This window comes from Lycorma delicatula, chromosome 10, assembly GCF_047948215.1.
Source record: "Lycorma delicatula isolate Av1 chromosome 10, ASM4794821v1, whole genome shotgun sequence".
Lineage (NCBI taxonomy): Eukaryota > Metazoa > Arthropoda > Insecta > Hemiptera > Fulgoridae > Lycorma > Lycorma delicatula.
Genome location: NC_134464.1, coordinates 81,227,979 through 81,372,157, shown reverse-complemented (window position 1 = coordinate 81,372,157; position 144,179 = coordinate 81,227,979). Strand labels below are relative to the sequence as shown.

Genomic DNA, 144,179 nt, shown 5'->3' with positions numbered 1-144,179 from the left:
AATTAAAATTTTGTTAAAAATCAAAATTCCTTTTTTTATGAAATAATTCACTACAGAAGCTTGGGAATTTAGGAATGGAAATTTTGTAGCGTATGAAAAATATCATACCAGATTCAAACCTAAGACCTCTAGATGAAAGACTAAGACACCACCACTCCACCACAGAGATTGGTGGAATGATGGTATAATCTTTTTACATGAATTACTTTTTCTCAATTTCAGTAATTATAAATTTACAAAATGCTGTGAAACCTTTGCTAACTACCAGAAAAAGTTGCACAATATGCAGTTAATTCCAAATTCAAATCATTATTTTGTTAAAATTAATTTTCCCTTGGGTTCCATTAATGGAGTTTAGCAGAGATAAAAATGTGAATAGAAGTAAATAAAATTAATTTTAATAAAATACTGTATACGACTAGAAGCAGTTTACTGTGTTATTTATTCATTCATTTTATTGTAAGTACTTCATACAAAGTGTTTTATTGTAAGTGCTTATTCATTCATTTTATTATTAGTCCTTTTACTGTCTCCACGTCTCGTGTTTCTACAAACCATTCATTTTATTGATTGTTTTATCTTATTAGCTTCCTTTCCCTCTACTTCAGTCTTACAGGCTTTACATATTATTATTCTAAAATCAATCAACCTATTTCTTTCTCAGACATCCAACGTCACTAAACCCTCTAAGGAGATGTCGGCACTCCTTTTTGGAGTCTGTCACCCTAATTTTCCGCCTTACATATTCTATACAACAGTGATTTTGTCTGTAATGCTTTTATTCAGCTTATGAATGCCCAGTATAGATATACTGGACTTTTATATTAACATTATTTCATGAACAGTCTATTCTGGCTACACCTATTTTTTTCCTTTCTATTTGCAGTCAGTAAGGTAATTTTCATAGATATTACAGTAGGTAGCCTCCTACTAGGCATACAGTTTATTCTTGGCATTAAACCTTCATTGAGACTGGTTGTTCTTCTTCCAGTCAGAATAGCCATTCACACCATTCATTTTATTGATTGTTCATTATAAACCACAACTGTAGAATAGAAAGGGTTTTATAAAACTAAATTCAGCTACTTATTATATATCATCTTTTAGATTATATCAAATCATGAATCCAAGGAGCTTGAATCCTTGATTTGAGCAGATTAAGGATTTGAAGATTAGGCAATTGCCCGTGGTTTATTTTACTAACATAAAGCAATAAAGATTGTTTGATATAGATACTTATGAATAAAATTTTATTTAACTTCTGTTATGTGTTAAAATTATGATAATAAAACCTAATTGTAAAATGTAACCTAATTCAAATGTAATAGTAGGAACGTGAACCACGGACTGTGAACAAGATATTAACTACTCTCATCTAGCCTATGAATAAATCATTCTTTTCCATCACCCTTTGGCTTTCCTTACTTTTAATTCCATCTTTCGCATTATCGATTCTGTTGTTATAGGTCTGACCCTGCTCTAGATCCTTCATCCTGAGTGTGCCAAGACTGTGGTGATAGAACATTATAAATTTTTTGTCATCTGGTAGTGGGCCTACTTATAAACCAATTCAAGGACCTTGCTTCTATTCAGTAGCTGCAAAATGAAGCTAATAGCTAAAGTACTTATCAGGCAAAATTCAGTCTCTTAATCTATTTGAAAAAATAAGCTCATTTTCTGTAATTAAATGACCATTTCAAACCAAAATAATATATTATACTTGAATCAATGGACTACTAGTTGTTACACATTGCTTTGATGTTGATATTGTTATCTGATCTCACCAGTTTTAAATGTGAATAATTGATTAATGACTTCTAAATATTATTAGATACTTTGTTACAAAGAGATCTAGACAGCACAATAACACTCATAATATATGCATTTTAGTTATTCCTTCTTAGATTTTTTTTTTTTTATAAATATAAACGGTTGTTTTGTTGTAATTGTATGTATATATATTTAATATATGTATGTACGTATATATATGTATGTATGTTTTGTCTTGAATGCAAATTGGAATGTCGGTGTCTAAAACAAAAAGCCTTACTTTTTTAGATTATTAGGTATTATTACTATTCTTTACCTTTATAAATACTTTTATTTAGAATTTGCTACCCTAGATAATTTTTAGTGGACGTATTATTTTTTGCATATTTTTTCTTTAAATTCTATTTTCCAATGACTTGTTTAGTTTTTATACATGTAATGAAGAAATGTTAAGGTTAATGATAATAATGTTTTGTTTTAATGTACTCTGAAAACTTAAGTATTTGTAAATTTGGTATTAAATATTTTAATATTACATTCCATCAACATTGTTTATTTTTGATAATAAAAAATGTTTGGTATTAGTGATCCTACAATAAGACAAAGAATAAAGCAGATATATAGGAAATGAAATAAAATAAATAAAATTATTAAATCTTTCATCCTATTGAACATTAAATTCTTTTTTAAAAAATTAAAAGTTAACAACAAAAAATTAAGTATTTAAATCTGTAAAATGGTCAAAGAAAATATACATTTTTAAAAAACTACTCATAACCAAATTATAATAAAATTTTAGTATAATTTTCCATTCCATTAATTTGAACAAATTTAATTTTCAGAAGTTAAATTATTGAAATAGTTATTAATTCAGCAGTAACAACTGAAGATTCAATCTTATCTCATAACAAATAAAAAAAATACTGTAAGAAGTTTATTCAAAAAATTTCTAAAGTTTTTATTTTTTTTTTAGACTTATCTGTGATCTATTGAGTCACGTTCCTTCAGAATATTCTATTATCAATTAGTTGATATCCTTTTCCCAGCAATATTTCACCTTCTACAAAAATATTCCTGAAAATTATGTTTTTCAGTATCATACAATGTTCTGTTTGTGAATTTTCTTTTATCTTCTTTCTTATCCTCTACTGTTCAATGGAAATTTTTTAAATTTTATGAAACAAAGTTTGATAAAGTACAAAGGTGAAAATATACATTCACTTTCTTATTGGTGCAGAAATCAAGAATCGATGTTAAACTTTGTGCAAAAGCACAGTGAAAAAAATTAGTTATTTTACTAGTTATTTGTTTTTTTTCTTTTCTCAACTTGTTTTTATCAGGGATATTATATGACTTCAAGATAATACCATTTATAAATAATAATAACTCATGATGGACTGTCCGATGAATATTAAATATACATTCACTGTCAAAAGCGCAATCTTTGATATGAAATATCTTGACTTGACAAGCTGTTTTTTTTTTGTTTGTTTTTTTTTACTGAAGATCTGGCAGTCTGTTGTAATAATAATAATTAATTTTGATTAAAAAATTATTCCAGTAGATCCATATTTTGCCATAAATAAAAAAAGTAATAATAATTAATAAAAAAATAGTTAGTTTGTTTTAGTTATTTAAATAAAATTTCATCATCAATTTTGTTGTCTAACAGTTAGGACATCTAGTTGCTAACATATAGTATTATGATTTTCCTGTATTAATGACTATTTGGTAACTTAGTTTAGTGTAATTCATTCAAAGTTTTTTTGCTAGAACCATTAAAATGTAACATTTGTGATGTGCTGAATAGTTGACCATCAATTTTAATATTTTACTTTTGTCACATGAATATCATCAGCTGATTTTAATTGATTGCTTGGATGAGAGCCAAGATAACATAATTTCCAATTATTTTTAAACTGTTTTAAACATTCATAGCTCTGAGTATCATTTAAATAATGATTATAAGCTTGTTACACCAATTGATATGTTTCTGTAATGATTTTATGTAATTTTACATGAAATTTAATTTCTAGTCTGCTATTTTAAAATATGTATCATATAGTACTATTTAAGATGGTACAGATTGATAAAATGTCAGTAGCAGATAAATGTTTTACAACACAAATTTGGACTACATATCAAACTTTGGGACTTTTTGAAACCTTGTATTTCCTGAGTTATACTATTTACACTTGGATAACAGTTATTGTCATAACACTACTAATTGCCAAGCCAGCCTTTGATCAATTAACATTAATTTGGTCCTTACCTAATCATGTAACAATGTTGTTATCTTGTATTCTAATTTTGTTCCTAAAAATTCCTTATGTAATATTTATTTTAATAAGACTAATACAAAGTTAAGTTTTTAATGCAGTATATTATAACATAAAAATTTATTCAATTTTTTGGTTCCCTAACCAACTTTAAGCAAAATTTTCATTTCGCCTATTCAATTTTTTTAACTATTGAAAAATTTTTTGTCTAACACTAAACAGGACTTTGTTTCATATAATTCTATATTTCCAATAGTATTTGTGTAATTTCTTTAATCATTTCCATTAAACTAATGCACACAGAAACTATATAATGCAATATTAATTATTAGATTTAAACAAATTCAATTATTTAAAAAAACAAAAAGTATGTAAATTAAATATCCATGATAAATTTACTTTTTTTAGAAAAAAAATAATGAATAAAAAACCAGATAATCTTAAAAAATCAAAATTAGCAAATATAATTAAAAAATAAGTTACAATAATAAAGTTAGATTTAAAATAGAATGAAATAGTAAGGTAGGGCTTAGGCACCGGGATTGCAATTTGCAGCAACTTCTTCTGTGCGCGACGCAGTCATTGTTTGCGTGTGATGGAGCGGCTGGATCACCGACTGTGGGTGTGCCTCCTCCCAATCCAACACTTCTGGACCATTGCAAAGCCAATCCACCGCAGTTCGCCTTCATCCAGGGTTGGCAGCTTCTGGCACTGGCTGTATCGTTATTCGTCCCCCGTAATAATAAACTTCTGTGGTATTTGAAGTTACATCTGCAAAGGAATGCTGATACCAAGTAAGTATTGGTTAACTTTTTTCTATTTAATTAATTATGGCTTTTTTTAAAGGTTATGTTGTTGTAATCTGACAAAATGATTCAAAGATGTGCAGTGAAATTCCAATAAAATAGCATACATTTTTTGGCTTCTTAATTTACTGTAACTTCTAAATCATAAGTAGGCATTAGATTATGTTTAGAAATATTGTGCTGTATGTAATAGACGATAAAGTTATTTGATATATCACCTCTGTTGGTTAGAGGAAAGCACAGAATTAGGAAAGTATCTTTATAAGAACTATTGAAACATACATGTTCAAAAGTTCCTTTGAAATTTACTTGGTTTACATGATCCCAAAATTTTAAAAATCTTAGATTTTATATTATATAAAATATTTTCTCTATCAGAGATTTCTTGACAGCAATATTTTAGTGACCTTGACTTTGTTGAGTTAATGGAAAATAATACATATAACTCTTGTTAAACAAAAAAAAACTCAAGGTTTTCAAATCTTGTGGTTGGTTATAATGAAATAAGATTTGTGCTGTTCAAATTATTCATCTTCAACAGATAGTATAAAAAACTAAAAGATTATCAAACTGTTTAATAATGGTAATAATATAGCAAAATATTTTCATAATGGTGTGAATGATATTCTAGCATTATGCTTAAAAATTATGTTTTTAATGAAAAAATACATGTTTTGAAGGTATAATTTTTACATTTTTAATTTTACAGGACTGAATGTGGAAAATATGCAGCATATTGTGAAAGAGCATTAGAAAGAACGATGCAAAATGGTGGAAGGGAAGTTAAACCTTCAAGAATGGAAGTTCTTTCTATTTTATTAAAAAATCCATATCATCATTCCTTGCCACATTCTATACCAGTACATCTATTGAATGGAACTTATCAGGTAATAAAACTTACTCTTTTATTTCTTGTATATCGTATACTTACTTAGATATTTTTTAATGAAAATTATGCATTTTTATGTGGCTTTTTAATTTTTTTAAGTTTTAAAGTAATATTATTTTAAATAGAAAATTTTACTGCAACTGACTGGCAATAATTCACAACAGATTTCTTATACTATTAACCAACCACAAAATATCAGCTATTTACAATTTTTAACTGTAGTCTTTGTCATAATTTAACACATTTATACAGAATCACATTTGTGCAGATCTGCGTAATAGACAGGTATTGTTTTTGGTTTGAAAAGTAGATGTGAACATCACTGGATTCTTGTTTGTTATTCTAGATTGTTACTAAATTATTATAGAACATCATGGAATGGTCTGTTTTTAATTTCTTCTGTTAATTTCTTTTTTAACAGGTTTTTAAAAGATTTCATACATTTTTGAGAATTTTGAGTAGTGTAATATCTTTATTTATTTGTTTTTAATGTTTTATAATTATTAATAAAATATATTTTATCTGTTAATATTCTACACTAATTTCTTCTTAAGTGCCTTATAATTAATTAAAATATTTTTATCTCTGATAAAACCCGTTTCTTTCTTTCCTTTTCTCTATTTTCAGATAATTTGTTGTTGTTTTCTTTATTTTTCTCATTTACGGATTGAGATATTCATCATAATGTTTTTTAGGTTTATAACAATAATTACTAAATTTTTATTCCTATTGTTTCCCGAATCAATCATTCTAGTTTTCCATTTATGATAATTTTTTTTCTATTATGCTTATATTTCCATTACCTTATGTTAATATAAACAGCCAATAATTTATATTATATGCATCAGTAAATGTTTCATTCATATAGTAACACTTTAATGTTAAAATCATTTATTTGGAAAAAAGTTCTGTAGTCTACTATAATTGCTAAAAAAATCTCCTTATTGCATTCATCTTTTATTTTAAAAAAAGTTATTTGTTACAGTGTAACCAAATTTTTGCCTTACACATAAACTCATAAACAACTTTATAAAAATTTTATTTATTAATTATTTAATAAATAATTTCCTTTTGTTTCCAATTGTAACTTTTCCTTTTAATCAATCAGAATTATTTTATTCTGATTTCCATGAGATTACCTCTCTTTTCTTCATAACAAGTTATCTTGTCTTATCACCATAGGAGCAATATCATGGCAATTTATTTATCCGTTTCATTATTATATTTTTTTAATAAACAAAATTTTTGTTTATGCTCATTTTACTTTTTTAAAACATCTTTTGTAAATTTTGTAATTTAAATTTGCAGTTCACGCATCTTTATGCTGAATTGCCATCCAGTAAAGAGAATCTTATTTTTTTTTATAACCTTTTAGCATTAATTTTAATTTCTTTAACTCTAATCTATCTCTTAAAAAAACAGTGTTTAAAAAAGATGTAGTCAGTAAAAAAAATATGCTAATGTCAGAAATCTGTTATTCAATAGTTTACATTAAACTCAATATAAAAGCAAAAATGTATGTCTACTGTATAACGTCTTTTATGTAACTTGTTTTTAAATATTGTAAATGTAATTATATTTAATGTAATTGCATTTAAATCTGGAAGGATAGAGTTTTGTGTAGTATTTTAAATTTAATTTAATTGTAAAAACAAATTGTCTCTATGTAATGGCACTAAGTTAATAATTTATATACATAACAGAAAGAAATGTAATGAACTTTTTTTCTAATTTTTAAGTTAACTGAATTTTCACGTAAAAAATTTGAAATTTTATTCACTTTCACCCAATTTTTTTTTTGCAAAATTTTCATTTCAGTATTAGCTTCTTTTCTATATATTCAATGAATCTAAATTTTATGTAAAACAACTACAAAAAAATTAAGCCAAATCACTTTTATATTTAACACTTTTTTGGACAGGTTACTTCTATAAACTGTTTTTTATATTGTAATATGTTTACTTCTATAAACTGGTTTTTGTATTGTTTTATGTATCTATTGTTAAATTAAGTATAAATTTGTGATCACCTCTCTGGTTCTTTTATAAATTCCCAAACCTCTGTAATTTATAAGGCATTGGACTCAGCATTCAATTATTATATAATCTACTGGTAGCTTGGGACTCTGGTTTTTAGTACTTGTCATTTTTTTTCATTATTGAATATATGATTTTTTGTGTTAGAATATCTTCACACTAGTTCATTTAATTTTTTTTTTTTTTTTTTTTTTTGATGGGACCTCATTTTATATTTTTTCCTTTTACAATATATAAGGTATCTTAATAAGAAATTACATGCCATTTTCAATCTATGAAATTTTAAGCTGCCATATTTTGTCTTAGTAGACTTAGAGATTATTAGAAATGTCACAGACATTAAAGCAATATTTATTATTGTTAAATACCACACCATAAAGACATTATTAAAATATAGAATTTTTAGGTGGTAACATCCTATCTTTTCATTTTTTCATTTCTTTTTTTATTTTCCCTTCCTTCACAGTAATAAAATATTATAAAAAATATACTTCATTTTTTATGTTGGTGCTTCTTTAGATTAGATTAAATTTTATGAGAAATAGAAAATCTGATTTTGTTCATTACACATGGCCACTATTTTATTATATTGAACAATCTCTAGATAGAGATCAGATCCTTGGACAGTTTTACAGGTATGAAAAAAAAGTTAAAAAATGAGGATTGCCATTTCATTGGAATCCAATAAAGAATTAGGTGCTCACCAGCTATTAGAATTACCCTCTTGTTGCTATAAATGGAATTACTAGCATTTGTTAACAATTTCCTTTCTAATCCAAGGAAACAAGAGCAGAGATGGAGTAGAAGATTAACCCACAAAGGAATTGCTTTTGATCAGGGTAGTTTCCAAGGAAACTACCCTGATCAAGGGTATGGTACTGGGCCTATCTTGCCCAGTACCATATCTGCCACTTACCTGAATATGGTTTATTTAATTAAAGTAATGAAATCTTTCAAAACAGGAGGCTCATCATTGAAGTATACAAGTTAAAACTGTAAAATTATTATCAGTTAAATTCGTTTATAGTTTACACATATAATCATGCATGATCAAACTGAAAGAAAGTTTCATATTTTAATAGCTACAATTAATTTATCATTTTATTTAGACAAGTGATTATAATTTCAAAGTTTATAATATAATCTTAATGACACCACATAATTTAAAATTAAAGAACATATTTGGTACTCTGCCCTTAAACAGCTTAATTCTCCAGTCTACTATGAAAGATAATAATAATTGTAGTAATATTACAACAGCTTTCTGATGTCATCTTAGAGCTTCATTTATTTCATTGAAGTTTTCTTATTATATAATTTAATTTTATTATTTGAAATATAAACCACCACCGGATCCCACATCTTCTGTTGGTATTGAATTCTATAACTATATTAAAACATATCATTTTATAATTGTTGATTTGTTGAAATTATTTTCTGTTTTAAAAATTTTGAAATTTATTAAGAATGTATGTGAAAATTTCACTGACCAGTACTAAAATGACAATATTTTTACTACAATTTTTTTTTTCTATTTCCTACATTTTAAATGATACATTATTCCAGTACTGGACAGCAGCAGAATTTGCATTAGATTCATAATAAATTTCAAAATCTTTAAATCAGAAAACAATTTCAACAAATTGGCAAATTATAAATTGAATATGTTTTAATGTAGTCGTAGGATTCAATACCAACTGAAGATGCAGCATTCTGCGAAATTTGATTATTGGAAATTAAGATGGTAAGTTTAACTTATCCAATTACTGTTTTTTGGTGGTTTATACTTCATATAATAAATGTTATTATTACAGCGGTTAAAGTGTTGCTGAATTATTTGAATATTCAAAAAATTATTATACTTATATAAATTTTATAGAACTAATCTTTTTAAGATATACAATATTTCTTTGTACTGTTAAATTATATTTTAAATTCTACTAATATAAACTACCTAGTATAGACAATTGAGGTAAGAAATTTCTTAACCTTATCATGATGTTTTTAATTTTTTACAAATTCATAATATTTTTCTTTTAAGTTTTGTTCTGTTTTATTTCTAATAATAAAAATTGATTTTATTATATTTTTATTTTTCATAGACTATTACATCAATTTTCTCAGAATTCTCTACAAGTTTTGATAAATAACATTTATTCATTTAAAAATCATTTAACAACATTATTTTACAAACCTAAAAAAATGGATTTGTTGTCTTCAAATTTTTCTGTTTTACAATGGATATCATGAAAACTATAGGAGATAAAGTTGTGGACCTGTTTTATTCGATCTTTTAGGTCAAAAACCATGAGAAATCATCAACTTTACCCCTTATATAACACCTTAAAAACTTCAGTATGACCTCATTTCATTGGAGGAACTGAAATCCAGGCGAAATTTTTTGCTAAAGCATTCTCAGACTTATGTCTGTATGAACGTTTTTTCTTATTTCAAGCTGTGGAATCAGTTCCCAAATTTTCCCTTTGCTGCTGAACCACCTGTGTTTATATATACATATATATATACATATATATATATATATATATATACAGGGTGTCCCATATAAAATGCAACCCAACCTTGTATTGGTAGGTATTGAAATAATAAAAAGGCATGTGTAAATGTAAATGTAATTTTTATTATTACCATCCATTACCTTACATTTACAGTAAATATTGGAAGTGGCCGCCATCTTCTTGAATACAAGCTTCAATTCTTTTTACAGCATTTTTCAAAGTTTGTGGCTGGATATTTAATACAGCTTGTTCAATATTGACTTTCTATTGTTCAAGTGTTCGTGGTTTGTTGCTGTAGGCTTTTTCTTTGAGATAACCCCATTAAAAAAAATCTGCCGCAGTCAAATCTGGAGATCTTGGTGGCCACAAGCCTCGACCAATAACACGATTACCAAAGAATTCCTCGACGAAATCAGAAGTTGAACCTGCGTAGTGCGATGTCGCACTGTCATGTTGTGGCCAGCAGTGTCTGTCTTCCTCTTCCAAGAGTGCAATGAACTGAAATAAAATATTCTGATATCGTTCTGCATTAATGGCGTACTCAAAAAAAATAGGACCGATTATTTTCTTCTGCGATATCGCGCACCACACGCCCAACTTCTGCGGGTGTAATTGTTTTTCGTGATAAACGTGGGGATTTTCAGCACTCCAAATTCTACTGTTTTGGCTGTTTACGTAGCCATCCAAATGAAACCATGCTTCATCTGTGAAAAATAAAGAATCCATAACATTAATTCCCTCACGCAGAAATCAACCGAAGAATTGACAATATTGTAGCCATTTTTCTTTGTGGGCTCAAGAAGTTGATGAACCGTTTGAATGCGATAAGGTCCTAATTGTAATTGTTTGGTCGCCCGATGAACAGTTGATTTAGACAAATTAATTTCAGCAGACAAATGTCTGATCGATTTATTTGGCGAGGCGAGTAATTGGTCTTTGATTTCAGTGACTGTATCTGTATTCAACACTGACGCAGATCTTTTGTGTTCCTTTTTATTAACAGAACCAGTCTCTCTAAATTTTGCAACTAACCTTAATACTGTTGTTTTGTTAGGAGCTGGTTTATCTTGGTACTTATGGCGAAACAAATCTGGTACTGCAACCACTGATTTCGTACTGAAGTACGACTCAACAATGAAAACACGTTCATCTAGCGAAAACACCATCTTGTCTCTAGCAATACACTGAACTTTCTGATTGCATTGTTGTTACTATCAGTAGTGTTCTATTGCGTCGCCGCGATGTATAGATGTTGGACGAGTCCATTTCAGTAACGAGTAGGGGAGTAAGCTTGACTTTTGAAATTTCATGGATGAGTGATTAATGGGTTGCATTTTATATGGGACACTCTGTATATAAAATATGAATTTTTATTTAGAAATTATGTTTTATTATTCTTTATCTTATTTAAAGAGTTATTTATTATAAATTACCTATTCATTTGTAATAGGTTGTTGGTTTTGATGGTTCCACAACAATTGAAGAGTTCCTGTCAACACTTAATCAAGAAATTGGTTGTAGAGAGTCTTCCAGTTCTGGTTTTATGTTATTTAGTGATGACCCTATTGAAAAAGATCTTGAGCATTATATTGAACCTACAGCTAAGGTATTAATTTTATATGAGTTTTTATACTTAATTATCAAATATTATAATTTTTTTTGTGTTAAGAAAGCTATATTACATAAAAAAATTAATTATTCTAACATAAAATAAAGACTAAATCAAATCACCATGTTACAGTTATTAACAAGAAGTGAATTTTGTAAAGTACAAAAAATATCAAGGCTGACCCAGATTTGAACCCAAAACTTTACAGATGAAAGACATGTCTTTCTATATGGTAGCATATCTATGCTACCACTTTGCACTACACGTTGGCAGAGTATTGTAGTAAATATTAGAGAAAAGTGGTGTAAACTCTACAAAAAGTCTTTTAAATAATAGGAGCTGATTGCACTTTTTTTCTAGCTGGAAATAAAGAGCCACCTGCTTGTTTCCATAAATCAATAAGAGTTTTATTTTCTAAGTGAGGTGTCATCAAAGAGAAACCAGATTAGTGCTGGTTGATTAATGATTTCATCAGGCTCAATCTTTTATTACCAAGATTATTAATAAATTTTCATCAACAAATCGCTGATGAATTGCTTGATCTAGGCTGATAACAAAGCATAACCACAAGACCAAATAACTAATTATATTTTTGTTTCATTAAATTATTGATGTTTTCATGCAAGTATTTTGGAAAGCAAAGGCGAGAAAATATTTGTAAAGATTTTTTTTAATATTTTTTTTATTATAGTTGCATCAACAATTAATTAAAAAGTCATTAGCAATTGGAATATAACACTGTAAATTACAGTAAATCTACAGTGTTCCAATTTTTTTTTTTTGGAGTGTAATTTACTGTAAATTTTTGTAAATGTACCGGTAAATGTGTATCCTTGGACAGACTCAGGCTGACCATTCCTGAGACATCTGGTTAATTTAACCCCTACCACCAAAGAACATGATCCATGATCTAATATTCAAATCCGAATAAAAGCAACTACCTTCACTTCGATTTGAACCTAAGAACCTTGACTTCAAAATCAGCTGATTTATGAATCTGAATTTTACCACTAGACTGACCCGGTGGATAAAAGAATTTTAGATTGAATTATAACCTCTGATAGAATATATTTTTATTTTGTATTCACCATATTCACTATGGAGCTTGGGTTTTGTCTTTATAACATCACACAATTCTGCCTGCTTTCATAATCACATTATCATTGTTTCAAGCATCTTGTAATCATTACGAAAAAATCTTCCAGCAGTCAGATGTTTGTTTTTTTTTTTTTTAATTTTATTATGAGTTTATAATAACAAACTGCAAAGTCTCAGGTATATGAAGAATAGGCCAAAAATTCTTCTCTTAGGATTTATATTAATTTTTAAGTAAATGAGTGTGTGCTAACAGGCATTACTATATTAAAGCCAGATTGTTATGAATGTTTTCATTGATAGTGAATGTATGTGTTGGCATCATTTTAAATTAATTTGCAGTTTTACCTAATCATGAATAACTTTGCTATAAACAGAAAAAAATTGGTAATAAATTTCATTAGTAGGTTCTCCTTTTTTAAAAAATAAATAAAAGAATCGATTGACTGAATTTTTCTACCGGGGAATTGGCAGGAATTGAAATTGAAGCAGAATTTTAATTGAAATTTGTCTGAAAAAATAATTTCCCTTTAATTTTTACTACCCTTGCACTTTAGAATACTCCGTGTATTTAGTCACCTTTATTTCTACTACCAATTTATTTTCATGATTGAATAGGTTTAGCTGGAATGTTTAATAAAAATTTTTTGCTGCACTACTGTAAACTTCAGAATGAGGATAATAGAACCACATTGTTTACTCTTAATGTCCTCAAGTTTTCTTGTAAATTACACTTTACATATACATACAATTTTATTAATTACATTTTACACTTTACATTTAATAATTATATTGTATTATTATATTACATTTTGCATATTAACATATAGTAAATTTGTTTTATTACTTATTAAATTGTGTTAACTTTTTACTTTGTATTATAGTTATGTGATGTTATATCAAAATGGGAAACAGCACTGAGAGAGAAAGGATCTGGTAAATTTGAAAATAGTCGTGTGATACAACTGATCTATAAGAACAGATTGTATTTTAGACATTCTGCAAAAATGGAGACTGATCGCGAACGATTATTATTATGTTACCAAGTCAACCAACAAGTCGTTCAAGGTCGATTCCCTGTTAATCGTGAACTTGCTCTTGAATTGGCTGCTCTGATGGCACAGGTAAGTTAATTTTATAACTATATTAATTTTGTTCAATAAGTGAAGTTACAATTAATTATTTTCTTCTCCTTGCAGCCTTCTACTGGTTATCTCATAGTGTTACCTCTTCTTATCCTTTGTCAGTTTGCATCCCAAGTGCTTGAAATTACTATCTCCAGTGATTCTTCAAGGATTTCAGAGAAAATAAGATTATTTATAGATTTATATTTTTGATTACTTTTTTAAAATCATAATCATTGAAAAAAGAAAAAGAAACTTAATTTTATCATAATAATCAAGTATAAGTTGTATTATCAATTTTTAATGCTAATGGCTTCTCAGCTGTGAATGCACCTCAAGTCAAGAAAGCCACAATTAATATCCAGAGGCTTCCAGCAATCGTTCAGTAATTGCATTTTCATCTGTAAACAATGGTTTTTTAATTTGTGTTTTTTTTTAATAAACTTTCTTGAAACTGTTACTGTGAGTCTAAAAATGATCTCAAGCAAAATTTCTTTTAATATGATCCCATATGATTAATTTATAAAATCAAAAGGTCAGTACGGCCGTGCCATTTAATGATTACCATTGAATTTTTGCAACACATTATTATTTTTCAAGATTTGAGTTTGATATTTACTTTATAATCACAATAATTTGAAGGGTTTTTTGTTTATCTGTTTTCTCTTACAAACTTTACTGATTTCAATTTTATTTGATATTAGTTTTGTTTTATGTATAGTACATTTAACTTATTTTTATTTACAGATTGATTTTGGTGAATATAACACAGAGAAGAGTCGGGGTAGTGGAGGAAATATGAGAGACTTACAAGTACTACAAGCACTGGATAAGTTTTATCCATATCGTTATAGGGATAATCTTGCTCCAGAAACTCTCAAGTAAGTATCCTCTTATATAATATTAAGAACTTAAAATGCCATTTAAATATTAAAAAAAAAAGATGTTATGATCTAGAAAAAATTTAATGATGTGTAAGCGCAACAGTATGTTTTGATAAATTTGATTCTGAAGTTGTTAACTAAGTATTAAAGGTAGAGGAATAAAAACAAAATATTTTACATATCAAAAGATTAAAATGTCTTTTAAATGGCTATCAATGTTTTTTTTTTAAATATATTTGGCTCATATATATTGTCCATGACTCTCCACAGCATATTCAAATCGGTAATAATATATTTTTTCTGTTCAACATTGTTAGATGTTCGGATGAGGTCTGCTACGAATGCAAAAGCTGAGTTTATAAATCACTGATGTAAATGTGTACCAAGGCATTTACATCAGTGGCATCCCAATGAGGCCTGGCTTATTACTATGAGATGTAGAAAGTTAAAGAGTGAAAGACAACTCCTGTTAAAGCCCATCAGGGCTAGGAACAAGGGGGGTGGTGTGGCAACCAGAAGCGTCACAAGGCAGGTGTCTTCTCCTACAGTGTTGGGATGTTCAACATTGTTCTTAGTTCCTGTAAAATTTTGACACTTATTCATGTACATACTAAATTTTAAAAAGCTTCACAAAAACAGCTCAGGTAAATTAAGTCTGAAAACTATTATAATGGATGTCAACTGTATAAAATCAAGAAGTCTGGAGATATTGTTTAAATATTTATCAAAATTTTAGCTGAACAGATCATCAACTCATTGAAACTACCACTTTCAGTTTTGTACTGCTAAATGCTGTAATTCATTAAGCAAAACATTGTTGGAGATTTCAATGTAATGTATGTACAACTGTCAATGTAGTATTGTATTCCTTGAAAAAGAACAAGTGAGTGACGCCAGATGGAAGCCATGTTTGGTGAATAAGGAGACTGATGAAGTTGTTTGATTCTGTGTTCTGCACAAGTTATGATGCTTGGGCTGGAGCATTGTTGTAATGACTTTTTCAGTCACCATTATTCTGAAGCTGTGGTCTCTTGTGTCTAACTGCATCTCTTAGCCGACAAAGAGCAATTATATGGTTACTGACAGTTTGTTCTTGAGGAACCCACTCGTGGTGAACCATGACTTGACAATAAAAAAAAGATTGTCAATGTTACCTTCACATTGCTTCATGATCGCTGGCTTTCTTTTGCCACGGAGAACTTGAAGTTTTCCAGTGTGATGACTGTCTTTGTCTCAGAGTCATAGCCATTGACCATGTTTTATCTCCAATTATTATTTTTTTCATAAAATCATGATTACTATTAGTGCATTCCAGCATGTCTTGCATAATTTACAGTTGGTTTTCCTTTTGTTCATGAGAGAAGTTTTGTGACAAATTTTGCTGCTACACATTGCATCATGAGATCTTCTATTAAAATCAATTGCATTGAGCCAAATGAAATTCCTTCTTTATCTTCAAAATTTCTAATGTTCAATGATCATTCTTCATCATCATCTGTTGAACTTCTACAATTTTTTTGAGATTTATCCTGGTGTGCCAGTGTGTTCTCGCAGCAGACATTCAGCAGTCATGGAAACAGCAGTACCACTCTTTAATTTGTGTAACGCTCATAGCATGATCACCAAAAGCTGTTTGAATCTTTCTTACTGGCTCTACTTGTATGCCACCAAATTTCTGACAAAATTTAATGCAGATTTTTTGCTCAACCTGTTCAGTCATTTTTAACAGCAGTGATAACACAACAAGCCACTACTCACACATTCTATTTTGATGGCTGCTAAGCAGCTACAGGCTGCATAACCCAACCATTTAATGCTTTAAGATATGTTTAAATTTACTAAATCCTTTCTTTGTATTAAGGCATCAAGTTCACTATTACTGTTTATTTTCCATTTCGCTCCACATTCTTAATGCCTGAAATATTATACGCAATACCCTCCTCTAGAATATCTTAATATTCTCCTTATCCAACTTGGTCAACATCTATGTTTTATTTCTGATTTCACCAAACACATAATTTTTTGGTTTATGTTTTATATGAAGCTACTTGAAAAAAACGTAACGTTACTATAGAATTCTTTGTTTTTTTGCATATCTACTTTAATATACTCTTCATTTTATTTTTTATAATCGTCTATAAGAAAACTGAAGTATTTTATGCTTCAGTTTTCTTGTATTTTCTAAGTATTTTATGCCCCAAAAGATATTTGTTCCTTTAATTAGGTTTTGGAGGTACTGTTTTGTTTGTCTAGCCAATTTCTTCTTGTATCAGCCTTTCCTTCATTTACATTTTCAGAAGTTCTTGTTCAACATCAAAAACAGGAAATTTTCCTGTAAAAAAAAAACCCAGTTATTTGGAAATTTATTAATATGAATTGGGCCTTAGGATATTTAATTACCTATTACCAGTTAATAAAAGTTTTACTAATTTATTGACATGTATAAATATACATTAAAATACTAAACTTTGTAAGTCACAGAGTTTTATTTTGTAAATGTACAACTATTGAATAATACACTTAAATAAATTAAAAACACAAAAATTTAAATTTAAATTATCCAGACAATTCAAAATTAAAAGTGGTTGATATATCTGAGTGAAGGATTACTTGATTGCTAAAGTAAAGAAAGAGTACATCTTGCAGTGACTTTAGGGAATATGGCCAGATAATTACATTAATTATTATTATTATAACTCTTAGAATAAAAAAAACACTGCAGAATTAATAGTACAGTAAAAATGAGTAAAAAAAAAGTAGAAAGTAGTAAAAATACAGTGATAAAAATTACTTGTACTGTTAAAAGAATACATCCTTACCTGAGTGTAACATGTCAGTGCTGTTACGAGGTGTGATCAAAAAATATGGTGAATAATTTTTTATTAAAAAAAGTAATAAGGTTACATAGAATTCGATTTAATCTCCTTCAAAGTACTGTCCTTGGCTAGCAATCCACTTATCCCAACATTGACTCCATGACTGGCGGCATTTCTGGAAGGCGTCTTTCGGAAGGGCTTTCAGCTGCTTGGTCGTGGCCCTCTCAATGTCAGCAATGGTGTCAAAACATTTTCCTTTAAGCACAGTTTTAATTTTTGGGAAGAGCCGAAAGTTGCATGGTGCTAAATCCGGTGAGTATGGCGGATGTGGACAGACAGGAACACTTTTTTCGGCCAAAAACTCGTGAATGAGAAGCGAGGTGTGACACGGCACGTTGTCGTGGTGAAGAAGGAAGCCATTGGTCCATTTTTCTGGTCGCTTTCTTCGTACGTCGTTTAGCAAACATTGCATTACACCCTTATAAAATTCAGAGTTTACAGTTGTTCCCCTTGGAACGAACTCTGATCGCACTATGCCATCACTATCGATAAAAACAACGAGCATGACCTTGATGTTGGATTTTGACTGACGTGCCTTTTTAGGGCGAGGAGATGAACTGATTTTCCATTGGGAACTCGTGAAAAGTGAAAAGTTCACTTTTCTTTTTAGTTTTTTGGTCGAGTCCGGTGCATCTTATTTGGGCGGCTAGCTCACGTTTCTTCATTTTTTTTGTCAAGTCCGGTGCATCTTATTTGGTAGTATTTTGATCTCAGGGTCATAGCCATAGACCCAAATTTCATCTCCAGTTACAATTTTGGTAATGAAGTCCGGATCTGCATGAAGACGACCTTTCAACTCCATGTAAATTGACACACGATTTTCCTTCTGTTCATCACTCAAAAGTCTGGGAACAAATTTTGCACTCACTCGTCTCATTTGAGATTCATTAGTTAAAATGCTTTGAATGGATCCGTACAAGATGTTAAGGTCTTCCAATAGCTCTCGAATAGTCATTCGCCTGTTTGAACGAACCATTGTTTCCACTTTTTGCACATTTTCAACTGTTTTTGAGGTTACTGGACGTCCCGCACGCTGCTCGTCTTCAACAGACTCATTTCCGTTTTTAAATCGGTCATACCACTTGTACACAGTCTTCAAAGTTAACACATTATCGCCATACACTGATTCTAACATTTTGTGAGCTTCTTTGGCACTCTTTTGCAACTTAAAACAAAACTTAATGTTAATGCGTTGTTCAAAATCCATGTTGTGCGACAGGCACGATAAACACAACCTCACTCTAGCAGCTCTGACAGCTGACTGGCAAGCTCGAACGTGTTACAACTTGTCCCTCCCTGTCTCAGTTGATCACGCTATTGGACAAATTACAGCATATGGATGTAGCGTCGGCAGTTGCCGCTATAAAAATTCATTCACCGTATTTTTTTATCACACCTCGTATATATTGTAATACTTTATATGCTTAATTTTACTATTTATGACAATTTAAAAGGAAATAATGATTAATTTTCAGGGAATTAAAAGCTGGTCTTCATGAAAAGTGGATTTCACTTAAAGGTAGAAGTCCTTTGGACTGTGTTCGTATATACCTTACATGCACTCGGAAGTGGCCTTTCTTTGGTGCTGTTCTTTTCCAAGCCAAGGTAATTTTTGTTTATTGTAATATTTTGTTGCATAACCACTCTTTACAGTCAAATTTATTTGATGGCAGAATAAATTATAAACTTTGTTCTGTCTACTGCTAAAATCTAATCTAATCTTACTTGTCTGACAATTTTTTATCAAAGAATTAAAAGTAAATATTTAATTTTTATTAAAGTGTAACAATTTTATGTAGATCAATACAATAAATTACATTACTAATGCCTTAACTGACAGACTTTTGTTTTTATATTCAGTGAGACTTCTTCTAAACACCACACATTATTGTTTAAAGCTGTCATTCATTTGTAAAAAGTCTAAAAACATTTTATGAAAGTTAATTAAAAGTAAGCCTTTATCATTAATATTGAAAATATTAATATCCTGAAAATAAAAAGATGTTATGATAAGTAAGCCAACTGACCAATCATTAGGTCTGCAACTTATGGATAACATGAAGTACACTACAGTTGTTACACAAATATTTAATAGTTTTATATTTCCTTTGAGAATTTCAAAGTTGAAATTCTGAAAGTAAAATGAAAACATTTTAATTTAAATGATTATAAATTAATAACAGTTTTTAAATTATTTTTTATTATTAAAATATGTCAGCGGAAACCATGTTTAAGAAATTTATTTATTTTAGATTACTTTATTCTGTAAATTGTTATGTGGTTGAATAAACATCAATTGTCCAAAGTGTATGACCAAATGGCTTGTTTAATAAGTCATATTATTCTTTCTGTATAGAAATAAGAGCATAATGACAAGAAGTACATGTAATCTAATTGTAACGGTATTTATTTTTTAACACTTTTAAAAATGAAACATAAATTGTTTTGTTTAATTTATCCCTTTTATTTTTTTCTTTATTTAAATACATAATTAGAATGGATAGTTTTTCATCCATTGTTCAGAATGTCTGTTGTTTGAAATATTTTATTAGAAACTACACTCCAAGAAACTGGAGATTTTAAAATTGTCTGATGTTTAGAATTGTCTACAGTTAGTATAACTAGTATATTGATGGAGTTTCTACTGTTTGGATTTTTTTTTCAAACTGCATGTATATATTAAGTATTAAATTAACAAACTATCTTTGAATTATTAGTTAATAAAACTGTCAGGTTAACATTTTAAAAAAGGAAACATATTTAAAAACAATCCTGGGCTTTATCAACTTATATAATATTCAGTCAAATAGCAATTAATTCTAGGTATTCTATGTTTTTCTTAGAATTTTTAACAGTTTTTAAAATATATGTACAAGTCTATCAACGAATGATTGATTGTGTTGTTCTGCTATCATAATAGTGAATGTAAATTGTCTGTTTTATGAATCCATAGTAGTATTATTACTACATGGCTTATTTTTGTTATTGAAGTTATATAGATCTTTGAAATTTTTTTACAATTTTTACAATAAAAAAAAATCATAAAACAACTATAAGAACTGATTTTGAAACACATCAAAGATAAAAAATTGTTCTTTAGTGAATTGCATGAAAATATTTTAGTATGTTTAAATAATAATTTTGTTTTTTTTTTCATATCAATCTAGAATGATTCAGTTTAATGTAAAATTATAGCACTACGTTTATAATAATAGTCTGATAAATTTTTGTAATTTTTTTCAGTGGAAGCAAGGTTCAGATGGTATTTGTACAATGATTTGGTTAGCTGTTGGAGAAGAGAGCATTACTTTATTAGAATTAGGTGGAATGCAACCTTTGGCTAGATATCCATATTCATCCGTGCTTACATTTGGTGGTTGTCAGGATGATTTCATGCTTGTTGTTAGCGCTAATGAAGGCTTGGGCTCACAGAAATTGCTTTTTGCTCTTAGCAAGCCAAAGGTTTGTATTTGAAATTTTTACAAATTAACATCTTTAGTATATCCTTTTTAAATTTAAAGTGTGCCTTCAATTCATAGACTCACATAGAAAACCTAACTCTTAGAAAATTTATTAATCTGAGGTTGTAATAATTTATTGCTCACATTAGTTTAAACGTGTTAAGTAAATATAAAGTTTCTTGCATTTTCAGTCTTCTTTATAGGCTACCCTTCCCCCAAAAAAAGATGTAAAAACGAAAAGTAAAATAGCACTTAAAAAAAAAATGGCCTTCTTAAATAGGTCAAATAATACTGTATGTGCCAGGTCCACCAAACTGCAGATGATGTTCAGTAAGATTATCTGTAATTTGGAATATTGTACTACGTAATAGACATCTTTACTCTCTGAGAGGGCAACTCTGATTGGTGCCTCTTGTACCTTAGTTTCTTTAAATTCATATAGCCACAAGGAAGACTAGTACAGATACTATAAAACAAATTAATTTATTCCTTTCTATTATTAAACAATGCATTATGTACACTTCTTCAATTGAGCAAGATTAAGATATAAAAATATTTATCAAATTTAAAACATTCATTAAACAATAGATATAATGAATAAAAAATAATCACTATTAATCCCAGTCACAAAATATATAAATGAGAATCTTAACACACGTTATGAAAAAACAATCACCTATTCAATATTTGAAAGTCAAGCAATCTTTGCAAACCATTGTTCAAATATCTTAGTACTGATGATATGGTTTTTGAAAAAAAAATTGTACTGCGCGCGCATGCGGAACTTTTTTCACTCGAATATATAACAGATGCAATGTGGGAAAGATGTTGACACGTACAAGTTGTTGTTTAATTAGTATAGATTTTTTTTCTTGACGATATCACCACATAAGCTTGAAGCTAGTGCGTGGGATATGGAATTTTTGTAGCATATGAAAAATGCCATACCCGACCGGGATTCAAACCCAGAACCTCTGAATGAGAGGCTGAGATGCTACCACTCACGCCATGGAGGCCGGCAAAATTGTCATGTATATGTCAAAATAAGAACTAATTAAAATTATATCACTAGGAAATAAACCATGCTAAGTAAAATAAAAAATTTTAATTTTGTAACAAGCGGAAAAAATTTGTCCATTCAAACCAAATGAGTTTTTAGATGAATCAAAGTGGATTTGCATATTTATTAAGATTTTTTTATCTTCTATATTTTTGTAAATTTGTGAAATTACCTTGGCCCATGAAACTATCCTTAACTGGTTTTTTTATATCTGTGATTGTAGAAACTATCCCTTGCTTTGTTTCAGAGTTTTAATCCTAGACCAAAATTTTGGATCTTGACCAGGAATGAAATTTTTGAAAAAGCCACATTTTTTTATATTTACTACTAATTTGATGTACTTTTTAAATATTGAATTCTTAGTTCTGACCAGTCTGCATCTAGCAGGAGTATTTTTATATTCCACTTGTTATAAAATGGGTAGCTCTGTATATGAAAGATGTGCAGTGAGTCTGTTTATTATTTACTTTATTAGTGGCAAATTAATATAGCAATCATTCTCTGTTAGAAATTTATTAAGACAAAAATACTTGACATTGCTTTTTTCTTTTACAGATTCTAGAAGTAACTCTACTGATAGCTGATTATATGAATGCTCTTGGTAGAGGGGGAACACCGTTAGCTGGTACCTTAACAAGAACTGCACAACCTGATATTTTAAAAGCAACACCTGATCAGCAGTTATCTCGGTCAGATTCAAAAAAAAGGACGCATAATATTGATACGTGACAGTAACATTAAACTGTACAATTTTTACCGCTTGCCCCTTTCTTCTATTTATTGTCATCCAAATTACACTGCCTTCTTAGTTGAGCTAGAAATATCTACATGCGAATTCGATAGTGTAAATGTATATTCCAGGCAACAGTATGGTAAATATTTATAATTATGTTATTTATATGTAATTATGTATCTGTCAAGCCAAAGATTCAGGTCACATGTTTCTATTAGTTGTTATGTAAATGAATATTTTTTATCAATTTTTCCTTAATGAAATTTTTTCTGTTTATTTTTATTTACTATGTGTAAAGATAATTTCTTTTATATTATGTGTAAAAAATTGTTCTTTAATAGCTGTTTATTTTAATTTTAGTTTATCAGAGTTTTAAATTTGATTTAACTTGTGTTCAGAATGGGCATCAATGATATATAATGCATCATTTTTTAGAAGTATATTTCATAAATTTAATACAGAGTATAATTTTTAAGAAAAAATGAATATTGAGTTTATACCAAATTTTCTCCATTCAGTTTTAGTATTTTTAATTTATAGAGAAATATTAATAATTACTTTATAAATTCATATGTTTCTTTTAATTATAAATTAATTGATTTAATAATTAATCTAAGTATTACAGTTTATTATATATATATATATATATATATATATATATTTCTGTCTTAAAAGTTAAAAAAAAAAAATGTTAACAGTATTAGAAGTTTATTTAATTTTAAGTGAGATAAGTACAGTACTGAAGATTAGAAATAATTTATTTTATAATTTTTTATCACTCCTTAACAATAGTTCATAGTATTAGATTAAATCTGGCTAAATTCAACAGTTGCCAGCATCTGATCTCGTTTAAATATCAGCTACTCCTATTATGATTCTCATGACACTAAGTTCTTAGCAAATATTTTCTCTCTAAGATAAGGACAGCATTATATCATATTTACTGGTAGAAGAGAGCAAGTATAAACAGTCCAAGAAAAATAATTATGCATTCTTCTGATTTAGTCCGGTGTCACCAACTTTTGTTACCACCATTATTAATAAGAGATTTGTGTGTTTACATAATATATATAAGGCAATGTTTTTTCTCTTGAGTTTGGCCGACTGAAGATTACTGGAAGCAACAATTTGCATTCACTTTTTCTTTCTTCTGGGCATTTTCTTTTCTAGTCTTCGAATAGTTCATTCTTTTGGTTTGTGTTTTTTGCATACTCAATTCTGACAAGATGTTGTTAGTTTTTTTTTCTCTTCTCTTGAAAACTTTTGAAATCTTGTAAAGTTTTCTAAATATTATTCTATCTTGTACTGCTTCTTCACATATTATTTTCTTTTTTTTTAATTCTTTTTGAACCACTGAGATCAATTGATTTCTGTTCTTTTTGTTGTAAATGAAGATTTGTTTTTTGAGCATGTTATCATTCATTCTTATAAGGTGGCCAATGAATCTGGTTCTTCCTTTTACAGTGGAATCTGACATTTTCTCAATTTCATTGTATCTGTAAAGATCTTTACTACTTCTTAATTCATATTAGAAAAAAGGTCAGCCTATGGCCTGCTGCAAAAGTGTTACGTGGTTTATGTTTCCTTACACATGATTTTGTTAAATGTTTTTGCCAATTATAACTAAATAACATTCATGAATTTAGTGTACTAAAAACAATAAAAATTTTTACAATGAAAAGCTTCAAAATCCTGAACATTGTTAACATTTTGTTGAGTTGTGATTTTTTAACACAGCTCTAACCCCAATGTTTCCCTTTTTTATCCCCAAAGATCAATAAATTTGTTAACCCTTTAACGTGTTAGTTATGCAGGTAACTGTAACTCCTTATCTTCATTGGTTTTTTTAAAAATAAAAGTACAGAAACAAGCACGTTAGTTGAATTTACTGTATTTTATTTTAACTTCTGCTTAAGTTATGTTTATAATATTTCAAACTTAAATACTAAACATTCCAGAATACTGATTAATAGATGATTTAGCATGAAAAAGTAGGTATACAGCAAGTTTAAAAGGTTTCGTTAGTGTGATAGGTTTAAAAACATGGATCTATGCACAAGCCAGCTTCACTTATACAAGCCATCAAACTTAAACCCTAAGTTATTACATCATTAACTTGTAATGCATACCCAGAAAATAAATTGTTCATTCTATTAGAAATTTCATCTTGTAGGTCTACTGCATCACCAGAACCATTATGCATTATACTACCAAATTCATCCTCATCATCAGTCTCATGTAATGTAACAATATCTACATGTTCAGTCATTAAATGCAAAGTCATCATCTTGCTACTTCATTATCAATCACACAAACACTATTTTCTACCATGTTTGAACTGTTTACTTTCTAAAAAAAATCCCTAAAACACAAATTGAAAACAAGAAATCACAAGTGCATACAAATTCAAAAAAATAAAAATACGGTAAAAAAAGAAAACTCGCATTACGAACACAATGTTTTTACAACCACATTTGGAAAAAGAAAACATTACTTAAAAACAAGATAAATTACATTATGGAAAGAAAACATATTGTAAACATGATGTTTTTATAACAAAAATTGCCAAAACATAAGTGTAAACTGAGCAATATGGAACGACGCGGCGGAATTCAGAATGATGGCGGCATGGTGGAGGAACAGGCTGTAGTAAAGGAACGTTCAAAACAGCTATTTCTCTCAGCAATTGTTACAGAAATTAGGTCCATTAGTAAAATCTTATAGCCTAATGATACTATTCCCCTACATTACTAAATAAATTGAGTTGTTCATTCTATTAGAAATTTCATCTTGTAGGTCTACTGCATCACCAGAACCATTATGCATTATACTACCAAATTCAAGTCATTAAGTTCATTAAGTCATTTTGCAGAGCAGTGGCTGATAGCAATACACGAAGCATACTGTTATGGCAAAACGCCATGGAACTGAATTTTCATTGCCGTAATAGTACGGCAAAATGCGTCTAAAGGTATATTATTGCTCTTATTTAAATATATTAATAAATTTAAAAAAGAATATTAAGGAAACAAAGCCGATATGATTATTCCAGATTCAACACAGTCCTTTTGTTTAACCAAAATAATAATTAATTGTTAAAAACAGAAAAAAAATATAAGCATTAACCTGCAAATAGCTATTTGCAATAAATAGAAGGGGCATGAAGCTTCATGCCCCTTCTATTTACTGTACAGGTTATACACATTGTTTTCAAAATTAAAATGTGAGCACGTACAGCAAATAAAGCAATGTACTATGCTTATTTTTTAGAAAGTAAATATTGGCTTGCTTGTTTCTACTTATTTTTATTGGTTCAAAGATTTAAAGATTTTTTCATGATTTTCCTTTCTTTTTTTCTATTTTATTTATTTCACACAATTTCAAACTGAAGATGCATTCTGATGCATATAGATCTTTGGGTTTAATCAGAGAGTGTATATAATTTTGGCTTATTTTGATATGTTCTTTATATTGTAAATATCTTTTGTCAGTTGGCAGGACAGTACCACTTTTCTTATCCTGTTTGATTGACTTCTTTGTCTAAACCATTAATTTGGATTATTTTCCCAAGATATTTAAATTTTTGACTTTGTTGATTTTTCTATATTTTGTATTTAGAAACTTAGTGAATTTTTGATATTGGTCATGAATTCTAACGTTTTGAAGGAAATTTTTTGCCCTACTTTTTCTGTGACTTCTTTTAGGTAGTCTACTTGTTCTGCTAACATTTAGAGATTCTCTGAGAAAACTGCATAACTGTCAGCGCAATCTTGGTCGTTAATTCAAATTCCTTTCAATTTTGGACCCAATTTTATTTATTGGTGTGTTCTAAGTTCTTTCATCATCTTTTCCTATATTCTGATTACTTTTTCTAAGACAAAGTTAAAAAGAGGTGGTGATGAACCTTCTCCTAATCTTACTGTTGTTTTAATTTTGAATTCGTCTTCGAGTTTTCCCATGAATTTTACTTTCCATCTTGAGTTTGTTAGAGTATGTTTAGTAATGTCAATTGTTTTGAGATCCACACCAAATTCTTCTAGGATGTTAAATAAGGAAGTTCTATCAATTGAGTTGTATGCCTTTTTTAAATCTATAAGCACAATTATAAAATTTTTGTACCTTATAATTCTATTGCTTATTGTTTAATGTTCCAGATTTGTTATGCTCGTGACCCCCTAGATATTATCCTAGTAATTTGTCTATGATTGATTTGATTCTATTTTGAAGTGCTTTTCAGAGGATTCTGTGACATACGAGGTGTGATAAAAAAATACGGTGAATAATTTTTTATTAAAAAAATTAATAAGGTTACATAGAATTCGATTTAATCTCCTTCAAAGTACTGTCCTTGGCTAGCAATGCACTTATCCCAACGTTGACTCCATGACTGGAGGCATTTCTGGAAGGGGTCTTTCGGAAGGGCTTTCAGCTGCTCGGTCGTGGCCCTCTCAATGTCAGCAATGGTGTTAAAACGTTTTCCTTTAAGCACAGTTTTAATTTTTGGAAAGAGCCGAAAGTTGCATGGTGCTAAATCCGGTGAGTATGGCAATGTGGATAGACAGGAACACTTTTTTCAGCCAAAAACTCACGAATGAGAAGCGAGGTGTGACACGGCGCATTGTTGTGGTGAAGAAGGAAGCCATTGGTCCATTTTTCTGGTCGCTTTCTTCGTACGCCATTTCGCTTTGAACGAACCATTGTTTCCACTTTTTGCACATTTTCAACTGGTTTTGAGGTTACTGGACATCCCGCACGCTGCTCGTCTTCAACAGACTCATTTCCGTTTTTAAATCGGTCATACCACTTGTACACAGTCTTCAAAGTTACCACATTATCACCGTACACCGATTCTAACATTTTGTGAGCTTCTTTGGCACTCTTTTGCAACTTAAAACAAAACTTAATGTTAATGCGTTGTTCAAAATCCATGTTGCGCGACAGACACGATAAACACAACCTCACTCTAGCGGCTCTGGCAGCTGACTGGCAAGCTCGAACATGTTACAACTTGTCCCTGCCTGTCTCAGTTGATCATGCTATTGGACAAATTACAGCGTATGGATGTAGCGTCGGCAGTTGCCGCTATAAAAATTCATTCACCGTATTTTTTTATCACACCTTGTACACAAGTAAGAGCGAAATCCTTTATAGTTATTTACATCTGTTTAATCTCCTTTTTTGTTTACTGGATTTATTTGTGCATTTTTTCAGCTTTTCACATCTCTTCTAGTACAGTCTTTAGTTCATTTTTTGGTTGTTTTCCTTCACCTTCACCGTTTGGTTTTAGTTGTTTTAGATTTTCTGTTAATTTCTTTTTATTTGAGAATAATTATTATTATATTTTCTGCTAAGAACACTATGATTTCTATGTTTTAACATATAATAAAAGAATGAAGCTAAGAAAGGTAAACAGTACTCAACGTAAAAATTATAGTTTTATTCTCATCTTTTACAAAGATGATTTACAAATTGCATTGTAACTTAGTTTCTTGCAAACTTAAAATGAACATACTTATATAGACTTAAATAAATAAAACATTCACAGCTATTTGGATATATATATATATATATATATATATATATATAAAGTACTGTTACAGTAACAATGAAAAAAATTATCTAGCATATTCTTGATACATTATGATTTTTAGATTACAAAAAAATGAGAACTAGGTCCTCCCGAGGAAATCCTATGGGATTTATCAACTTTATAACTTAAAAAATGTGAAAATTGGAATTTTTCAGTTGTCATTGAGAAGTACCATTTTCTCCAGGCTTTTAATTTTCAGTTTATTGCATCTTCATGTGTATCATTTCACTAACAATGTTTCTACATTTTCTTTTTAGAGGACAGATATCTTAGGAAGTTTCTGTTAATTTAACTTTCATTCCTCCCAATCTTTGGCTTAATTGTTTATTAGTTTTTCTTTGGAATTAGTTTCTGGGTTATTTATTAAATTTTCAATGTCAAATCTGATTCTTTTAGTTAACCTTTTGTTTATTTTGTTTTGTGAGATGAGTCTCATCTTGATTGTTGTGAAGTAGTGATTAGTTTTGATGTTTGCACACTTTTTGACTGACACTTTTTTATTTTGTTTAAAGGAAATGCCAATGTAATCAATTTAGAATTCTCCTAAATTCAGGTTGGGGGATTGCCATATTTTCTGTAATTAAGATATCTTGATTATCTAAAATTTATTTTGGTTTTTTAAGTTTTCCAAATTTTAACAGGGAGTTGATATTTAGTGTAAGTACGTAAATGTTTATTTTATGATATTATATCTCTAAAACTAATGTCAAAAACTAATGTCAAAATTTTGTTATTTGGGAAGTAGAATTACTAAAGATGGACGAAGCAGGAGCGATATAAAATGCCGAATAGCACAAGCGAAACGAGCCTTCAATAAGAAATATAATTTGTTTACATCAAAAATTAATTTAAATGTCAGGAAAAGTTTTTGAAAGTATGTGTTTGGAGTGTCGCTTTATATGGAAGTAAAACTTGGACAATCGGAGTATCTGAGAAGAAAAGATTAGAAGCTTTTGAAATGTGTTGCTATAGGAGAAAGTTAAAAATCAGATGGGTGGATAAAGTGACAAATGAAGAGGTATTGCGGCAAATAAATGAAGAAAGAAGCATTTGGAAAAATATAGTTAAAAGAAGAGACAGACTTATAGGCCATATACTAAGGCATCCTGGAATAGTCGCTTTAATATTGGAAGGACAGGTAGAAGGGAAAAATTGTGTAGGCAGGCCACGTTTGGAATATGTAAAACAAATTGTTAGGGATATAGGATGTAGAAGGTGTACTGAAATGAAACGACTAGCACTAGATAGGGAATCTTGGAGAGCTGCATCAACTGGTTGGTAGTCAGAACTATTTTAATCTGTTTGCATATACTGCTCTCTTCTCTCAGTTTAAACCTTGCAGGTCTCTCTTACGTTTCAGTAACAAATGTATTAGTTAAACTTATTACAAGTAAACTTAAAAAATTTCAGACTTCAGTAATTTTGAGTACACAATTATTAAGAATATTTATGGAGAAAATAATTTAAAATTAAATTATCTTACTGAAAAGGTAAAAAATAAGCAAATTAAAAAAAAAAATTACAATGAAACAGAAAATAAAAGTTCATTTGGGTACATTTGCCATCTTAAAGTTACAGGTTCCACCAACCAAAAATAAACATTGATCTCCAGAAAAAATTATTAATGAAAATTTTATTTGTTAAATAATTAAATAAAATGTCATTTGATCAGTTTTTTTTTCTGTAATTTGTTCATGTAAATTTTTCCTTTTTATCAAATTATTTGAATTACTTATTACATAGAGGTATTTCTGGTTTTAAACTAGCAACTTCTTTGTGTCTAAGATCATTTTTTGCTCTATCATTTCGATTTACTTTTTAACCAGATTAATGGTATTAAAAAATCTTAATTAATATTTTTATTTTTAATGGGTTTATGCCTTCTGAAATTCAAATTAATGATGTTTTAATGTGTAAATAATAAGATGGCAAATGCTACTTGGATTAAATATCAGGGAATCGGTTATAAAACTTGTTCTTTATTGATGTTATTTTGTGATACTAAAGGACGAATCTTTAGACTTAAGTTACTTCATTTTTGATAGTGGAAGGATCCTACAGATTTTTTCCCCACATAGCCAAATGCCAAATTGTCTATTGTAGTAATTTAATTTCCCATTCTGAATTATTTCCATTGCACCCTCCATTCATTTCTACCAGGGACAACTTCTAATTCAATGCCTTTCCAGAATACTTCTTTCTGAGGGTGTATATCAAATAACAATCTTGTCAATTTCTTATAAGACTCATCCTTGGTGAATTTTGATGAGAATACATCCACATAATTTGTGAGTGCATTGACTAAAAATTGTGGTGTTATCAGATTATCAAACTGTGTGATTTCCATCCACATTTATTAAACACTTACTTTTTCTTATTACTTAACCTTGAATGTATTAAGTAGCCATTCAAATTTTTAGTTTTCATTTTTGTTGATTAATCCTGTCCTGTTTCGGAGAACAATTTTTGAGACTTTTAGCAGGAGTTTAATTTTCCAAGTACTGGAGTGCCAAGCAAATACTTTAACCCCAGACTTAGGGGATGAGGAACTCTTCTGTCAGAGTTGTCAAACCTTAGCCAGAGGACTCCGGTTTATGGTGCTGAGAATCTGCCTTTTATTCATTTCCACTCTGCTATGTAACGATAACCCACTTGTCACCATGCTCCCAGGGGCTTAACCATGGAAGTAGGATTTTCTGACAGAAATAACAAACTGATTATTGTATCATTTAAATCAGTAGATGCAGTAGATATAACAAATTTACTAATGGAAATCCATTTCTAGTGTTACTTCTCAAGGCCAAGAGTTCTTAACAGCTTTAGATCCAAGAACATTTTTAAATAAATAAAATAAAAAAAGAATCTTCTTTAGATAATTAATGGAAAAATATATAAACTATAAACTATTTTGCCAAATTATAACAGAAAATAATAATAAAACTTGCCTTCAGTTTTAGTTTTAATTAAATTATTATTCTGTAAGGATTAACTTAAAATTTTGTGTTTATTTTTTAATTACTTTTGTCATTATAAAATACTATTTGTTAGTTATTCCTCATTTTCTACTGTAATTTTGTTTACTGGTTGTGATTTTTTTATTGAGATGCAGCTAAATTATATTTAATCTTCATTTTTTAAATAAAAATTAAAATTACTTTCCTATATTTTTTTAAGAAATATTTACTAGTATTATTATTATTAATATGATTATTTTTTTAATATAAAAGTTATCCTATATAGTGTTTCCAAAATAATTAAAGTTATTTCTTTAATAAATACTACTATAAAAATAAGCATTTTTCCTCTGATGTTGTGTGATAGCAAACATTATTGTAAGAGAACAAAGTGAATAATTTTTTAAATATTTTGCATATATGATCCATTTTATTGATTTTATCAATATTAAAAAATAAACCAGCTAATAAAGTTTAAAACAGACTTCATCAAGATATCTTTCAGTCCCTAGACTATCTCCATTGTTGATTTTAATTATAATTTAGAGTAAAAAGCATGTAAACAAAAATAATAAGGTAAGAAGTGATCAGATGTATAAATGCTATATTTCTTTCACATTAAATATTACTACTACTGTAATAAAAACTGATTAAGAGATCTCCAGTTGTTAATTCTCTATTAAAGTTTTATTACTCTGTTAAATGGTTAAGTAATTGCTTTTGATCAATTATATTTATTGCCAAAAATATAATCAATGTATTCATTCAGCAGAAAAAATTACAGTATTGATTAAAAAAGATTAGTGTACCTCACTGAGCCCGTTTAGTTTTATAACTACTTAAACAGGAGTCCATGGTATTAGAAATAGGAATATTAAAAATTGTATCCCTGTTATAAATTCTAACCTCTGTTACAGCTTTTTATTGTTTACAGATTATAGTTTTAAGAGAAGTTTATTTTTTAGTTATTACTTTTTACCTTATTCAGTTCAGGTTTAGATTTATTTCAGAGTGGATAATCACAGAAAATTTTGTTAAAATTCTAGCCTATAAATATGCTAGTCTTTACTTTATTGCAATCATATGGTGAAAACTAATGATTTTAAATGTTATCATAATTTATAACAAGAACTATGTATATATTTATTATTTCTTTTCTTTTAAGGTTTCTTTTTTTAAGTCCTGTTTCAGCACATGACAGGATTTGTTCTTGTAAAGGAGAGTAACATAAAGTAGAATGGAACGTTTGTAATGGGGAGAAAAAGACAGATTATGTCACGTGTATCATATGTTTACTGTACAGTAAAAGCACTTGTAAAACTTCATACAACGTGCAACATCAATAAGTTCATTATGTGTACTTAATAATATAGTAAAAAAAAATCTATTTGAACTAACGTTCAGTTGTGTATTAATTTTATGTTTTCATTATTCTCTACTCCTCAACTTGTAAACTAAGGTAACAAATATAACTATTTATATAGTAATACTTTACTATAACTTTCTTATTTATTTATTTGTGTAATTTTATTAATTAAAAAAATAAATGTTTTTATATAGGTATTTTTATGAGGCAGCATTATTTATTCCACAAAGTTCATAAGAAATTGTTTATTTTATGTACTTTTTATTATTCTATATTAAATTAACTACTTTATTATTAATTAAAAATGTCCATTAACATATTATTTGGATAGCTTTTTATTAAATTTTATTATATCATTTTTCAAAATATTTGGTTCCTTAAAACTCTTACCTGATTGTTTGGTCAGAACATCACATTTATAAAATATTAATTTTCTGTTTTAAAATGTTATATGTGTATCAAAAAACTAATTTTATATTTCACAATTTCATATTAAAATTCATTCTTTGACCAGATATTATTATTTTTAACATCAATTTGAAAACTTAGCAATTCAGAAAAATTAAGGTGGAATTTTTCATGATCACAGTTGTTATTTTCTTATTAACCACAAAATTGTTCAAATTTATATTTACTTCATTAATAAATCTTAGACTCCTCCATGTCAGGGGTAAGTTTTAGTGCTGTAAATTAAATATTTTTTAATATGTTAGAAATGACCACTCTTAATTTTTGTAGAATATATTTAAAAAATATTTTACACACACACACATATATATATATATATATATATATATATATATAATTATAGAAAATAATTGTGTTTATAGATTTTTATAATGTAATTATTTTTACTTTCTTGGCATCTTAGTTCAAGAATTATGCTGTAAGAATGAAAGGTAATCAGCCAAAAAATGGGGCATGGGTTTTTTGCGATTCTTGACAATTCATGACTCATGAACACTAAAAAATAAAAAAGTGGGCAGTATGTACATATATATGTCAGTTGACATGCTTAAGCTTAATAATGTTTGACTGGATAAGCCAATTTTGATGAAATTTTACACAGACTTGTGTGTATTGGGCAATTTGTTGATAAAAATTTGAGGTCAATATCACCATGGGGTAGGGTAGATAGTTTCTTTGGGATCAGTTTTTCAAAATTTTGCAAACATAACCCCACTTTATTTACATTAAGCTCAGTATATGCATCCATGCCTATCTTACCATTTTAAAAAACTTTGCCTACAAATTCTCCCCTTTCCCAAAAATCAAAAAATCCCCCTCTTCGTACCATAAAAGATTGTTATTTATTGCAACCTTTTTATTTATTCCATATTTTTTAACAATTTTTTTTTTGTCTTCCTAAGCATGATAGCAATGCAAGTGGCCCAAAATAAATAAAAAAATGTTGTGGACAATATTGGGGATGGGGGAGCCAATCAAAGTTTAAAAATTTTTTTTGTTTAATTTTTAAAACTTTTTTTAGTCTATTTAAACTTTTAATAATATTGCAATAAAATTTCATTATAATTCACCCCCCCCCCCCACCCTTTAATATCTTAGGTTACTACTTTTTATTGGTTGTACATTCTTCAGTAATTTTTTTTTTAATTCTTCCATTTAACATAGTAAACATAGACAAATCAAAAACATTCCTTGGGAGGTGATTTTGGTGGTGGAGAGCAGAAAAAAGTAAAAAATATAAATTTTTTTCATGTATCATTATTTTTCCACTATGTACGAATAAATAACCAATGCCAGGGAAGTATAACAACTTTGTTGTCAACTTTTTATTTGTAATTTAAAAAATGTTTTTTGTGAAAAATTCATCTTCGAAATTGTCAGTAATTAGAACTGTTTCTTTAACATATTTGGTGATTAACTTGCATATATAAGGTATTTATTTTTATTAGTATTTGTTTACTAATAATGTATCCTGATATCTGAAAATAATTTTTGTAATTACTTGCTGAATCATACCATAGATTTTGCTGCAATGAAACATGGCAACTTTTACGACTGCTATATACGGAGCACATTTTTAAATAGTGCACCATGTTTTTTTAATAATTTTTTTTTATTTAGAAAGTTTAGAATTATTAAATTTTATTTCAGTCATTAGGAAAAAAATTTGTGTAACTTATATCTATGATTTCCTTCCCTTTTTTTATTACATACATTTATATTTATTAAGTAAAGGAACACATACAATAATGTGGATCGTAGTCATATTAATATTTTTGTTTTTATAATATAATACAGTTTCAGATATTGCTAATGTCTCTTTTTATCATTTTCAGTTTTTCTTTTGTAAAGTGTACTAATGTAACCATTCAAGTACAATTCAGTTTATTATTTGAAAGTTCAAAATTATTGTATGTTCAGATTAAATTTAAACCTATTGAATCAAGTTGATAATGTAATAACTCATAATTCTTAAAAAAATAAAACAAAACTTCATAAAATTTTTTATCTTAAATGCTCAATTAATCCTGCTTTTGTCAACTTCTATTTTAGCTCTGATTTTATTGACATTCTTCTTAACATGATAATAAAATTATTAAGTATGATGAAATAATTATATATTGTACCGAATAACTGGTTTTGGGAATTAATTTTTCCATCTATTTAATCACTTATACTATGATACTAGGTGAAATCTATCTTGTTGCATGCATTGTTTTTAATACCACCAAACTGCAAAGTGATTTAATTTTTTTTTTTCTTTTTTTTAAGTAACTGACAGATTAACTTATAGCATTATGGTCCCTTCTTATTTCATAATTAAACATTTATTAACAAAACACATGATTTTGACTTTACAAATATCTAAATTTTGTTATTCAAGTGAAAATCTTGTCTTTCAAAAGTCTGTATTTTATTAATGATGTGTACTTAACCATTAACTTTATAATTTTTTTATGTTATTTTTGTTTAAATATTACATTTTTTATTGTTTATTGTCAATATATCTAATAATTACAGAGCAGATAATAAATGCAAGAATATTAATTGTACGTATTTATATATATATATTTTTTTTTTTTTTTTTAAGAATTGGGAGGCATATATGAAACAGTACTCAAGTTATACAGTGTTTACATGTTTTTATGTGTTTTATGTTATATATCAGTACATGCATATATATACAATTCACCCCAGGTTCTGTCATCTGGATACACATTAGGCCTACTGCTAGTCATATTATGTTCTGTGTTTATGCCCCTTATTTACAACATGTTTAATTTTTTCAATCTATCTTGCTTTCTGGACCTTCTTCCACATATAAATCTCTGTTACCACACATCAATTAACCATTTATTATTCATTATCCATTCTTCATTATTTTTTCACTTCAATTATTTTAATTTGATAAAACTTTTCAGTCTCCTTGTCTGCAAGTGATGGAGACTGAAATTTCCCATTATTAGAAATTGTTCTATGTATGTAGAATGAGCAGAATATTTAATTAAAGCAATAGTATTAGAAGTTTTTGACACTTTGCATTCACACTAGTTTATTAGTATTTGCATGCGAGTTGTACCCTAATTAATAGAATAGCATGTTTTCATTGTTGAATGATAAAATTGGATTCCGTCTATTTTATTTGTATGTAAACAGTTTGTGAAATATATGTATGTGTATATATGTATATATATACACACACACACAACCTCAGTTTGAGTAAAAGTCTTCAGTAACAATAGATGAACATTTGAAGAATCTAAAATAAGCATGCATGATTGTGACCATTACAGTCACGTAGATTGAATAATGTGTTTTTCAATATGCGGCAGTGATTATGAGTTTGCATAGCAGCTGTTGTGAAATTCCAGTAATTGCCCAGCAGTATATTAGATCTTGTCTGTTGAGTGATAAATTTCCATTCCATATTTCAAATTTTTTTGAAAAGTTTTTTTAAAGAAAAATTAATACATCTCACCTTAAATAAGTGTCTATACTAGCAGTAGGAGAAGTAAATTTAGTCTTCAATTGAATGTATTTTGCTGTCATTTTTAAATTATTCCCATTCCTTTAGTTTAAAAAAAATGTAACGTATTAAGCGATGGTCTGAAATACCAACAGATAAATGTTACCTAATTTTAAAATAAACTTGTGACAAAGGATTTTAAAATAAACTTGAAAGGAAGTCACCACTTTGAAGGATATTCTTTTAAAACATTTCAAGAAACAGTAGTAATTGATGTTGTGTAATTCCAACATTAATGGTGGTTTTAAGGGTAAATGTATCCAAAATTTATTTCTTTGAATCATAACAGTAAATTAATTTTCAATCAAATCTATTTTGGTATTGCTTTTAGCAGTCATTATGTCTCCTCTTTTCCTAATATCAATAATTTACTAATAATTATAATTTCAAAATATTTGTAAAATTTTGTTTCAGTCAAGTATATGTTAGTAATGAAAAAAAATTATATTGTCCATTTGGGTTCAGTTTTATTTATGCCCCTCTTGTTTACATATATACATATATAAATATATTGGTTAGTACTAATTTCTCGGTAAACTCTCTTTTAAAGACATTGGTAATTAAATGTATGCTGTTTGTTAAAATATATTTTAGTCTGAAAAAAAATGAAAAGTCTGAAATTTATTCATGAAGTATTAAATATATGTATCAATAATTTATATATCATCTGTCATCATTTTTTAAAGAAATGTGTTTCAGAAAAGAGCATTAATTATATAATTAACTGTGCTCCTATATGAATTTATGTATTGTTGTAAAGTGTTGTTTTAGTTGTATACTATTTATGCATGAACAAGGTATCTCTCTTGATATTTTTATTTTGTATAGATTGTATTAAAATTTTTTTTTGTCTTTCTTCATATTTACATAATGTTATAAATATGATCATTTGCCATTTACATCATGTATTATTTTAGTTTCTATTTTTACATAATAAACAATAATTATTTGTACACTCATAATTTTAGTTAATGTTAGGTTAATTAACGTAATTAACTCATGACTAATTTTACATAAAATATATATAATGTGTGATAAACAAAAAAAAAGTGTATATGATATTATTTTAATAATGTATATTAATTAATTATTAATATTGTAATATTATATATCAGTATAATACCATAAATTAATTCATTTATAACAACTTAATGATTATGATAATTAATCAGTCAGTTTAAGAAGGTTGTACAGTTAGCTATTAACTACTGATAAAATAAAATTATAATTTAAATTAATAAAGCATGATTGATATTTTTAATATTAATTATTTTAGTAATAGTATGAATTAGTTAATTAATTTAGTTTGTAAGAAATCTAGTCCGCCATTTTGTTTCTACCATCTTACTATTGCTTACGTGTCATCATTGTATTGGGAATTTTTTTATATTTGTCTGTATATGTATAATTAATATATATATATTTTTTTAATGTAAATTATGATTGATATTTTATCAAATTTTTGTATAGTAGAGCTGTTATTTTTTTAAAATTTATTTACATAAATTTCTAAAAATTAAAATTATTAATTTGTCAAATTTGAATGATTTCTTTTTATTATTTTAAAATTTGTTTGATATTAATATAATACTCCAATGATTTGAATAAATCGAATATAAGCGTCTATAGATACAATAGCCCTACCTGCTGTAATCTACCAAAAAGCTGACAAACCATCTCCATTTCACAGCTCTGTAACCATGGATGATAAAGAAGGAAACCACCTCTATTTAAGATTCTACCAGTTTGTATCCTGCTAAGTCAAAAAATTGCAGTATCAAAATATGTAAGGATTCTTTTTTTTAATTATTTGAATGCAATACTCAGGTTAGATTTTAAATTAAAATAGTTATCAAAGTACAAGGCTTCAGCTTAAAAAAAAATATGCATCATTAATATGAATAATTTATTTAAAAATATTTTGTTGTACATCAAATGTCAAATGTGATATCAAATTATTAACCTCCTTGAAATTCTACACCATTTTTACTTGATATACTTTAATTGATTTAATATTCTAATAGACTTTTAAAGCAATCTTGTTACTGCCAATTAAATATTGTGCAGTACGTCTGGTTTTAAAACTGATCTCTGTCAGATACAATTAATATCAAAACCTTAATTTTTATAATGAATTTTTTTTACCCAGTTTCTTAATTGCACTTTTCAGTGATGATCCTTTTCTCATTTTTCTGAAACCTTTTTTTTGACATTGAACATGAGAATTTTTATTGAAACATCACATTGAGAATTTGTAATCTTCCAACCACAATAAACACACCCTTTCACTAATAACTACGTTTGTGAAAATATGGTTACATTTGAAGATAAAACGTGTGCAACAAGTACTTCCCTATATTCTTTTAAAATTCACATTTGTAGGTGAAAATCATTATCATTATTAAAGAGAAAAACTATGATCAAGTACTCACAGCTAAAACACCAGTCATTGAATGTAGGTTAAATGGCCTGTATTTAAAGTTCTTAAGATTTGCATATTTCTATTTATAAAAGTTTTTGAAATTTTGAGGATGATAATCTCCCCTGAGATTGAAAAATGATATTTTGATATTTCATTTATCTTTTAATTTCTATAAATTTGTTGTTTGTAACAAAATATTATTAAAAATTAGATTTGAGGTTTATTTTCTCATATATATATATATTTTTTTAAAGAAAGTAGTATTATTTCTGGATCTTTGAGGAGATAAGAGGGTTTTTCAGCTTACAGCAACTAGTAAACAACTAGTAGATATATTTTTATAATTTGTAAATTATCTTTTATTAGAAAAACATTTCTATTAATTTTTTGTTAAAAATATAATTTTATGTTAATCTGATTCTTAAAGAAAATTTATAACCGTAAAATTAAAGTTTAAAATTAAAAATTTTGATGATTGTTTTTCCTAGCTTCAAACTGCAGTTTGAAGCTTCAAACTGCAGTTTGAAGCTAGGAAAGCTAGGATAAATTTTATGAAATTTATCTATTAGCCAGATGAAAGTCTTTGAAATTTAATGAAAAAGCACGATATGTAAAATATATCCAGTATCAAGATTGCAGAATTATTATATCTAATCTTGGTTTTTAATTCTCTTTAAATATTATTTTTGTAATTATCATTAGATTAAAAATTTGAATTAAAGTTAATAAAATTATTTTATGTTAGCAAATTATAAAATGAAAATGATAGATGAAAATTATTTTAAATACAGAAAAAATAAATAAAATTGAAATTATTAATAAAAGTAATTTTTTTACAAGCATAACAGATGTAAAAGGTAGAGTTCATTAACTAAATTTTATATAATAGTCTATTAATGGCATGGTGGACAGAACTGAATATTACTACTTTAGGGATTAACTTTAACATAATAATAATAATATAGTTGTCATTTTTGCATCTTGTCATGTTATTGTAAATGGTGAGTATTAAGTTATGAATAGATATCTATATATAAATATAGTTCGTTAGTTGAAAGAGAAACTCACTGTAAGTGAATAATGTTTTATATGTATATTATATATATATTCTTTATTACTGTATGTAATGTATATCTGTTTTCAGTTTTTTAGTTCGCTGTTGAGCAAGATATGATGTTTTATATATTTTTTTTATTAAACTGTATAATTCACTGATTAAAAACTCACATTAAAATATTTAACGTAAATGTTTACTGCTACTATTATTATTATCGATTTCATACTCATAATGGTTGTTGTATCAGCCATATAATGTATAATGATGAATTTATTTGTTAAATATAATTTTGATGAAGTTTTGGGGTATATGTATATGCCTTCTCACAAATAAGAACTTTCTATTAATTTCATTTAAACTTATAAAAAAATGAAAATATTTTTTTTTTTGTAATTCTCAGAAATTCAGTTAGTTTTTAATTTCAAATGGTTAAAATTCTCCAATCATAATTTTGAATTACTAATTTTGTTTTTTTTTTTTACTGTACTATATTACTAGCTCCCTGTTACAGCTTTGCCCGTGCTATATGGTTACTTGCATTTCCTGAAGCAGTCGATCTTTTTATTTTATATTTTTTAGCCAAGTAACTGGAGGCAGGTACAGCCAGGCACACATACAGTAACAGTGGCAGTGGCAGTGTTGGTTGAACCACAGCATTGATGAGGTATACCTCATCCCCTTAAAAAATCAGAATAAAAAACCCCAAAAATGGTTTATAAATATTTATCTGAAGATTATTTGCTAGCCCAAATCTACTGAATATCTCATTTACTGTAGTTGGGATTGGGAAAATTTACAATCATTGTTCAAAATTTTTTGTACCTTTCTTCATCCCCTTTCAAGGTGGAATTTCAAAAATCTATAAATTGGTTTATTGACATGAAGATTACACTCACCAAAAACCAAGTTGATTTCTTCATTTATTACCAAGAAATTGAAAAAATAACAGGGTTTCAAAAAAAATTCAAAAATCCATTTAAGCCTTAAAACTTGGAATTTAAAAAAAATAGAAATTAGTTTTTAGATATTCATAATCATTCAGTTCACACAGTGATAGACACTCACAGTTCATTAAATTACAGTTTGTGCTTCAATCAGCAAATCTCCCTTACTACATGTTTTTTTCCATGATTTTTCAAGATGAAATATTTTTTAAATCCTTCTCAGTTATGCCAAGAAACACGAGTAAAAATTTGGTTGTGATTGATCAGGTAGTTTTTTTTATTTATTCTGAGCAAACAAAAACCCTTTCTTCTATACCTTCATATAATAGTATTAAAGAAAAAAACGAATTATTATTATTTTTAATTATAATTGTAATTTTATTGTCCAGTAATTAAATTAAAGCCTACACAAAATTTTCACAATTATTAGAAACTGTAAAACATTGCAATTATTTATAGGCATTTTATATGATCATAATCTTATTATTGTTATTTTCTTTTAGCCACATACACTTTATCAGTACTCATGTTATTACCCTCACTGTTATTCCTACATCTTTAATCTGAATATTTGAATTATCATATTTATGATATCGTTGATAAATTTTTGTTAACTATAATTTTTACTGCTCTCCAAGAAAACTAGATTTAGTTAAAAACCTAACCTTTCAGAAAAATACCTATACTATTGCAGGGAACTTGCAAGTTTTTTAAGGTTTAATATAATTAAAAAATGTTTCTATTTGTTATTTAACTGAAAAATACTGCTGTAAAAATAATAAATTCAGTTCAGTAACTGTAAACAGACAAATCATTTTAAACCCAAACCGTTTTTAAGTTAATTTTTTTCCCCCCTTTAATTTTCAGCTCTACTTTCTTTATTAAGTTACCCAACTTTGGGTACATGTTTCTCTTACACTGTTAGTTACAAAATTAATTTTTTATGTACAGTACCACCATACTTGCTTTACATATATATATATATATCCAAGAATTTTTTTTTATTTTAATTAAAACAAATGTTTTTGGTTTGTCCAAATATCTGTTTGTTTTTTTTTTCATAATACCAAACATAATATTAATAGCATATAACTACTCGTATATAAAAAAAATATTCTCCACGTATAAGCAATAATTTTTATTTTAATACTACAGTGTGGTAGCATTTATTATCTAGACATCCTATCATCTTTTGTTATGGCTTTGCATTATTTATATTAAGTGCTGCCATATTTTGTGCATATTATGCTTTTTTGAGAACATGAATTTATACCTCATTAATTTTTGTTATAATTAATTTATAAATATAATTTAAACAGGGTACATTATTTAAACAGAAAATTAAAAATGAGTTCTTTTTCAATATTTTGTTAGTAACTCTCCTGTATGATACGTAAATATACTTGGACTTATAATTATGGGTGTTCCAATTCTTCAGTATATCTTTATTTTAGGACAATCTTCTAACCATACCAATTATTAGTTAATGACTACGAATACCTTGGTATGATTACCAATATTTGAAGGATTAAGTGTTTCCTACTTTTAACTCAGTGCTAAATAAATATAACTGTATAATATTTCTTTGTTAAATTTATGTACAGCTTTTTCCAATCTCAAGAGGGGCTTCAACAGCACTGAGAATGCCCTTGTTAGTATGCCGCTCATACAAAGAATTAGATGATCTGTTGCTTGCATAGTTCCCTGATTAAACTTTTAATTACCTTTCAATATATATATTTTATTTAAACTTGAAAACAAAATAAAAAATCATCAGTTTACACATCAGACAACTGCATATACTACAACTACTTTAAACAATTGGATATTTCAATGGATTTTGTTTTAAAATTAATGTTATATCCATTACTTTGTACATATTTTATTTATAATGACCATATTTCTAATCATTAAACCTAATCACTATGACTTGGAAGGATTTTTTCTTGATAGGTTACAAAAGTTATCTAACAATTATTAAAGTTTAAAAAAATATTTACTGAAAGATTTTTGTTTACTTTACATAATTTTAGTAAAATTGAATTAAATAAATTAAAAGGAATATTTCTGAGAATTATACAATTAAAATTATTGTAGTTTATTTAATATTTATGTATTGCTATTGTAATTATTTAAAAGATACATTCAAAAATCTGTTGGAGTCAATTTTTTTCTATTATCCAAATTTCTTTCAGCCATAATAATAAATTTATTTACTTACATTACTTTAGTATTTATTTTTTTATAAATATTAAAGTAGAAAGCATGTTACCATTATGCAACCTTCATCTTCCTTCTTAACCTCATCTCTCATATCTGTGGCATTTTGTCAGAAATGAAATTATAATCTATCCTCACCTGACTGAAGAGTGTTTTTCACTTTTAATAGATAATTCAAATTGTGTTATACATTAATCGGTGTTATGTCATCAGTGTATTTAAACTTATTTATGTTTTTTGACATTCCACAATTTTTTTTTTTAATTGTTCCCTTTCATCTTAAAGTCATTTATCTTTTATACATTTGTAAAATGGGATGTAATGTTCGGGTGTACTGGTACTTAATTAAAATTTTGATCACTGTGTTTTAGAATAAACAAGGTGCTTCTGATCCAGGATTTAAATTTATGGTCACCACTTTTTTTAAAGCCACCAGACAGTTAATGATTTATTAATCAGATAGTTACATAATCATTCACAGATAGGAAATCATATCATAGGTAGGTTTCTTAATTATTTGGTTACACTAGTAACTTTACAACCAACTTCAAAAAAGGAACAGCTTCTCAATTTAACGCATTCTTAGTTATGGGTTTTTCCTTTTTTGTCGAAGATCCTTACTCTTGGTCAAATCCTTTGATTTCAATTATTCTTTTTTTTTTAATTTTCTTGAGTAAGTTCTGCTAATCACTTCTTTAATTCATCAGTGGAAAAATTTTGTTTGATGTAGAATGACATGGTCAATAAATGATTTGAAGAATTTTATTTGTGTTATTATTATCTAGTATTAAAGTTTTATATCATGACTGAATAGATAGAAATATAAGGGTTGGCTCTGGCCAGTAAGTGGTTCAATCACTTTTTAAAAATCTCCAAAAAGGAAACAGAGCCTTTGAACAGTTCCACAAGCACATAGAGCCGCTATCTCACTAAATTCCAATAAAAATGTGCTAACCCAACTTCCATAGCACATGTCCAAAGAAAGGGATCATCAACCCACAGAGGGATTATGGTCTCTGATTAGCGGGTAATTTATCATGATTATATTATGCTACAGGTCTAAGACATAGAATAATGATAAATAGCAAGAAGTTATTCTGGTATTCAAAGTATTTTCATACAGATTGGATACTGATAGTAGTTTCATGCAAGAATATTTGTTGAAAAACTTGATACAATAATAAATATTTCTAAAATCTATTCAGGCTTAGCTCATAGTACCAATACTTGTTTCTCTGCGTTCTTTTATTTATTTTTATTAAGACTTGTTTACTATCTTTAATCTCTTGAAAATATTTTTTTTTTCATATGAGCTTTATTTTTGTCAGTCTATCCAAATTTTTATTTTTATTTTTTGAAAAGAAAGTAAAAAATACCCTAAAAAGCAACAAAAAAATAAAGTTACTATCATTCAATCCTTTGCACTTGACCTTTTGGAGTCAGCATCAAATTAATGATTAATAAGTTGATTTTATTTAGCTGCTACCTTCAAAAAGTTTTGATTTAAAGAAGAGTTTTTTTTTTTATTATGAATAATATTTTATTTATTTATTATTTTTTTTATTATATACTCTCAAGTTGATTTTATTTGTAAAAGTTTATTTTTTACTTAATTTTTGCCTGAAAAATTGGTTTATTTCATGGAAAATATGTTACACTTATTTTCTTCTATTCTTACGATGTTTAAATAACATATGGTTTTTTTTTATTCTGGAAAGAATCAGAAGGTAACGTTTTAAATTATATTGACTGTTTTTCCCCAAATCCCCCCTCTAATTAGAGAATTACTCCCTCATTATGCATACTTAAGTTATATGCTCCTCCTAATTAGACTTGACATTGATCTTTAGCCACTATCATACTGCCATAAACTCGTATTAATGTATTATTTATCTATAAAAAAAGATTCAGCATACATTAAAATTGAAATATAGACATTTTTAAACCTCTGGTCTTGTAATATGAATTATTTATCTCATATAATCATTAAAATCATATAATCATATGAAAATAATAATCATACAATCAATCATATAATCATTGAAATAAAAAATGGCAGAAATATTTTTTTTTTTACCTTTTAAATCATGTAATATGAAAGTCAGAAATACTTTTTAGGGTGATTAGATAATTTTTCATTCTGGCATAAACTACTTACATTAGAAAAAATTAATTTGAGGAAAGAAGATAATATCAACCTCCATGGTAGAGTGATAGAATTTCAATCTACCATCTAGAAGGACCTGGATTTGATCCCCAGCCAGACATGCTATTTTTCATACGCTGCAAAATTTTCACCCTACATTCTCATGAACAAACTTATTTGGATGAATTAATCATCAATCAAAAGAGAAATATCACTTTCCATAAGCAACCCAGCCTTTAAAACAGTATTCTTCTTCGGTGAATGAATTTGGACATACTTTAAGAAGTAAAAAAATAAAGTTTTTTGAAATATATTTATTTAAAGTTATTTTCAGTCGCATAACTTATTATTTTCAGGGCCAATTCACCAGAATTTCTTTAACTATTAGATTTAATGCACTAGAATGAAATGTTTAAATTAATGTATTTATCTTTGGAGGAAATCTTTTACAATAATTTTTACTGTTCAAGCAACATTATGTTGACTGTTTTTTATTTATTAATTTCTTTTAGGAAATGATGTTTGACCACACTTTGTTGGTATAGATTATTAATTGATTATATGTTTGATCTACTTATAATCTTCATCAATGTGTATTAAATTTTGAAAAAACAAAGAGATTTATTTAATAGTATTTATTGCTATGGTCATTAGTGTCTAATAATTCAAAAAGAAAATGTAAACAAATTATGTATTTTTGATTTTAACAAAATTTATTTTTAAAATAATGACAGCTGTTTTGGTGCACAATACCTTACAAGGTACTGTGTGCCTTGTAAGGTATTGTGCGCCAAAAGAGCTATCATATTTTGTAAAAATCAAAAAACTATTTTGTTTTCATTTTCTTTTTGTTATTTGGATTTTCAGCAGTAAAGACTTCATCAATCAATTGTTTGTCTAATAAATTCCAGTACCATGCAGAAAAACTATATGTGTTTAATGTTACTGATCCAAAGAAAAACGTTTAAAAGGTTCTTTAGCCACTTCCAATTAGTATGTATTGATAGGTAGCTTAAGTTGTTATTTAACATTTCATTATCATATTTTTCTATATCTTTTTTGAATTCAAATTGACAAGTAACTTTGGCTGATTCATTGTGTTTTTTTAACAAGGTATATATATTTTAATATGTATTTATTTTTTTCACCATTTACTTGTTCTGAAATTTATTCATCTCCTACATAAGATCTATCTCAAGGCTTTAATAATGAATGATACCAAATAACAGTACACGTGAATTTAGGAACTTCAATTCAAAATATTAATTTGTTAATATCATAAACTCACTATGAAAAATAATTAGACTACTCCTAGCATTTTTGTTTAGCAGTATTCCAGAATAAAATCTGAACCTGTCTATTAATTTTTGTTTTTACTTGAAAAGAACTTTTTAATCAACTGCATTAATATTATAAGAAATGCAGTCACTTGATACTCTGCACAGCAGAGGTAATGTATATAATGCACAGTTTCTTGACAGAAGAATTTAATTTAGTTGTTTCACACTATTTTCTTCAGTCTTTATTATGGTGAAGATATATGCTTTGCATGTTTGATACAAAAGGTACTACTTCAGTGTTACTTTTTCTGAGAGTAATTTCATTATACAGCCAGTCCCCAAGGTGAAACAGAGTGAAAGCATCACTTAAAGAGCTGAACATATGCACTTATGTGAATTTTTTATGCTGATATGTAATGATATTTTTTGCTTAATGAAGAAAACAATAGGAAGTCACTTCATTTGTCACTTTCCTTCATTAACCTGGCATGGGTAAGCCATGCCCCTTTATAAGCCTGATCAATCATACACTACATTGAATTGTATCAGTACCAGATTCATTGGCATGAATTTGAAAGAATTCCTGATCATTATTATAAATGCTAGTAAGTGGGTTAGAAAATCTACTTCCCATATATGCAGATTTACCGCCTCTGTAAGTTTCCAAATTGCCTGTGGGTTATATAAAAATGTATTCTATTATATTATTTCTACCTGAATTTTTGTTTTAGTCTCTCTTATTATTGCGGTTTACTTTTTATTTAAGAGTTATTGAAAGAAAGAAGGATGGAGTTACTCTATTGTATTAAAGGAATTACTGGACTTTAGCTATCATTTTGAAAGGATCTAGTTAAATGAAATATTTAAGATTTCCCATTGGTCCCAGTAATTTTACATAAATATTAGCCAGCCAGGGTTCCTTCGCCTGAAACCCTAATGCATTCATTATCCTCTTGGTTGTGAGAATATTAAATATTTTGCAGGTATTCATTGAAGAAAAAACAATTAGTCATTTTACTTCATTATATTTCTTATTATAAATTAAGGATTAATTTTTGTTTCTTTAATATCTTAACCCTCGAGGGGGCTAGGACCTAGATCTATAGCTTAAAACCTTTTCTGGGATAACGCAAATGTATCCTAAAAATTTGAAAACAATCTTTCTTGGTTGGTTCTCACATGATGCTGTTGCAAACAGACAGTTCCGCAAACTTTTAATTGCATTTTGATTGTAACAATTTTTTAATCTATCTTTTATACCTATGTGTGCACTTACACAAATGCAATTATTTATAAAGTGTATAAATTGTGAAAAAATGTTTAATTAGAAATTCACATAAAATTATTGTTTTTACATATTTATTTTATAAAATTTACTCAGTTATGTTTAATATGGTTTGTAATTTATGATGACAACAATATTTTTCAGTAACCGTAAAATGTTGATTAACAAGGTATATTATTTGTTTTTTTTTTTGTAGAAGATAAATAGTTAACAAAAAAAATGTTTGGTAATGTAATAATTTTAATGTTAAGGTAAAATTAATTATGCCTTAAATATAATTATGATAAAAGAATGTATCTACTGCTAATTTTTGTTATGAAATAGATAATGATTTTCGTCACAATTTTTTTTTTCATATTGATTCCCTATTTCCCATTGTTTTTATTATGTTCAATAATAATTTTGTGTGATGGATGTTTAATGTTTCTATACCCTAGTTTATTTTAACACGAGCATAACAACGAGGTGGCTTGTGAAATTCTTATATAAAAAGTTTATGAAAATGTTCTATTTCTCTAGATTGTATACAACACAGGAATTCTAAACAAAAGCTAATACTTTATGATTATCATGACATCATCGGTATTATTTTATGATATTCCAGATAAAACAAACTTGAAATATATAGTTTCCTACCAGAGACTATGGGATTATCTGTAATTCATTATAGAAAACAGAATCTAAATACTGTTGTATATGAATATTGAATAAGAAGTATTTACAAAGTAGTGTGAAATACAGTTCGTTATAGAATGTATACACTATAAATTTCTTTAATTAAATATTTTAAAAACTTACTGCAACTTATTCACTTTTCCTACACAACTCATCAGTTGACAGAATATAAAATTAAGCTTTTTTGCATTCGCTTTATTGTCTATTATAATAAATAATCTTGTTGGATAACAGTTACAATAAACTGAACAGAATAAGATACCTACAAATCATATTTAATAACAGTAATTCATCTTATTTATACTAGATATGTTAAATAAAATACTGAATAATGTAAAAAATATATTACTAGAGAAAGAAATGTGTTGCTAACATATATCAACCAACATTCATTTAAAATTACTAATATTTTCAAGAGAAGAGGATACTGTATTACATTAAAAACCAATTAAACAAAAAATCAAGAAGTACACTAATTAAACAACAGTGACTGTATCATGTAACATTTGGTAAATTGAATATACTTTCTGCCATAGACACCAAAAAAATTAACAAGAACACAGTACTATAGCATTAAACTATAAACATCATTATATGAGTACAGAGTGCTAATGCAAACATTAAACACTTTAAGTAGAGGTTAATTACAATGAAAAAGTAATAATCATTCTCAAATTATTTTGAAAATTAAAGAGCCTTTACCTATAAACAATCAACCAAAATTAATAAATTAAGCTCTTTTATGGTTTAAAAACAATAGTTTTTGTTTTTGGGGATCTATTTAATTAGATCTCAAAAATTTCAAATTAATGGTTATTAGATCAAGGATAATAGCCATCACAGACACTTTATCATATATTTTCCTCATTTGTAATTATAAATAAACTCCTTAAATCTGAATAACGTAAAAGCAACTAAAGGTAGGATCACAGTTAATACAATTTTTACTTATGGCTTATCAGTTTCTCACGTGTCAAGAATCACACAGATTCACAGCACTTTCTTTCCTGTGCAGGAAGTAGATAATTTAAAGTTTAACTGGTTCAGTTATATTTTAACATGATCAGATTATTGATAGTATTTTCCAACTATAATTCTGTTGGATGAATTGTAATTAACAATACCTCTTTGCCTGACCATTCATGGATGTAAGAAGCTACAGATAGACTCACTATGCAACCTACTTTAAACACAGTTGCCTAGAGCCCCTAGATATTTGAAGATCTCTAAAATAAAAAAAATCAATTACATTTTCACACCCTACAAAATTCATCTGTTATTATAAGCAATTGTAATAAAATATGACCAAAAGAAGAACAATAAGAAATTAAATGTCAAGATTAGTGATGTATATGAATAATATATGATGTATATGATGTATATGAATGAAGTAAGGTAGAGATAAAAAAAACTCTGTCACAGTAAGTGCATCAGAAGGACAGATTTCTGGTAGTTAACCTTAAAAATGTACCTAAAAACTCGGTTTTACCTCTGGTTTGTGTGAACCAATTCGGTTAAAAATCAATGGGGTTCTTTCTATTCCTACTGTGTTTACATCATCCTACCAAATCTCATCAAAATTGGTTAAAAATTGCACCCAGTAGAACAAAAAAAGGTGAAAATGTACCAAAAGCCCTGTTTTTTGGCTCTAACTCTGGTTCCTGAGAACCAGTTTGTTGAAGATCAGTAGGGCTTTATTCCCAATAGACATAAACACCTAATAAACATCACCCCATTAAGTTTCTTTAAACTATTATTTGCTAAGATTTGCACTTAGTATAACAGACAAAAAGTTTTATACATCCATATGTATATAAACATGACTGGGCACAGTAGTGATTTCCAAATGTTTTGGAAATCTGCTAAAAAACAGATTGCCACAAGCAAGGAGAGATTACATGGAGTTCACTAGTGTACATATATCAAAGGAAGAACTAAAATCTTGAAAGCTACTTTTAAAATATCTGTAGCACTTTATGGTAGCGAAACACAGGTAATAGAAAAATAGAAGCCTACAAAATGTATGAGGATATGTAAAATTAGGTTAGTGTTAGTTTAATGAAATTAAAAAATTTTCAGAACAGTAGGAAAAAGAGTTTGTGGAGGAATCTTGTAGAAATAGTATAGATTTGAAGACCAAATGTTTACACATTCAGATTTTTTATACATTTGCTGGTGAAGACCAAAGAAAAGGGTTAGAATTTATAAAAAAGGTTACTGAAGATGTATTATATGATGAGATTAAAGGATTATCATTGAACAGAAAGGAATCAAGAATAGTTTCAAGTGACTATTTATATTATTCCTTACAATAGTTGATTAAATGACTAATCATTCAAAGAAAAAAATGTGACTGTAATTGGGTGTTAAACTATAATTGTTAAAATTAATTAAATTCTTAACTGACAAATTTGCACAACAAAGTTACATGAATTTAAAATTATAAAATGATCTGATTTAAAAGCAATTTTAATCTTCTAAGTTGATTGGTATCCAGAATACTGAAATGCAAAAATGAAACTTTTAAATTTGTAGATTGAATTATAAAAAAAAATACAAGAATACATAGATGCTATAAACAAAAATCAAGTTGTCAAAATTTATTATTTAATAAGCTGGCTTTCTTTACCTTTTAAGGAAATATTTGTTGTGTATTAATTCAAGTTGGATAACATGACAAGTCTAAAAGCAATGAAGTTAAATCAGGAAGAAGAATTCAGGGCCAGCCCTAGCCTTTTTACTGCCATAAGCAAACCCAAAAAATGATGCTTTCCAAGCTTCAGATCAACTTCAACATTTAAAAAAAAAAACAATTATAAAAGAACCATGTTAACCAGAAAAATGACATATAATTGACTAAGACAATAATACTAATACAGATTTATTGAAAAACAAAAGTTACATTTTTTATGAGCTAATGACAATGAACTTACTAACTAAAACTAGTACAATAATAATATTATTGTACTAATAAATAGTAAGTAATATTATATTCTAGAGTCAAGTAATCGAACTATGTTTTTGTGGGTTGTGTTTATTTTTTTGCGCTTTAGTTCACTGGGTTTTACCACTCCTAAATGTTACCGCCATTGGCAATTGCCTGCCTACCACCTAGGGCTGGCCCTGGAAGAATTACAATTGACTGATCATAGTTCTAGAACAGGGGATAAAAAGACAGATTAAAAAATCTTTTAATTTAATGCAAAAGGAAAACAAATTGTGTAAATTAGATCAAGAATTTGACTAAAAATTAGTTGATATAGAAGACATTAGATTAAATTGTTTGAGTAGAAATATAATAATAATAATGCATAACATTATTATAACATATAAATAAATCTGTTCCCCTTAAAATTATTTATAAAAACTTAATAAAAATAGAAGGAATTATTAAATGTCGTAAACTAAGTGTACTTTTTTCCTTAACTGTTATGTGTTTAGAAATTTACCTTTTTAAACAAAATAAATTAATGCGTTTAAATAAGAAATCACCCTTACACAAAAAATTACGAAAAAGGGAATTTCAAAATTAAAGATGATTAAATTAAAATTTTTTTATTACATTTCAGTTCTTCCATAGTTAAAGTTTGATTCTCATAAAAAAAAACATTAAGGGTTTTACTTCCTTGTATGAAGTAAAGGAAATATTGTAATCGCAAAAAATTTAGATTTTCAAATTTCAAGGGAAATATTCATTTGACCATCCCTAAATCCATTTTGACTAGTTTCAGCATGACGTCTGTGCGTATGTACCTTGCATAACTCAAAAACAATTAGCCGTAGGATGTTGAAATTTTTGATTTAAGATTGTTGCAACATCTAGTTTTGCACCTCCCCTTTTGATTACAATCGACTGGACCAAAAGTTTCCAAAAAGCCCAAATTTAAAAAATATTTATTTCAAACTTTTTCTTAACTACAGTAATAAGCCCTCATTGAGAGCTTTTCAACGATATATCATAAGTGGTACTTATTTTCATTGATTCCAGAGTTTTAACCAAATAAAATTTTAATTAATGAAATATTTTTATCTTACAAGGGGGAAGGCACATCAGTTGGAATCTGACTTCATCTCCTTTTTCTTTTTAACTTTTTTTTTAAATTTAAATATATTGATTTATTAATAATTATTAATCTCTGATTGTAAAACATTTTTTATTACGTTTAGTAAATGAAGAAGTAAATTCCATTGCAGCCAGTATTTGTAATAATAAAAACGTTTAGGACATAACATTTTTATTTTGTTTTATATTGATCAAACATGTTTTCCCCTATGATTGGATTTATGAAACTGTTTTTTTCTTGAAACTTATATTCCTTTGTACAAAAGTATTGTAGACAGGTACATTTTGGTAAGTGTTAAAAAAAGTGTTTGGCAAGTGTTAAAAACATTTTAGTGTTAAAAAAATTATTAGCTAAAATATTATTTATATGCTGTATTTAAATCATTTGGAACCATTACTTAAATAATTTTGCCAACAATTATTTAAATGTAGGAATGAAATGTTATACATAATATTTCTTTTATCTTTTGAACATTTCTTCTAAATCGACTTTTATTGCAGATACCTGTTGAAGATAATTTTTTATTTCTGTAATGAATTAGTTCAAATGAAGTTATAAAAAATATCATGTGGTGTTATTACTCTTTTTTGTCCATTTTTACAAAGTTATATAATAATTAATAGTACTTTCTTAATACACACCAAAATTATTGACTATTATTATTAATTATTAATGACATTATCTTTGGTGTCAGTCTTATAAACTTTGGTTTTGGCAAATAGAGATAGATATCAGCATTTAAATACCATTGAATTTTACTAATTAAATGTTGAGAACTAATTAAGAATAAGTTAGTTTGTTTGAAGTAACTTATCGTTAATTGTTACGTTTATCTTGATATTAGTTCAATGAAGATTTAGAAAAAGCCCGCTAATGTGCATTTTAAAAATCCCGCTTTTATTTATTATTTTTATATAAAACAAGTTGATTATATGTTGAATTGAATTTTAGCTACATTACTTTGATTTAAATTTAGAACGAATAGTAATGAATAACACTATTTAATTTTACTTAAAAAGTAATGGGACAGTTAATGAATGAAGTAGGAATTTTGATAACAGCGGTTTGTGTCTTGAAGGTAAATTTCACAGTGCGCAAGCACGGTATGTTGTCAACAAAAGTGACAGTTCTATGTTTTTTATTTATAAATAAATTTTGTTTATAACAAAATGGATTTGTGTTTATTATTATTATAGTGTGTAAAAAAATTCTCCGTTATTTACTGAGAACGTAAGTAGCTGATTTTTTAATGTCTTATTTGTATTATTGTATTGACCGTAGCCAGGCCTCTAGATTTGACAGTGGTATAGGCCATGAACTTAAAGTAAATGAAATTTTCAGTCGCTTGAGATACGAAATATTATATAACATAAAATAAAACACATGTATTTTAGATGTATTATTATCCTTGTTAAAAGCTTAATATACGTTGAATATGTAACCGTTTTCTACAAAAGTGTCATTCTTAAAAATCAATAGGTTAAAAGGATATGTAGTGCAAATTTATTATTAAACAGATTTTTTATTTGCATTTGTAATTTTACGATTTGTAATATGTGTACATAACTTTATCTGGCGTTGAATTTCATTCCTGAGTGAATGAATTTATTCATCTCAATTTTGCAAAACAACACTAACGTTTTATGTGATAGTACCTGTTGTGTCAACTAACTGGTCAGTGATTCTTTATGTTTGTATTATGTGTATTTTAGTTTTATTTATTGCAAAATATTGATCTGAGGATTATTTTAAGTTAATAATGTAATCTTGATTATCAGCGTAATGACTGATTCTTACATTAGTTTTTAAGTAATTGATTTAAAAATCATAGAAATATCTATCACATTTATTTCATTTTAATAAAATTTGTACATTAACTTATTTATATTAACCATTCTGGGAAATTATATTATTAACAGTGATTAATCATTAATACATTTATTGTTTAATTTGATTACATATTGGTGTAATTTTATGTAATGGCAAGCATATTATTTACAGTATCTCAGTTAAAGAATATATACTTATGTAATTGAAATTTGTGCATGTTTACACATAAAATTATGTATGTAAATATAGCTTATTACACTTTATAATTGTCTTGAAGTAGGTTTTATATGTATGATTTAAAATGTAGTGTATAGACTATATAGACATTATTTAGAAAATATTAGGTTAGGTTAAAAAACAAATAAGTATTATTTGTTTTTTAAATTAATATTTTAATATATATAATTAAAAAAATGTTAAAATAATTTTTCTCCCTCTTTTCACAGTTCTGCCAAGATTACAAATAAACAATTTTTCCCTTGATTTGCACCTTAGTATTTGTGAGAAAAGATTTTTCTAAAAATCCAGTTTACCATAAATTTCCTGCTGAATACATTAAGTTTTGGTTGTCATGTCAATTATTATAATATTATAATATTATTGTTGTCAATTATTATAACATGTTAATTATTCTTTTAAATTAAAGTTGGATTTAAGATTTTGTAGATTTATATGTATTTCAATTCCTTCCATCTTAATGGTAATTTATCGTAAAGTTATTAAGATGAAGTGCGACAGGATTAAAATAATCCTCTTAGATAAAAGGTTTTTATTCCCTTTATACCTCATTTCTTGTAAGTATAAAATAGCTTAATAGGTTAATAAGATAGCTTAATAAGCCTGATATTTTTATCTTGATATGTTACTATTCTGACAAATATTATAAAACTTTTTTAAAAATTTTGCCTAAAGTGATTTTAAAGTTGTTAAAAGTTGCATTCTTCTAGTTTTTATTTAATTTATTTTTATTTTACACTTGTGTTAAAATTACAATTATATCTTTATATCATGATTTTATTACTCATCAAAGGTTAGAAAGCATAAATACATTGCTATGTAATAGTTCTACCTATGGTATCTGAAGTATTGCAGGCACTACTAATAGTACAGTGAGAAGATAGCATTTTGGGACAGTATGCCATTTGTAGCAAGAAGCCGAGTCACCAGTCTAAGAATCCATCTGAGCTTTCTAAACTTTGATGAATAATAAATAATATATTAATTTATTTTAAGTTCCACGTGTAACTTAAAAAAAGAAAGAAACCTGTTAATATAATGTTATGATTTAACATTAATATGCTGAATCAATTTCTAATTGTTTTTTTAATTTTTATTTTACAAAAAAAAAAATATTACATTTGTAATTTACATCCCATCATAATTTACATGTCTTATTTTGTAATTTTTTTTTTACTATTTGAATAATTATTACATTTGAGAATATTAAAAACTTATAAAAGGCTATACTAGAAAATGCAAAAAAGAGTAAAAATGATAGATTATCTAAAAAGAAATGAGAGCTGGCAGGTTTTAAAAGTTTAGCTGAGAATAATGGAAAATTGAGATGAACGTGGCATAGAGGATTTGTTCATGATGATAATGAATTATTTACATTAAATACACAATTATATTTATAGAATAATTTAGTTATTTCTTTAAAATTTAAACAAAATTAAATGAATTAACTTCTTTGGTGCCTTGAGTTTATACTGCTAGTTTTATTTATAGGTTATTTGTTCAATTTAATACATTTTGTCTCAGTATTTTTATTTATTTTCAACACTTGGTTAAAATGATAAAAGAAGCTATAAAAAACATATTTTAGGAAACAGTATTTAGGGTAATGCATCAGATAAAAATAGTCGCTGCTGTGTTATCTTTTGTAACCTTAATTATTATTATTTAATTAAACCAATCAGAAAAAATAAAGTAATAATAATGGTCTGTGGTTTCTAAGTCTAAAATGGCAATTCAAATTATCAGCTATTTCAGTTTATTATTAAAGTTGAATTAATGATGGAGGATAGAGTGATTTTAAATAAATGTTGAGTGAATAAATGTTTGGAACAGAATAGAAAGGAGTGGAAAAGTACATTAAACCACTCAACTGATTAATGACAGAAAAATTAAGTACTAAGTTAATCATTTTTGTAGCTTTAAATTATAAAGTTGATGTATAATAACTTGTATAAAATTTATACTTTTTGGATTTTGTTTTTTATTTTTTATTTTTTTTCTGTTACAGTTGAGGGGTCAGTATGACAAAAAAGTTTGAATTTAATTGGCACATCCCCGTACCTGAGCCACTGTTACAGGGATGTGTATTTGATCGTTGGAATGAAGAAAAAGATTCTAGTGATGTTGAACCCGGTTGTTTATTTAAAGTTGATGAATATGGATTCTTTATTTACTGGAAAAGCGATGGACGTGTACGTTTTTATTTTAATATTTTTTTACTTAAAATTGATTCAATGTAACATAACAGTTATTATAAAAATTAATATAACAAAAAAGGTATGGGGATATTTAGTGATTTAACTATTTTTTGAACTACAATCATTTTATTCTCCTGTAAGTTTGAATGTTTTTCTAGATTAATCTTTTTTTAAAATACTTTTTTTTTCAGTGTCCATGTTTAGTTAAATTTATACTTTTTTTATTACCATGTATTGATACACTATTGATTTACCAATTTGTTTTATTTTTTGGAAATTAATATTATATATTTATAATTATAAGGTAAACCCAAGTTTTTCACATATAAAGCCTAAAAAAAATTTACTATGATCAAAAGGTTATCAGAATTTCCTTTAGAAACAATTTCTGTTGGTCTCTTGGATTACTAAAGATTATGTTTTGAAAGCTTGTGCATTTTAGATAAATCAAATATGATTCATAATCTCTTTTTTGTAAAATTGGTAATAATAAACAAATTTGTTGCTTAATTTGAGTGATGTATTAATATATTCTTTAATTAAAATATGAATTGAAAGATAATGATAATAATATAATTTGTTTTATATTATTCGTTTTAAGAATGGAGTATATAATTAATACAAATATTTGATTGTACATTATGATACAATCCACTGTATTTGATCTATAATCTTCAAAATTAATAGATACATTTCTAAAATAAACAAGGTTTCCATGTTTAAATTTAAATAAACATTTTCAATCAAATAAAATTTAAAAAAATTCAGTTACCAAATTATTCTTTAAATTCACATCAATTAAAAAAAAAAGTTATAATTTAACTCATTTGTTTAAATTTACATATTTTTGTAATGTTATTGAAATTAATACAAGCCTAAATGAACCCTACATTTAAAAAAATATAAATCTTTTTTTGTTTTATTTTAATAGTGCTTTTATACAATGTAATATTATATAAAAGATTGGTAAAGATTGATTAATATGTGTAATGGATTGTAAGTTTCAATAAGGGAGCTGTTCCTAAAAATTACTAATACAGCTCTACAAAAATAAAAAATAAAGTTCAACTTTTCAGTAATACAAAATTACGGTAGACTTTCCATTACTATTGGATGCAATATCTCAGCTACCCATTAGAAAGAGTACAATAATTGTTCCATGTTATTCTAGAACATAATACTTGTCTGTACAGTTCTTAAAATAAATTGCGGTGGTATTCAGTAAAGTGTTCTTTGGCATATGGTCAGAGTCTCTTGGTGCCATCCTTAGAACTTTTAAGTTTTAGAACTCAGATTTTACAGGAATAAGGGTGTTGTCATTATATTATAAATTCTAAGCTGTGTAACCCTTGTAGATTTTTTTTCTTTAAAGTCCTACTTATAAGGCCACGTACATCTGAAATTTATTTTCACTTAACATCACAACTCTGAGAGTGTACAAGACTACACTTCATTTACACTCATACATATCATCCTCATTCATCCTCTGAAGTATTATCAGAACGGTAATTACCAGAGGTTAAACAGGATAAAGAAAGAAAGATTTTTACTTTAAAACTTCTGAAAATAAACTAAAAATAATGGCTTTAGAGAAAATATATTAATAGTAAAAAAAAAATAATATAATTTTCTGACTTTTCCTTGAATAAGTCAGCTAGTTCAGTTACTTAGATTATTAATTACGTATTAATTAAGATAAATATATAAATAATTAATTAATCAGATTTATAGTGCTATGTGGAACTACTGGATATTCAATTTAAAAGTACACAGTTACTTTCTTTGTGAATGTTTACATCAGAATTTGTCATAGTGGAAATAATTCATTTGAATAAGGGAAATTTAGTGTATTACAGTTGGTATGTGGGGGAAAACTCTTAGACTGTATCGTAACTGACTCAGTAGTTAGTTACATCTGTCAGTACACAGTCAGTTGTTTGAACAGGGTTCTGTCAATATGTCTTTTGCGTCAATAGAAGAAAGAGTGTTCATTGTCAAATGGTATTTTGCCATGCGTTCTTATATTCAGTGCATGAATGAATTTACTGAAAAATTTAACAAGGTGGCACCAAAAAAAATAGCTATTGAGAAATTGGTAAAAAAAAAATACATGATACGGTTCTGTTTGTAACAAAACACGAATCAGGAAGAGGACAATTTTACCAGAGAGGTGATGAATACAATTAAGGAGAAAATTGTTGCATCCCCACACAAATCTCATAGGAAGTTAAGACAAGAAGTGAATATTTCATATGGTCAGGCTTATACAGTGGTCAGCAAAATTTCAAAGTTTTACCCACATTGTATTCAAGTTTTTCATGAAAAGATTTATCATTGGTTTACCAAAAAAAGATTTATCATTGTTAGTGGTTCAAAAACATTATCCGTGCTAACATCAATTTTAGATACACTTTTCTTTACCGATGAGTCTTGGTTTCACCTTAATGGATACATAAACAGCCAAAACTAAACTGTATGGCATGCAGATAATCTACATGTTTTTGTAGAGTCACCTCTTCATGTGTAAAAATTAGGTGTGTAGTGTGCTGTGTCAAGAGAGTAGTTGGACCAATGTTTTTTGATCAGACTATAAATTTTGAACACTACCAAGAGACTATTATGCAGTTTATCATGCTGTTAGAAGAGGAGTAGAGGTACTGGTGGTTACAACAAGATAATGCGACCAGCCATACTGCTCACTCTACAACAGAGTTTCTTCATGAGTTTTTTGGGGATAGGCTGATTTCTAGAGGTTTGTGGCCATCATGATCCTCAGGCCTCTCCAGTTTAGATTTCCTTCTATGGGGATTTCTAAAGGAAAAGGTTTATCAGAACAGTCCTCATACCCTAGAAGAACTTAAGATGAACATTACTACTACAATAAAAAAGTTACGCCTGGGATGTTAAGAAACGTATCTAGGCCAATGATTAAATGTGTAGATAAGTGTCTGGAACAAAATGGTAACCGCTTTCAGTATTTACTGGAGATATGTTTGTATAAGGTCAGCCTAAATGGTAAGAAATATGAATAAAATTAATTTTATTAAATAAGTGAACTTCTAAACTGATCACTTTGTATTAGAAAAAACACTTAATGTGATTCCACATAAAAATATTCTTATGAGGTATCTTAAAGATAGATAGAAGTTAAAGGTAACTTATAAAACCAGTTAAAAATGTGTGAAAGAAACAATGGCAATCCTACTGTTTTTTATGGGAGACTACATAAAACTCTAAGATCGTTATCAAATTCAGGAACTGAGATATGTTTGTTAAGAAGCCTCAAGGAATAAAACTGATTTGATTGACTAATGGATGAGGATATTATGATAGGTTGGAACATTTACTCTCTTGATAGAAAGGTTGATTTGTACAGAACAAAGTGGGAGGAATGTTTTGATTACATGGATGAAACGTTTCAAGGAAACTTTTATACCATATGACAATGTAATAGAGGAGAGGCTGTATAAAGAATAATTTAATATGTAGCTCTATGGATGTGTTAAAACGTAGAGGAAGAATAGTTGTACTTATTGAAGTAAATAAATAATAATCTGTAGGTTTTTGCTGATTGATTCAAATTATCTAGAAATTTGGATAATCACAATTCAGGAAAATGACTTAATTTTTTCATTTGTTCTCCCTTACAACTGTAGGCAAATTCACAAGTACTTTTTTATAACGATGATAGTTGAATTTTGCATTATGTGAAAATGTCCAAGCCTGAACCTGAAATGTTCTGAATGAAAATCAGAAATATTCTGCTTTAGGCATTTACAGAATGTTAGTTAGCATCATTACCTTCTATCTGGAGCTCTTATTACATTAATAAAATTATAATTGTTTGAATTTATTTATTTTCTTTTAAGGGGTTTGAAATTTTATTCTGGAAGTATTTTGTTTATTTTATGAATATCTGAGCCGTTAAATTATTTCAACTAAAATTAAAGAATTTTACAGTTAAAAACTAAAGCTTTGCAAATGGTATACATTATTTTTACATTTTTTTAAAAATTGGAAGATATTTTTATATTGATATGAAAGTAGCCATTTTATTTAAAAACTTATTATATGCATAATGAAAAAAAATTCTGCTAGATTAGTTAAAAAAAAGTAAATGTTGCTATACATTATCATATATTTTATGTATGTACATATAATGTTTCTATATGCCTTAATAAAAAAAAAGAATGGAAACCATTTTTCTCCTTACTATCTGCAATAAGTCTGCAATGGGATGCTTTTTTTTTAACCTCTGGGACCACCGTTAGGTATACTGCAGAGGATAAGATGAATGACAATTTTTGTAGCAAATGAAAATTCTATGCCTGACTGTTATTTGAACCTGGAACCTTCAGATGAAGGCCTGAAATGCTTGTTATTCTTAAGGTATACTATACTGTTAAGGTTATACTAAATGTTAGGTTTTCATACACAAAAAAATATAAAATCTAAGTTTCATTTCTACTCAAATTTCTACATGTCATTTTGTTACATGTTCAAATAAAACATTTGACATTTTGTTTTATAATTTATTGAGAAGTTTTACCATTACTTTATTACCTACATTTTGTTATTTGTTTTAGGAAGGTGATGTCATTGAACTATGTCAAGTTAGTGATATTAGAGCTGGAGGACTGCCAAAGGTATATTATATTAACTCTTTTTATTGATAATTTTTAAAGAATTGATATTAGTCAAATTTCTTTAAATTGTGTGTAAAACAAGAGTTAGAATTTAATTACATTGGAGTGTGTATGAAAAAAATATATTCTACAAAGTTGGCAAGGTAAAACATGAAATATATAGCATTTGTTAAGAAGGAGGATTATACAAATAAATAATGGTATGGCTAAATTAAATTTGACAACTCATGTTGAATCTAGTATGATATGGTGGTCCCTGTCAAATGTTTAATATTTACATAGATATTATGTAAAGAATACACACACACACACACACACACACATATATATATATATATATATATATATATATATATCTTCCTAGCTACACTGGTCATGATTACCAAAGTAGGATTTAAACATCAAAATTTGCAGATTTTGAATAAAAAAATGGTTAATTTTAAAAAGCTTTCTTGGGAAAAATTTAGGAAAGATTTATTTATAAAGAAGTTATCCCTAACAAAAAAACAATAATTTAAACGAGAATTGTTTAAAAATATTGAAAAAATAATGTGTAACTTTAAAAGTAATGAAAAAAATTGCTTCTCATTTTGGGTCGACTATAATATAGTAAGCTACTTTAATTTTAATAGCCCTTTAACTGATGAAAAATTCAACAATTTTTTTTAATAATCAAAATTAAGAGTAGACCACAAAAAACAAAACAGAACATATACTTTTTTAGAAGTGGGGAATAAATTTTAAGAAAATATTTTTCCAAAAATATTCATATATAGGTTAAGCTTAACAAATTTTCTTAAGTAAAGTTTTTTCTGCATCTAACCCCCATTTCAATTGAGGCTAAAATAATAAAAAGAAAATCTTCAACAAACGTTCCTGCATTTTAAATTCAGGCTCTGTATTTAAAAAAAAACTGAGAACGTTTCTTGATAGCTCTATATATGAACTATAAGCTTTAAATATGTTTGATAAATATTTAAACTTGAGGGAAATAGAGGAGAGAAACAAAAATATTTTTCACTTTTAAGAGTTAGAGGTTTATTTTTTGAAAAAAAATTTTTTTGCAAGATTGTAGATAACAAATTTAAAGTTACTCTAAAATAAAGTTTAATAAAATTCTCTGAAGAAAATCGAAGTTGCTCTTTTTACGATATCCTCCACCCTCTTAATGAATCTTCAAAAAAGATTGTATGATCAGTGCCCCGTATATATAAATATTTGAGCAAAATTTGAAGACCTAGCATGTGGTCACTACCTAACACATGTTGTTCACAAAAAATATACATTTTTAATACATGAATGGTTTTAGTAGCCATACACCTAGCTTGATATAAAGCTCCAGGTTTGTGAAGTGAATTCCCACCAGGGTGAGTTCCACCTAGAAAGCCAATTATCAGTTCTAAAAAGTTTTTTAATCATCTCTTTTATGTTTCTCTTCTAGAATTTTCAGACATAAGTTTAATATTAATTATACACCCTAAAGTTTTCATTCACATAATGGTTGTCAATACTAGATTGAAAATTTGTTTGAAATATTTTAGGCCAAGTGTTTTGGAAACCTTTGAAAACGGTCATTTCTTGACTCAAAAATTTTCCTATTTTTTATTCAGAAACAGATTTCAAAACCATGTCATACTTATGATGATGATGACAAGGAAATTGCAGTTCATCCCATTCAGTCATCTGTTCCATTAATGCGAGGTGCTACCCAAAAGTTTAGGGAATTTTACCATAAAAATAAAATAGCTTACCGTAACTTATAATTTCCACTGTCTCCTTCAAATTAATCTCCTTGGGCATTGATACAGTTATCCCAACATTTTACACATGATTCCATGCATCCCTGGAAGTCTGCAAGTGTAAGTGTTCGAAGCACGTTCTGCGTTTCTTCCTGAATCTCCTCAATTGTGTTAAAACGACGGCCTTTCAATCAAAATTTTATTTTCGGAAAGAGAAAAAAGTCGCACGGGGCAAGGTCAGGCGAATAGGGTGGGTGGGGAATCACTACCGTCTTTTTGGAAGCCAAGAAATTTCGAACGGCTAGCGATGCGTGTGCGAGCGCGTTGTCATGGTGCAGAACCCAGCTGTTGTTACCCTACAGATTTGAACGTTTACGCCTAATGTTTTCACGTAACTGCTTGAAAACTTAACAATAGAACATCCCATTGACAGTTTGACCAAGAGGAACAAATTCCTTGTGGATAATGCCTTTGATGTCGAAAAAAAAAACAATCATCATGGGCTTCACGTTGCTGCGAACTTGGTATGCTTTTTTTGGCCACGGTGAACTTGGCGACTTCCACTGCGACTGCTGCTGCTCAGTTTCAGGTTCATACCCGTACACCCATGTCTCATCATCGGTTATTATGTTGGAGATGAAGTTAGAGTCATCTCTTGCTGAATTTTTCAATTCACTACAGACAGCTATGCGATTTTGTTTCTGGTCGCTGTTCAACAGTCTCGGTACGAATTTTGCAGCAATGCGTCTCATATTCAAATTGTACGACAAGGTCGTACATGCGTCTGCGTATGGACCCAATGGGTCCATAGTCTTATGTCGCATGCGTATATACTCTTATGAGTCCATGCAACGCATGGACCCATAAGACATTTTTATGATTGCATAAACATCATGGATTGTTTGTCTACGATCTGCAACAACAGCCTCTCATACTTTCACAATGTTTTCCGGTGTTGCGCTTGTTGCTGGTCTTCCTGAACACTCATCATCATCGACTGTCGTTCATCCATCTTTAAATCATTTGTACCACAAAAAAGTTTTACTTTTTCTCATAGCATTGTCACCAAATGCTTCCACAAGCATGCGGTTTCTGCATCAGTTTTTTAAGCATGAAGCAAAATTTTATGCAGGTTCTTTGCTCTTTAAAATCTGCCATTTAGAACTTCGCCGAAGCAGTAAAACACAACGTTACACAGCCGCATGAAAGTCAACAATGCAGCCTCTCACCGTCACAGCTGTTGGAACACTGATTCAAATTTAAATTCCCCGAACTTTTGGGTTGCACCTCGTATATAAGCTCCCTGAAATCTTCCCATATGTTGTTGTACAGCAGTAAAGGGCTCACACCCTTGAGAATAAATTCCATTCTTTCAGTAAGTTAAATACGGGAAGAACAAGCTGCCGCTTGTTCTCTTCCACTTGATATTTTAAGAACTCCTAAAAGTTTTTCTCTTTGGTGGTCATACATTAATTATAACCAGTAGCCTTTCTACTGAGTTCTTTCCCATTAAGAATGGTAACAATTTTCCATCCCAATGAACTGTTTTAATCTTTGATAGATTCTGTTGGAAAGCTTCTCGTAATTTCATAGTTCTTTCAGACGACTATGCCTAATTGAATAACAATTAATCACTAAATTATGAATATCTAATCCAGACCCTACACATTTTTAGAGTGATCTATTGAAAATTGAGTGATGTATTTTTGGCTGTTTGTACTTGTTAGTAGGAAGGATCCACTCTTTTTATCACACTCTTTTTAGTCACTCGGTCAGCTAATTCCAGTGCCAAGCCGTTGGACAGTGGGGGGGGGGGGGTCATTCCTACATTAAAAGGATGTGTTTTTTCTTTTCTGTTTTAAGAGTAGAATAATAAAGGCCAGTTTACCTTTTCTGCAAATGACGTATGTCTTAAGCAGCTGTAATTTAAGTTTAATTTTGAGGAAAAGAATGATTAAACTTTATATCTTCGAAATGATGCCAATTGTTGAGTCTTTTACTTGATTAAAGCATTGCTGAAGAGAATTGAAGATTTTAAAAAGTAGGTGTAATGATGATTTCTTAGATTAGAGAAATAAACTTCCACAATGAGGATTACTCAAAAGACTGCATATTAACATAAGAGTAAATAAGATTTTAAAAAAAAGCTGATGAGTTTTGTACTTGTGTGAGACTGTAGAAAAGTATTATTTTCCGTTTCTCTCATACTTCAAGGGAAAATGATAGAAAACTGAAGCCCAGGTTAACAGAGGATTTCATGGTTGAAGAATTTAAGAAACTAGCTCACTCTAGTCAACTGTAACCAAAATTATAATTGCCTGGATGGTTACCAGTGTTCAGTAATGAATATGGTTCATAAAGAAGTAAAATAATTACAAGATAGTTAATGGATATTCCAAAAAAATGTAACTTTTAGAATGAGGGAATATAACTTAACCATGGGTAAAATTATTTTTAATTATATAATTAATTAGAGTTTAACAAGGTTAGCTGCACACAGCTAAGAAATGACTTTTCTCTTTTACTACTCCCATCTCATTATATCATTATACATTCTTTGTGTTGTAACAGCTATGTCATTTTTAAATAAGTACATATTTATTGAAAAGGTTTATTTCGTGTATTAACCTTTCAACTATGTAAAAGACTACTGTAATTAAAATTTCCTCAATGTTCATTTGTTAATAAGGTAACAATATCATGTTTTATGTGTTAATTTTATGAAACAAAATAGATATCAAAAGGAGCCGACCGATCATTATTGTTAAATGTGGAATACCTTGAGGATGTAAAATGCTTAAACATCTAACTGGCATTTTCTTAACTGTGAGTATTACAATTTGTATTCTTATGATGATGCTGTTGTTGAATGAAAACGACCAGACCATGAAAAAATTTATATGTGTGGATTTTGTAAGTAATGGAAATGATATTGTTTAGTTGCAAGCTACTAAAAAAAACTTGCCGTTAAGTAAACATTTGGATTTTTAGCTAGATAAATATGTGAATTTGACAAAATAGCTGAAAATGGAAAATTGAAATTCAGTAACGGTCGCTTCACACATATTGATTTGTTATTTGGTTAGCCAATCTGACAATTAATTACAATTTCAGAAAATAATTTATTACAGTTTAAAATTTGGCCATACTTGTCAGACAATGGAGTTACAAAATAGTAGCTGTATTGCTAGAATTCTTTGGTCATTGTTTAATTCTTTTGCTGTTATAGTTATCTGGCTTTTCAGAGTGGGTTGTGCAGAAAATATCAAGCATTTATTAACAAAAAACAACATTTTTTAAAATTTTCAAAAAATGATTCAATTTTTAATATAAAAATAATTAAAAATTCACATTACCAATAATAAACTGCAGAGTAAGTGACAAACAAGATTTTCAGGAGATAATAATTATGTATTAAACTATTGTTAGGGATAAAAGAAAGAGCTTACAGGTGGCAGGAATATGTATATGGGAAAAGTTATCAGGTGAAGGTTTGAAGGATGAAAAGCATGAAAAAATTGATGCTGGTGTGATGATAATCACTCTTTTTTGAGATCAGTTTGTTAGAATTTAACTTAAATAGAAGTAAGGAAGTATTTTTATGTGCCTGTCCTTGCAAATAAAATCATTAATGCAATTTTCCATAGCATCAGTTGAAACTTTGCCAGTCTTTCCCTATGATGAAAATCTGTGACAATCGTCCTGCCTGATTTATATTGTTCGATCCACTTATAAAAATCTGCGTGGTTAATATGCTTTTTACCATGCTGTTGTAACAAGTGAATTTTGGCCAGTTTTACACCTTCAGAAAATAAAAATTTTATCATAGAATGCTGTTCTTCCATGGTACGTGTTTGAAGCAGAGGAGACATTTTAAAATAAACAAAAGAAGTTATAACAATGGAAATTTTTTTTTGAACAGCTGATAATTTCTATGTTAGGGGTGGTAACTTGAATGGTGTCACAAAATTTCAATTTAATCTATTAAATAGTTTTTCCACTGACACCATTTATCTCATTAATTATTGAATGACCCTTGTATATGAAATTAACAAGTTATTTCATCTGAATTTTATAAATCATGAATTTCTATTTCTAATAAATACTTCTAGAATTATGAATAAAATTATATTGTATATTTATTATTTTTTTATTTATTGGTAATTTTATTCATTTTTTGTAGGATTCAAGATTACAGTCTCAGTTAGTCAGCAAACATGGAGATAATTTAGAAGAAAAATCATTAACAATATGTAGTGGAACTGATTACATCAACATTAATTACCAACATGTTATATGTCCTGATGCAGCTACTGCAAAGGTTAGTTGTTCTTAATAAAATTATACTTTTTATTATTTGATCACAAAAGAAAAAAGTAATTAGAGGTATTATCATGATGTTAAATATTCTATAAGTGAGTAAAGATGTTCATTTTTTATTTTTATGTATATTTTTTTAAAAGAGTCTGTGGTATAATAATCATACAGCTTGTGACATAGTGTGGACTGCTATCACTATATTTTTTTTACATTCATTCAGAATGAAGTTAAGCTCTTACTACTATGAGTCTTTCAGAAACTAAAGAATATTTAATTTTAATAAATTTGAAAGGTTTTTTTTGTAAAAACCTGATTATTTTTCTACATGTTCATCATTTAAATTCACTATTTAACTAGTTTTCTATTCATAAAAATCCACGGCTTGGTTTGTCAACAGAATGTCAGCTGGTTTGATTTCCATCATCACTTCAGAAATAACTCTTGCTTATTCTTGAAATTCCTAGGCTGTGTAATGAGTATTTAAATAAATACTTCCTATACAAATTTTTAAGTAGCACTGACATAGGCAAGTGTAGATAGGTGTTATGAAACAAAAAAAGTGTTGCTTGACAGTAGATTGCATCACTTACATAGCATTTGTTAAGTATTTTATGTGCCTATGAATTATTGTTGTAATTTGTTTGAAATTAACAATTTAGGGCCTTTTTGTTTCCAAAAATAGTCACCATTTTCCAGCTGTTCTGAGTTTGCCTGACTTTGTCCAGTTACGTCATTGAACAATGTCACTCTTCTGACTGGCATTTATTTTTTTTATATGATAGACCCATGTTTTATTTCCTATAATGGTATGATTAAGAAATTCATTATCCTCTCACTTCTAACAGCTGACAAATATCAAATTCGCTCCTATTTACTTTTTCTTGCAATAGTTGAGGAACTCATCTGGCAGAAATTTTATTATACTTTTACAATTTTGTTATGATATTCACTAAGAATTTTTTTAAATTTGAGGAATTGAGCTATGTAATCTATCAACAGTGAATGTATGCTTTTAAGTATCTTATTTTGTAGCATATGAAAAATGCCATCTTGTTTAGGATTTGAACCCAGGTTTAAATTTCTACTGGGCAAAATTTAATTGTATTTAAAATGTGGATAACAATTATAAATTAAAATTTTACTTTTTTGGGGGAGTTTTTAAATTTTTTCTCACCTTTTTTATTATTTATTACCCAGGAAAATACCTAAATTCATTATAAAATTAATATAATAGAAAACTAACTGACTTCTCATAATTAGTAGGAAGTCAACTGTGAAAATGTTTATTCTTTATTTTCTGAGTGATCCTCTGGTTTTACCCATGTTATATTTATTTACATTAATGATTCTTTCAAATAAAAGTCTAACTGATGTACATTGAATTTAGTTCTTTTCTTGGTGGGTACTTCTGGCTGCTAAATTTATTATATATATAGGTTGTTTGATGTTTTTAACTATAATTAAATAAAACTATTTAAGTAATTATTTAAAAACATTTTGTCATCTGTAGTACTTTAGCACCTTAACATGTAATAAAATTTAGAATGTTTTGATTTAACAATTTCTTTAAAATTAAGGCTTGCTTGATTGTTTTAAATATTCTGTGATTTTTAACTTTTATTTTTGCATTTCAAAGCTATAACTTTAAAATAAACTTAGTTAAGGACAAATTGTATAAAATTATGAAAATTCTGATTAGTTTCACCCATCTACCTTCAGATATTTTATTAACTAATTTTATATTATAAAACTGATAAATAAGCAAAGGAAATAATCTAGAAGATGCTTGTAATAGTGATTCAATATTTTTTTTTATGATAATTGTATAATTATACATAAATCTGATACTTAAGAGTTTACTGAATATTGCGTGAAGAACAATTATGAAATATATGATAATGAATTTTTTGATTTGGTAACTAGTATTGATTTTTACTCTCATATTTCTTACCTGTATCTCAAATTACAAATTCATTGCGGTTTTTGGTGTTTTTTTTTACTGAGTTTATTTTTAATTAGTTATACTTTTTAAGCCAATTCACAATTCAATTTTTTTTTTTTAGTAACTACTAGATACTGTTAAAATACAATTTTTATTAGAGTGTAAATTTATTTGAATAATAATTATATTAAAAAAAAGATTGTCAGTTATGATGTGAAAGGTTCCTGGACAAGACAATAACTATTTCTGTCACTTTGGTCCGATCAATCCCCTTGTCATTTGATCATTCTATTTTTCTTCCCTTATCTTTACTTAATCTTTATTCCACCTTCTCTGAATGAGTGCCACAGGAGTTGGATCAGCTGCTATCCTAGTTTCATTTATGGTATCACTTTTATAGTATCTAAAACATTATTGCTTCTTTATCAGAGCTTAGTAAGGTTGCAGTCGTCTTTTTTTTAAAACATGTTCACGAAACTTTACGAACCTACCTTGTGTACTTTGTAGGTTCAGTATTTTCTCTGTAGAATATGATGTAAAATTGATTGTATAATGAATGACATAAGGCTTACTGTGAACCCTTCATTCTGTTATATTTGGACAAGTTTGTCTAATATCAATTACATTATCCAGGCTGCTGTATTTTTCCAAAAAAATATTATTTTAATTAAAATTGTAATGGTAATAAAATTAACTGGTGATAATTATTACTTTCACAAACAATATATTAGGTTCATTACAGTATAAGTGATGTATTTACGGACTTAATTTGTAATATTTTTTCTATGGTATAAGATAAAAACCAGTTTTTTTTTATAAATTTATTATTTTTTTTATTGTAGTGAATAAAAATTTGTGTATACTTTTAAAAATGTTATATATATGAGGTGTGGCTATTAAATAACGAGACTAATGCTGCTACAGAAGAACTGAACATGTGCCAAATTTGTATGACCGACAGCTATGTAGTGTGAAGCCATCTCTTTTAATTTTTGCTATTCCAATTTCTGTAGACATTTTAGTCTGGCTTTGGCCTTTTTTTTGGATAATATCTGTTTTTTGTTTTGCTGAAAAAATGATAAGTGTTTTATTAAAACAAAGAATTGTCATGAAATTGCATGTGAAACTTTGAAAAACCGCTACTGAAACTTATCATTTATTAAAAAAAGTATATGGCAATGAATGTTTATCACATGCATGGGTTTTTTACTGGTTTAAGTGTTTCCAAGATAGACAAGAAGTTATTGAAGATGATGATCAAAATTCAAAGGGATGATGTTTGTTTATTTTGATATTCATGGGATTGTGTACTTTCACTGGGCTCTTGAAGGCCAAACTATTAATCAACATTACTACCTTGAGGTCCTTACTCAACTTCATAAAAAAATAAGAAAAAAACGACCCAAATTGTGAAAGAACAAGTCAGGGGTTCTTCAACACACCAGGTCACACTGCATTGTCTGTTAAGACATTTGTAGCAAAGTATAACATCCCAGTGTTAGACCATCCACCTCATTTGCCTGACCTGGCACCATGTGATTTTTATCTGTTCCCCAAGGTCAAATTAAAAGGAACAAGATTTCAGACCATTGAAGCTGGGAAAGAAAAAGTGGCATATGTCATGAAAGAGCTCACAGAAGAAGACTTCCAGCACTGTTTCTAACAATGGGAAATTCGCAAGGAGCATTGTAGGGATAGAGGATGTAGTATATTGAAGGGGATAATAAGTAAATATGTATAAATTTAAAATAAAATATTTTACAGTATTTAGTTAATAAACACACCTCGTATATTTATAAAATATATATATATATATATATATATATATTAATTTATAATTAATTATTTCTATTAATTAATTATAATTTAATTATTAAAGAATTTTTTGTTTTTTAGTGAACATAGATATTGAAATGTTATTTTTTTAACATCTTGAGGGGCACATAACATAAGAGGGTTTTTAACATAAGAGGGGCGTTCAGGTCAATCCGATACTATTAATTTTTAATAAATGTAGAATTCACATAGGATAGTAAAAAATACTTCTGTTTCTCGATGTAATCCCCTGCTGTATTTATACATTTATCCCAGCATTTCACTAGTGCCTGGGTATCCGCAGTGTAGAAAAATTGTCTTATGTCAAAACCAGATAGAACTGACTGTTTTACTTCATTGTTTGTGTTGAAATGCTGGTTTTCCAGGAACAATATCAAGGAAAAATAATTGTGAAAATCGCTGGGAGCAAGATCTGGACTGTACGGGAAGGTCTAGCAATAACTTCCAGCCAAGATCTTGTAGCGTGCATGTCATGCAGTGGGCTGTATGCGGTCGTGCATTATTCTGCAGAAACAGAACGCCTTTAGCGATTGCACCAGGCCATTTTTTCTTGAGAGCATGTGAACTTTGCGGTAGTACTCACTATTAATATTGACTCCATGGGGTAGAAAATCGACATGAGTGTATGCCGCTTTTATCCCAAAAAACTGAGGCCATAACTTCACCTACAAAAGCAATTATTCAAAATTTTTTGAGTTGGGTTGAGAGTCTACATGCTTTTACTACTTTGATGCATGTTTTGATACCAGGGTGAAATGATGGACCCACATTTTATCACAAGATAACAATTCAATTGAGAAAAAGGTAGCCTTCTTTGTCAAAACATGCTTTAACTCTGCAAATCTGCAATTTTTTTTTGCTGGTTGAAAGCAGAAAGCTGTCTTGAGACCCAATGTTCATATTAACCTAACTAAACTTCAGATGTTCATGAATGACTTTGTTTACAGTTCCTGCAGACACATTTATTGCTTCTGCGATTTGCTGACAAGTTATCCATCGATTATCAAGGATCAGTTCTTCAACTCGCTGAATGTTCATGCGAATGATTACATTAAGCTCCGAACTACCTAGGGTGGGATTGCCACTCACTGATATCTGGCCGTCTTTAAAACATTTGCACCACTCAAATGTTTTATTTTGTCTGATCACCAAGCTATGCAAGGAGTCGTGAATAAATTTCACCGGGGTTTACGCCTTCATTCAAGAGAAATTTCATTACAGTGTGCTGTTCCACTATCAGTTCACTACATTTGGACGCCATGTTCTTTTCGATTGACTGTTGTTGCTGTTTAATGTTGCTTCATGCCAGCGCACCATGTGATAACAGCTGATACTTGTACCGTATGTGTACAACCGACAGAATGCGCAGGAATCTCCTTACATTGTAGTCTAACAAAAGTTCTGGATTGATGTGATTATCACTTGTATTATTAATTTTTTTTTCTAAATGAGTGTTCAGAAATTACCTTAATTTATTTTTATGTAATTTTTGGTCACCTATTTCTTAGATAAGATTGTAAGAGGAAGGCTGAGAGGCACCTCAACCACTAGTTGAGCTATTTATGCAAATCCCAGTTAGGAATTATGGTATTGATTAATTACAAAAGTTTTGATTATCCTGATTAATTAAGTCGTGGGAAATTCAGGTAATCAGTTGTCTTCAGATTAGGAAAAAATAAAAAGAAAGTATAGAAAGATTCTAATTATAATTATAGAAAAAGTATAACTCCATTATTGTGGTTATTTTCTTTTTTTGGGGGGGTGATTAGGCAGCCCAGTCTTACCTGTTAGCCACTTCAGCCATTAGGCGTACAATGCTGCTGCTGGGTAAGAAAATTCCAAGTTGATCTGCATGCAATTTCCCTTATCAGATATCAAGGTTGAACTGGCTCTCCAGACTGGTAAGCTCAGCAGGGACTTTTGCATCCACAGAAGTGATAGTGGGAAAGAGGGATGATCAAAAGGAAAATTGGTGGTTGTAGAGGAAGAAACACCATTAGGATTTGGCTAATTTACCAACTTGTCCAAAATTTATTGTAGATGTTATTGAATGTACAACAATTTTACTGCAGAGCAGTATAGGTCTCATATTAGGCCTGCATATTATTCTTCATATGATGATGAACTTCCTACATAGAAAATTGCAGGAAATTCTTCATAATTTCCTGCATAGCAGATTATGAATAAATATTTTTTTTAAATCCTCAGTTTCTTTGAACACTTAGTGATCCTTTTCCTCTGAAACATTTTTTACAGGTTGAATGGTGTTTTTCTAGTTGTCCATTGCATATTGATTTTACAATGACTCTTTCAACTGGTTGCAACCTTAAAGTTGCTATTTCTGCCTAAAAAAATTTATACCTTTTTAATAAATAACCTGAAGTCATTTTGTTTGTCAGTTAGAAATCATTTGAGCATTACAAATTTCAGTAAACATCACATATCAGCTGATGAATAGCAATTCACTGAATTTAGACAGAAATTAGTAGTAAATATTAGGGAATTACAGAATCTTTTTTGTCGCCTTTTTTATATCTGTGATTTCAGATTTGTGAAATTAAATTTGTTCGTTAATATCATATTTTTATTTTTTTAGGGAAGATATTATTTCAGATTTAACAGCTATATATTGACAACAGATTTCCATTTATTACCTTTAATAAAAACCTAATTGTGATTTTGTTTTCAATTAAAACAGAATTGTAAATAAAAGCATATTTATTTACCATGATCTGACAATTACAATTGAATCGTGAAAGTTTGGAACACTATTCCAAATGTTCTATGTTTTTAGAGAAATTATTGATCTACAGGAAATGAGGAATTACAGTACTATTTTGTTTAAATTCTCTACTATTTTTATAAATTTGGACATGTACAATATTAAAACTGTAATAATTTGTTTTAGCCACTCAAGTTAGGTGCTCTGACTAAGTGTAAATTGTGATTTCCTAGTAAATTTGTATTCTACTATATACAAAGTTAATATTTATTTACATATTTTTGTTATTATTTTTTTAATCATTGATTTTAAGATAGAATCAATGTACACAATCCTACCTTACTAAACAGCATTTGTTAGTGTGTCTGTGTGTGCATTCCGCTTAGCTTAGCACCGGAATGCACCAAACACTAGCAGAAAATCCCAATTTGTTAGTACATGTTACATGATATACTTGGTATATACTTGTTATATTATTATATATTGATATATGTACTAAATATATATTGAAGTTTTGGTAAAATTTAATACTTTCTAACCGGATCTGAATTTTCGGACAAAAATCAGAAATATCTTGATAACGGTCAGTCCTAGCGCTCTGAAAATTTTTTTCAACCCTGTTGACTACACTCCATTCTCTTCCAGTGGTACCATCGGATGAATAAATGGAAAAATTATTGGAATCTAAATTTAGCTTGATAAGAGACTTTTCTTGCATATATTGTTCATCTACGAAGTTTCTGGCAGGTCAGATTTATCCTGGATCCATGTTATGTTTGTGATACAATTTCATTAATCTTATCTAATACTGAATCTGTTTTCTGGATATGAAAAAAATTGTTTTAAGCGGATTACATATGAAAAGATGCAGTGGTTAACATGTAAATTAAATTGTTATTAAAAAAATAAACCTGGGATGATTGCATGAACCTGAAAGCATTCTTTTATTGAAGTATAGTGTTTGTATATGAATTAACTTTTTGTGATTACTTGTATTAATGATAAAAATGTATAAAAGTATATGTTTGTTGTAGTTGTTTATTTATTGTTGTTTTTAATAAAATAATCTGAATAATAATAATAATAATAATAATACTAATATGGTTTATTTTTTAAATAACATGGTATTACATGTTTGGAATCTTGTTTTTTATTATTGTTTGGGTACAGGTTTGGTTAGATGGTATACGCAAGATAACACACAACGTTAAAGCAAACAATGCTTGTCCAATGACATGCTTAAACAAGCAGTAAGTCATTCATGGTGCATGGTTCTTTACTTCTCACTTCAATTCATTCATTTTTTGTCATTATAAATGTATATATTCATTTTAACCATTTACATGTTGCATGATAAATTCTTTTATATTTTTTATGTAGTTTTTTGTTGACACTGCATGATATTTTTCTTTTGGTTTCTCTCACAGAAAAAATTATCCTGCTCATTGTTGTGCTATTTTATTCACTTGAATTAAATAATAATAATAAAAAATTATGGATTCTATTTGAGGTACTCTATTTCTTTAACATTAGTTGTTGAGTTCTTCAGCTCTCTTCTCAATTTTTTTTTTTTTTTTTACTAGGCTTTATGTTATGCAGCAAATGATATACTGTCACCTTATGTATTTTGTAAATTAACACTTATCTTGTAACAAAAATTAAGTCTAATTGAATTACTTACTTTTTAACAGAGTTAGTTCTTGAGTTCTATCTTGCAGTAGCCATATTTTATTTGGATATGATTGATTTCAATTCGTGGGCTGGTGGCTCTAAAATAAAATAATCCATCCGTGAAATGTTGTCACATGATAAAGCAGTACGTATGCACCTCTATGTTGTTACAAAATTAAGACAAATCACTTTCATGAAGATCGCCAAAATGTAAAAATTTATGCACATGCATGAATAAAAACTGTAACAAAATACCCCTGTTTTATTGGTTTTGTTTTCAAGATTTATTTGAATTAATAGAGTAGGTTTTATTGAAAAATGCTAATTTCTGTTTTTTAATAATTTTAAGAAATCACGTATTTCTGCAAGCAAATAAATGAAGAGTAAATACGTACAAATAGAATAGCGATTAGTTTAACGTTATAAGCAAAATATGATATACAGTAGATCCCCATTACAGTGATCTTTATTGATTCCTATAGAGTGGTCATAAATCAAGTCTCTTGAATCATATTGTTGCAGAATTGACTTCTTTCAAGTGTTTTTATGATGTAATTATATTGTAGTGTTCTAATCGATACTATATTGTGTAAAATCATTGTTTTACAGTTTACCTTAAAAGAAAGTATACAGTTTGTTCTTCTTTGGACTTTTATGATAGAACAGTTGATAATCTTTTTCTGCTAATGTATGATTAAAAACATATATGGATGTAAATATATATTAATTATGCTGATAATTTATTACATGAAAATTAATAAATTTTGATGATTATAATAACATAATTTTATACATATAAAGTAATAATAACTGTAAACTACGTGACACAATACCAAGGCATGGTAATAGTGTAATCTTTAACTTATATTGAAGAGTAACTATCATAAATTGGTTACTAATGAGGTTAGGCATTATAAAAACACAAATATTTTTTTATTTAAAATCACCATTGTAAAACTGCATTCATATAAAAAAAGGTACGTAATAAGGTAAAATACATGAAAATGAAATTGTTTGAGCAATGTTGAAATGTAAGAGCATTCAGTCAGAAGGAAGGAGAAGATTTTTGGTAGAGGTATTAAAAATGCTGTTTAATATTATGGAAAGGATATGCAAGCAGACACTATATACTATTTTTTTTCTTTGTGTAACCAGTTTAATCACGTATTTAAGAAGTTAAGGGATTGGTATAATGAGTGGTTGTAGGCAGACACTCATAAATTAGGGGGTCTACTGTATACATATATTTATTTTTATAAGAGGTCTGTTAAGAAAATAGCTGAACTTCATTTTTTTTAATCTTTATTATTAATTTTACAAATTATTGATCCTTGTCCCCTTCAAAGTACAACCTCCCCTATTTACACACTTTTCCCAATGGTGTCTCCACTTCGCAAAGCAGTCCTGGATAACTTCATTATTTGGAATTGCCTTTAAGGCTTGTGATGAATTTGCTTTAATGTCATCAATATTTTCAAAACGGCGTACCTTTATCACTCATTTTAATTTCGGAAAAAGAAAAAATTGCAAGGAGCCAGTTCTGGTGAGTAGAGAGGCTGAGGAAGGATAGTTATCTAAGGACAGTTATTTTTGGTACAAAACTGAAGTATTGATGTAGCTGTGCAGGCTCATTGTCACAGTGAAGGAAACATGAGTTGTCTCGCCATAACTTTGGTCTCTTTTTGCGGATTTTTTCTTGTAACCATTGTAAAAAGCCTTGATAGTATGCGCAGTTCACCGTTTCACTTTGAGACAAGAATTCAAAATTCTCAATTCCATTAAAATTGAAAAAACAGAGAGCATCATTTGACATTGGATTGAGACTGACGTGCCTTCTTGGGGCTTGGAGATCCTTTGCCGATCCATTGTGATGGATTGGTAACTTTTGTCTCCAAAACCCAACTTTTGTCTCCTGTTATGATCCTTTACATGAACGTTTCATCGTCATTGCCATGTACAAAAAGTTGCCGACAAACATCCACTCAATGTTCTTTCTATTGTTTGGTCATGAAATAAGGAACAAACTTTGCTACAACTTGATACATGTTCAATTTTTCAGTCAAAATGTCATGGCATGATCCAGTTGAGGTGCTAACCTCTTCTATAAGTTCTGTGACAGTCGATTGGTGATCTGCATGCATCAGATTGTTGATTTTCTGAACATGGGTGTTATCAGTTGAAGTCAAAGGCCTTCTTGATCAAAGATCATCAGTTGACTGATGATCACTTTTAAATCGTGAAAACCGTTCATAACATTGCATATGATGCAGAACATCATCTCCGTAAGCTTGTTTCAAAAGTTGAAACGTTTCTGTGAAAGTTTTTCTTACTTTCATGCAAAATTTTGTATTCTATCATTGCTTCCAAAAATCGCACATTATAAAAATAGTTACCAACACCTAAACACATTGCACTCAAATAACAATAACATGAAAAATAAACGAGATATCAACAGTCCAAGAACATGTGGTTACAGAGGAGATACATGGAACACAGTGCTGCTAACCACATCACTAATTATCTCCATTGGCACTTAATTAAAAATGTTCGGTTATTTTCTGAACAGACCTCATAATGTGTGCGTTTATTTAAAAATGTTTTTTTTTATTTTTCAAACAATCAGTTTAGCAGGTAGGGTTTGTTGAAATGTATACCTTAAAGTAACATCTTCATGATCTTCTTCAACATCTTTATCCAAATAATTAAAATTAGCATTTATATAAAGACAAAATTAAATTTGTGTTTTTACACAATATATTTCCCAATAATTTTCCTTTTTATTGTGACAGTTCCAGAATCATAATACCAAGAAACATTATTAATAGATTATATTGTAAAAACCTGAAATTTGTAACCCCAACTTTTATGTACATTTATTTTAATATGTTAGTTTTTGATGCAGTTGAAGATTGTGAAATATTCAGGTAGTAGCTTCTGTGTTACTAGAAGGTGTTTCAACACACTCATTCTGAATGCATTTTGATTATTTAAAATATATACAAAACTTAATACAAAATAATGCATAGATATAGACGATTTAGATGCCTGAAAAATTAATTTTAAATATATATAAAATTTTATGTAATATATTATTTTACAATCAGTTTAGCAGGTAGGGTTTGTTGAAATGTATACCTTAAAGTAACGTCTTCATGATCTTCTTCAACATCTTTATCCAAATAATTAAAATTAGCATTTATATAAAGACAAAATTAAATTTGTGTTTTTACACAATATATTTACCAATAATTTTCCTTTTTATTGTGACAGTTCCAGAATCATAATACCAAGAAACATTATTAATAGATTATATTGTAAAAACCTGAAATTTGTAACCCCAACTTTTATGTACATTTATTTTAATATGTTAGTTTTTGATGCAGTTGAAGATTGTGAAATATTCAGGTAGTAGCTTCTGTGTTACTAGAAGGTGTTTCAACACACTCATTCTGAATGCATTTTGATTATTTAAAATATATACAAAACTTAATACAAAATAATGCATAGATATAGACGATTTAGATGCCTGAAAAATTAATTTTAAATATATATAAAATTTTATGAATCCTTTTTAATGAGTTATTATTACTTTTTTTATGTATCAGTTTAGTCATCTTTAAGTATAATGCTTTTTCTGTAGGGCTGACTAAATTAGTTTACTAAAATTCTATTAGGCTTGGTTAAAAAAAAAAAATGAATGTACAAATTGTTTAAATAATGTAGTCTTTATGGTTACTAGAGTAGGTTTCCATATTGATCACACTTTTACATATAGTTTTGATGCTTCATAGTACACAATCATAATAAATTGTTTATTTGAAGTATCTATAATTTTTTTTTAAATTTATAAGTTATGCTATTATGATATTTTAAAAATTGGTTTAAAGTCATAGTACATACTGTCAAAATGTTCTTATCTGTTGTACTTGTTCTAAGTTATTAGGTTTTAGTACTTCCTTATCAGCAGTTAACAAATTAGGAGTTTAATAGCTTGTTCTAAATAAACAGTTATGTAATAAGGTAACTTCATTTGTGCAAGATCTTTTGTCAATGATTTTTTTATGTGTAGTGTGAACAACAGATTAATGTTCACTTACAATGTATTTTTTTTTTTAAGAAAAGATGAATTTTAAGGCATGAAAAATGTTAAGCCAGACTTGTACTCAAACCCAGAATTTTCAGATGAAAGGTAGAGATGCTACCAGTCTCTAAAAAAAGATTTTGTTTGTTTATATCAGTTACATAAAAAGGAATATAACAAAGGTAGTGAAATGTGATGTAGTAGAGGGTAAAGGGGAATTTAATATTATGTCTGGAGAAAGTAATGCATCAGAAGTTGTAGAATTCTGCTCTTTAGGGGGTAAAATTACAAAAGTAATTAGAGATTTAAAACAACTCAGCCCAAAGAAGAAGGAATTTCATGCAGATGAGAAGGCTTCTATATGAAGTATGAACCTAAGAATTAGAAAGATACTTTTCAAATATTTCAATAGAATATAGCTCTTTATGTTAGTGAAACAAAGGTAGAAGTAAAAATAGATAGGAAAATTAAGCCCGTTTTTGGAATGTAATGTTGAAAAGGGATGTTGGAAAAATTGGCTTATTGATAAATTGAAATAAGGTTTTCAGATGTTTAGGGAAGGATAGATAGGAACTTGTTACAGAATCTTGTAAAGAGATGAACTGAATAAGTGCATCACATATTGATAAATTTAGACTGTAAAAACTGTAAAGGAAGATAAAAATTAGAACACCTAATTACAGAGGATGTAGTAATTATGTTGAGCTTAAAAAAGATTGGCACAAAACAAATCAGTTAAAGACTGATGTAAATAGTCAATTATAAAAGATTCAGGGGTAAAAAAACTTCAGAAATTTCTTTATTACTAATTTAAATCCCATTTGCTTTAAAAGAAATCCTTATTCTTCATATAATAATATATGTGTGTGTGTGTATGTGTGTTTTTTATTTATTCATGTGTACTCATACACACATGTGCATGCATGTGTGTGTGAACTTTTTTTTAAAAATAAACTAATATTAATTAAACTGGAAAACAAAAAAATGCTCAAATTTAAAAAAAAAACTTTTTCTTAAAATCTAAAACTAGCCATTGCAGCTGTTAAACAATAATCATCAATAGGTGCTGAGAAAATAGTATATATTAAAAAAATAAATTTTACTTGATTAATAAACAATACTTATGAATTTTTCAATTTACACCCTTTCACAGGTGAATTTTTCATACTGGAGGTTTCGATAGTTTAGATCAGTGGTTCCCAAACTTTTCCGAGTCGTGGCGCCCTTTTTCAATTAAACTTTTTCTATGGCTACTTATCCTATCACTGCTATATTTAATCTCTTACTACTCGTAAGTAAGAGATAAAAATAAATAAAACCTGTTTATCTTCATTATTTTTTACTTAATAACATTAAACTAATAATTATAAATGTCTTGGTTCAATTAATTATTAAGCTTTTACACTATTTCACAGCTCCCTGTGAAGAGGCCACAGCTCCCCGGGGTGCCACAGCTCCCCAGGGTGCCACAGCTCCCCAGGGTGCCACAGCGCACAGTTTGGGAATCACTGACTTAGATGATTTTAGAGAAGTATTTATATGATTTTGATTAGGATTGCCCAAAATGACAATAATGATATTCTTCATTATTTTCTTATTTCCTTTTTTTATGCACTCTTTCATTAGTATCTAATGATGATGATTGTTTAGCAGTTGAAATGAACGTTTAGTTTAGATTTTAAGTAAAATTGTTTCTGTAAAAGGGTTTTAAGCAGTTCCCGTCCCCCACCAGTTTTTTAATAACTATTTACCGTAACACTTTTTTTTGTATAGTTAGAAAAAAATTAAAATCTTAAGTTAATGTGCATTTTATATCATCTTTTCTCATGAACATTTATTTTATTTTTTTTACAGCATGTTGTTGATTTTAGTGGCAAAAATTTACATATGTGAACATTACATGTGTAATAGTTAAAAGATATGTACACATATAACTGTTAGTATGGTCTTTATTCATGAGCTTCATTATTTTAATTGTTACATATTGTTTAATGAATGTTAAAAAAGTTAAATTATTCTTAGATTAAGCATGGTTATCTTATTTTAACTTTAATAATTATACTTATTGTTTATTATAATTTTTAAATGAAATGTTATTTTGGCTAGCGTCATTAGTTTTTACACAAATGTATATATGTACTTCTCAGTCATTATTTCTTAATGCATGTTTTACATTTTTTTTCTATAGTTTTTTTTGTCTATATTTATGAAGGTTCTTATACTTATTAATTTGTGACTGTTCATGTTTGGAATATATTATTAAATTTTTTTTATGAAAGCTACTATGCTCAAATTTTGAATACTTGGTATTATTAAATACAAACTATCAATTTGTCACATTATTTTTTTAAATTTTTTGAATATTTTTTTCTGAATATATATATATATATATATATATATATACATACATACATAAATTTACTTTAATTAAATTTGTCAGTGGTTGTTCACTGAATTAATTGTAAGATGTATAAAAATTAATAAACTTTTATTTATATTTTTATAAATTATATTAATTAAAGCTGGTGTAGTTAATTAAAAATAACTTGTCTAATTAAAAAAATAGTGTAGATAGCACTTTTAAAATCACTTTTAAAAAAAGTGCTATCTAGGCTTTATATAAATAAACAGTGACGATTTGTCATTAAAAGTGGTATAAATGAGATCACAACAAATGTGATACATATTACCATTTCCAAAAATGCAGACTTTGCTTTAAGTATCTGTAATACTTTACTTTTCCATGTTAAGGTTGTTGAAAATGCTCCTTTTTTAACAGATTATTTCACTAATTAATTTTGAAAATTAATATAATATTATGGTTTTGCCATATAAAATTATATGATATATATATTTTTTTTAAATTTATTTATTAGTTTATTTTAAATTTAGCATGATATGAGCAATTTCTTTTACTCTAAGTTTTGGTGTCATGTTTGTATGTTAGTAGATATAGTTACGAATGGTTTATTTTCTTTAAAATGTTTTATGTATTTTTATTTTGAGTGTTTGCTGTATGTTTGTTGTTTTTGCATGAATTATCGTGCTACAGGTTTGGCAAGATGGATTAAGGAAGATAACGCATAATAACAAGATGAATAATGTATGTGTACGGACTAATCTGATGAAACAGTGAGTAGAATTTATAAATAATAAATTATAGACCATAAAGAACTTAATTTTGTTTCACACAACTATTATATTTTAGATTTTTATGTAACCGTATAAATTACAATATTTTATACTAGTCTCTAAAAATTACAGTATGATAACATTAAGAGAGAGCATCTTGTTTTAAGCTGCATCTCATTTTTCTTTCTTCAAAGTGGAAAAAACATTAATAGCTATCTAAGTAAGTAGGAGAGAAGAAATCAAAGAAACACTGATAACTAGAAAAAACTAACTTTGATGGTCAAAAAAAAGGTTTTTTAAGTATCCAGGCAATAGTAAGTAATTGGCTTGGACTCCCGTTTAAACCTTCCTCCTCTGTTGAGATGATGTGTTGTAAACTTTATGATTACATACAAAAATTATTTTCTGGCTCATTTTGTCATAATTTATTTACCATTACTTTTTCATTAATCGGCTCATTTTGTTTTACAAAGGATGGAATCCTTTGTAACCAAGCCTTCATAAAATTTAGTTACATTGTTGATTCTAATCACAGTCTTTATCTTTAAAACGTGTTACTGCTTGTAATATCATTGCTATATTTAAAATAATGTTGAACAGTATTCATTCCTTTAACCGTGCATGTAGCGAAGAGAAATATAATCTACATCTCCTACAAACTACCACACTAGCATTCTTTTAAGGGATCAAGGTATTAAAATAATGAAATTCTTTATTGTTGATGTTTTTAAAAAAATTGTGTTTTTTAACTTCTCTTGATCATTTTCTACCATTAATGCAAAAATATGTACTCTCTTCATTTCGTTCATGGATATGGTTGTTTTAAACAAAAATTTTTTGTGTAAAACCTTTTTGTAAGGTAGATGTTTTGTGTAATTTTTATACAAAATGAATCAGACTAAATTTTAAGCATATCTGGTTAAGAAATGTTGGCAAGAAAAAGTTATTTTAATTTTAATATTTGTTTTTTTTAATGTCAAAAAAAGGCTTTGTCAGTTATTTTGTGTGAACATCTGCAGTTTTTGGTTTCGGGACATAAATCATTTGAAAATTAAGTCCTTCAATTCCTGAAAATATTTGTTCCTGGGTAATAACATCTGTTATCATTGACTAATATTAACTGCAACATCTATTTTAATAGTGGTTGCTCTCTGACATTACAATAGAACCGATTAAAAAAAATTTGCCTAATACAATTGTTAGAATATTAATTGTTTCCAGTTTGTAACATTGATATAATATACTTTATGTTCATATTGTCTTTGCAAGAGATTGGTAAACATGAATACTTAAAAATGGTTTGAATACTTAAAAAAATTCATGTAAGAATAAGTGAATAATATGAACTGTTTCTAAAGTCTGAAAGTAAAAAACTTCTTTACATTATTAAATAGCAGTAGTTAATGTACAGAGTTAAGCATTTAATACAAACAAATTTTCATTATAAATTGACTAAGTGTAACAAAAATCATTTTTGTTTTTGTAATATCAATTGATTTAATTTAAGTTACGGATAAAAAACAAATTGTGTTACTTGTCCATTTCAAAATTTTTAATGTTTAAGGTTTCAATAAATTAGTCAAAGTTTACCAAATTTGTAAAATTGCTCACCATATGGACTGATTTCAATGACTTTTTTATTTTGAATAGGAAGTTCTTTTCATGGTTGCATTGCATTCTAAGTTTTCCCACATGCTGCAAGTGTGAGATTTTTGTGACAAAATATGATGACTATGTAGATTACACATTTTCATTTTTTGTCATTCCCAATTATTATTGGATTGTTATTTCATAATAATAATAATGTATTGTGAAAATACATTACATTATTTTAGGTTCTTTTAAACGAAAATTCTAAGACATTAGTTGGAAAATTTAAAGTAAAAAATAATAAATTTTCCCTTAGAGTATTAGCTGAAGCTTATTACTGGTCTCTTGATATAGTTTCTATGCATTCCTTTTTGTTATTTTTATAATTGCAAATACTGGTGCATCCAAGAGAACCTTGTTTCACATTTGTTTCCTCTTTTTTTTTAAATATTTATTTTCACCTTTGGGTGAGAATTAAAATATTTTTGTTTGTTTGTAATATCAGTGCAAGAAATTTACTAAAAGCTTGACAACAATACCTTGGTAATCTTTAAAACATTTTTGCCCTTGAAATTGGTGTTGATTTGAGATTTATTGAATTGAATTGTTGGTAGTTCTTTGTTTTTTACTTGATACTAACTTCTAAATGTTGACATTTAAAGAGTAGAAACATTTTATTTTTTAAGTTTATTAAAAATGTTGATTTACATTTTGAATGTTTTATAATTCCATTTATGGTTATACTCATTCATTTTGTACTTTCCTGAATTAAATAATTAGTTAATGTATTTTTAAAACTAATTCAATTTATTAATTGTCTACATTAATTTACGCGTTAAATTTAGCACATTCTCCATTGTCCTTGGTCTTTAAGAAAATAAAATAAATATCTTTTTAAATAATTTTGTAAAATTACTTACCTTACTTGTTAATTTAACAATGAGTACTTTTATTTTAGGAGAGGTTGGTAGGGCCAGCTTTACCCAATATTCATTTCAGTCAGTAGACTTATTGTACCACCTGCATCAAAAATTAATAATTTATACTGCATCGGGGGAAAAAATAGTAAACTAAACCATAAACTGTTTAGTCAGACTCCAATTAGAGTAGTAACAATGGGTAAAAGCTAATAAAATACTGCTCTAAATGTAAAATACACTTCTTATTTCTTCAATATTGTATGATGGATTTTATTATACATAATAAAAAATTACGATCATTTTTAAGCTCATTTATTAATTTTATAAATTAAATCAATTTCATAAAATCTGTCTTACTGCTTAATTATTGTAATGCTATTCATAGAAGTGATGTAATTTAAAAAAAAATGTTTAATATATTTTTATTTTATTATTGTAATTTAAACCCTGTAATATTATTTGTTTATAGTTGGATGCGACTTGGTATGCTGGTAGATCCTAAAGGTAAAGTTCCAGTTAAAGTTGTAGCAAGAACATTTGCATCAGGAAAAACAGAAAAACTTGTTTACCAGTGCCTGTCTGATCTTGCTCTCCCCAGTGGAAAGGTATTGTATGTCTGAAACTATTATATTTTTAATAAGCTAATTTTTAAAAGTTTGATGGTATCCATCACATAATGGGTTGAAACATGTAAAATAATTTTTCAATTTAGTACAGTAAACTTAAATTAAAGGTAAAAGTTATAAAAACTTTGTCCAAGTCTGAGTTAACTTTTGCTCTAAATAAAATTTCTTGAATGACTGCTTCTGGAGTGCTATATATATTTCATGCTGTGGGATGTGTTACTTTTGTTAGGATTAGGTTTTAATAAATTGTTGTTTATGATGAGTTCAAAAAACAATATGTGATTTAAGTTGTGTTTTTTCATATGGAATGTTTTATATTACCTATATTTGTGGTTGCTCAAGTACATCTAGATTTAATTATTTAGTGATAATGTGCAAGATTTTCATGTTAATGGTGGTTGTGTTAATATGATTTATTTCAAGAAGGTAGTTTGCAGAATGGATTTAGTGGTATAGTGAAGTGCTTTTATATGTTTTTTTAGTGTATTTGTGGAAAGCTGTGCCCTGTTTGCCTTATGTAGAACAATCAATTTGTGAACTCTTCTTAAGTAAATTGGATTTGTTTGACTGAGTGAATTTTTATCTGACAATATGTTTTTGTTATAATAGTGGTTCTGTATGCAATACATCCTGCTTCTTTGAATTTGTGAGCAGTTTTTTTTTTCAGTTTGGTTATTAATGTAGGTTTTTTTAATATGTTGTTTGTTAAGATTTTTATTGTCAAGTTTGTGCTGGAGTTTGTTCTTTACTGTTAATATAATGTTGCAAGTTGAAGACATTGGCTTCATTTATTGTTATTTTTACTCGACTTTGGAGATGCTGCACCTACATTATAATAAGAAGAATAGGAGAATAAAATGATGAGTTAAAATGCCAGACCTTTGCTGGAATTGAATACAAGGCAGCTGAACTACAAGCAAGTATCCTAACTGCTACATCAAACTGATATACCTAATCTGTTAATTTCATGTTGTATGGGATGAGTAGAAAAGTTTTGTACGAGCGTGTCAATTGTAAAAGTTTTTATAAATTTTTAGTATGTGTAAGTTTGTTTTATTATCTTAATAAAAAAGAAGTTATGCGCTTATCTTTTTCATATTCAGCATTTAATGTTATATTTCTCTCAATTTTATTGGTGTGAACTTATTTACATTTTCTGATGTCATGATAGTATAGAAGGATTATATCGTCTGTGTAGACCTAAGAAATAAATTATTTTGTACGAATGTCTTTATTGTTTCATGAGAATTTCTTTTTATCTTTTGTAAGAATATTTCAGTTAAGTGAAAACAGTAATAATCAATGTTTACAAAAGAGGTGAGGATGACACATCAAAAATATTCATATCTTTCACAGAGACAAATATCATGAACATTGAAGATCTTTTTAAACCTAAACAAACACCTGTACCAACAAATCCATTGACATAAAAATACACAACACTCTTTAGTGGCACTCTTTAAAAAAAAGCTTAAAGCAAAATACTTTACTAGTCTCACTTAAGGTTTACTTAGGCATTTATTTTACAAATACATTCTGTTATAGTTTTGTAGTTCTTGGGAAACAGTTATTTTTTCATATATATTAATTATCGTTAAGAGTTCATAGTTAAATAATTTATTAGTTCTTTTAAATAATCAAATGAAATGATCGTCACTTAATTTAGATATACCACTATCAGGATGGGGTAATTAGAAAATAACAATTTAAAATGGGTAATTAACAATTGTGGTTATTACCAAAATAGTATGCGAGTACGCTTTTTGAAAAATGTATGGCTTGAGAAATAAAAGGAAACTGAACTACTGATCAAACTCAAGCTGCTTCTTGAACTAGGCAGTTTAACAATGGGCACTTCACTTGTTGACTACACAAGAAGAGATATATTGTTCTATGTGTGCAAAGTTATTATGAATTTAGTGAGTGATGAAAAAAGTTCTACTTCAGTAGATCTTATTTGAAATTGAAGAAAATTTCATTTGCAATAATAAATGCTAATGCCTATCAACTCATTTTCAAAAATTGAAAAGATCTGTTCTACATTAACGGTCTCATATATCAACCAAGGACTCTTGCATGACAGAGCCTGAACATGCAGAACTGTGAATCTGTGAAAATGCTAGAACTGGAAATTTTTTCAGCACCCAGCTTACAGTCCAAAACCAGTACCTTCACATATCTATTTCATTCCAACATTAAAGATCACTATTTTAGTTTGATAGTAATGTCAAATAATGTAATATTGCAGTTCAAACTGTGATTTATCAAATGAGAATTGTGTATATGACAAAACAAAAAGTTTTTTCAAGCTTATGCTTGAAAATGTGTTCTTTTCCTGATTTTTAGCTTTTTTTGACTGCTTTCACTAACCAACAACAAGTTTTACATTGACAATAAATTCATATCTTGCATCAAAGATATTTTTTTTATTAAATACATTATTAAAATTCACCTGGTTCAGTTTTTTTTTTTACATTCTTTTATTTATTTTTTTGAGAATTATATATGTAAGTATTCAGTTTATTGAAGTGTTTACTCATGTGAGCTCATGCATGCATGCATGTGCGTGTGCACCCGCACGTGTAAATATAAGCCATGTTGAAAACAGTGCTAATCCAAATTTTTTATTGAAATGTTTAACTTTTACATCTGGTTCTCATGATTCCTGGCCTTTTGCATTATATTGTATGTAATATTAAAATTATAAAATCCGTAATTTGTTGTATGTTACTGCAACTGAAGTTTCACATTGACTTAAATTACAAGTAATTTCAAAAATTAAGTAATATATTTAATTGAAATGTAATTAGTTAACCTGAAAGCCATTATTATATTTTTATTTTATATTTCTCCAATCTTGAAATTTAAACATATAACATCAAAGGTTTATGATTTTGATAACTTAGTATGTATTTTTTTTTTTATAATTTCAGAATGATGTAATAGAACCAGCAGATTTTACTTTTGATAAATTTTATGAGTTGTATCATAAAATCTGTCCAAGAAATGATATTGAAGAACTTTTCCAACAAATGTAAGTATTGATATATTAATTAAGAGTGGTATAAAGTAAGTGTCATTAATTACACAATATTTAGTGGGTTACTCACTTTTCTTGTACATAGACTTATTATAACAATCAATTTTTTAAGTATGTAACAGATACTCATTTATAGCTATTTTTTTTTATAAAGTGTTGAAATTTTGTCATAAAATGATAAAAAGCGAAATCCTTTCCTGGTATTAATTACTTTAATCAGTAGACCTAGAATCAATGTATTGAGAGGTCAGCATGATTACCATATTTTTGACAGGCCAGTATTTTTACTTTCTTTATTGTCAGGCTTAGTAACTGATTAGTTCTAGGTTTGGATCCACAAATAGGCCTGGGATGTTTCATATACCTTTCTCAAAAACAAAAATTATATATAAGAGGATAGTTTAATTGGGCATTAGCCTTTAGATATAAACAAACTTTTATTTCAGTTCTGTTGATTAATATGATTTTAGTGACTTCAACATTCATCTCTCTTATATATAACTAATATTGTCACAACCTTCTTAATAATGTATTTTATCACATTAACTTTATTTTTTATTATTTCCTGTTTGTTTCTCTTTCCTGTGGATTGAGATCTTGTGGTCTTTTCAACCACAGGATTTGCATTATACTTTATATACCACAGTTTGACATATATAAAACATAACAGTCTTACTCTTATCTTTTTCCATTATTTTAGTTTCTAAAATATATTCACAATCACCACTGATTATTTTTCTCCTTCATTCACTTGTTTTTTATTATTCTGATTTTATTATATTAAATTAAATTTTAGTTAATAAATTGTTTTTTACTAAAATTTGATAAATTACTGTAAAAAAAAATTTATTGAATTTTAAAATTAAAAAAAATAAATTTTTATTCAAAAAAAGGAACAAATCATTATTAATAAAAATTTATTAACCAAAATTTAATATATTTTTATTCTGCATCTGTTTCCCAATATTATATTTTTTTATCATCACAATCTTGTTTTTAATTATTTTTCTCATGTGTACATTGCAATCTGTTCCAACTAGTGAACAATAAGCAACCCCTTCTTCCCATGATCTAATGAAGTAAGGATGGTGTGTATGACATGTAAATAGGTGTAATATTGTACAGACTCAGGCTGACCATTCCTGGAACATGTGGCTAATTGAAGAATCCCATTCATCAAAGTATACAGGTACTTAAATCTGTATAAAACAACAAACCTTTACTAGGATTTGAACCTCAAAACTTTCAGCTTTGAAAATGTAACTGCTAGACCAGCCCTGTGAGTTAGTTTTTAATTAAGATAAATTAATTTTTTATTATCATTTGAAAAATGTCACATCTGATCATTTTCCATTAGAGATTCAGTTGCACGTCTGTTTTTACTGAAAAAACCTGTATTGTAAACAATTTAAAGTTTATATAAGTCTTTTCTTATATTTCTTATAATGCTACTAATTTTTTTTCATTGATTTTTTAGTAAATCATATCCATTCAATCTAGATCAAATTATATATAAAATAAAAATGCTAATATTTTGATCCTAATTTATTCAATATAGACTCAGTTGTAAGTACCATTCTTACTTGGAAATCAGTGTTACTTTGTGTTCTGAAAAATATAGTTTATAATGCACACGAGCATTTTCTTCCTGTGCTTGTTATCTGAAAGATGTTAAAGCTGGAAATGAGATTTTCCAACTCCTTTCAGATTTGACCATTCCAAAAAAAATTAAATAATTGTTAATTTTTAGTGAAGTAAATTTTTCTTGAATTTTCATAGTTTAGATAGATTTAATGTCAGGTAATAATTAAAAGACAATAAATAAACAAATACAAAAATAACATAATACGTAGATTAAATAAATAACAGACAATAAGCAATATATTCTAGTCAATAAATACAATTAAAAGCTTTTTCTTTTTGGTTGATTTAAAAAGAAAGAACTAAAAATTTTTACTCTGTCAGTTGTATTTTAAAATACTATAAATAAGGTTTAGTGTTGTAATGGATAAGAATTTTGGGTTCCTGGTGCTTTTTTTTCTCAGTTTTATGGGAAAATGGAGGGTAAAAATTCAGTCAACAGTGTGTGTTCTCAACAGATTGTAAATGAAAACTAGGGTGATAAAATTTGGTGTAATTCTGTGTGTATACATTTTGATGACACTTATTTTGCTTAAAAACCATAGAACAGATGAGTGTTTAGCCTTAATTTTAATGTTACTGACTTACTCATATATGTGACATTATGACAATACATTTTTGTGAAAAGCAGACATGGGGAGATAGTCCTCCCTTTAACTCTTGAAGGTCTCTGAAGGTAGAGCCATCTTGATGAAAGTCACCAGGAAACTTTTAAAAAGTGTTAGCAATTTACATAAAAAGTACTTTTAATCATGTCTACCCACATTGCCACCCTCCAAAAACCAAAAACATCAATCAAAAAGTTGTATTACTCCTTTGGATCCATTGTTACTATCTTTCTTTCTTTCTCTCTTTCTCTTTTTCCTGTTTAGCCTCTGGTAATTACCATTCAGATAATATTTCAGAGGATGAATGAGGATGATATGTATGATTGTAAATGATGTGTAGTCGTGTGCAATCTCAGTTCGACCATTCCTTAGATGTGTGGTTAATTGAAACCCAACCATCGAAGAACACCGGTATCCACAATCTAGTATTCAAATCTATGTAAAAATAACTGACTTTACTATGACTTGAACTCTGGAACTCTTGACTTCCAAATCAGCAGATTTGGGAAGACGTGTTCACCACTAGATTAATCCGGTGGGTTCATTATTACTATCTTGGCCCAAAGAAAAGCATATAAAGAGTTATAAAAGAAACAAGGGTAAATTCTGTACTCAAACATCAAGTTTAAGCTCTCTCACCGCTTTAACTTACTGCATAAGCGCATATGAAAAATACACTAGTACAAAGTAACCTCAAATTAACAACATAACCTCAAATTGAGGTTATATTATCTGTTGTCAACCTTAAATTGAGTGTAACTGAAGAATGACTCAACCAATCTTCACCAAATTTTCACATGCACAACTTTCAGAAATTTCAGTGAAATTGAAGTAGTTGTTTTGGAGATTTTTGAACCACAAATTTTATATAGGCTTATTTTATGTTTATATAAGGAAATTACATTTTAAATGAATGGTATTTTCATACTCCTAATATCTCAAAACATAAAGGAAATTCAATTTCACACCTGATCCCAGTCCTTGACTGAAAGTACTTTTCTTTGAAGTCTGTAAAAAAATATAATCTGTTTACTTGTTTAACGAATCATCTATATTAAAAATTTGTTTTTCAGTTGAGAAAATGGTAAGTCATAATTTTTGAAATTATCTTTGGGAGAAGGATTTAATTTTAAGCTTCTTAAAAATGTCTGAAAATGTCACCTATATTGTTGTGATATATATTTTTCAAATTTCTCCTGTATATGATTAGTGCTTAACAGTGATAATTATGTCAGAAATTTATTTAGGCCGATAAAGTGATATTACCTCCTATTAACTCAAATCAAAATTGTATATAGGTATCCCATAAGTTTTCATATATTGGAAAAATAAACATTTTTTTATGAAAACAATTTTTATTAAACATTTTACTTTTTAAATTTCAGATATCTTAAAAATTTTAATACAAATTGAAATCATACAAGGGCTATTTACAGTGGTAGTTATGTAGACCATATTATACAAATAAAAATAGTTTTCATAAAAAATACCCAATTGATTCCAGTACACATTGCAACAACTGTAATATGGAAATTTGTATCTAAAAGTTTATTACTTTATTTCATTTTTTAAACAAATTTAGTTTGTACACACACAATTGTCTTTCTGAATATGTAGAATATGATTTTAAAAAACTTTTCAGAGCTTTTTTCAGTTCTTTTTGTTAATAGGTTGTAGATACCATTGCTCTTAATGATCCCTGATTGGAGATAGTTGGGGAATATCATTCAGTATGTGTTCAAATAGTATTTATGACCTGTAGAGTGTCATTTTTTGATCAGTGTGTTTGCAGATTTTATACTGTTAAGTGTATTGATTTATGGCTTTTTTAAAATTGCATTTGTGGCTGAACCTCAGTGATGTTCTTTGTTTGTAGTTGTGTATACATTTGATTAGTAAATTTTTTTTTTTAATTAAAAAATTACATTATTAGACATTGCTGATGATTATATGTTTGCAATTATAGCATTGTTTAATAATGTTTTTACGTAATCAAATCTTTTATATATTGGTTTATATAATTTACATAATAAAATTGCATACTCTCTTTTTATTTGTAGTACACAAGGGAAGGCAGATTCTATTAATGTTGAGCAGTTTATTAACTTTCTAAATGAGAAGCAGAGAGATCCACGCCTAAACGAAATCTTGTATCCTTTATATGATGAAAAGAGAGCGATTGAAATCATTCAGGACTATGAACAGGATGAAGCGGCTAGAACTGAAAGTCAGTATTAAGAAATAAATGTTAATTTTTTCAAAACATTATTTGAAATATAAGATTAAATTAAATATTATTGTTGTTTAATTTTAGTTTATAATTAACTCTAGTTGGTGGAATTTAATTTTTCCAAAATTCAGAATTGGTTATTAATCCTTTAATCAGACTGTTTAGATAGAAAGTTGACCCTTTAAATTTTTCAAACAAGCATAATTTATCTTGGAGTCTGATTATATACCTACCAGATGCCAGAACACTCATTTAAATTTATTCATATCAAAAAATAACAACAGTTTTAATGAAATGTTCAAGGTAAATGAAAACGTATAACGAATTTAATGATGTTTGATTGTATTTGAAACTGTATAATCTGTATCTATTTAAGAAACAAAATTTTGGATAAAAATTATAAGGTTTTGGTAAAAATGTATACTTAACAGTTTCACTAATTGTACAAATCTTTTCATTTGTGATGATTTTTCAACTTCTCTAGCCTATTTCTACATATTTTGTATCATTTAAGAAGGAATCAATAATACTAGTGAACGACTGGCATCAACCGGTTGATGCCAGTTTCATCTGGAGGTCCCAGGTTCGAACCCCAGTCAGCATGGCATTTTCATATGGTACAAATTATTAATCTCATCCTCTGAAGCAATATTTAACAGTGGTCCTGGAAGTTAAAGAAAAAAAATTAAAAAACTGGCTTCACCCAATGTAGCCTTTCTTTACAATTCAGCATAGCCAACTAGTGTAAGTCAAATGGTTGAACTTGTTCAGTTTTTCATTTTAATATTTATAAAGAAGAAATTTTACTGTACATGAAGGTAGATATTTCACAAAAAAAAAATCTGATGTGGACACTACATGACTTCATTGTACGCCTATTAAATTACATATACACATTTTTTTTAAGTAGAATTTTATTTCATTAATAACTCTTTTGATATTTTTTATTTTTTTTTATTGTTATTATTGGATTTATTGTAAGCATTTTTTTACAATCGGAGGTTAATAATTTAATAAATCAATATATTTAAATTAAAAAGAAAAATTAAAAAAAGAAGATGAAGTCTGATTCAAACAGATGTACCTTTCCCTTGTAAGATCCAAATATTTAATTAATTAAAATTCTGTTTGGCTGCATCTCTGGAACCAATGAAAAAAGATACCACTGATGATATATCGTTGAAAAGCTTTCAATGAGGGCTGATTACTGCAATTAAGAAAAAGTCTAAAATCTAATTTTTTTGGATTTGCATACATACATATGCACTTATGTACTTACAAGTGTCATGCCGAAACTAGTCAAAATGGAATCGGGGATGGTCAGAATGGATATTACTGTTGAAATCTGAAAACCAAAATTTTTTGCGATTACACTACTTCTTTGTACTACTGACTGTTAGGTTAATTTCATAAGAAAGATACCTATTGTAATGGATACCATGATTCGACTTCTGGAAAATTTTGACATATATTCGTGTTTCACATTCCCCAGACCCCAAAACCACCGTCAGTACAAAAGTTTATATGTATTTACATATTTTATTATATGTATTTACATAAGTTTATTACATATATACATATATGTATTTCACTTTCTTGTGGGCAACCAATTGCTCTTGGGAACTGCTGTAATTTTGCTCCAATCACTTTCATATTGATACATAAAATATAACGACCCAAAATCTCCGTCTAGTTCATTAATGGGCAAAATCAGACTGTGGGGGTGGAAATGGGGGGGGGACCTTTTTTGAAAAACAAAATATTGGTATAACTTTCTTATTAAGTCAAATATTGAATTCCTTTAAAATTCCGATTATTCTTTAAATTATTCTTATGTCTAAAACTTATGTAAGTAAAGTTTTTTTATATCACCAACCTTGGCTAGGGGGTAGAAAAAATGGGGTTATGAAGACAAAAAAAATCATACCTCCCTTAATAGGCATAGTATCAAATCGGTTTAAAGTGGTTGTTTGTTCTCTAAACATTACCTAAAATTTTTGTCCGAAACAATTTTTGATATGACCAACCTTACGGCAAGTAAGGCAACAAGTCCAAAATGTTGCTGGACTTGCAAGAAGATGGTGCTTGCCATACACTAAACATGGGAAACATTTTTCACATGCAACCTTGTTGTATTGTGTAAATTTGAAGTTTTTGTTAACTTTAAGGTGAAAATCATTTTTATCCTCTACTTAACACCGACGCAATCTACCTCCGTCTTCTGGCGTGCGAAAAGGGATTTTTTTTATATGTAATGTATTTTCTGAACAAAGTATGGTACAGTACTTCAAAGTTGTGTTAAATGTTTTTTTTCTTTAATCAATAAAAAATCTGTTATTTATTTCTGCTCTAAAACCCGTGAAATAATTTATGACACATTTCAACATTCTGTTGTAAAATAAAATATTTTATTTGTTAAACTGTATTAATTATTTCTATAATTATCAGTGATATAGAAATAAGTCAATTATATTGTAATCAAATAAAATATTCAAATTATATTTTTAATAGTTTTGGGCAATAAAAAAAGTATATGTGTTTGTAAATTAGAATCTACTTGAGAATTATAAAATAAACTAAATACTGTATTTTTATTTAAAAAAATGCAGGACAGCTTTACATTTGAATTAATTATTTTTTTTAAATTTGATGATATTTTTATTATAACTATATATATATATGTACATTATTATTTTTATGTAATGTCTTTTCACAGAAAAACTGACAAAAGATGGATTAATTCGTTATCTGATGTCAGATGAAAATGCTCCTGTATTTTTGGATAGGTTAGATTTCTATATGGATATGGATCAACCTTTGGCACATTATTACATCAATTCATCTCATAATACTTACCTTACTGGTAGGCAGTTTGGTGGAAAATCAAGTGTTGAAATGTATAGACAAGTTTTATTAGCTGGTTGCAGGTAATATGTTTTTTCTTTGTAAGTAATATTTAGATTATATAATGAATGAGAAATTAATTTATTTGTCATTTTATCAATGTAAGTTACAGTTGCAATCACTCTATTTACAAAAATATTTAAAAGTATCATATAACTTACATAAAATTCAGCTCCTGCTGTTACAATGACTAAGGAATTACTATAAAAAATTGAAAAATAGTGCCCTCTGAATTTAATATTCAGAATCTTTGTAGTATTCCATCTGCTAAGCAAAAGTATATTTATTTGCTGTATTATTTATTTATTCATGTGACATGTATGAATTTTCACATTTCCAAAGCTGAACACTCTCATTCAAAAGAACAATGCCCTTTATAAAAATTCTGTATTTGTTTATGAGTGATCTCTGAATCTTAATTTTTTTTTAGAATTTTACAATAAACTTCTGATAATATTGTGGTTGCAGACTCTGTCAGATCTATCAGTAGATAGAGCTCTATCAGCAGAATTCCCTTGTGATCCCAAAACATTACATTTTTTGTTCTGATAATACCTGTTTGATTGTTTTTTAAATCTTGTTGGTTTTTTAGGTGAACAAGGCTTCCTTGGTCTCTATGCATTCGCTAAATATCAAGGCCCTGTCTTTTCTTTTAGTTTTGTTCATTTTAGTCAGTTATTTTTTTAGCCATTTTGTACAGATTTTGTGGAAACACAGCCACAAAAATTCAGAAATTATAAAATTGTATGCATTGTGTACAATTTATCCATGGTTTTGATTGAGCTCATTAGTCACAACATTCTTTTCACTTTCTGTTTTGCACATCTTGTGAACCCCTCATAAATTATTATCACTCATAACATTTACACTACAAATAAAACATAGTCATAAATATATTTTGATAGTGCTGTGTTGTTTTTATAAAAAAAAAATAATTATACCTTGATTTCATTATAGGCAGGAGCAACTCTCACAGCTTCAATGTTTCATTGATTCCTGCTTACCAATAGAGCAGAATTTGTGGTGGTGTGTGTGATTACTGGTGGTTCTATACACGGATCATGTTGATACAGCAAATGATTCATTTTCAACAGCCAATTGAAGATAATTTAGCTCTCAAATAATTGTTTTATTAAAAGCCCTATTAATATTGAAATAATAAAAATAAATATCAGATAAAATATAATGAACGAAATTTGTTGATTTCTGTATTTAATTTTCTTTCAATCTGTAACTATTTTTGTGGAATTTACTGGTCTTCATTATCCTTAATAAATTTCTGGATCATATATGGAATCTGTACTTGGTATTATATCAAAACCAAATTAATAAATTTTAATAAATATGGCTCTTTAATAACTACCAAAAATAAATAAATAATATTACTTTTCTCTGTTTATTTCATTTTAGATGTGTTGAATTAGATTGCTGGGATGGCAAAGGAGAAGATGAAGAGCCAATCATAACACATGGTAAAGCTATGTGTACAGATATATTGTTTAAGGTAAGATTAGTTGAAGTTAGTCATAATGTTTAATCTTATATTCATTATACTAACATACTCAGTTGAGTTGATAAAAAATTAACCAATATTTTAGTAAATATATTAAATAACTAGGTTTTCAGACCCAGAAATATCAGGAAAGTCAGAATATGGTTCGTTATTTAATTACTATTGATTTATTTTATATCAAGATACTCCCTCTATGAATCATGAGACCTTGCCGATTGTGAGGGGCTTGAGTGCTCAGTGGTAGCTGGTCCGAAGGTGCAACCATATCGGAGAGGTATCTATTGAGAGCCAGACTAAGGAATGATTCCTGAAAGAGGGCAGCAGCTCTTTCAGTAGTTGTTAAGGGCATAGGTCACGAGGACTTAAACAACCATATCAACATCACTCAGTCTTCTGAGTTCTGCACAGCTGAAAGCAATGGGAAACTACAGTTGTTTTTTTCCCAAGAAATGTAGCTCTCTGCATTTTCATGCAACAAAGATGGAGGCATCTTCCTTGGTAAAATATTCTGGAGGTAAACTAGTCCTCCATTCGGATCTCTGGGTGGGGGCTATTAAGGAAGTTTCACCAGAAAATTAAAAAAATAACATTCCATGAGTTTGAGTGTGGAATGTTAGAAGTCTAAAAAAGGTTGGTAGGTTAGAAAATTTAAAGAGGGAAATGGATAGATTAAATGTAGATGTAGTATGAATTAGTGAGGTTCGATGAGAAGAGGAAAATTAGTTTTGGTCAGGTGATTTTAGAATAATTAACTTGGCATCAAATAAAGAGCAGGCAAGAGTAGGTTTTGTAATGAACAAGAAGGTAGGAAAGAGAATAGAGTATTTCAAAAAGTTTAGCGATAGAATCATTGTAATTAGGATAAAATCCAAACCTAAGCCGACAGTGATTGTTTATGTTTATATGCCTACAAGTCCCCATGATGATGATGAGGTAGTAGAGTGTGTATATGAAGAAATTGATGAAGCACTTAAACACATAAACGGGAATGAAAATCTAATAATAGTTGGAGATTGGAATGTAAGCATTGGAAAAGGCAAGGAAATAAATATTGTGGGTGAATATGGGCTGGGCAAAAGGAATGAAAGGGAGGACAAACTTATTGAGTTTTGCACAAAGTATAAGTGTAATGAACTTATTCTATAATGGATTTCTTTCTAAGAAATATACATTTCCTATCTGTAAATTACAGTTATCTTAGAACGAAAAATGGTGTCTAAAATCTACATTTTTTTTAAGTGTCTGGATTTTTTTCATTATAGAATTTGTAGTAATTAATAATCATTTACATTAATATTTGTGTGAAAATGATTCTGAAAATTTAATTGCTTTAATATGTTGTTTCACCACAAGAAGTGGTAGAAAGTGAATGCTGTGTGTCACTTTTACTGTAATCAGTGGGTTGCTTGCTTTATCCTTCATCATAACTATCTTATATATAGCTTAAAATTTATAATCTAAGATGGCAGTCAAACTGCCATGCCTTTTTTTCTTCTTTTTCAATATTACAATCTTACAATTTTTGTGATAATCATACATTACAGAAAAATATTTTTCTAATAAATATGATAACTATCTACATGTTGTTTTTATTCTGCTAAAACTGATTAAGTTTGACTGACTAAAACTAATCCAGTTTATGTTTAAATGTCTTTTCTTATTTATAAGAAAAGACATTTAGACATAAACTGGAAAACGTGTTTTTTTTTTAATAAATTTTATGGCAGATACATATCTTCAACTGTAATGAAAGTAATTTAAACAATAGGATCCTTTAAACCTACTATTCCCTTGGCTGCAGTTGTACCAGCAATTATTCTTTTTAAGGAGCTGATAAAAGTAAGAAATGATGATTGTGCTTGTAAATTTCTTGTAACTTTTGGAATGAATACTTTCTATTATAGGCTCTGCTCAATTACAAATTACATTTAACAAAAATTTTATTTATTATGCACTAGTGTTGTAGGTTTTATCTGTTTTTGTGTGTATTTTTATTAGTTTTAGAAATATTATTTGAAAGTTAAAGGATCAATTAGATATATGGTCCACAATATGCAGTTGTATACAATGGAAATGCATAGAAAAAGATGCATTATTTCCTTCCTACTATAAGACTGATCATTGTAGGAAAATTTTCAGAATTAATTTTGTAAAATGAAAATATTTTATCATAACTTGATGAATTCCCAGTGGTATATTTACTAAGGTATGAATTTATATTCTTTTTATGACAGTTTTATGTAAATTCTATAAATTTATATGCTTTTTATGACAGTTTTATGTAAATTCTATAAATAAAGTAAAAGATAATTATTTAATACATTAATTTGTAATAACTAATAGTAGATGATTTGTTTTTAATTTTCAGGATGTGATATATGCATTGCGGGACACTGCATTTGTCACATCAGATTATCCAATTATTCTTTCATTTGAAAATCATTGCTGTAAAACACAACAATATAAATTGGCCAAATACTGTGATGAAATATTAGGTGATTTACTTCTGAAGGAGCAGTTACCGGATTATCCAGTGAGTTAAATGAAAGCCTATTTTTTTAATTTGTGTATTTAAATTTGGTTGTAATTTGGTAGATAGCTTAAATTAAATATCTAATTTAAATATTCTGTGTTCATTTCAGTTTTTTCCTTCTTACATTTTGTTATTATTATTTACTTTCAAATAACTGTAATGAATTCAGAATGGAAACGTTGGTAAACTGATATAGACAGATGATAACTCTGATAGATTGGGATGATCTACTTGATAAGAATTCTCTCTTCAGATTGATTGTCCTCTCCTCCTTTCCTTATCCTTCTTCCTTGGGTAGAAAGTTTAAGAATTGGGTCAGCAATTGCCCTAGTTTTATCTATGAAATACTGGCTGGCATTTTTCTGGTACCGGCAGAACTGCCACTTTATTTTGGCCTACTAAGGTATTTAAGGCCTGTGCAAAGGTTGCACAAAAAGTTGTACTAATTGGGTGAAGCTCAGTTCAGCTCTTAAAATCTTATTCTAATTTGGTTCTGAATTCTTTTAGATCTAATAATTTCCAGATTCCTGTCATTTATATTTATTGCAATGAAAAAAAACTTAAAGTAATGTTTATGAAAATGTTAATAATCAAGCAAATAATTTGATGATTTAATTGGTTATTAAAAAGGTAAAATATTGAGTTAAGTTAAATTCTTATAAATTTTTTGTAAAGTTGTTCTTAAATTTTCTTATAAAGTTCTTATAAATGTATAAAACTTCAATGTAAAGTAAAATTTACTGTTAGAAAAGAGAATTTCTACAACATAAGCTGTTGAAAAAAATGGGAAGAGACAGGTGATTAAAAGGGGTCAAATATTGTGCAATTATGCATCTACCAATAGGCAGATATCTGCTTACTGAAAAATATCTGATGCCACTTAGACAGGATTGTTAGTAGGCATGTTTTTTAAGTAAGGGCCGTTTTTCTATAAAAATTGAAATAAGCAAAAGAAAATACTTTATTATAACAGAATAAACATATATATATATATATATATATATATATATGTACTATTTTTCTATATATTCACCATTCACTGCAATTCATTTTTGATATCAGCTTACCAGCTTCATTATTCCGTTACTGAAGAATTCTCCCATGTGATTAAACCAATTAATTACTTTGTTTTGCAGTTCCTCATCATCGTTTACAAACTTGTGCGATGTAAGCAATTGTCTTAAATGGAGAAAAAGATAATAATTACTCTGTGCAAGATCCAGACTGTAAATAAGGTGGATGTTTTTGAAAATTTCCCAACAAAATTGCTGCGATTGTTCAATGGTTTTGTTGGCCAAGTGAGGTTGTGTGTTATTGTGGAGAAACAAAATCCCGTCAGTTAGCTTCCCGTGCCTTTTGTTTTGAATTGAATGTCGAAGTTTTGTAAGCGTTTCACAGTACGTATTGGTATTAACAGTTCTTCCATGTTCAAGAAATTCAATCAGCAATATCCCTTCGGCATGACTTTTTTGCATAAACCTTTATGAATACCACCATTGCATTGATTGCTGCTTTGTTTCAAAATTTGAATAAGATATTCTTGTTTCATCACAGTGTTTCCATAAATCATTATCTTCATTTTGTAGCATCTCTAAAACATGTGTGCTGCTGCAAGATGTTTTTCTTTATGTGTTTCTGTCAACATTTTGTAACCAGCAACTTTCTGTAACCCAGTTTTTTGGTTAAAACATCATAAATTACTTATCACGAAACAAAAGGAAATTCAATTGATAATTGAGAAACTGTAAGCCTTCTGTTTTCATGGATTTTTGCAGTCATATTTTCAGCCAATTATCTGTGCTGACCACTACATTCTTTGTTGTGAACATTCATTCTCCCTCCATGAAATAAATGATACCATTGGTAAACTTCACCTTTGCACACAACACTGGGATCGTAAACATTAACAATCTCTCTTTGAGTATCAGCAGAGATTTGCTTTTCATCAATAGATGATGATTTAGTGATTGTACTTAACAACTCGCAGGATTATTTATTGTAGCGCTCATTTCAGCCAGGCTATACAAAGCAACTAATGCAAATAACATTAACCTACTGTTGCAAACAGATGATCGTTGATATAAATAAACATGCTACACTAGTGCTATCAATTTACAATACATCTAATGGCAGCAAATTGAAAATGGCCCTTATTTAAAAAACATACCTCGTATTTTTGCTTCACTGTGCGTTCTTCCATTGTTTATGTTCTATTTTAAAATGGACTACACAAATTTTTTACACATTTAATATAACGCTGAAATAAATCATTAATATTTAATTAATGATTACATTTTTACATTTTTTTTTTTTTTTTAATTTTGGTAATTGTATTATATATTGAATCTATAATTTTGGATATAATTGTATTTAATGATTTCAACCCTCCTCCTGTATTATAATGGTTACAAAAAAGTTTAAAAAAGGATTTAAAATATCAAATTTACTTAAGTTTTTTTCAATTTAATTGTGGAAAAACTTTGGTTTTATGAGGTTTGAAAAGAAAAACTAGTAAGCCTTTGAAATTGTTTAATTTAGATTTTTTTGAAGTAAGGCAAACTAAAAAAAAAGGTTTCATTAAAATCAGTCAGGTTTTGTGGAAATTTAGCAAGAAAGATTTTTCTTTAATTTGAATCCTATATTCTGAAAAGAGAGGTAGGTAATTTCATATTTTTAAGTTTTAATGTGTGTGATTTTTTTTTTATTCATATAAGAATAAAAAAATGTCTTCCTCTATGAATCATGACTTTGCCGATGGTGAGGGGGCTTGAGTGCTCAGTGATACAGAGTAGCTGAACTGAAGGTGCAATCATATCGGAGAGGTATCTATTGACAGCCAGACTAAGGAATGATTCCTGAAAGAGGGCAGCAGCTCTTTTAGTGGTGTTAAGGGTGTAGGTCAGGAGGACTTAAACGGCCATATCAACCTTACTCAGTCTTCTGAGTACTGGGCAGCTGAAAGCAATGGAAAACTACAGCTGTTTTTTTTTTCCAAGAAAATGTAGCTCTCTGCACGTTCATGTAACAAAGATGGATACGCTTTCCTTAATAAAATATTTCAGAGGTAAACTAGTCCCCTGTTCAGATCTCTGGCTGGGGACTACTAAAGAGGAGGTCACCAGAAAAGTAAAAAATAACATTCTACAAGTCGGAACATGGAATGTTAGAAGTGTAAAATAAGGTGGTAGGTTAGAAAATTTAAAGAGGGAAATGGATCTTATACTTCCAAGATTATGGAGGTAGAAGAATTTTATTATTTGGGAAGTAGAATTACTCCATCCAGTAGAATTACTCCTGCTTTGTCCATCTGTAGTAAAAGATGGACAAAGCAGGAGTGATATGAATTGCTGCATAGCACAGGTGAAATGTGCTTTCAGTCAAAAATATAATTTGCTTACATAGAAAATTAATTTAAATGTCAGGGAAACATTTTTGAAAGTATATGTTTGGAGTGTAGCTTTATATGGAAGTTAAACTTGGATGATTGGAGTAACTGAGAAGAAAAGATTAGAAGCTTTTGAAATGTGGTGCTATAAGAGAATAAAAATCAAATGGGTGAATAAAGCGACGAATGAATAGGTGTTGCAGCAAATTGATGAAGAGAGAAGCATTTGTAAAAGTATAGTTAAAAGAAGAGATAGATTTATAAGCCATATATTAAGGCATCCCGGGATAGTCGTTTTAATATTGGAGGGACACGTAGATGGAAAAAATTGTGCAGGTAGGCAACGTTTGGAATATGTAAAACAAATTGTTAGGGATATAGGATGTTGGGGATATATCAAAATGAAATGACTGGCACTAGATAGGTAATCTTGGAGAGCTGTATCAAACGAGTCAAGTGACTGAAGACAAAATAAAAAAAATATTTGTTGTAATGTGGTAATGTGGTAATATTGTTGTAATGTGGTAAAAATCCTTTCAGGTTGCGATAAAAACACCCATTTTTGTGATTAAAATATAATCCTAATTTAATTTGCGTTAAAAAATTAATTTAATTAATTATTTTATTTATTTTAGTGTGAACCTGGTGTAGTATTACCTCCACCCAGCTTATTAAAAAGAAAGATAATGATTAAAAATAAAAGATTAAAATTGGAAGTAGAAAAACAAGAATTAGAATTATTCATGCAGGGTCAGTTTGTTATTGATGATGAAGAGAAAGAAGATGCTTCAGCTCCTGTTCCTAATCCACCTGAGGAGAAAAAGGTATGTTTTTAAAATTAAAAAAAATATGAAGTCATTAATTTTAAAAGATCATTTACTAATGTCTTTTGACCTAACCTTTTTTTTTCTTTTTCTTCCATCAGAAAGACAATTAATTCATGCTATATAAATAAAAAAAATCATTTTTTTTACATAAATTATTTAATAATTCGAGTTCCATTTTTAATGCAAGTTTTTTTTACAGATGATAGACTCATGAATACACTTATAACATATTAAGATTTCAACTAGTAGGATGTAAAAAATTAAACAGCTGATTATATAAAATCAGAAAAACCCCTTGATCCAGTTAATCTTCATTAAATTATATTAACTTATTGATCAAATGAATAAATTAATATATTTGTTATGAAAGAAGAGAAAAAAATATGATTTGTTTGTGGTCATATTTTATAACCTAAAAATGATTATATAGGTTACAAAAAATCTATTTAAAAAATTTTTTTTAATTTTAATATTGGGGCATACAACCATTCTCATTTCTTTTATGACAGAAAAATAGTGTACTCTCCTGAACATTATGAAAATTTGAATTATTAATATTAATATAAAGAAAATAAATTATTAAATAAAACTATTACATTTGAAAAATCTCAATTAATTTTTAGCTCAATTAAAATGAATGTTAGTTATGAATAATAATAATAATTACATGGCTTATGGTTTATTATAATTTTTTTATCTATTCATATGTATCCATTTATTTATGTTTTCTTCTTATTATTATTTTTATTTTGTTATTAAATAGTATTTCCAGTAAAATGCTTACTGAATTTTTTTTTATCGGAATATATAAACTTATTGCAGTTTTTGAATGTTGAATTATTCCATCATATTTTATATATATATATATATATATATAATATTATATGATATAAACCACCAAAATACAGTCATTAGATAAGTTAAACTTACCATATTAATTTACAATAATTAATTTTTGCGGTATCCCACATCTTCAGTTGTTATTGAATTCTATAATTATATCAAAATATATATAAGAATATATATTCTTAAGAAATATAATATATTATAATATATTTTTTTAAGAATATATATTCTTAAAATGACAAATTATTAAAAGAATTTATTTTAATGTAGTTGTAGAATTCAATATCAACTGAAGATGGGGAATACTGTAAATATCAATTATTGGAAATAATTATGGTAAGTTTAACTTATACACTTATTGTGCTTTGGTATTTATATTTCATATAATATTGAATTTTATTAGCACAGTGGTCAATATTTTAATGAATATATGAATGTTCAAAAAAAAAATATATATATATATATGTATATATACGAGGGTTATTTTTTTCAAGGTCCGATCGGTAGCGAAATAAAAACCCACACAAAAATCAGATGAACCTTTGCGTATATGTGTTGCGCAGCATCTCTAGTACAGCTTTCAATCATGCCGCGTCACTTCATTTAGTTCTGAACACGCAGCTAGCACGTAAACATGTCTACAACAATAGCATCTCCCACCAAATGTGAAGTGCGTACGGTAATTCGATTTCTTCATGCTGAGGGGTGTAATGCAGCTGAAATTCATAGACGAATAAGTAATGTGTACGGTGAAACTTCAATGAGTGACAGCAAAGTGCGATAACAGTGCAGGAACTTTAAAGCAGGATGTACAGATGCGGCGGCCAGGGAAGGACACGATGTCAGCCGATGATCTCGTTGAGCGAGTTGATGAGGCAATTTGAGAAAATCGTTGGTTCACAATTTCTGTATTGGGTGATTCATTAACTGAAAGTTCAAGGTCAGCTTACACCAAACTGTGTGCGAGATGGGTTCCCAAGATGCTGTCTGACCATCACAAATCAATGAGAATAGACGCCTCCCTAACGTTTTTCTAGCGCTACCACAATGAAGGAGAAGATTTTTTGAACAAAATTGTCACAGGCGACGAGACACGGGTCCATTTTGAAACTGAAGAAACAAAAGAACAATCCAAACAGTGGATGCATTCTCATTCTCCCAGTAAACCAAAGAAGTTCAAGCGAACCTTCTTTAACAGAAAGTGTATGGCTACTGTGTTCTGGGACCAGAATGGAGTTCTCTTGGTGGAATTCATGGAACGTGGCACGACCATCACTGCTACGAAGGGCAATTCAGAATAAGCAGAGAGGAATGTTGTCATCAGGCATTGTATTTTTCCATGACATTACTTGGCCCCACACTGCAGCTGTAACAAAGCTCCTGCAGCGTTTTTGTTAGGAAGTGTTTGATTGAAGTCACCCACCATACAATCCAGACTTGGCTCCATCCGATTTTCATCTCTTTGCTCACATGAAACGCTGGCTAGGAGGACAACATTTTGGCACAAATGTTGAGCTGCAGACCAGCGTAGAAACATGACTGAAAACACAGGCGGCTCCATTCTATGACGAGGGTATTGGAAAGTTAGTACCATGCTACGAAAAATTTCTAAATTGGAGTGGCGACTATATAGAGAAATAGCGTAACTATGTAAGTACTTGTTACAAATAAAAAAGTTTTTATTTTCACTGTGGTTTTAATTTCGTGACCGATCAGACCTTGAAAAAAAAATAACCCTCGTATATAGTTATTTTTGTCAGCAAGGGTATCTAACTGAACTCTTTCAGTATTTTGTGTACCCTCTTATGATGTTATTTATAAAATATAATTGCGTTTGTTATTATTTATGCTTTTTATTGCTATCTCAGGAACAATTATATAAAATTGGGAAAGACTAATTGTCTTACTGAGCCAATAATTTATTGTAAGCAAAAGTTTGTATAAATCTAGTTTGTTAGATTTAGCCCAGAAAATAATATTGCTTTATTTCTAATATAGATATTAATTTTATATACTTTTACCAGAGCCTTACCCTTTATTAAATATCTAAGAACTTAACAAAGAAAAAAAATTATGCAATTTCCATGTGTGATGTTAGACTGTCTAGAATGCTTTTACAACTGTTTTCTAAAAAAAATTTCAACCAATTCTCATAAAATAAATCAAAAGGTATGGGTTAATTAGTTCCCTTCAGTATTAATTCCTCTCAAATTTAATTCTCATTAATTATTAGTAAGTATATAAGGAACATTTGTTTTATCAATTGATTCATTATATTCAAATTATGTTTATATCATACAAATTATTGCCTTTATTATACATTTACATACTGAAAAATAATTGTTTGACTAAAGAATAAAATTTTCATTTTCCCTTTTTTTAATTGAACCTTTTTTCTATTTAATTAAAAATAATGTTTTGTCAAATTTTTGTAACAATACAGGTTGAAACAGAACAAGCTGCTGCTGAAGGTGGTGATGTCCCACCACCTATACAGTATACTGGTTCAACTACAAATGTCCATCCATGGTTATCTTCAATGGTGAATTATGCACAGCCTATAAAATTTCAGGGTTTTGATGTGGCAGAAAGTAAGTTTATTTAAATTTTGGTGGAACAAAATTATTAAGTTTATAATAATTTTTAATGATTTCTTTACAATTTTATCATCCAATAAATTAATTGATCTAATTTATCTTTGGCTTTTATCCCTTCAGGTAGGGTCAAAGGTTTATCAGTTCTTCCATATGTCCTTTACATCCTTCAGGGTTATGTCAGCATTATACACAAAAGTTATTTAAATATTATACACAATGCTTCTTTTTTAATTTTGTCTGCTTCTCCTCCTTTTAGTATTAGTTTTTCTCTCCTTTAATCTCATTGCTATATTTTCAATACTTCTTGCTCCACAAGACACACTGCTCTGTTTTATTTTACTGTTAAGTGTTTTGGACAAAATATTTGGAAGTTCTCATATCAGTTTTTATATTTCTATTCCTCTTTCTATCTCATAGTATTCAACTCCCAATTATCTGCGAGCAGTTTAACCATGTTGCAATACCTTGGAAAAAATAAAGTTTTAAAAACATATAAAGAAGCTAAAGATTTAAAGTTTTTTCATCGTTCTCTGATAGGTTTTACTCCTTCATTCATTTGCTACTTGAATGTATGCTTGTTTTGAATATACTAATGCTGTACTGTAAGTTCATTGTGGATATGATAAGACAATAGTTCATTGTGCGATGTTATGCTACACAAACTATGAAGTTCAATTAAAAGAAAGTGTTTCCTCGCTAAAATAGCAATCCAATCAATTGTCTCTTATTTTAAAAAAAATATCTGAAAGAGTAAAATGCACAATTTATTAATTTTTGTTTAAAGTCTTATGTATTTTATTTTCACTAGCTACTAAAGTTTTAGTAAGTGTTTGTTAATGCCTTAGTATGTATACTTCTATACGTACAATCTGTTTATGTACAGTTTTAGTGATAGTGAAAATTTGTTGTGTTAATAACATATTTTGAATAAATTTCTGGCTTTACTTTTACCAGGTACGTAATGGTATAGTATACTGTATTTTATTATTTACTGTTATATTCTAACATAATAGTGCACATAAATACTGTACTGCAGTATAGTGTTAGGTCATTTAACACATACTACTTTGTTAAATAGTATTTTTGATCAACTGTGATTTTACTATGATTTTGATTATCTGCTATCCTCTTCCTGGTTATTATCGTGGATAATCAGGAGTTGGCTGTATTATTGTCAAGAACCACAATATAGCCAACAAAAATCACAGTTAGAATCCTTTTCTATTTCTTACATTTCACAGCTACTTAATCTATTTGGTTGTAAACTTTATCATAATTCAAATCCTGTGTTATATATCCTGCCATTAAGCTTTTTACGGATCCTTTTTCTTGTTAAAATGCTGGATATATTTTTAATTTTCATTCCTAAGATAGGTTTGTTAGGTTTATGAAGTATTTTAAATAATCAGCATTAGCAAATCATTTAATAGATTGTAAATTCTACTACATTATAATTATGCTAAATTCTCCAAGTTTTCTTAGACACATAAATTTTGCAAGAGTGGCACAAATCTGTATTATATGCATGTTGGAATATAAGTCAATCAAGGTTGCAGCAGTGGTGTTAAGTTTCACATTTCCATGAGACCAGCAGGGAGTAGTAGCAGTATACTTTATCAATCACCATCATAATGATCATTGCATTACTACTTCATAATTGTGACTTACGTTCCTTATCCAGTGTTTTGACAAGCTTTCATTCAAATTTTATTGCACTTCTTATGATAATGGGACAGACAGTTGCGTTGGTAGTTGAAAACATCCCTTTCTCCATTAAACTACAATATTAGCTAGTTTTCCAATTTGTTTATGTATATTATTCTTGTGTCAGAAGACTCCAAAGAAACAGTGTGTCTACATTGAATTATGAAACAGCACAAAACTCATTCATCGTTTGCAAAGTCCCATACATGGATTTCTGAATTCTTTCTGCTTACATATTGTGGTGATTCACAGTTCCAGTTACATGAAAAGTTTATCATTGAAGATGATTAATTCTACAAAACTGATATCCAAACTTCTCCAGTTATTGATACAAAAATGACGGTGGCGTTCTTTATCTTCAAGATTGAGAGGCTGAACCAGCCAACTTGATGAAAGTTGTTAATTAATGAAACTTTAATGAATGAATTTCTATTTCATCTAGGGTTTAACCTTCAGTCTCTTATAAAGATTTCATGTTTGGTTATGATGCACTGAGTTGTATAAGCTTGCATATGTAGTGGATTTGATGGGTTAGTTTATAGATTTGGCATCCACAGTCTCTTAATTTGGCTCTAGATGTCGCAGCCAAAGTGTAGTAGACAGGCGGCCTTTATCTCAAATACCACTTTATGATATTGTAAATAGATATATCCTCTGGATTTTGCTTGAAATTGTTGCTGCATTGCCAGAGTAAGTATGGTTTGTGTGTGCTAACATGTAGAGAGCTTTCTTACATTGATTTGTGTCATCTTTGGTACTACTGCTACATAGCAGAAAATCTAATGCAGTTTAATATTTCATAATTTGTGAATGGCAGCTAAGTTTGTGAATAAATTATTCATAAACTTATGAGTAACTTGGTGCAGTACAGTAACAAATATATTGAACTAGAAGAGAAGTGTGCATAAAATGAGTTAACTTTGCTTGTTTTGTATTAGAAATAAAGATATTTTCTTATTTGTAAATGTTTAATAAAAATATTATTATTATTGTGATCAATATCTAGCACTGGACTAGCAGTCCAATTTGGCATCCCCTGTTATTTAACATTAATTTAAAGTCAATTGTGTTTTTAGTTATTAGCAATAATCTTAATTTAAATATGTCTTTCTTATTTTAATTGTAGAAAAGAACATACATCATAATATGAGTTCATTTGCGGAAACAACTGGACTTGGTTATTTAAAATCTCAGGCTATTGAATTCGTTAATTATAACAAAAGACAAATGAGCAGAATTTATCCAAAAGGAACGCGTGCTGATTCATCGAACTACATGCCCCAGGTACTTTATTTAATATTAATTAACTTTCCACCTTCAAAAAATCATTTTAATAAAAAAGTGAAACCAATGGTTTGTTTTTTACAATATAGTACTTGCAGCATCATAACTGTAAAGGGAGAGTGTAGTAACCAGCCAAAATTTTGGTATTGAGATTTTTGCAAATGTCAGTGTTTCAAGAAATGTTCACTTTGTTCAAAAAACATAAAAAAAGTTATAGTAATTTCCAGAATATACATGTACAGCCTGCATTTTGATTAATATGTCTTGACTGGCTTAAAATAAATTCTACAAAAATGGCTAAAAAAATTTCTTTATGTGTGGCATTGATAGCATTAAATTTTGAATAAAATTAAAAAAAGACAGGAATAGTTTGTAATTTTTAATTTTTTGTGATTATTTTGTGTAATATTTATTGATCTTTATTATGATGAAAATACTAAGTTATTTAAAACTCAAAAGTTTTAAATCAATGTTAAAAATAATTTAAAATTATTTTTAAACAGTTTTTGCCTCGTATCTTGAAAACCTGTCGAGCCCTGTCTTTTGAGTGTCAGATACCATAGTCAGGTTTGTAAACATAGCTGTAATGTATGCTTTTATTTATAAATTTAAAAAAAATAAAAATTTATGATTTTATTTAATGATTTATTTTTTAATATAAAATAGTGTTCTTTTTTATATCTCATATATTGAAACCATAACAGGTATTTTGGAATGCTGGTTGCCAAATGGTATCACTAAATTTTCAAACACCAGATTTACCTATGCAATTAAATCAAGGAAAATTTGAATATAATGGTAACTGTGGTTATCTATTAAAACCAGATTTTATGAGACGTGCTGATCGAAGTTTCGACCCGTTCGCTGAATCACCTGTAGATGGTGTAATTGCTGCACAGTGTGCTGTTCAGGTATAATTTTTTTTTAAATAATTGTTTATTAATTTAGAGTAGATTTAACAAACCTAATAAATATTTGTGTAGTTGATATCTGAAGTATTAAAATAAATTGGTTAATCTGTTCAGTTGACAGTGTTTTTCTGTATTTTTTTTTTTTTTTAAATAATTTACTACTATCTCTGTTTTTATGAACAGTAAGTTATTATGTGTTTTTGTTTGTTTTGTCTCCATTATATTTAATAGATTATTCTGCAGTGTGATGATAAAAACAGTTTATTGAATATGAAAATTATCAATTCTGCTTGATTCTAAAGATAAGAAGCAGTTATTAAAAACAGAAAAATGAATTACCTAAAAAAAGCACTAAATACCATACTATCATAGTTTACTTATTTACCCTCTGTCACTTTTAAAATAAAGTTTATATTCATAAACTCAACTTTTGACACCTGTGACAAAAGTTTTGTTGCTCTTTCCTTTTTTTGTTATTCAGCAGTCACAGTGTGAACTTTGCCGCAATCCTTTTCATGTTTAGTCTGATTCTGCAAAATCATAGTCACAATTAAATGTGACAGTGCATAATTGCCTACCAACAACAAACATTCCCGGTTAGCTCAGAACCGCTGGTATAACAATGCCTACATGATGTATTACGCTCACGATGATGTATTAAGCTGTTCATAGCAGCATTTGATTATATTGTCACTTTTTCTTATGCATAATATAAATTTCAGGAATTTTTGGATAGCATCATATAATATTATATACGTATTGTTAAAATATTTTGTTGTCTGTGTTAGGTTTAACCTACATCACAGTTAGCTAGATTAATAAGATTTTACAATTTATTTTTTTACTTAGAACCATTAATTTTACTTTATTTTTATAATTATTTTGTACCAACTTTTAGATTTTATGTTAATATCTAATGCTAGCATAGATAACCAGATTAATTTATTATTTTATCATTATAAGAAATAAGAAAACTTATCAAACAACCGTTTTATATTCACAATCAGTAATCCATCCACAAATTTCATTTTCATCTGTGTTGGTAATCATAGTTTGATAGTAATGATCTAATCCGTATATGGACAATTCAAGGGCAACATGAAATGGCTGTTTATTTTGATTCAGTATTAAGCTCTGTTGCTGTATATTTTTCTTATATTAATATAATGCAGTTAATGGTATTTAATATTTTTTTAGATTATATTTCTCAAAGCAGCTATAACCCAACAATATTGTGTCTCTAAGTCTCTAACTTATCTGTCCTGAGAGAGGAACACAGAGATTCGTTTACTTCCTATGGTATCCGTAATACAGAAGAAACCCTTCTGTATTACGGATACCAATTTATTTATAATTTATTTATTAATTTAAATACTAATTTAGTAATGTTTCAGTTGTAAAATCAATCAGATTTTACATCATTTATTTCAATCAGATACTTAAATTAATGCCTTCCTGGAATTTTCCCAGGAAGGGTAGTGTGTTCATCAAGGAAGTTGCATTTTTTCAGGTGCCTTGGTATTTCTGGTGCAAATGTAACATATTTATAAGACTGATAATACCAGAATCATTTTGCAGTAATGTACTACTACCTTCACTCTTTTGGTTACAAATTTGTTAGTATCCTTATGCAAGTAAATTTGAACAAGATGGACTTCACTTCTAAAATGTAAAGAAACATTTTTAGAAGTTTTTTAATCATTTAAAGAGGTTTGCATTGCATAACAATCTTTCCAAGAATTTATCATCCTTTCTACCTATCCATCTTTATTTCATATTTTCATCTCTTCCTCTTCCAGATAAATAACAATGGATTAATATGAAAAAGATTGTTTTATGTTCTATTTTTAGGTTATAGCTGGTCAGTTTTTGTCAGACAAAAAGGTTGGCACATATGTTGAAGTTGATATGTATGGTTTACCTACTGATACTATCAGAAAAGAATTCAGGACTAGAATGGTACCCAGCAATGGTCTAAATCCAGTTTATAATGAAGAACCATTCCTTTTTAGGAAGGTAAGTTGTATTTAAAAATTTTGAGTTACATTTTTCTCCCACAGCCACTTTTTTCATATCACTGATTCAGTTATCTATTAATCAGAGGTGTCCATAAAAGATTTTTACAGATTTAAGTATTAATAAGAATTTAATAAACATCACTGATGTTACATTTTATTTAAGAGTTGTATTCAAAACATTATACAGATGGGATTCTTGGCCACATGGATGTGTTGAGTAGTTGAGAGAAATGAAATCTGATTTGAGTGGTGAGATGTAAGTTTAGAATACGATATAACAGATTACCACCATCATGGCCTCTATTCCTGCTTGATATGAAAAGTTTAAACTACAGAAAGTTGAAGACAAGAAAGTTTATGAGTGGCAAAATATAACAAAAATGTTAAATAAATGCATTAGGGATTTATTTGTAGTTTGCATTAAAGGAAACATAAAAAAATATGTCTTTACAAATATCTATTACTACGAAAATCATATAAAAAGATAGGATTGCTGACAAGGATTTTGTTATTGCCTTTCTTGATCATTTGGAAGATAACATTTATCTAGATAAAATTACTTACTCCAGTCTACTTTTTATTTATCAGGAAAGAAATAAACATAACATCAGATTCCAGGTCTCAGAAAACCCACATTTCAATGTTGAGCATGTTAAAGATAGTCCAAAAATTAATGTGTGGTGTGTGACAGAGTGACAGCCCATTTTTCATTCATGAATAAACTATGATAGCCTTATGATTACCTTATATGATTACCTTAATATGGTGTAAAATTTTACTTATCCTCAGCTGCAATATTTATAACCTAACATCATCTTATAGCTAGATGGTGCTTCACTGGCTATATTCACAAGCTATTTTCTTTTGTCAATTTCTGAAAAACAAATTTCCTAATTGGTGGTTTGGTAGTGATGGTCCAACAGCACAATCTCTGAGGTCTGGTGACCTCATCAGCAATATCTTTTTATTGGGTCTCATCAAGGATATTGTCTACAAACTCTTGGGTCATGGACATGAAAGATTTGAAGGTGAGAACCATCACTGCATTATTAACATTGATGCTGATATGCTTCATCATGTATGGTAAGAATTGGATTACTGCCTAGACATTCTATGCGTTGCCAGTGAAGCACTTGATGAATGCTTATGAATTAAGCATTCAAGAGCTGATTTTTCATGTAGAACTTTAAAGCAAGATCTACCTTACTTGGGAAGAATTATAATTGTAATTGTAATTATAATTGACTCCTTACCATTACTGCTTTCACGGCATCAATATTTTCTAATGTACGTACTGGCAGTACATGTTCACTACGTTTTTTCAAAGATAAACCAGTCTTTTCAAAGTTGTGAATACAAGTTTTGATTGCAAATGAAGAAAGAACTTGACCTTGGGGTTGGATCTCATAATATCACTGAAAAACTCTTTGTGCAGCTGTCGTAATGTCTGTAAAATGCCCGTACGGCATATGTACACTCATTGCTCTAGGTTTAACATCTTTCTCAAACTTATTTTCTACACTTACAGGGCTGCCAACATCAAATTCAAAATTTCCCATTTCTCTGCACCACTCTGTATTATTAAAATTTGAAATTTCCCACCTTGTAATTCAAGAGAAATTAATTTTATTACATACTGTATGTTTTTTCACAATTTGCTAATAATGATGTAAGATTGTAATTTATATATTCTAGATTATTTCGAAGTGTTTTATTTTTTCAGGTTGTATTACCAGATTTAGCAGTACTCAGGTTTGGTGTTTACGATGAAAATGGTAAACTTTTAGGTCAAAGAATTCTTCCACTAGATGGTTTACAAGCCGGTTATAGACATATTTCTCTTCGAACTGAAGCAAATTTTCCTATGTCACTGCCTATGCTTTTCTGTAATATTGAATTAAAAATTTATGTTCCGGATGGTTTTGAAGGTAATTTTTGCAATTTATATTACTGGTTTTTATCATAACTTATTTGTGACTCGTTCTACCATATTTCTATGTTGTTTTCTGTGTGTTATGACAATTTTTTTATCCTTTACATATTTATTTCATCTTAAGGTAGTCTCTGAAACTTTATGCTTTCTTTGTGAAAAAAAATGTGTAATTTTCTGAAATGTTAAACATTTAAAAAGGCCTACTGTTAGTATCAACCAATACTAATCAAGTTCAGGGATTGATAACCATTTTTCTGATAAAGACCGTGTATTATAACTTACCTGCATAATTTTGTACCTTTTAATACTTCATAAAAGATTCAGTATAAATGAATTCTGATTGTTAAAATGTTATCAGAGATTAGGCTATGAGATTACTCAGGTTAATTATCTTGGTACCAAAGAGATTTCCAAGTTAGTTCAGATTAATAAAGCAGCAAGCGGTTATATATTCAGATACTTTTGATTAATAACAGGATCCTTCTGGTCATGTAATTGAAAATGCTTGAATTATTTTTATTGGTAGGTTGATCACTTTATTCAAGTCTTATTTTCATTCAACTGATTCGTGTGAAATTTTTGTTTCATAGAGCAATGGAAATTACTTCAGTAAAATGTAGATCATTAATTTATTATATCTATTAATTTATTTGATTGTGTGCATGTTCTACAATTATATGAGTAAATTTGAACAGTTTTTAATCATATTCATCAATGTGCCTAGTATTTATGTGGTCAATAAGTACAATATTGCCTGTAAGAGCTGTAAAGAAGTCATCACTCTGTATCCAACTTAGTTTAACATTCAATAATTAACACCTATAGATAAAAGAACCCTAAATATAAAATATAATACTTTTAAAATCATAGGTTAATATTCCTGTCATTGATTTAAAACTGTTGATTGTCAACTATTTTAATTTACATAATGTATCAATCTTTCATTAATGACATCTCCTCTTGAAAATTCCATTCTAAGAACAACATTCAGGATAAGATTTCTGGATTTTAGATAGTGTAAAACCATCTTAAATTTACTCCTGGATACTAAAATAATTAGTAATTTTACAAATTGTCCAAATTTTTATAAGCAGTTCAAATATTTCAAAAGTGATTGTATCATTGTTAATAATCTTTCTAGACTTTATGTCATACTTATTTTTGTTTTGCCATGTAATCTTTTATATGGGGATGGTCAAAAAGTTCCCAACGAAAATCTTGAATCTTCTTGGTTAAGGCAGCGGTGTGAGGACGTGCGTTGTCATGCAGTAGGATTATGCCGGACTACAGTTTACCGCGTTGCCGATTTTGGATTGCATGTCTCAGTTTGGTGAGTATTTCACATTACACGTCAGCTGTAATTGTTGATACACATTCCATGAAATCAACCAAAATAACAATCTTTCCATCCCAAAAAATGGTAGCCAACATTTTTCGACTCAAGTATGAAGATTGCTTAAACTTTTTCAGTTTTGGAGAACTGAATGGTGCTACTGCATTCACTGTTGTTTCAATTCTGTGTTGGTGTAGGATATCCACATCTCGTTGCCCATAACAATGTGGGAAAACAAATCTCCATGTTGTTGATAGCGGTCCAAAAACGCTTGTCCACTGCACATTCTTTGCTCTTTGTGATGATCGTAAGCATTTTCGGTACCCAGCTTGCACACAATTTGTGATATCTGAGGTTTTCTGTAACAATTGTGTAGATAGAGGTGCATCTAGCATTCAGAAATTCATCAGCCAACATCAGAAATTCAAGTAATCATCAATCACTTATAGTACCACAGTTTTTAGTTTACTTGTTCAACAATTTTGTTGGTCTGAATACTGGGCCTGTCATTCTGCTGTTCGTGATACACATCTGTACGGCCATTTTTAAAGTCCTGACACCATTGTCTGACCTTTTCTTCACTCATTGTAGGTCCATACACTAGGCACAACACTCAATGAATTTCAGAAGCTGAAGATCCTTTTGCACACAAAAATCAGATCACAACGCGTGCTTCACAACGGCAGGAGAAATGATTATCGCAGACATTGCAATCTAAATTCACCATCTGGCAAACAACTACTGCATTAAAACAACTGCAGTGGCTTTGTAAATAGCCGATAGATGGCCCTGCATGCATGAAACTGTGTTCAGACCTCCTATTATTTAAATATTAGCCAACGGCCCTTACTTTAAGAATATGCCTTGTATATTAGCAGTTATTTATTTTGCCTTGTATATTGGCAGTCATTTTTTCCCCCTTTTATATTGGCAGTTATTTGAATAATGCTTATTTATTTGTATTGCTATAAAAGTAAAAATTATTCTTAAGTAATTCATTTTCATGTGTGTTTAATAATACAAAGCTGTTTAATAATAATACACACAATTTTTATTGGAAATTCTTTGATTTCTTTTAGATTTTATGGCTGCGTTGTCAGATCCTAGAGCATTTTTGTCGGCTCAAGAAAAACGTGCTCAGCAAATGAAAGCAATGGGTATTGAAGAGACAGATATCAGTACTAAAGATGTCGTTGAAGGTAAAGCAGGAGAAGGTGGTGGAGGAGCTGGGAAAAAAGGAAGTAAAACGAAGAAGCCTGGTGAAGAGGAGAAAAAAGGTAAAATTTCTTTATTTTGTTATTAATGCTGGTAAAATGTATAACAGACATTGTCATAAGATGTTGATATTTTATTTATTCCTATCTATAATTAAATTTAGGTGAACTATATGAATTCTGTATTTAAGTATAATAAAATTTCAAAATTCAAAAAACTAAGAAAAGTTTTATTTACTAACACGGTCAATTTTTATTTATATTATCTGAATTAAAAAATATTTTTAATGAATATTTTGTTATTGAAAGAACTTTCTTTGTTAAATTATTATTTATCTATGATTAACTGAACTAATTTTTCAAATAATATTACAAACTACAGTAATATTTCAATAATCAAACCTACTTTTTTAAATTTAGTTAATTAGGTGATGAATTGAGTTTTAAGTACCTATTTATGCTATAGATATTTAATTGAAAAATTATAATTAGCTGAAATTGAGATTCATAAAAATTGTATTTTTCTGTTATACCTAATACTAAACATCTGTTTTTTTTTTTAAATTATTTGTCTTTTTTACATCTCATGTAAAAAGAGTTGTTTCCAAGATTAATATGAACACTTAAACAAAATCAAAACAGTTTTTTTTTTTAAGGAATGAAGTGATTTTGATAATATAAAGTGATTTCAACTGGGAAAGCAAAAGCATTTTTTCTTTTTTATCATAAAAACTGTTAATAAACTAAATAAATTTAATCTTTCTTTTAATTTAAAAAAATAGATGTATCACCTGTCTTTCCCCTATATGGTTATGTATAATTCAATAAGTTTTATATACTACCATAAAATAATATTTGTTAAAATTTTGTTGGCATTGTTCTGTTTGACCTAATTTATTGATACAGTCACTTTAACCCTTTTGTAGTTCAAGGCAGCCATACGTTCATTTATTTTTAACTGTAGTTTTGCTTTAATCTGGAATTATATTTTATTTTATTCATATGAAAATGTACTTACTATTTGTATGTTACGATAATTTTTTTTCTTGAAGGCTTAGTATTAGACTTAAGTAATATAATTTTTTTTTTTTTGTTTATAATATGTGTAACAATCATTTTATTCTGTCATTTAACCAACTATCATTAAAACAATTAGTTAACTAATAATTATTATTAAAGCAGTTATAACATATCCTTGGGAAAAACTGTTATGTAGATCAGTGTTATATGTGGTATTTTAAGTAATGCTGATAATATTTGAATGGAATTTAGTGTGCTTTTTTCAGTTGAATATTTAATACTCTCAGACCAACCAATGCAGAACAGATATGATCGGCTCGTATCATCTGAATACTTAAGATGCATCCATGTATTTTCTTTTGTAGCTATTACTTATTTTGTCACAAATTTTTTTTATACTGTTGGTACGCTGATCCCTAATGTATTCTTACATTGGTAGTTTGATGCTAGTAGATGCTTAGTTTATTGTTGGCTATCGAAAAGGTTACATGTCTTTCAGTATGATTGGCGATTTTTAACTTATGGAAAAAACGGTACAAAGAATTTACATTAAATTTTGATTTAAGAACAGAATAAAGTGCAGCACCACATTGCAAATGTTGAATGTTTCTTTTGACTATTTTTCTATGAATAAAACATGGATTTACAAGTGGTACAAATGTTTCCAAGAGGGCCATGAAGATGTTGAAGGTGGCTAGCGCTCTAAACGTCCCAGCACATCAACAACTGATGATTACATCAGAAAAGTGAAGAAAATGATTATAGACAATCACAGAATCACTATCGGAGAGATTGCTGATGATTTTGGCATGAAATTTTGGTTCATGCAAGCAATTTTTTCAGATCTTTTGGACATAAAATGTGTGACAGCAAAATTTGTTCCAAAATTGTTGAATTTTTACCAAAGGCAGTGTCAGATGAATGCTTGCTCAAGAGTTGCTAAATGAAGTGAATGATGATCCAATACTGCTCAAAACGGGCCATAACTAGTGATGAAACATAGTTGTACGGGTATGACTGTGACTTCTCTTCCTATTCCCCAAGCTGAAAAAAACCATGAAAGGTTGGCATTTTACCTACATTGAAGAGATAAAGACAGAATTGGTGAAGGAACAATCTCAAATCTTTCTTTATAAAGACATGCATGAGATGCACATTTAACCAAATTTATTAATCTGCTTCTGGTAATATTTCGTACACACAAGCCAGCATAAGAGCATTAGTGGTCATTATACTGTGTAATTAAAAATATAATGAATAATAACCTTTTACTATGTCACCTGTTAGACATATGGATTTACTGAGTTATTTATTTTAGTGGCAGTTTTGATGAAAACAAGCATATTTCCATTATTACTTTTATTTAAAATGTTTTTAATAGTGTTGAGTAACATGATAATAAGTAATTTTATTTTATTTTTTGACTAGAGTGACTTAAGTCACTAGACTTAACCTAGAGTCCTTAAGTTACAGTTTTTGTTAGGATTTGATGAATGAAATTGAACACTCTCCTTCTCTCTCTCTCTCACCACCTTGCTCTCTCTCTCTATCTATCTCCCCTTTATTATTGAATTTAAAAGTACAATAGTAAAAAAAAGTTGGATTAATGAAAATACACGCATTAATTTTTTTCATTTATTTTCAATTAGAATAAAATTTCTTAGTTGAGCATGTTTTACGAATATGTACCAAAATAATTACTTTTAAGTGTTATAATTTTTATTTTAATTACTTTCAAAAAAATGTACTTACATTTTTATGTCATGTTTAGCTGAAGAATTAAAGTTTGAGCCGATAACGCTGGAATCGTTGAAAAATGAAAAGGCTTACCAAAAGACTCATCGAAAACAACAAAAGGAACTTGATGCAATGCGTAAACGACAACTTAAAGAAAAGATGGCCATGCAGAAGCAACAGTGCAGTGCTATTGAAAAACTTGTCAAAGGAAAGAAGTAAGTGCATATGTATATATATATATATATATATATATATATATATATGCGCATGTGCACACGCACACACAAAGCATACTAGAGATGTACTGCAAGAAGGAATGTATGGTAATCAGTCAAAAATGGGATATTAGTTTATTTGTATTTCTCAGCATTTCATGTCCCAGGGATCCCAAAAAAACAAAAAAAGTGTGAGTAATGTTAGTTGGAGGGCAATTTGTTGGTAAAATTTTATTTTGTTGCAATATCTCCTGGAGGGGCAGATAGTTTTTTTGGCGTCAATTTTCTCAAAATTTTGCAAACATAACCCTACTTTTATATTAAGCTCAGTACATGCTTGCAAGATTATTTTACGTTTAAAAAAAAGATTTCCCAAAATTCCACCTTCCCAAAAATTAAAAAAAAAAACTTTTGTTTTATTTATTTTATATTTTCCTAGGCGTAGTAGTATTGCAAGGCACCTCAAAAAATACTTCGGGGACAATATTGGGGGTGGGGGAACCAATCAAAGTTTAGAAATATTAACTTTTTGGTTTATTTTCATGTATCATTATTTTCCACTGTATAAGAATAAATAACCAATGCCAGGAAAGTATTACAACTTTGTTGTCAGCTTTATTTTACCTCAAAACCCTCTTTCATATCAATTGAGAAGGATTCTTCTTTCTAATCATTATATTTGATTATTTTCTTATATGTAATTTTCTTAATGTAATCGATTTACTTATTATACATACATTTTTATATATTATACAACATTCTTATACGTTGCATTTTCAGATGATATTTTAATTACTTTCCCAAAGTGTGATAAATATTTTTAATAAAGTTTTTTTTATTCTCTAATTCTGATATATTTTAAGCTGTTAAAAATAATATTAAAAATGTATGACTGAAACAACTAGTATGTAATCTTTTGTTTTCTTAAAATGAATAGTTTTGCTTTAGAAAGTTTAGGCTGATACATTTGTGTAATATTTCTTCTTTTATAATTTTTTTTCTAGTAAAAATGATCTAATGAATGAACCAGGTATTAGGAAACTTGTAACAGAACAAACACAACAATGGTCAGAAATGATGGAACGACATCGTAAAGAAGAGTGGGGTATCTTGAAACAACAAGTACAAGAACAACAAGAGGCTCTTACTAGGTTATTAGAAGTTGTTCAGGCTAGCCAGATGAAACAAATGGAGGCAAAACATGACAGGTAATAAAATATAAACAAACATCAGTTATTGGAAATCCTTTCATTAAGAACTTTATCTTGAATAGTAATTGATTGATTGAAGGGAATTCTGCTTTAAAAGTAAGTTAAAATTATTGTGTTAGAAATTTTACATTTAAAGAGTGTGACAGTAGCAAGCTCAACCCTATCAGTTTGTACAGTCAGTTTTTATTATCAGCTAGTGTTTGGCTTTATAAAGCAAGATAGTTTTATGAAATCTTAATGTTATTGTTGTATTCATTTAATATATTTACGTTTTGTATTTGTATTATGTCTAATATTAAAGTGAATAAAAAATATTCCTTAATTTAAATGAGTAGTGTAGATTAAAAAAAAATACAAGCAATACTAAAGGAGAACTGAAATGTATTGGTGACAAAAAATTGCTTAACTCTATATGCAAAATTTATAATTTTTTTAACAGTTTAACCTAAATTGTTTGAAAGTACTTTATTGGACTATTAAACAAAGAATTAAGGAAGAGACTACAAAGTGGTATATATTAGGAGCATTGTATGGCATTGAAACATGGACACTAAGAAAGGATGAGGAAAAAAGATAGAAGGATAAAGTAAGAAATGAAGAAGTACTGTGAAGAATTGAGAAAGAAATGCAAATGCTTAAAAATAATAGAAGGAGAACGATGACTTGGCTTGGATGCTGGTTGAGAATGGTGGATGGAGAGAAAAAAAGGGGAAGAAGGAGGTATCACATGATAGATCCAGTTAAGATCGGAGAAAGATGTGATTACTCTTAGAGTAGCACATAATTATGATGCATGGAGGACTCTAAAGTGAGGACCTATCAGATACATTGCGTAAGGACCCGCCAGAAGGCAAAACTTGTCACAATGGCTGAGACAAACTAAGGCCCAATCATTCCCATGTAAGCTTCCTGAAAAGTCAAGACAAAAAAGCTCCTAATTTTCAGTCAAATGTGATGGTTCTGATCACTGTCTTCTTCGATTTCAGCAGTTTAGCGTCTATTATGAGTTCTTGCCACCAGGTCAATAAGGAATTGGTCAATAAGGAATACTACCTAGAAATTCTATGGCATTTGCATGAAGCAATCGGAAAAAATAATAAATAAATAATAAATAATGCACCTGCTTGTTCATGAATTTTTAGCCAAAAACAACACTGTTATGCCTAAGCTTCCATACATATGGAACCGTGACTTCTTCATATTCTCCAAGCTGAAAAGAACTGTCAGAGTTTGACATTTTGTTAACATTGAAGAGATAAAAACAGAATCACTGAAGGAGCTAAATACCGTAATGAAAACTGCATTCCAGAGGTGCTTTCCAGAAGAATGGAAAAAGCACTGCTGGCACAAATTTATCTGAAGATGAATACTTTGAAGGTGACAAAATCAATATTAAATAAATAAAGATTTTTTGAGAAAAACTATCTGCTTATTTTTTTATCAAACATATCTTGTAATAAGCAATAGACAAAAACAAACAAATTAGGAAAAAATTATCAATGAAATTATTGTAGGTTGAAAGTCCCTGAAAGACAGCATTTCTTGATAATTGGAAACAGTAGTATAGCAAAATACTATAGAGAAATGGTAGTATAGCAAAATGCTATAGACTTACCTAAAGCATAACACAAATCCGAGCTACCATTAGTGTGCTGACCTACAACAAATAATATTGACATGTATTCACATCACATGTGAAATTTAAAAAAGGTTTTTCCAAAATATACAGTGAAAGTAACCAAAATGTGCTGGCCATAATTAACATATACACATAATTAACACAGACCCAGTATCACTGGTTCTGGGAAAAATCTTCTGAAATATGATTTTTAATTTTTTTAGTAGTTAAAAAATTTAGATAAAAGAAGGGGTTTTACTAATATTTTGATATTAAAGTTGCTTATGAAGCCATAAATAAATATGATGCCATCAAGCTCCTGAATGAATGCGTGATCTTTGGAGCCACAGTATGCCATATGGTGCTGACTCGATGTAATGTTATTTACAAAAAAATTATTTTATTAATTAAATAAAATTAATTAAAAATATAAACTGAATTAATTACTTAAGTTCATAGAAATTTCTATTTTCCTATTGTATTTTATGAGGAATCATTTAACTCTTAAAATGTAATTATGGCTCCTAAATTTAATTACAGGGAAATGAAGGAAATGAACACTCGGCAGGCTAAGACCTCTGTAGAAACAATGAAAGAAGTACAAAATGATAAAACATTAAAAACTAAGGCAGAAAAAGATAGACGACTTAGAGAGAAAAAGCAAAATAACACCAAAAAATTTATGGATGAAAGGAAATTTGCTCAGGTTTGTTATTTTAAATTTATACATTTTTTTGAATATATTGAATTCAGTTACATCTTTATAATTGTGTGAAAATAGTTTTAAATTATTCAGTAATTTTAGTGTTTTTATATACTATGTTTTATGATGCTTTTCAGTTGAACTATGTATGCTACACAATCATAAGATTTTTTCTCCTGTGTTTGTCTTTTCATTTTATTCATTATGATCAAGTCATAAGTTTAACTTCCATTTTATTTTCTAAAAAAAGTGAAAGTATACAAATAACTTAAAAAATTTGAAGCCAAGATAAGATCCATTATGATATTAAAAAATAAATAAATAATAGTTATAATAATCATATAGTATCATAATACTATACCATATACTCGTATATTACTGATTATTATACCATATTATCATATACTATAATAATCATATAGTATCGTATATCATTTTATTCAGAAAATTATGGATTATATGAAAATATAACAAGAAAATTGCTTACCTTTATTCTTAAATTTTTACCTCCTGATAACAATTTATTTTTTACATTTTAATTTTTTTAATAATTTCACAGTAAAAAACTAAAGACAAAAGGTTTTAATTAAAAACTGAGATGCAAAAAATGCAAACAGATTTGTTCTGAGCACAAATATTATAAACATCATATGACTTGCTTACAAAAAACAAAATTTTTAAAAATGAAATCATATACACGAGTAAAATGTTTTACCTTTTAGAATTACCAATTAGAATTTTTCTGTTCTTCCAGTTTTATGGGTCTCCAAAAATGTTTCAGTTTATGAAACCATGTGGGGTGAACTGCACAATTACAGGCTGGACACAAGTAATAACTTCTTTTCCTTTTTACTACTGGATCACTTAAATAAACTTCACAAAGACATCCTTCCGACCAGGTAGATGAACCAAAGCGTGCTCCTCTTTGCAACAATATGGGATCGGAGTTGGAATCAATTCAGGCTCAGTTACTTCCACTAAATCTTTTACATCACTTACTAAAAAGTCAAATCTTGATATGGCATTATCAGTGTTATTTTTGTACAAAATAAAAGGTCAATGTCAAGTTTTTTGTTAGCAAAAATTTTTTTCAAATACCTGTGGGGACTTCCGGAACAGGAATAATGGTAAACAGATTTGTCATTATTGTTTACCCCTTTCGTTTTCAAATAGTATTTGTTAGTTAGAATTGGTTTGACTGTCTCAATACCACTTTAACTTTTTACTTGAGGGTCTTCTGCATGATAGCCAGTTGTTAGCAAGTAAACTGGTTTATAGGTATTCTTTTCTTTCTAGTCAACCAAAAGAATTTCTTTATCTATAATAGATACTTTTTTGTACATCACGTTTTTCTGCCAGCACATCTTTTAACAAATCTTTTGAATTTTTATTTACAGTTCCTGTAAGGATTGTCTTTTTCATACAGCTCATGAACCAATGGCAACTTAATAACTTATACAGAATACATTATATCCTTTATTCAGCAATCTATAACTACTCAGTTAATCCATGTTAAACTTTTGGGTAAAAGGACCACCATATTCATGCTGCAAAAATTCTTAGCCACTATACATAACCATGCATAACCATGCCACATTGTAAACATAACTTGTGTCACTGTCACATAGCTCAAATTTTTTATCTCAAAACTAGCATGTTTTTTATTTGGCATGTACTGAATAACAACACATTTACTTTTCATACCAATAAGGCAATTAATATTTTCATCAATTGAAATATTTTGAAGTTATATAAAATATTCTTTGCAAGTTTTGTTAATGGAATCAAAAAAGAGTCTGATTTTATGTCACGCATTAAAACCTTGCTGGTTCTTTGGTACAGACGGTTGTGAGTTGAGATGTAATATGAAATTGGCTGATAAAAAACAATATCATGTCATGGTTGTAGAAAAAAATGAAATTTGCTATGATTTGAAAGTTTTCCAGTAATCTGAAATATTCTTTTTCCTTATCAGACCCATATTTATAACTAAAGATATAAATTTTTTTTTTAATTTCTTGGGCAGAAAACAGTCAATCCAATTCTGATGAAAAATTTTTTTCAAATTCCCAGATGCTCTTTTATTTTCAGTTATTTTTTTGGCATAAAAATTAGTTCCTTTTACCAGTAAATTCCATATTATATTATTAAAAAAAATTAAATAAAAATAATTAATTGGCTGACTGTTTCTGGGTGGACAATTCTGTTTCCCTGGGTTCCTCAAAGTAAATTTTTTGAGATAATACAAGAGTAGGCAGTGTTGGATACACATGAATTTGTTTAGATTAGGTATGTGACTGATTATTTTTTATATCTGAATTAAAACTTTCAAAATCACTAAGATTTTCCACTGAAAGTTTATCTAATAAAACGTTATCGGGAAAATCTAAGGCTGAAATATCACTTTTCATTATCAGAAATTTCAAGTTTCAAGTCACTTTCATTACTTAATTGCTTTTCATTATTCCACACTGTCATGGAATGTGCAGTATTGTTTTTTGAATCTTACTCACTACTATAACTTCATTGAAAGATTTTCTAAAAATATAATTCAGAATTAATTTTTTTTATTATTAATTAAATTTAATGCCTTATATTTTATTGTGAATGATTTTGTGTAAATAATAAATAATTACTGTTCCAGATGAAACAAGGCAAAGAAAAAGACAAACTTAATAATAAGCACGAAAAACAGAAGCAGGAGTTAATGAAGGAACTCGGCGATGTAAGTATTTGAGTGTTTTACATGCATAAATTCACTAAATTTTTTTTAACATTCATTAGTCAGAACTGAAGCATTTCTATTCACTGCTTTTTATTCCATGGCAGTCTCACAACTTCAATAAACCTGCTGAATTCATTTTACTTATTTTAAGATTATGTACTTCATAGCAGATCTCAAACCCAATTAAATTTGGTTATTGGGTTATAAGGCTTTAGTTATAAGATTCCCATTAATTATGAATTTTATCATCAGAAATCTTAACATTATTTTTTTGATCATGGATCAAACTTGTCTAAAATTATTATCTGAATTTTTTATTGCTTCTTCTACGTACAGATTAAAATATTATGGGAGTAGATTACATTCTTGAATCTTTCCATTTCCTATATTAAAACTATAATTTACATATATTAATCTTCACCTTTTAACTACCCTTTAACTAGAGTTACTTTATAAGTAACTCTTCTTTCCTTGTGTTTCAACACAATCGTTTCTTAAAAGCCTATAAATTCTTTTCATTGCTTAATGTAAAATTCTTATTCCTAATCTCTGGTATGACCTCTTGGGCAGTCTTAACCCAAGGATCTGATTGAAAATTATTTACACATGAGGTATCACTAAAAAAAGAGAAGAGGAAAAATTATCAGTAATTTTCTATCACTTTCAGTTGTGTAGTACTCAAAACCTAAAATAGATTAGCTTGAATTTATTACCAAAACTGAATTGATTATCAATTAGTTAATGCTATCAAAAATACTGAAAAACATTCCTGCTTTGCAGCAGGAATCATTCCTTTGACAGCTTCTTCATGGATACCTACACATTACAGTAGCTCCTACACTATATCTGTCTACTTCTCAAATGCATGAAAATTTGATGTGAAGGAATGCCAGCTTATTTACATGAGCAATATTTGTAACTATGTAACATAGTGTAGCTATTGGTTTATTGCATTACATAAAACTGTGTTTTATGAATCAGACTAGTTTTGAACACTTACTTTAGTTTTCTAGTATACGTTCTATCTTTAATTCTTCTAAACATTGCCCTAACTGGTTATTTTAATAAATGAAATGACAGTTTTTAAACAGTAGTTTCAAATTTAAACTTTCCCATCTTTAGTATACATATACTATTGTTATTGAAATAACAGAGGGCATTTATTAATTTTTTCACTCAGATATGAATGACTAATTTATTTCACTGAAACAATAATTTTCTTATGATTTCTTGGTTTACATTTTGCTCCTACTACATAATTCTTATGTAAAAAATTTATAGTGCTCTAAATTTCCTGTCTTAGCATGTAATTTCCTCTGAAATAAAAATAATATTAAGAAATTCTTACTTCAACCACTTCCGAACTCCTCATTTATATTGTGATTCTATGCCTTAGATCCTCATTTCTTTGGAGGGATCTGATATCCACATCTCTCTGATGGTTAATTTGCCATTTAGTTTAGTACTACAATTACCTTTTTTCAGCATTTTTTTTTACTTTTCAACTGGTCTGGAGCACTTAAGTTTTTTCCATAAGTATAAGGTATAATTGTTTCTTTTATTCATGTGTGTTTTGATACTTATGTTTTTGGGTTGATTGACAACGGGCAGAAGTCGTCTTAATAGCATAGACAATCTATGTGAAGGGTTGGCTGTAACTTGCTGCCACTAATCAACTTTCTAGATGCATACTACCTGTACCTGGCTGTACCTCATTGGTATTTATTCATTTTTCATCTCCCTTCAATCTTCTGACGTTAAACATACGTGCACTGCTTTCTGATCCATTAAGCTATTCGTCCAGTATATTTTGCATATTTCCATAGTAATAGAAAATCTGCTTCCTTGGCAGACAGTAATTGCTGCTAAAATGATAGGATACATATAGATATTACATTGATATAGAATCCATCAAAATACAATAATAACTTATTTGGTAAGGTTTTGGATGTAGACATTATGAGTTTTAAACACAAAATTTATTGTGGTTCCTACCACATAAAATGTCTAACAAACCAAGTGTTTCCGTATTAATGTATAAAAGTATCATATTAACTTTTGTACTATTATTCTTTTCGTTTATGATACAGAGTGAGCAACATAAAACCAACCCCATAACGTAACCATTGTAGAATTGGTAGGTATGTTGGAATAAAATTTTATGAATGATACAGATAAATTAAATTAGAAAAACAAAAAATGTAATTTAAATGTTACATTTATTTACCTTATTGTTACAAAATATGTTCAAAATGACCACCCTGGGCATCAATGCACTTTTGTGCCTGACTGATCATATTGAAAGTCATCTGATGCAAAACGTTTTTGTCAATTGGGTTGATTTCTTGTTGAATGTTCACCTTCAGTTGATCAATATTGTAGAGATTAGATGCATAAACTCTCTCCTTTAAGTAGCCCCAAAGGAAAAAATTACAAGTAGACAACTCTGGGGAACTGGGAGGCCAACGTCCTTTGCTGACAACTTGTTCATTTGTGAAAGCTGCATAAATGCGATTTAGTGAAACATTTGATATGTGACACATTGCTTCATCTTGTTGGAAGAAGCTGTATTATTTTTTATTATCAATTAATTGCTCACAGAATTCTTCAAAAATTGTGAGGTAAAGTTGTGTATTGACAGTCCAGTCAAAAAATATTGATCCCACTGTACGATTACTGGAAACGGCACACCAAACCAATTTTCTCATCGTGAAGTGGACACTCAAATCTCTTGTGAGGATTCCTCACCATCTAATACCTACTGTTCTGCGAATTAACTTGGCTGGGTAAATGAAACCGTGCTTCATCTGACATGAAATATGACATCGGGTCTATCTACCAACAATGTTTTCAAGAAGACAGTTACAATAATCAAGTCGTTTTGGTTTGTCTGTCTCTTTCAGTTGTTGCACAGTTATAACACTAGATTGTTGAGATAACTTGTATAGTGATTTTTTTGGACTGGGAGTAATTCCTTCAATATTGGTAATGACCTGTGGAGTCCTAACAGAAGGTTGCCTATTTTGTTTTCCATTTAAAACTGGACCTGTTGTACACCATTTTTTAACTAAATCATGTATGCTACTCTCGCTGGCATACAGGTATTTGGAAATGTTTCTACGAATACTTGACATGATTCTTCAAACGATCCAGAGCGAATAAAGGCCTCATCTATACCTATCCTCTCCTGAATTGAATAAGGCATTTTACACATACACAACTGCACTCACAATACTGCATTGACATGTAACCACCTGACAAACGGCAGCAACAATCAGTAGTAACATATACATCCACTAGTTGTGCCAATTGTGTGTCTTTCATAAATAGTATTGGGTAGTGGTTTCATTATGGGTTTGGTTTTATGTTGCTCACCCTGTATGATGCAAGTGATTTTTAACATATTTTTTGTATTTTTTTAGCTAAATAATAAATGCACAAAATGACAACAGTTATGAAATAAATGACAATAGCTAAACAAGATAGATTCTCTAAAATGTCTGTTCCAGTGATCATTCAAAAGAGTTATCAAAACTATACTACAGAAGCATTCCACTTTTTGTAAGACCAAAATGGATACAACACAATCTGCCCAAGTATGATATACCTGATCTGGTGAATAATATTTGGATATGGGATCTAAAGTTTTGACTCATTAAACTTAATATTATTTTTAAGTTAGTTTATTGAACGATATTCAGTTGAAATAATTTTTTTTACTCATAATTATGTGGTTAATCCTTCCTTTTTTAATATTTACAGATGCTTGAAATGTACAAGAATGAGGAGATAGAGTATGAGCTCTCTTCCAAAGTTGAATTCTTTGCTTAGATTATTCATCCATTTGTTATTATACTGCCTACATATTTAAATTAAATATAGTGTGGATATGAGCAGATACTGCTGATTCGTCATCTCATCTTCCTCCTTCAAAACTGTCTAGTCAAATCGATCTAGCCTCTATTTGATAAGTTAGTTCAAAATGAGCTGTATATGTTCCTTATTATAATGATATTAAAATATTTTTATTTATATTAAAAAAAAAGAGCAAAGCCTTTTTCAAGCTTGAAATACTTAGTAATTTATTGTTAATTCTTTATTACATTTTTATTTTTAGATTTGTCTTATTCTAGTTAGTTAGTCAGTTTGCCCATGCTATGTGTGGGCAAATTGTTTTTTAGAATAGTATTGTCCTAACTAGTTACAACACTAATAGAAAAACAACGCATCTAGATCACTAAAACTACAAAATTAATCTACACTAGAAAAAATATTTAATTACATGAAAAACAAATGATGTACTTCAAATAAAAACTAAAATTCCATTAAAAAAAATTAAAATCATCACACAGTTTAGAAAACTTATATGTTAATTTTGTAAGGATTACTTTGATGGATGGTAAAATCCACAGTCTTTTATAGTACTTGTGTGTAAAACTTTTCACACAGATTAATTATCACAGATTTTTTTTGTTTGTTACATCAATTTATAAACAAATTATCTAACTAAAATAATTAGTTTTAAAAATGTTTTCATATTAATTAAAACTTCTAGAATTATGTTTGTTTTTTGGAGAAAATCAATTACTGTAGTAAATAAATTTATTTATAGAAGCATTACTACAAACAAATTTTTTTTTAATCACAATTGTGACTTAGTTTTATAATGTGAATTAGAATCATCATGTGTAAAATAATAACCATGATTTTTAAAAACCTTTATAAAAAATATAGAACTAATTAAACTGTATAAGTCACCTTAATTATTTGTAGATGAAGAAATAGTTTTAAGGAGAATGTTTATAACATATTATTTATGTCATATAAAAAAAATTCCTTTAAACACATACAGTTTCTTAGACTGACATTACCTTTTTACGCTGAAAATTTCTATTACCAATGAAGGGTTATTACTTAAAATTCAGAGAAATTGTCCTTCAGTAAACTTGATTTTTCTAAAAAACAAACTTAAGAGTAAACACAGTTAAAAATATTTTTCTTCAATTAATTTTTATTCTAAGACCAAAATTAAAATATGTATTTTTCTATATGAATTAATTATATTTGATTTATCCTAAGATTTTACATAAAAATATATTATTAGATTTTAAGATAAATCATTAGAACATGAAAGTATTGACATATAATGATGTTAAAAATATTTATAGTTTTTAAATTTGATTGCTTTAATATTAAATTACAAATTAAAATATATGATTATAAAAATGTGTATACTAATAGTTGCTAGAATTCTTATTCAGTATTACATTTTTTTTATGTGAAGGATTTATAGCATTGACCTTAATTGATATGGCAGTTCTATGATTCCCATTCCTACTCATGTTCCATTATGAATCATTAATTTTTTATTCATCTACTTATTTTAAAATAAGGACCACTCTTAGCCAGTTGTTTAATTCTCTGAAGGTCAGGCTATTTCACAATGTAAGAGTATTCCAAAATACATGTTGGCTTTTTGATAAGTTGTTCCCAGTTATGATTCCCAGCATTATGGTTATGGCATTTTTCACCCATCTTTTCTTCCGTATTAAATAAATTCTGAAGTATGTCCAAGGTCATATTAGTGATAAATTAAAATAAAATTCTTAATTAATATAACTACAAAAAAAGAAGTAATCCTTTATTGATCGTAGAATAACATTGAGATACTTTCTTTTGATTACTAAATAATAAGAGAAATCACTTTATTTGTTATTGCTCGTATCTAAACAAATACATGATTGTATTTCATTAATTAATTATTTTACAATTTAATTATTCCAGTTTGCAAATAATACAATTTTTATAATGTGGCATTTTTCATTGATTATATTGCGTAATAATATTTATTAATGTAATATATTTATGTACTATATCTTATATTTCAGAGGGATAAAAATTGGAAAGCAGGGAAATTTAAAAAAATTTAATTTAAGTGAATGATACATATTTCTACTAGAATTTCTATTTCTACTAGAAAAAGTGGTAGGTGGGTCAAAAGTGGTGGGTGATACTGGTTATTGATCTGAATGATACACATTTCTACTAAAACATTCATGATTTTTATTTATTATTATTATTATTAATAATATCTTCTATGACTGCATAGGATCACTTTTGTCAGTCCATTATCCAAGTCTCTTCGACAGGACTGTTTGGGTCTTGTGGTTCCCTCAGTACTTTTTGATACATTCCAATCTTTGAACCCTTTCTAGTCTTGAAAATGTTCATGTTGTGAGTTTTTTTTGTGAGTGTGAAGCGAATGTTTTTGTTTCTTGATTTTATTACTGTTTATGGTTACTTCTTTTAATCATGTCGATCTTTGGGGCATAATTTCTTTCTTTTTGAATATTGTTTTGAGGCCAATTTTATTTGCAATGTCTTGAAGTTCTAATATCTGCGATTTAGCTTCATCAACGTATATACAGTTATATTTTTTTGAAAAATAAATCTTAGTAAATTCTAGCAGTAATTCTATTCTTGTTACTCAGTTATAAAATTATTCAGAAAAATCTCTTTTTCAAATTGCTTAAAGTATATTAACAAGAAAGTTTTTTTTTTAATTTTTGAATACTTACACTTAGATTGTAAAAACACTTATATTTAAAACGCTTTAACAGTTAAAACATTTAACACGTTTTAAAACACTTAGCTTTTAAAAACACAAAATTTTCAGCTTTTTTTTTAAATTGAAGCCAGAGAGGAGGGATGTATGAATAGATACTACCAATTACTAGTATAAATGATTAAACACACACACACACATTTAATTATTCATTATACCCAGTGTGTTCTATAACAATTATTTAAATAATTTTATTAATGATGTAAGATATTAAACTTTTTTTATTGTTAAAATAATCATTTGCTTTCATTTCCATTATTAAAATCAACAGTTATCTTAAATATTTATAAAAAAAAAGATCTAACAGGATAAATTGATAAGAAGTTGTTAAAATGCCTCTAATGACATTGATAAGGAAATGGGTAATTTATAGCTTATAAAAAAATCCCATGTCTGACCAGGACAAACCCAGAACTTCTAGATTAGTGGTAGTATCTCTGAGATGTTACCATTCCACCACTGGAATTGGTATATATTTTATTAAAGAAAATAACATCTTTGATTGTATTTTAGTAAGTGTAATTAACCCTTCAGGCAGGGAGCACGTGAATGTCACGCACATGTTAAGTTGTATGTATCGGCGGGTGGACGTGACAGTCTCGCAGCATGCAGTGCTTGCTTAAAACTTCATAACACTGCCATCTCGTAATGTTTATTTGAACAACTGGCTCTGTGTTATCACGAGGCTTCGTTCTTCCCCTCCGTGTTTTTATAACTCCGTAGGATTGCATATCGGTGATGAAATATGATTTTGTTCTACGAAGTTGAATGCTCTTCTTTCAGTCAGTTGCATCAGCTGTGAGTAAATGAAAATGGCCGGGTCAAGCACGTCGCGTAATCTTACATCGAAACAAATTATTGAATGTTTAGATGAGACGTGTGACAGTAACATTAGAATATTTGATAGTGGTAGTGGATTTGATAGTGATGAAAGTGATAAAGATTTTGTGCCAGAAAATCATAATGAAAATAAAGAAGATTCTGAACAGAGTAGTGGCGATAGTGATGATAATATTGATATACAAGTGAAGCGTACAAGAAAAGACGTAGATTGGAGATGGGAAAAGGTGAATGATTCTTCTGCTGAAAATTTGGTTTAAATTGGTGTAATAGTTTTGAAGCTATAATTTTTTACTTTTAGTACTGTAATACAGCTGCTGGTTGGGCATTTAAATTACCAGCAGTAGGGTAGGGCTTTAAAAATTTAAATACCGGCTTGAAGGGTTAAGCATTTCATATTATTAGCCATTTTTTCATCACACCAATCCTACCTTAGGTGGCTAAATATCAGCATATACCTCCTGATAACTTTGAGAACTTCAGCGTAATTCAAATTCTGGTTTCACCTTTATTGTCTTGTCTTCCAAACTTCACAATGTATAAAATTTGTAAATCTAATAAGAATTCTAGCACATAGTATTTTTCATTATTATTTTTTTACTGTTAAATTATTAAAATGATTTATATAAGTTTATACTATTTATTTATGGATAAAAATTATTTTTATTAAATCAACTTGTAAGTGATAGCTTGTAAGTAAAAGCTAATATTGAATGTTAAACCGATTTAATGAATAATATGTAGAAAAACAATTTTAAAGATGGAGGTCTGTTGGTGAATTATAAATAAGTAATTATGGTTATGTATGTAATATTATTAAGTTGTAGGTTTTAAAATTGTAAATGTATAGTAGTAAGTTCTTGAAAATTAATAAAAAAATTTCAGATAACTGTTTTTAAATATGAATCCTTACTTAACTAATTAGGTCTTGGAAGCTACATAAATTTTTTGATCAAATTTATCGAGCAGCAAGACAAACTAATAACCAGCAGGAAAACGTTTTTAGTCAAATGGTAGTTTCTGCAATTACTTACTGAGGACTAAAATAGTCTACAGATGAGAAGACTTTATGATCATGCTACCAACACGCTACTTTTATAAGTCCTAATAAATTACTCAAGCTCAAGGCTCGTTTGACATCTACAGAACCACATGAAAATTTAGATATGTACGACAGCTGGCTGAAATGTGTAGCACATTGGAACATAATGGGAGAACAAAATACCAAACAAAGTGACAAGTGCTCTTATCTTGTAGTTAATTACAATTCTCTGTCGGGAGTCGCTGTAGGTACTGTACACTATGTCGTGCGCCTTGTAAGCCTTGTCTGGTTTGTCTCTCCGCTAACTTTCTTGAGGTAGGTCCCCCGGACTGTAGTACTGGTAACCCTGTGGGCTTTAAAAGGTGATAGGCAGCGCGTCTACCTACTGCACGATTAAGTATCGTTCCTGCGATTGTGCTCGCGACTCCTAGTGCTTTACCGGAAGACTCGTGCCGAACTTATCAGGTCGCGTCCCGTTTTTTTTTCACTGACCGTTCGCTTATTGGTCGTCCCATTTTATACGCAGATCCAATGTCTTTGGACGAGTCGTCGGGATTTTGGACTTTTGGTCGTTGGGACTTTTCGGTCGTTTTTGGACGGGATCTTTGCGTCATTCCCGATCGTACCTTTTAGTCGGGCGACAATCTCGTCGAATCTGTTGAACGGCGTTCGCCCGTTCCGGCAGACCCCATACCTTACCCTATCGAACTTCCGACCCGATTCATCGGATTCCAAGTTCATTCCACGATCTCGTTGCTTTTCTGCTGGATGAAAAACCGTGTATCTCTCAACAACAAATCTTTTTCGTTCGTCGAATGGACCGCGTTCAGAACGCGAGCGTTTTAAACTTAACATCCCTTCCACTTCTCGGGTTCAAAACTCCCGCGCCCTAAGGCGTACTGTCCGACTAGGTAGATTCAGTTGTAGTTTTCCGCGCTCGCGAGATTGCAGATCTGTTTTTCGCGGATTTCGATATCGTCCTTCTCGGTGATCCTGAATGAGATTCTCGCGCCGAACTTCATCTGACCCATCCTGTTGATCGGCATGATTTCGGATGAGTAGCATAGAAATCTTGGATTCACTCGTCATGTTGACCATCTCGAAAACGATGCGTCCTAGGCCAGTTCTCATGCAATTTTGAAAGGCTTATTGGAAAGGGTACTTTGCGACTTCCCGATCGATAGAGCCTAGCCCCATGCGTCTAGGTTCAACCGTTCTCGAGATACGCTCTTTTTTCAAATTTTTTCCTATTTGATGATGTAAAATATCATATTTATTTAACTGCATATATATGTACAGTGAATGTAAACTATCATTAGCTACAAAAAATAAAACTATTCGCTATCTGACCTATTACTGTTGCTTTATCACGGTGGCCGTCAACGGAGAGTATATGACTATATTATCGTAAATTAATAAACAATACGCGACTGTATCGGGCTTAAAATTCTCTTCTGCTTTAATTTTCAAATCGATTACGCCCATCTTTACGGATTAATTTTGACGAGAGCAATCAATCGCATATAAAGGATATTTGCTTTTGTAATCGGAAAATGTGTACGGCGAATCTATATTTTTATATGATTTTTGAAAATTAATAAACATCGATGTTTGATTCTCTTGTAAATCTTCGTACGGGTATTTATTTGAATTTATCATTACATTAATATTTTTCACGTTATAAGAATCAAATTCTGACGCGTCCTTTATGGTGTTATCTTTTCTGTCGGTTTGAAAACTTACAATAAAATAGCGCGGTTGATCTATTTGCGATAAAGTTGTGTCATGTTCCATATAAAAGAATTCGTTTGAGCAATAGCCGTATTTTCGTGAAGGTCCCACGATCTGAACGCAATACGCACATCTGTATTTTGATCTGTCGTCTTAACTTGTTAAATGCCGTTAACCCAATAACGGGGATTTGAAAGGCTATTCTTTTGCCGCCTGTAAAATATGAACCGATCGTTCTATTCATAAGATATTATCGTTGGAAAGAACAGATTTCAATCTTTAACGTTATGTAGTTTGTTCCTGTAGATTGTAAAGGGAAATTTTGTTATAGAAATTTGAAGTTGCATTACTGCGGCCAGCGGAGGTCGTGTGTATATGCTATGAAAAACATCTCCCACTTCAACCTAGTACATTAGCTTTGTCAGTTTGAATCGTTCGTTTTCGTAGAGCGTAGCGACATCGGGATCATTCGGTTAGTCTTACTTCTAACAGAGTTGGTCGAGTTACAAGTGGGAGGGGGATTTTTTGTTAACGTTTACGCAAACTCTTGTGTAGGCTTAGCCTTTTGTCCAAGAAGCTTTTACCGTTACTCAATGTATAGAACAAAGATAGGAGAATGAGAATAAATTATCACTTTAGCAGGGTAGGGCTGAATTCCATCATTTTCGCATTGTTGCCAAGCGACCCCACGCGTCCCGGTCTCGCCATTCACGTTAGTTTTCATTTTATCTTACTCATATTTGGACCAAATTAATTTTTTTTGAATTTGCGAAATGTGCTTTATAAAACTGTGTATAAAAACTTTTTTCCGATAAAAAGATTTTTACTCTGGAAAGGGTTAAACGAAGAAAGTCACGTATTGTTTCCGAATTTTTTTATGCTTGTCGGATTTTCAGCTGTAACATACGTAAAAAAAGTCGCACAGACATACGGTTCAGTTTTTTCGAATCTATGAATCTCTATTTTTTTCTGACTATAAATGATTGAGTAGTGACAAATTACAATTTTTCGCGCACGTAATTAGTAACTTGCAAGAGAAGACTCGCGACCCATTCGGATTTAGAAAGGTTAAGCAGCTCCAATTCGCATTCGGGCGCGACCGTTAAATATGGAACAACCTACACGATGTCTGATAATTCTATCTTAGATTTATAGTCGGAAATATATTTTTTTAATTTTTTTTCTTTTCTATCTGTATATATTCACCGATATTTCCGATTTCATAACTACCCGCAGGTATTGTTATATAATGTTTCTTTGTAAATACATAATTATTATTTTCATCTTTTTTAACATCCTTGTCGAACACAAAACACAATTTATTATTTTTATTCTCTCCACGTTCGGAATAGTGTTGGCGGTCATCAACCATTTTAAACTAAATTCGTATTGGCGGCCTTTTGAAAGGTTGATTGGAGAGAAAACGATTTTTAATAGTCGAATTGTTACCGTCAATCGATAATAGACACGACTTATCTATTCAGAAAACAAAAACATAATTAATTCAGATAAAAATTCTAAACATAATCGACCGCAAATTACATCATCGTCGACTTGATATCTACTATAATTGTACGTTACATTAGATTCACCCTGGAAATAATTCATTAATTCTGCAGGAGGATGTGCATCACCTGTGCTATCAAAATAATCTACATTATTATCGATCTTCTGAAAACAAACCCAGTGCGTGCCGCGACCGTTTAAAATGTCTAAATTACTTATAGCTCATTCATTCTTCCCAATCCTTTTCGGCAAAGCATCGAGCATAAAAACACCACGGAAGTATGGAATTTTCAATTTTTTTCGCGTACTCAATTAACTTGTGATCGTACAAAGCGCGTTTCGTTATTGAATCCATTTTTTTTTTTTTTAAAGCGACTTTCTTCTTAGAGGTACTGCTACCACCTTTCTTCAATTTTAGTCGCCCACCACTTTTCTTAAGTCTCAATCTTCCGCCAAATTTAGATTTAAGTTTCATCGTGTTAGTTATAGCGTAAGCCACCGCCCTTTCAGTCAAACTACTAACTGGCGCGATTACACGTTCTTAAATTCGTTCAGCAAGCGCTTTATCGACTTGAGTTCTGGTTTTATTATCCGAATATTTCGAATAAGCTATTTCGTGTCACTTACAAGCTTCATCTAATTTATTAATGTCTTTATCACCCCGTTTCAATCTATCTAATTTTGTACCAGGACCGAAATAATTTAACCCGGCAAATGAGCTTCAAATGATAATAAATCTACAGCTTTATTGGCTGTAGAACCGATAATATCGAGTCCTTTCTTCGTATTTTTTTTTACCTTCGTATCTATATATATAAAAAAAAAATTATTTTCATTATTGATATAAAAATCTAAATGATTCTTTAATGTAGCCGACGAGCATATTCGTACGTCGGCTTTTTATGAGATTAATGGTAAAATATTTCATTTAAGACAATTTTTTCATCACAGTTTTTACAATAAATAGCAATCCAATCTTTAACGTCAACATATTAGGGGTTAATGATTCTTTAATGTATGTAAATTAGGTGATTAAAATCTTCACCCCCCAAAATATTTCAGAAAACCAAACAAAGTGCGCTAAATTTCGCGTTTAATTATACGAAACCAGCTGTACTATAAAACCCACCGGGTTGGTCTAGTGGTGAACGCGATTTGGAAGTCGAGAGTCCAGCGTTCAAGTCCTAGTAAAGTCAGTTATTTTTACACAGATTTGAATACTAGATTGTGGATACCGGTGTTCTTTGGTTGTTGGGTTTCAATTAACTACACATCTCAGGAATGGTCGAACTAAAACTGTACAAGACTACACTTCATTTACACTTATACATATCCTCTGAAGTATTATCTGAACGGTAATTACCGGAGGCTTAACAGGAAAAAGAAAAAAAAGCTGTACTATAAAATACACTTTTTATGAAGTACTTTTGATTTTATCTTTTCATCTGTCATAAACTTTACACTTGCGTCTGCAAGCCTCTTTTATTTATCCTCTATATACTTTTTAATCTTTACATCATAGTTTATTATCGCCATGTGTAAACTTTCCATTGTGATTTTAAACATATCTTTAGCTTGTTTAAAATTAAACGTGTCCGCGCTGTCAATTGGATCAGATACATTGCACAATCTATGATTTTGTATATAATTTCCATCTTTTGTTTGGGAAAATCTAATTCCTGGAGGACCTAGAATACCTTTTCCACTCCCTTCGTTGCCTTTTACTACCTAACCTTACTTTCGTGTTCATGACATTTCTATATATAAAAAATAATAATTAAAACCAATAATCTATTCAAATTCAACATCTTTCAATTCTTTAATTATGGATATGATTTCTTTGAAACGTTCTTGTTTCCAGCATCATATTCACTCACAAGGGTATACAATCTAGCTAACAATTCGTTTGGATCATCCCAATATAAATAGACTGGCCTGCAATTAATTGAGCATGTAGTAGTCCGCTACCTGAGAAAGATGTGGTTAGTGTTTTATATGGTGAAACAGGTCTATCTGTTCTCGTGGTGGTTCTTGTCGGGTGGTTCTTCAACAATATCCTCCAGTATATGAGGTGATGGTGGAGGAGATTTATTTGAATGGGATGCTGTAGTTGACATCCCAGAGGAGATAGTTATGTGGGTTCCCTTTATGGGGAGCTTATTAGGTGGCTTACTGCCAGCTGTGATAGTCGCTATTCGTGCCGGTACGACTTTGGGAACAGGAACTTTCGTATGTATCATACTGTTTGATTCACTAACAGCGACGGAGGACTTTTTATTCATTTTTGTCAGCTCCGAGATAGTGGCTGTAAGTGAAGCTACTTGATCAGATAGCATCTGAACAAGTTTTTTAAGCTCATTGCAGGATCCGCACTGCTGATTATTAACATTTGTAGGAATTTGTTTAGATGTAGCGGTGGCAAAAGATACGTCTGGTTTAACCAGGTTCCGTGAATTGTTTATCTTTTTATACTCTCTACGTGCAGCCGGAAAAGATAGTTTTTGCTCCGTACAGATTTTGAGAATTGCCTTTTCTTCTTTAAAAGTTGGGCAATCTCGGGAGCGGGCTGTATGTGGACCACTGCAGTTTGCACATTTTTCACTTTCTTCGCAGTTAGTGTCGTTGTGACCTTCTTTACCACATCGAGCACAGATCTCAGTTTTCGTGCAAGATGTTGTAGTGTGACCAAAACCTTGGCATCTGAAACATCGCCGTGGGTTGGGTATGAATGGTCGTACCCGAACCGAGAGGTAACCCACTTTAATCTTTTCTGGTGGAACAGGGAGATTGAATGTTAATATAAGAGACGGTGTCGGTTCTTCTGTTCCGTTCTGCCGTTTCATTATACGTTTCACTTCAACAACGTCTTGGTGGCAAAGCTCATCAACTATTTCCGAGATATCTATATCTAAAAGGTCTCTACAAAAAATTACACCCCGGCTCGTATTTAACGTTTTGTGGCATTCTGCACTTATATTTATACCACCCATATTACGGAGACGTAAGATAGATCGACTCTGTTTATCGTTGAATGTTTCAACCAGAATCGATCCGTCGCGTAATTTCCTGATATTCTTCGGGGAGCCACTTGCACCTGTTATGGTTTTGTTAATTAAGAAAGGTGAAACCTTTTGAAGGGAGCCACCTTCCTGACTATTTCTGAGAACAACGAATCTAATATTTTTATATTTCGATTCTAACAAGTTGTGGTTCTCTTCAGTAGGACTTTTATCCTCGTCAGACAAAGCTGACCGAGGTCTCTTCACAAGACTGTATTTGGTGGTTTTTTCAGATGGACCACCAACCATCATTGTGTTTATTGTTGGAACTGAAATTTTGGTCCCACGAGTACCGGCGAAAAATGGACCACTCCAGCAGAGCGCACGCGTACTGGAGCTAGAGCTAAATACAACTGGGTTCGCCCTGGTGCCCAGAGGACATCGTTCGAGACTCACTACGTAGAGCCATTCACCCATCGGCACGATTTGTTCCCACCTTGGGTTACGGTTGCGTTTCGTAAGATGTCACACCGAGTGTAAATGTAAGAAATATCAGTGTAGGTTGTTGTTGTGTATGTTACAATTTTTATGTTTTTATGTTTAAAATTTTACAAGAAAAACGCCGTTTTTCTGTTAACGCCTTCATTATCGAGTTTAAGGCACTCAAATTTGGAAAATGGAAAAATGGCACTCATGATGGAAAAATGGCGTTAATAATAAAACGCCATAAAATTTTATTGCATTTTCCATTCATAAGTCATGGTGCAATGCTATAATATTGGTAATAATAAACAATAAATAATAATCAACAATGAAACAACAAATTATATCAACTGATATCATTTTCTCATTAAATTTTTTCATTATTTAAATAATAAATAATTGTCATAATTACTGAATTTATTATTTAAATACTCAAAACATTACTGTGTTAATTAGACAAGTTTAGCGAGCGAAGCGAGCGTAGGTTAAGTTTGATTAAATTATATTTATAAAATAAATAAATTAATATAAATTGTTATATTGAGTGAGTTACTAAGATGTTCAAACTTGATTAGCGA

General features: G+C 28.7%; 2 protein-coding genes across 3 annotated transcripts in view; both read left to right on the top strand.

Moving 5' to 3' along the window:
• The window catches only part of LOC142331148 (uncharacterized protein CG43867), a 514,685-nt gene extending 491,276 nt beyond the window's left edge, over nucleotides 1-23,409 (top strand). The window contains exons 16-23 of the mRNA XM_075376851.1: nucleotides 4,605-4,843; nucleotides 5,565-5,742; nucleotides 11,747-11,902; nucleotides 13,885-14,124; nucleotides 14,872-15,005; nucleotides 19,360-19,489; nucleotides 21,128-21,346; nucleotides 22,961-23,409. Of these exons, the coding sequence (XP_075232966.1) occupies nucleotides 4,605-4,843; nucleotides 5,565-5,742; nucleotides 11,747-11,902; nucleotides 13,885-14,124; nucleotides 14,872-15,005; nucleotides 19,360-19,489; nucleotides 21,128-21,346; nucleotides 22,961-23,134 (1,470 nt within the window). The 3' untranslated portion in view covers nucleotides 23,135-23,409. The remainder of the gene's footprint in view (nucleotides 1-4,604; nucleotides 4,844-5,564; nucleotides 5,743-11,746; nucleotides 11,903-13,884; nucleotides 14,125-14,871; nucleotides 15,006-19,359; nucleotides 19,490-21,127; nucleotides 21,347-22,960) is intronic.
• A 9,674-nt stretch (nucleotides 23,410-33,083) lies between these two features.
• norpA (no receptor potential A) lies at nucleotides 33,084-134,756 on the top strand. Of its 2 annotated transcripts, none has more exons than XM_075377918.1 (23): nucleotides 33,084-33,141; nucleotides 57,211-57,394; nucleotides 61,987-62,046; nucleotides 67,969-68,106; nucleotides 83,410-83,489; nucleotides 86,469-86,604; nucleotides 89,559-89,659; nucleotides 93,975-94,141; nucleotides 96,861-97,071; nucleotides 98,459-98,552; nucleotides 100,930-101,094; nucleotides 105,115-105,303; nucleotides 108,596-108,743; nucleotides 111,580-111,737; nucleotides 112,442-112,648; nucleotides 114,500-114,664; nucleotides 116,390-116,594; nucleotides 119,012-119,209; nucleotides 121,938-122,118; nucleotides 123,123-123,326; nucleotides 125,488-125,653; nucleotides 128,295-128,375; nucleotides 132,138-134,756. In XM_075377918.1, the coding sequence occupies exons 2-23, from the start codon at nucleotides 57,224-57,226 to the stop codon at nucleotides 132,204-132,206; spliced, it is 3,294 nt and encodes a 1,097-aa protein (XP_075234033.1). In that variant the 5' UTR covers nucleotides 33,084-33,141; nucleotides 57,211-57,223; the 3' UTR covers nucleotides 132,207-134,756. The 2 variants fall into 2 exon arrangements, with proteins under 2 accessions (XP_075234033.1, XP_075234032.1); XM_075377917.1 differs by lacking the exon at nucleotides 33,084-33,141 and adding an exon at nucleotides 54,224-54,365.
• The last annotated feature ends 9,423 nt before the right edge of the window (nucleotides 134,757-144,179 follow it).

Bases quoted from the DNA above. Each gene is read 5' to 3' on its own strand.
- norpA (XM_075377918.1), top strand. From the start codon at position 57,224: ATGACAAAAAAGTTTGAATTTAATTGGCACATCCCCGTACCTGAGCCA. The intron at 105,304-108,595 runs GTATGTTTTTAA...GTAACAATACAG, and splicing joins ATCCACCTGAGGAGAAAAAG to GTTGAAACAGAACAAGCTGC. The intron at 119,210-121,937 runs GTAAAATTTCTT...TGTCATGTTTAG, and splicing joins TGGTGAAGAGGAGAAAAAAG to CTGAAGAATTAAAGTTTGAG.